Source organism: Nelumbo nucifera, chromosome 2 (assembly GCF_055504915.1).
Source record: "Nelumbo nucifera cultivar China Antique chromosome 2, China Antique-T2T, whole genome shotgun sequence".
Classification (NCBI taxonomy): domain Eukaryota; kingdom Viridiplantae; phylum Streptophyta; class Magnoliopsida; order Proteales; family Nelumbonaceae; genus Nelumbo; species Nelumbo nucifera.
In genome coordinates, this window is record NC_142650.1 from 87,145,971 (window position 1) to 87,290,149 (window position 144,179).

At 39.5% G+C, this 144,179-nt stretch overlaps 1 protein-coding gene and 4 pseudogenes across 1 annotated transcript; 1 reads left to right on the forward strand and 4 right to left on the reverse strand.

Annotated features, from left to right (window-relative positions):
* Window positions 1-13,181: 13,181 nt before the first annotated feature.
* LOC148802418 (SNF1-related protein kinase regulatory subunit gamma-like PV42b) lies at window positions 13,182-17,389 on the reverse strand (annotated as a pseudogene).
* A 930-nt stretch (window positions 17,390-18,319) lies between these two features.
* RECQ4A (DNA helicase (RECQl4A)) lies at window positions 18,320-87,763 on the forward strand. Its single transcript, XM_010271117.3, has 26 exons — window positions 18,320-18,457; window positions 25,381-25,464; window positions 25,560-25,733; window positions 27,855-27,912; window positions 28,297-28,761; window positions 28,847-29,014; window positions 29,100-29,230; window positions 29,386-29,758; window positions 29,837-29,968; window positions 33,722-33,808; window positions 33,920-34,047; window positions 68,026-68,146; window positions 68,238-68,389; window positions 68,454-68,589; window positions 69,390-69,513; window positions 69,587-69,657; window positions 74,130-74,198; window positions 74,277-74,405; window positions 74,494-74,652; window positions 74,762-74,842; window positions 74,929-75,090; window positions 75,234-75,289; window positions 86,551-86,680; window positions 86,761-86,855; window positions 86,951-87,028; window positions 87,105-87,763. Exons 2-26 carry the CDS (start codon window positions 25,442-25,444, stop codon window positions 87,502-87,504), a joined length of 3,702 nt encoding a protein of 1,233 aa, XP_010269419.1. The 5' UTR covers window positions 18,320-18,457; window positions 25,381-25,441; the 3' UTR covers window positions 87,505-87,763.
* A 2,394-nt stretch (window positions 87,764-90,157) lies between these two features.
* Window positions 90,158-91,916, reverse strand: LOC148802419 (F-box protein At5g46170 pseudogene; annotated as a pseudogene).
* Window positions 91,917-110,692: 18,776 nt separating this feature from the next.
* Window positions 110,693-111,225, reverse strand: LOC104606090 (aspartic proteinase A2 pseudogene; annotated as a pseudogene).
* Window positions 111,226-118,439: 7,214 nt separating this feature from the next.
* On the reverse strand, window positions 118,440-122,082 carry LOC104606089 (uncharacterized; annotated as a pseudogene).
* Window positions 122,083-144,179: the final 22,097 nt, after the last annotated feature.

A 144,179-nucleotide genomic window follows, 5' to 3' on the forward strand; every position in this document is an offset into this window, starting at 1 on the left:
TCAGTGGAAGTTGGTTGTGGGATTTAATTTGGGTGTGAACTACCACTTTGGAAGCTACAATTGTGGAATCTGTACCAGGTATACATCTCCCTCCTTTCAGTTTCAAATCTGATCTGGTTTCGATGCAAGAACAATCCTAGAAAAATGCAATTCTCAAACTAGGGAATGCGATTCCTAGAAGGCTGAAATATTTTTTTTGAAATTTCGCCGAACCATCTAGCGGCTAACCATATGATGGTTTTCACATTCCTTCACTTAGGGCATTTTTGACTTTTCAAATGTCACTTAATGGATGATTAACGGATTGGTTAATGGCAGGTAGGTACTGGATTGTCACATTTTCAAAGTTTAGATATTGGATTGTCGCATTTTAAAGTTCAAGGACCAAATTGTCACTTGAGCCAAAGTATAGGGTACTGATTAAGAATTTCCCTTATACTTATTCTAGCCCCCACAAGGTCTTCTAGAATTGGATCAGGAAAAAAAAAGTTGGAGAACAAATCTAGAGTCCTGAGAGTTTTGCCACTACCCTGCTGTTCTAGAATCCTTCCACCAAGGCTTATACCCAATAATAAGGTGACTTCACCCAAGTTCATAGATAGTCCTTCAAAACTGCAACTTCCCACACTCAGGCTTATTAAACTTCACAGAATGGTCATCTCTTTAGAAATTTTCATCAGTGGGTCTTCATTTATCTGCACATGGCCTTGCCCAATAGCGGATCTGCGCATGTTATATAGCGGCACTCAAGGCGGGCCCAATCAGTGCACGCGCGGAATAGATCTCGATGTGTATTCTGGAACCAATGGCACGGATGCACATGGCATCCTCGAATGACCGCGCCGTACGGATCGCATTTGGACTGTCTGAGCCCACCTACCTCCAGGCGGTCTCAAGTATAAATAGGAGACATCCTTCTCAATCTAAAGGACTGGAACTGAGAATTAAGAATGAGAACTTGAGAACTCTTACTCTCCTTTGTGGCCTTGTCTAGTTTCAACAACTTCACCGTCCTCGGCCTGACTTCCTGCTTTTTGTCGCCAACTATTGCTTTCTTTCTTGTATCTTTGTTTATCTTTTTTTGTAAGGGGCCCAGTCTCCCCATCCGATGCCTCATCTTTTGTTAGTGTTGAACGTAAATACTTAATGAAATATTCTTTTTGCGTATCTTGTGCCTTCATTACTTGTGCTTGCTTTTCTCTCCTTTTTTTTTTTTGCTCGAGGGTTTGTCCCCCTTTTCTAGAGTTCACAAGTAGCAAAAAGTCAATGTCCAAAGTGGCCTATTATTTAGTCACTCGCCTAGAAAGTTAAAGGGGTTTGGCCGAGGTCAAGCTGTGCCACTGAGGTACTCGGGGCCCCTTCCCTCGGCGGGGAGGAAAGGAAGTTGCTGTCAGCTCTCCTAGCCTACTCTTTGTCCCCTTAGAACTAGGATGGGCGAGGTCGAGGTGAACCACCGAGGTGCTCGGGGTTGTGCTCCACCTGACCTTTGACACGCTAGGTGTGTGAAGCCGAGGAGGCCTGTTGCCGCCAAGGGTTGGGACGAGTGGTATACCTTGGCTGAGCTGGCTTACCTTTTTTAGAAGTTCCTTCATGGTGATCCTTCGGGAGGCCTAAGCTACCAAGGCGTGCTTGACCGAGGTCACCGTCTTTTTCCTGCTTTGCAAGGTACTTAGATTATTTTTAGTGTGTTTGTTCATTATAGGCCGAGGTTATTGGTCGATGCTTGTAGCCGAGGCCCATGTCATTCACTGCCTTAGCATGAAGGCATGGCGGATGTATGATTCATGAAGAACCGAGTGTCCTGACAACTGTCCAGTCCGAGCCTTTGGCCTCAGGGGAGGTTGTACGCGTCGGCCGGTTGTGTGGCCAACAGGTCTTGGCCACTTGTCAAAAATAAGAACTTGTACACTAAAACACTGGGACGAGGGGGAGGAACTTTGCACTTGCATTCACTATTCAGCTACTAGGGACTAGTCTTCCATCTAAGTGTTTGAGTCAAAATGTATTGGGGCCAACAACTTGCTTGACTCTGTAGGGACCTTCCCACTTGGGGCCGAGCTTGCCTACACCAGGCTCGGGCACCATGACTTTTCTGAGGATGAGGTCTCCTTCTCTATAGTGCCTCTCTTTCACCCTTGAGTAATAGTAGCGAGCTACTCTCTACTAATATGTTGCTACTCTGACTTGTGCCTGTTCTCGAACTTCTTCCAGCAAGTCTAGGTTGGTCTGAGCTCTTCGTTGTACGTCTCAGTTCGAAGCATCGGCTAGTCGATCTCTACTGGGATGACAGCCTCGGTGTCATAGGCTAGGTTGAATGGGGTCTCTCCCGTGGTTGTCCGAGCTGTCGTTCGGTAGGCCCACAGGACGATGTTCAGTTCATCGGACTAGAGGCCTTTGTCTATGTTGTGTCCGGTCTTCAATCCTTCTAGGATAATCCGGTTGGTGACCTTAGCTAGGTCGTTAGTTTGAGGGTAGCCTACCAAGGTGTACTATTGCTTAATGTTGAGGGAGGCACACCACTCACGGAACCTCGCATCGTCAAACTGTTTCCCATTGTCAAAGACTAGCATGTGGGGGAGTTCAAAGCGACAGATGATGTTCTTCCAGAAGAAACTTTGTATCACTCTAGCTGTGATGGTAGCCAGGGGCTCGGCTTCGACCCATTTGGTAAAGTAGACAATGGCGATGACGAGGTACTTTTCGTTTCCTATGGTTTGAGGGAAGGGACCAAAGAGGTTCATGCCCCACTTGGCAAAGGGCCAGGGGTTTCTGAGGGATGACAGGGTTGTGGCTTGCTAGTGGGAGATGTTGGAGTGTCTCTGGCACCAGTCGCACTTCCGCACCAGCACAACTACATCCTTCTATACTATCGACCAAAAATACCCTTGCCTTACTGATTTTTGGGCCAAAGCTCTACCTCCAAGGTGGTTACCGCAGATGCCTTTGTGAATCTCTCAGACCACGTACTCGCCCTCCTCTTGGCGGAGGCATCGAAAGTGGAGCAAGGTAAAGGATCTTTGGTACAACCTCCCTTCAAACAAGGTGTAGTAGATAGTCTGTCGTCGGATTCGTCTAGCCTGATTTCTGTCGTCGAGCAGCTGCTTGGTCAGGAGGAAGATCATGATGGGATCCATATAGGATGGCTCGGCCTACACTAGGAGGACTTGAACTTCTTCGATGGGAGGCAAGCTAGCTTCTCCATGCAAACGGTGCATCCAAGGGCCGCACCGGAAGTGCTTGCCAACTTTGATAGGGCAAAGGCTCTCATGCTCTCGGATCGTGGAACCTGTCGTAGGGAGAAGTGCTGGAAGTGGCGGGCGAGCTCTTGAACCTTAACTAGGTATTTGGCCATGCTCCGTTCTCTGGCTTCTACTCACTGTTGACTTGGTTCACCACCAATTGGGAGTCACTGAAGAGCTCAATGTCTTGGGAGCCGAGATCTTTCGCGACCTGTAATCTGGCGAGAAGGGCTTCATACACGACTTCATTGTTGGAGGCCGAGAAGTCGAACCTCAACACATATTCTACTTCAGTGTTATCCGGGGTGAGGAGTACGAGGTCGGCTCAACTTCCCTTGGAGTTAGATGATTTATCAACAAATAGTTTCCAAGTGGGCCAAGCTCCTTCAGTCGGCTAATGTCTTTCATCTTGTTCTTCTTCAGGGGCTCAGCGGAGAGCTCGGTTGAAGGTGCATTCTGCCATGAAATCAGCCAAGGCTTGTGCTTTGATTGTAGGTCTTGGCTGGTACTGGAGATCGAACTCAGACAGCTTGATGGCCCACTTGGTTAGTCGTTCTAAGGCCTCAAGCTTGGCAAGGACGGCTTTAAGGGGTTGATTGGTTAGGACCATGACGGTGTGGGCTTGAAAATACGACCTGAGCTTCTTAGCCAAGACCACAAAGGTGAAGGCCAGCTTCTCCACCTCGGGATATCGGGTCTCGGCATCGCAGAGAACTTTGTTGAAATAGTAGATTGGTCTCTATACTCCATCTTCTCTTATCAATACCGAGCCGATGGCCTCGTCCCCAATCGGGAGATATAGGTACATACGTCTCCTGGGAGTGGCCAAGTGAGGAGGGGAGGCGAGGCAAGGTAGGACTCCAATTCTTCAAAAGCGTGCTGGAACTCTTTCGTCCATTAAAAGTTCTTCAGTTTCTTGATGACCCAAAAGAAGGGCATACAACGGTTGGCCGACTTCGACATGAAGCAGCCCAGTGCATCCATTCGGCCGGTAAGTCTTTGGGTTTCCTTGATCGACCGAGGTGGTGCCATATCCAAGATAGCTCAGATCTTCTTTGGGTTGGCCTCTATGCGTCGCTGTGTTACGACAAAGCCTAGGAATTTTCCCGATGTGATGCTGAAGGCACACTTGCTGGGGTTGAGCTTCATGTTGTATCTCTGCAAGGTGTTGAAAATCTTAGCTAGGTCCAAGGTTTCTAGGCTTTTCACCACCATATCATCCACATAGGCTTCTACGTTTCTCCCCATATGATGCTTGAAAACATTGTTTACGAGGAGTTGATAGGTGACCCCGACATTCTTGAAGCTGAAGGCCATGATCTTGATCAAGTTGTATTTAGAGAAGGCATCCATGAAGCTAAGTAGCTCATACCCTACAGAGGCATCGACGAGGTGGTCTACCCTTGGCAAAGGAAAACTATCTTTGGAGCAAGCTTGGTTGAGGTCTATGAAGTCAATATAGATCCACCATTTCCCATTAGCTTTCTTTACCATAACCACATTTGACAACCAGTCAAGGTAACGTACCTCTCAAATGAAGTCGGCGTCGAGTAGCTTGTCAACTTCCTCTCCTATAGCCTTTCATCGCTTTGGTGCAAAGTTCCTATTTCTTTGCCAAACAAGCCTAGAGCTCGGGTCCACGCTCAGCCTATGAGTAATGACCGAAGGGTCAATTCTGGGCATGTCAGCGGAAGACCAAGAAAAGACGTCAGCATTAGTTCTAAGGAAATTTACCAGTTCAGATAGGCTTTCTGGGGGAAGGTTGGACCCGACGCGGACTATTTTCTCGGGCTCAGCCTCATCTAGGGGAACCGAGATGAGGTCCTCAGCCGGTTGGCTTCGGCTCGCTGGTTCCTCCCTGAGGTCGAGGCCCTCAAGTGGCAGGGCTTCCTTGTTCTTACCAGTTAGTGCTGCCACGTAGCACTAGCAAGCGACTTGCTGATCCCCTCGAACGACTTTGACGTCGTGCTCAATGGGGAATTTGAGGGCGAGGTGGTAGGAGGAGATGGCTGCCTTGAGTGCGTGGAGGGTCGGCCTCCCGATGATGGCATTATAGGGGGAGCTCATCCTCACGACCAGGAACTCGTTCATCCTCGTCATCTGTTGAGGCTCCACCCCTACCATGACTGGTAGGGTTATTCTTCCCTCCGGCCTGACTACGTTACTGGAGAAGCCGATGAATGGCACGTCAGTAGGCTGCAGGCACCCGAGCGCTATCTTCATTCTCTCAAATGCATCATAGAAGAGGATATCGATCGAGGAGCCACTATCCACTAGTATCCTCCTCACCATAAAGTTTGCAACAACAGCGGATACCACGAGCGCGTTGTCATGGGGGAGCTGATCCTCACGACCAAGAACACATTCATCCTCGTCACCTGCTGAGGTTCCATCCCTACCATGACTGGTAGGGTTATTCTTCCCTTCGGCCTGACTACGTTACTGGAGAAGCCGATGAACGGCACCTCAGTAGGCTGCAGGCACTCGAGCGCTATCTTCATTCTCTGAAATGCATCATAGAAGAGGATATCGACCGAGGAGCCACTATCCACTAGTATCCTCTTCATCATAAAGTTTGCAACAACGGCAGATACCACGAGCGCGTTGTCATGGGGGACTGAGGTCCCCACAAGTCCTCATCTGTGAACACGAGGGCTTCGCTCTGCTTCTGCTTCTTGGGGGCTGACTCTTGGATGTTCAAATGCTTGGTGTAGGCCTTGCGAGCCGATGCTTAGGCTCCTCCTAAGGTCGTAACCTCGATAATGACGTCTATGACGCTGGCTATCTGTTGCTACGAGGTCAAGGCCCCAGCCTCGCCTCCTACGTACTGCTTCAGGTGGTTGTAGCGGATGAGGGACTCTATTTCATTTTTTAACTCATAGCAGTCCTCAGTGTCGTGGTTGGTGCTGCAGTGGTACTTACAGTATTTCTTTGGATTTCCCCTCTTGGGGTTCCTCTTCATCTTCTCAGGCCACTTGATGTACTCCTCCTTCCCTACTTGCATGAGGATCTGCGTCCGGGTGGAGTTGAGTGGCGTATACTTGTTGTAAGCCATGGGCGAGGCTGGTGGCTTCTTGCTGTCTCTGTAGTTGTTGTTGTGGTTGTCTCCATTTCTTTTCTTTTTCTTCAGGCCTCTGTGGTGGCGTGGTCGGCCTCTCCTTCGTGGCGGTCGCCGGCCAAGGCCTCCTCGGCGGCGGTGTACTTCTGGGCCTTCTTCAAGAATTATGCCTTAGACTTCGGTGGTGTCTTGGCCACCAAGCACCTGAGGGTCGAGCCTATTAGTAAGCCATTGATAGTTGTGTGCATAGAGACCATGGGGTCGAGATCCCAGACCTTCAGTTCTTCCTTCTTAAAGCAGTCGATGTAGGACCGTAGATTCTCACCTCGCTTCTGTCGGACAGCCATAAGAGAGACGACTCTCTTCTGGCATCACTTGCCACTGATGAAGTGGATAAGGAAGAGGTTGGAAAACTATTCCCATGAGCTGATGGACCAAGGGGGGAGCCTAGAGAACCATCAGTAGGCCGCCCCCTCAAAGGTCGTCTGGAAAGTCTGGTACATCAGTGCGTCAAAATATCCATAAAGGAGCATGAGCGCCTTGAAACTTTCCAGGTGGTCGTCTAGGTTTGTTGCCCCATCGTACATCTCGAGTGTGGGCACTTTAAAGTGTGGTGTGAGAGGTTTGGAGATGATGTCCACGATGAAGGCATCCATTTTCCTGGACGGAGGGTTCTGGCTGGTCGAGGCTTCAGCTCAGCTTTCTCTGACTTGGTGGAGCTCGTCCTTGACAGCTCCAAGTTGTGCTTTCAAATCAACAATTTTTTGGTCAAGGGGACCTGGGCCCCGCCCTGGTCCTCTCGGACATGGTAGGGGTCGGCCTAATTCCTCGAATACTCTGATGCGGGCCCGTGTCCATTCCTTTTGGCCTGCCTGTTGTTCAGGAGGTCTCAGAGGTCCGAAACGCATGAGGGAGAGGCACAGCGTCGACCCTCAACCCTTGAAGGGGGCTGTGGTGGCCTGATTGCCTGCCTTTGTCCCATGAGTTCTCTCGTCGACGGCGGTGGTGATGCTTTTGGTCTCGGCAATGGTCGCGAGACTATGTTGATTCTTCCCCTCTTTAACTGAGGGGTCGGGAGGCCCTCGGCGGTTGGCTGGTGCGTCGACCGCTGTCGGACTTTGAGGGGTTGGCTCGGCGGGAGTCGATTGGATCAATGGCTAATGGATCCACTAACGCGCGTTCACCATGGTACTCTGAGCTCCCGGCGGGGCAGTCGCCCTGGGGGCAGCCTCCTACCGGGGGGTGCACCTCGTTAATCCATTGGGCGAGGTTGTCCAGCTAGTCGAGGACCACTTAGAGTTGGTCCATGGTGTCCAAGTTCTGAGTGTTCCTAGTGCTTCTTGCCATGTCAGCTAAATCTTAGGAGTACTGCTTAAGTTTCTTCGAGTGTGTTAAGGGAGTCTTAGCGATGTTCTCACAAACGACACCAATTATTGCTGGTCAAAATGGGCTATGGGCAACACTGTCAATTCGCTCCCAAGCCAAGGTGTGTTAACACACTCTCTTCGGCCGAAGCGAAGGTCCTCAACTCATACCTCCACCACGGCCTTGAAAGTGGGGGGCAAATGATGTAGGCGCTCATGGCCTTGACCAATAGCGGGCCTGCACATGTTAGACGACGGTGCTTAGGGCTGACCTGATAACGGTGCGTGCGGAACAAAGCTCAGCGTGCATTCCAGAACCAATGGCGTGGACACACTTGACAACATCGAATGACCATGCCCCCCCACGTACAAATCTCATCCGGACCGTCTGAGCCCACCTACCTCCAGGCGGCCTTAAGTATAAATAGGAGGCATTCTTCTCAAGGTAAAAGACTGGAACTGAGAATTAAGAACAAGAACTTGAGAACTCTTAGTGTCCTTTGTAGCCTTGTCTGAGTATTCACACCTCAGGCCTTGTCCACCTTGCACCGCACTCATACTAACTTGACCGTCAGAGTCTCCGCCTCAAGTACCAACTCGGGGCCTCTAATGTTCTTCCCCTACTCCTCACAGGACGGTCCTACTAGCCCTCGACCACTCCAAGCCTCGAACTACTAAACCACATCTCGGCTTTGGAGCAAATTGATATTGTTGCCCTCAGCCCATTTTGACCGGCAGCAGTACCAAATACGATGAGTTTCCTCAAGCTTTCTAATGTAGTTGGGACTACTCCAATGAAATGGAATCTGGGCTGGTTGATCTCCCCATTTCAAGTAATGTTGGTCTAGCTAAAGAGTCAAGAGGTATATTAAACACCCATAGGTTTCCTCAAATATCTGATCTTCCTAAGAAGGCTTGTGAACATACTCCTATTGCCAGCCACGTAGAAGCAACGTTTGAACTCCTTAACCGAATGTTAAACTTCCTGAACTAGGCATATAAAAGCCAACATGACATCCTCTCACCCTAATCTCTAATTTAAGAGGGCATAATTGTGTTGTATGGTCTGTCATTATAGACAGACATGCCTCAAGATGTGATGTGGATGATGGCAATGATAATTCTTCCCTTCCTTTCCCAAATAGGAGCCACAAAACAAACCAAAATGTTGCCTCATCAAGCAACAAACAAGCCTTTTGCCTCGTTGATTTATGCATTACAACCGGCTGCCTCCCATTAGATCCATACCTAATTGACTATGAAACACTTCGGCATACATTCTCAAACCATACATTGATCAGATCAAAAATAGACACCAACTTGGAGTGTAGAGTCAAATAGCGATGCAATTAAGGCAAAAGTTGTTTCTCCACAATCTGCTAGCATTCATCTTCATGCTCCCAAGATTTCAATAGTGAAGGTACTTAGGAAGTGAGTCCAATGCATCGTTTGCTTATGCTAATCAATGACCCTCAACAAACAATCTCTACTTAGAGGTATTAGTAAAAGTGTATGCATAACAAATGATGATGATGATAATAATCAGCAACCAAATGACCTTACTGGTTGAACCATTAACCTATTTAACCAGAAAAATGGACTATGATTAAGACATTAATTAACTTTTTTCTTTGTATTTTAGCCATTTTTATCTTTACTAACAATAATTCTTATTTTTGAAATATATTTTTGTTTAATATGAAGAATATATAATATTAATGCATGTTCAAATTTTTCTACAAAATTTATAAAAAAATCTATATTTTTATTTAATTTATGAGATGATAAAAATTACTTATTTACCAAGAGGAAATTCAATTCCAATATATTGTTTGAATATTGGTTTTTAATATTATGGTTAAATCAATTATATATATATCATTTATATATAATATATATGCTATTTATTATTTATTTATAAATATGTTATTTATATTGCATTTTTGTAAACTTCTTATATGATGAAAATAGTTGAAAAAATACTTATATATATTTTTTAATTTCAACTATTATATTTTCTTTTCCTTTTAATAATTTATTTTTTTTAAATTAAATCGGATCGTATCAGATTCGAATATCCAACATCTTGATCAGATTCAGATTCGAATCAATATTTATAAAATCTGATTAGATCTTTGGATTGAATCGAATTCGAATATACCCTTATTCAAATCCGATCCAATCTGTTTGCATCCCTAACAAACCACTTGCGTATAATGACCTAGCTAATTAAATCATTGAACCATTTGACATGGTTAGTGGGGTCATGTTTTAGACATTAATGTTATTTATTTTTTATCCTAATTCTTATCCCATTTCTATCATTAATGAAAATAAATCTCACTAATTGCACTTTTTTTATATGATGAATATATAATATTGTAGAATGTATCCAATATTATCTACAAATTTCTACATTTTCTAGAATTTTATGTATTTTATTATTTAATAATAACATCATGTGTTGATCCATTTGACATGGATAGCTGAACCACTAACCCACTACTTGGATGGAAAAAACCATTTTTTTCTTTTTCAATTTATTTTAAGTCATGTATTTCATTTTCATCGTCAATAAAAGTAAATCTTATTTTCGCATTATTTTTGCATGTGGCGGTATCAAATGATGATGATGATAATAATCAGTAACCAAAGGACCTTATTGGTTAAACCATTAACCTATTTAACCAGGAAAATGGACTATGATTAAGACATTAATTCATTTTACTCGTTTCTATCTTCACTAATAATAATTCTCATTTTTTCAAACATATTTTTTTAAAATGAAGAATATATAATATTAATGTATATATGTTCAAATTTATTTTAAAAAATTTATAAAAAAATTCTATATTTTTATTTCTTATTATTTAATTTATGAGATAATAAAAATTACTTATTTACCAAGAGAAAATGCTATTCCAATATATTGTTTGAATATTGGTTTTCAATATTATGGTCAAATAAATTATTTATATATATAATATATATGTTATTTATTATTTATTTATAAATATGTCATTTATATTGCATTTTTGTAAACTTTTTATCTGATAGAAATCGTTGAAAAAATACTTATATTTTTTGTTTTTTATTTCAACTATAAAATTTTTTTCTTTTAATAATTTATTACTTTTTTTAAAAAAATTAGATCGGATCATATCAGATTCAAATATTTGGCATCATGATCAGATTTGGATTCAAAACAATATTTATGAGACGTGATCGAATCTTTGAATTAAATTAGATTTGAATATACTCTAATTCAAATCCAATATGATCTATTTGCGTCCCTACCAAGCCACTTACCAACAATGACCTAGCTAATTAAATTATTGAACCATTTGACATGGTTAGTCGGGTCATATATTCGATATTAATGCTCTTTATTTTTTTATCCTAATTTTTACCCCATTTCTATCATTAATGAAAATAATTTTCATTAATCACACTTTTTTATATGATGAATATATAATATTATAGAATGTACCCAAAATTATCAACAATTTTCTACATTTTCTACAATTTTATGTATTTTATTATTTAATAATAAGTTCCATTTGACATGGACAGTTTAACCACTAACCCACCACTTGGATTGAAAAAACAATTTTATATATATATACACACCTCAGTTTAATTTTCCATTGGTTTTAAGTTGTATATTTGATGACCATCATTAATAAAATTATGTCTATTTTATCGTAGTTATTTTTTAACATGTCAAATATATAATAATAGAAATGTGTCCAATTTGTTTTTCAAAATTTATTTTTTCTATATTTTTTATATTTTAAAATTTGTATTATTTATTTATGACATTATGAAATTGATGATTTCACATCTAGGTTTATTTTAAAAATATAAAATTTCATTCTATTAATAACTATTGTGTATAGATTTATTAATGGAATTTAATGAAGATAAACAAAAGCATTTTTTATATTTCTAGATATATATATATATATATATATATATATATATATATATATATATATATACCTCAGTTTAATTTTCCTTTGGTTTTAAGTTGTATATTTGATGTCCATCATTAATAAAATTATGTCTATTTTATCATAGTTATTTTTTAACATGTCAAATATATAATAATAGAAATGTGTCCAATTTTTTTTTCAAATTTTAATTTTTTTCTATATTCTTTATATTTTAAAATTTGTATTATTTATTTATGACATCATGAAATTGATGATTTCGCATCTAGGTTTATTTTAAAAATATAAAATTTCATTCTATTAATAATTATTGTGTATAGATTTATTAATGGAATTTAATGAAGATAAACAAAAGCATTTTTTATATTTCTAATTTGTATTACTAGTAATTAAGCACATGCATTGCACGTGATAATTTTTTCTTCATATTAATTACTTGAATTTTAGATATATAGTTAAGATAAAAATTGAAAATTAACAAAAATAACAATATCATTAAAAATAAACTTAAATACTTGTACCAAATAATAATAATAATAACAATAATAATTATCATTATTATTATTATTATTGTTATTATTATTATTATTATTAAATTTTGTGTTCCATTTATATCATAAATAAAAATAGCTTTTATTTTAACAGTTATTTTTAGGGTAAATTTCTTAAACTACCCTTATGGTTTAGCTAATTGACTAACTCTACTCTTACTGTTTCTGACAATTGACTAAGTGTACCCTTAACCGTTAAACATGGACAAAAAAGGTAAAATGCCCATTATACCCCTATACGAAATTACATTTTTATCCCTGCTTTTAACTTAACTCAATCCCTCTGACACTTGGCCCATCTGTCGAAAGAGAAGAGAGGAGTGACATCCATCGACGGCTCGACGCTGCCATCGCCACCGACGGCGATCGCTGAAAATACTGAACAACGGAAGTCTGACGGAGGTCGATGAGTTTTTTCTCCTCTGCTCGCCAGTCTTCGTCCTGATTGGAATCACTTAGCCAACTTTTTTTCTTTTATTTTCCTCCTTTCCTAAAATAAATGGAATTAGATTCTTCGATTATAATCGTGAAAATGTCAAAGTCCAAATTCCCTTTCTATAGTTCTTTCTTTATTTCTGTGTTCTTGTTGCTGCAGTTGTAGTTTGTTTTGAGACTACAAGCAAGCAAAGGGTGGTCCAGAAGTTGAAATCAAGAGAACCCAGATAATAAATCAAGCATGAGAACCCAGACAAGAAATCAAGACCAAATCCCGTGCATGTGGGAATCAAGACTGTCCAATTAGAATTTGGGTTTAGCTTATGCTAGGCAATTAGACCAACTGTCTATTTGGAGCAGTTGAAGGTTTAAGCTGGAATCCATACATGTCAGAATGTGCAGTAGGTGGAAGATGAAGAGTTTGATTTTAACTTCAAAATACTACAACTGAACATCGTCCCATTATATAACTCTAAAAATTTTCACTGTGCTGCATTCCTTACTTCCAGACTTGCCTGAGAAACATGAAATTCCAGACAACTCACAACCTACTCAGGAGTCAGTATGTACATTACAGACACTCATGTCGCTCCAAATTCGGACAACAATGACTCCCTTATCACTCGAATCATGTCTGCTAGTGATACAACTCATGTAAGCAAACCCTGTTGGTCTACAACCCACACTCGGTGCACATGTGCACCAACAGCCTTGTTAATAACTTCAGAAAGGCTTGAATTGGCGTAGCAAGTTACCAGTTCTCTTGCCGAATGGCCTAAATCACCCGCAAGATTACTGGGGACTATTGATATATGCTCTATGAACTCTACAACACTAATAGACAGCCATGACTGTAGTAAATAGGAATGGCAATTTCCCTCGTAAAATTGGGGCCCTGCCCCACCCTACCCCGAACAGGGCGAGTTTTCCCCGACTCTAAACAAGGACGGGGTGGGGACGGGAAAAATAACTTTTCCCAAAACCGTGTACGGGGCGGGGATGGGTTTTGTATATAATTCCCCAAACCTGCCCCGAATCCGAAGGTAAATTAGTAAAATATCTCTAGGTTTAATATTGATATTTAAAATATATCTATTTTTTCCCTAAATTTTTAAAATCCTAGGGTCCCATAATTTTATTTTTGAATTACCCCAAAAGTATTATAATTCAATTCTAAAATACCCCCAAATTCCTATATCCTATGTATAAATTGTCCATAAAATAGATAATTTTTAAGTAATTGCCTTGGAGCGGAGAAAATTCAGGGATTCCCTATCCCCGATGGGGAATGGATGCCCCACCCCGAACCTGCCCCGCCACCGGGGATGGGGTGGGTACGGGGCAAGGTATCATGACTTCGGGGCTGGGACGGGGAGGGGGTGCCCCCTCCCAAACCCGCCCCATTGCTATTCCTAGCAGTAAAGCAATTAGGCATCCCCTCAGATCACTTGGAGAGAACGTTCCTATAAGTTTCCTACCTTTTCCCTGCAATACAGTTATACAGGCAAATGGCAAGTCGGTGCTGGAGAAGTAGAACAGCGTGAAGCAGAACTTAATATAAGAAGCAGCTTGAGAAGACATACATCGATAAGCTGGGTGTGATCTTCTTCAGTAGCATCTGAAGCTTCAACAATTGGAACATCATTAAGGGAGGCAATCTTCATGCATTTAATATCTTCTATGACTTTTGCCCGGTTAGTTAAAGCAAAAACATTTTCAGCAATGACCTTCAATTCCCCAACATTGCGTGATAAGATATTCCCCATCTTAGAGCTGTGCATCCTCAAAAAACTCAAAACATCCATTTGGGTGTGAAGGGATGGGATATCCATCACATGGACGCCCAAGTCTTGCGGAATGGATAGGGTGAATTTCAAAAATTTCTCCTATCTTTGCAAGGAATCGAATTCCCTGTATTTAGAAAAACATGTTTTTCAATGATCAATCTTGAATCAAGAACCAAACCAGATCTGAACCAAAAGGAGTAGGAGGGAGGATGTACCTGATACAGATAAACAATATCTCCCAATGGAGGTGTTCACGCCCAAGGAAGGATCCAAAATCTGCTCCCACTGAAGATGGCGCAGTGTAGGATGGAACAGAATCAGCAATGTTCTTCCAAAAGAACATGACCCTTCGCAAGAATCAACTGGATGGCTTGTAAGTACAGCTCCAACCAATCTTTTCCCAAAAGATTGGAATCAATATCAGATCTTGACTTCTCCCAAGAACTGGAGATCGAACTGAGGGTGATGGCGGCAGCAGGAAGGAGGCAACAAGAGAGAATTCGCAGGGTGCAGAAATCTCTCTTCTTGTGATTTTCAGCTCTGAAGAGGATTGAACATCAATCACTAACTGTATCACCCCTTTCTTTTTTTCATAATCTTAAAGGGATCAGCTCCTAATCCCATTAGGAGTTGCTAATCCAAATCATATTTGGATTAGAAGTCCCTTTAAGTGATAAGGGATAACCCTTATCTTATCTGCAGATCAGATCAGCCATCTCCTAATCTAATTAGGAGGCTTCCAGATCTAAATCTCATTTAAATCTTGGACTCTCTAAGTGGATAGGGTCTAGGCCCAATCCTATCAGTTGATCCATATCAAAATTTGCCCCTTTTAATTGACTGATAAAATCAGCCCAGTTCGAAATGGGCTTAAGGCCCATTTAAGGTTATGTACTCACTTAGCCTTCCAAACTGCTACCTAGTTGGGCTTCCTTGTATGGCGTGAGACCCAAACATTGATCTACACATCAGCCACATGGGTTCAGCCCAACCTTTATTACAAGGCTTGGTCGAATACACTGTTATGGACAGTGCACCCCCTGAAACCCATCTTATGGGCTCTATGGGCCCAACACTTACCCTAAGTGGTCCCTGGGCCAAGCCACCTTGTAACACCCAGGGACTGTGGGCAGATGCAAGATTAGCCCATCAGGTATTATCCTCAATGGTTTTACACTTAACCTCTCAGCCCATAATGATAAAACACTGCCCGACAAGGGAGGACCTCTCCCTCAACTGCAAGGAACAGTGTTGCACTCTTCGCTTACATGGATCCCGGGAATTAAAACCTTTTGCAAATCATTTCGAAACCATAACATATATATATATCTTTATATATAAATATATTTTGAAAAACAAAATCTCAACAATTGAAATCGGCTACTAGCAGTCTTGGTTTCCATCAGGGAGAGTGCATCCCCGATCATTACCTTTGTCCGACAAAGGGGCTGATCCTGTCACTATGATCACCCATTCAGATGAATTCTCGGACTGTCCCAACATACCCAGGTTTTGGCCCTCGCTAAGGATCTCACTGATTGGTACATCAAAGGCAATCCAATCCAACACCTAGTGCAGTATCATAATCGAGTCTAGGGGTCAGGTGTAACTTTCTAGTTTTGCTCATCTATCTCCAAGGTCCAGGGCACTACTGGAAATCTGGTCCAGTTCAGAGGTTCTATTAATCCTACACTGCATGTGCTTCGGGTCTCACCCTGGTAGCTGAGACAAGCCACCCCAACAGTTGGCCGCACACCAGTGTCAGCCTTGGCAGGATAAATCTCCCCAGACTTACCCAATGGCTGTGAACATTCTAAACTAACACAAGTCTCATTAAGTGTCCAGTTTAAGGGTATTACACAGAAACACACCACAGGAACATAAATAAAATGTGTACTTTATTCATTTACAATAAATTCATATGTACATAATTCTGATTGAAGCTAAGGGCATACAACTGTCTAACTGGGTGAGCATCCAATAGCTACATGCTGATTCTTTCAGCTCTGCTTCGGAAATGTTCTTTGAATGACCCTCCACTGGAACGAAAGCACAGTGGATTCCGAGCTTATCTAATCCGGAGAGCTTCTCTGGGATCTTGCCAAAAAGCTCATTCCAGCTACAGTTTAAAGTTATCTCTAGCGCCGGAATTTTGCCCAGGCTCGGTGAAATCTCTCCTATGAATTGGTTTCTACCCAAGTCAAGGAGCTATAGTTTCGTACACGAGCTGAGTTGTGACGGGATTGAACCTGAAAATTGGTTCTTTCCAAGGATGAATTTGCTAAGCGACGTTAGCATCCAAGATTACTCTCCTTCTATCAACTCCTTGACTTAGGTTCTGGCAACCAGATATCTCCAACAGTATGACCCCGCAAACTAGTCAAACTGAGATCCAATAAACTCAAATTGCACAGCTTCCTGATTCTGGCGGAATAGGACCTCTGTATTGTTCGACAGTAGCAACAAATTGTTTAGATTCTACAACTCGAAGATTCTTCTTGGAATCAAACCTCTGTATCTAATCTCTCTCTCCGAGTCTTCGTTCAGTCGTTCAAAGTTCGTTCACATTCAAAGTCCGAACTTCTCTGCAACTCTCTCTCTCCCCATCCTATTCATTCTCTCTCTCTCCCTCTCGTCCCTGTTGTAGCAGCGGCGGACCTCTCCAGCAATGCCTCTCTCTCTCTCTCCTCTTCGTTCTCCCTATTTTCCTCTTCCTTCGCCCCTCCCAGATCTACAACTCCCACTGTTGCAGAACGAAGTTGGGCGAGCAGAGGAGAAAAAAACTCACCGACCTTCGTCGGACTTCTATCGTTCGGTATTTGCAACGACCGCCGTCGGTGGCGATGGTAACGGCGATAGTAGCGTCGAGCCATCGATGGATGGCGCTCCTCTCTTCTCTTTCGACAAATGGGGTGAGTGTCCTAGAGGGATTGTATTAAAAAGAGGGACAAAAATGTAATTTTGCATAGGGGTATAACGGGCATTTTACCTTTTTCATCCATGTTTAACGATTAAGGATACACTTAGTCAATTATCAAAAACAGTAAGGGTACACTTAGCCAATTTTCAAACAATAAAGGTAGAGTTAGTCAGTTAACTAAACCATAAGGGTAGTTTAAGAAATTTACCCTTATTTTTATTTAATATGATGAATACATAACCTTAGAAATGTTCTCAAATGTTTTTGACAAAAATTTTGTACATTTTCATTTTGTGTTTTATCTTTTTTAAATATTTATTATTCATTATAATATCATGGGTTTCTTAGAAAAGTTGGATCATTGACCCACCATCTAGATAAGAAAATAGCTTTGCTTTTGAATTAGTTTTAAATTAGGAAAAATTATAGTCAGAATCGGTCATACATTTAAAATTAGGCAACAAGTTTGACAACCAGCTCTATATTTCAAATTATAAAAACCCTTGCAATGTCATCAGAAGCTTATGTGGTTATTGCCAACATGAGACTCTTAATCCAATAACAAAAATCTTATATTAAAATTGCCCTTTAATGCTGGATGATTGGAAAATAAGAATTTAATTTGCTATAACAAATACTTATTTACTATAAACATTTAATTTTATTTTTAATCATATTGTTACTTTTACTAATAGTTTAAGAGAATTACTTTTTTTCTTGATCCCATTTTTTATTATTTGGATTACTAGTATGGTGAGGTCCAATCTCTGTTAAGTGTTTCAAGCCTCGTATAGATTATGATTATGGTTACAAATCATCAACTTCCTAATATTTGTAGTAACTACAGAAATGTGACCATCGATCTAAATTTTGTAACCATAATCAAAACAATCGGCTTGGTCCATCGGTTCAGACCCGACCCATTGCATCTCTAGCCCTAACCGATGCACAAGGCGTTTCTTCTGTTTCGTTAATTCTGACCTCACTTATGTCGCATGATTCTCACAAAATCGAGAAAAGTAGGAAAAACCTCGCGCCACCATGTCCCGCGCTAATTTAAAGACCTCCACCCCACCCGCCATCCCTCCAAGAGATGTTCCCTCCTTTGTTCGACTGGTTTATTCATTCAACGAGAAAACTTACTATCAAGGTTAGTTTTAGTCCATCTTTTGTCTATTTAACCCCTTTATTTATATTCTTTGTTCCTTACATGAAATTTATAATTATTTCTACGTTCATTTCTGCATATGCACCTATTGTTTTCTTCCTATCTAATTGTGGGATTTCTCATTGCTTGTACCTTCACGTGTTAATCTATGGTTCTGCTCATAACCCCATAAAAACAAATTCCTGGGCTCCTCGTAGAATGTAATGTAGCGGGTTGAATGTTATTTTTCTTCTCTCTGAACCAGTTTTAGGGTTCACAATGCTCCCAGTTAACAACGTAGCTATTCGTATTTGCTTTGGAGGCTATGCTATGCGGTAGACTCAGAATGGTTGTTTCTGCATTGAGTTATGAGGTATTGTATTTATAGTCTTGCCATCATTTAGGTATTAAAGTCTACTCTTCTGCAATTAAAAAAGGAAGAAAAAATGCACAAATAAGTAAGATGGGAAGCCATGGCAGATAAGAAATTGCATTTAAATAAGTAAACACTTTTCTAGTGGACAAAAAGGATATTTCAACAGTTTAAAAACAATAATTGGAAAGTAGCAAGGAATAGGAAACTAAGAAATAGTTATCAGATTCAGGATCCATGTTCATAAGGCTAGGTGCTTAGCCCTTGTTTGCATTAATTATGCATAAGTTGGTAAGCACTTTTAGGAGATCTTATGGAGTATGCTGTTTTCTGATGACATAGTATTGATTGATGAAACCAGAGTGGAATCAAATGCATAATTGTAGTTACAAAGAGATGCATTTAAGGGGTTTTAGGATGGGTAGGACTAAAAAGGAATATATGCAATATTTATAAAAAAGGAATATATGCAATATTTATAAAAAAGGAATATATGCAATATTTATAAAAAAGGAATATATGCAATGTAAACTTAATTATAACACGACTTAGAACAGGCTACGGTAAGGATTGAAGCTATGAGATGGGACCTCCTTTCTTACCTTGGTTCAATAGTTTATAAGAGGGAGAGATTTAGATGGATATTACCAATAGAACTATAGTGGGATGGGTGAAATAGAGGGATGCATTTGGAGTGTTGCATGATCATAGAATACCACTCAAAAAGGGTACAACCAGAAGTTGTAATATTTTCACTGTTATCCATCAAAAAGAATTTATAAAATGGCTACAAGGATAGCATTGCTGTATTGAGTAGGGTATTGGGCAATTAAGGAACAATATTTCTGAAAAATGTGTAGTAGAGATGCTGATGTAAGATGGGAAGGAGAGAAGTCTTACAATCTTCATGTAGTGGTACAAAATGGAAATTAAGGATCTAGATTATAGGAGGAAAATATTACTGATCAAAAAGAAAAAAATTATAGGAGGAAAAGATTCACATCTAAACAGAGGAGAGAAAGAGAAGAAGTATAGTGCATTTGGAGATAAAAAAGAGAGAAAAGGGGGAAGAGTGAGAGAAAGATCAGTCTCTTAAGAAAACTTTTATTTCATTAATTCATGTATAAAATTCTAATTACAATGACTCTATTTGTAGATTTGACATAATGGCTTCTATTTCTCTTTTTATACCCCAATTTCAACTAGGAAGTAGACCCAAAATTCCACCACTAAAATGGTCATAACTCCCTCAAAAAAATGTTGGACTTACAATCAACTATAGTGTATAGAGACCAAATTGGTGCCTATCTCCGAATTGGTGTGTCCTTTGTAAAGCTCAAAGTGAGGACTGTTACCACTTATTGATCTCTTGTTCCTTTGTTGCAGCTCTATGGGATTGGATTTTTGGGCTGTTTGAGAGTAGGTTGAACCTACCATCTGATATTAGTTTGTTGTTTAGTCCGTCTACTTTTGAGTGGCATACAAAGAGAGGGAGAATTATGTGGAAGGGTATTAGAGCAGTAATCTTGTGGACTGTCTGGGAAGAAAGAAACACCAGATTTTTTCTGAAAAGGAGCGTGTCAAAAGTTAAGGACTGTGTTTTGACAAGGGCAATTCAGTGGTTGAAAACATTAAACCTGTTTGATAGTTATTCCCTCGATGACCTGTGGAGGAATTGGTTAGCAGTAGCCAATACTTCTACTAGGAATAACAGACTTTTAGTACAATGGGAGCCAGTTGGGGAGGAGTTTGTTAAGCTGAATTTTGATGGGAGTAGTAGAAGTAACCCTGGACCCTTGGGTACTGGAGGAGTTATGAGAAATAAAGACAAACTCTATAAGGGCTGAATTACTTGCTGCGGTACAAGGTATCTAGCTTGCAAACCAGTTAGGGATAGAACACTTGCTTATCTCAAGTGGTGGTAGGATGGCTGCTGAATCCGGACTCTGTGATTTGGGGCTATAGAGACCTCTTTAAAAAAGTCAAATGGCTAACAAGAAATATAACAGTCAGAGTCCATTGGGTAGGCAGATCAACAAACTCTATGGCTGATTCACTTGCTAAACAGGGGGTTTCTCGGGACTTTATTTTGGGCTACCTTTTTATCATGTTCGTCTGATCTTGTAATGCTGTAATCAATCTTAAAGGAAAGGTCACATCTCGTGCCTTTCCTTGGGTCGCCTGTAACTCTTATTTTCTGGATTAATAAAAGGACTTTTAGCAAAAAAATTGACCAAGTTTGGTCATTTGACAACTAAAGTTATGCTTTAAAAATAATAGAAAATTGAGTGAGTGGGGGGAAATATGAAGTTTTTAGGACAAAATCACCCTTTTGTTAAAAACAGAATCCACTGAATCTATAGAACATTCATGTTTCATTTGTCTGATTCCATCCATTCAAATTGCGGCCGGTTGGAAGCATCTCCAAGTTTAAGTTTGACTCCGTCCATTCAAATTGTGGCTGGCTGGAAGCATTGACTCCATCCATTCAAACAACTTCAAGAAGCATTGATTCCATCTAGTTGGGAAGCATCAACTTGATCGATTCAAACTGCAGCTGGCTGGGAAGACTCTATCTTCATAGCAATATCCTTCCTGTTTTGAGTTCGAGTGATTTGGGGTCCCATTCTTCATCCAAGTTCGAGTTCAAAATTACTGTTTGATTGTTTGTCTTTGTTGAAATAGTTTATTTTATATTTATATTCTTATTCTGCTTAGTTAGGGTCTGTTTAAAGTAGTTCTTTTATTATTATTCTTGTACTTTAATCTTAGCAGGGGCACAAGGGTCTTTTCCCTTTTAATTATGGTCGCCCTATAAATATTAATGTAATATGGCACTGCTAGATTGAAGTTTGAGTTCACCAATCTTCTTTCTTCTCTTCTACCTTCTCCCTTTTCTCTCCCTTCCCCTCTTCTTTTGTTTATTGCTGTTAAGATGGTATCAAAGCAATTCTACTGGATTTGAGAGCAGATCGAACAAGGTCTTCCCCTTCATCTTGCTGTCTTCTTTAGACTGAGAACAAAAAAACTGACCTACGACTGATACAAGTCTTCTCCTAAAAACTTGATGAAGCTGGTCTGCTGAATGCTGTCAGAAAAAATTGTGAGGTTTAGACCTCTTTTCTTGGATCGTGTGAATCTGTACCTGTGAAAGGGATGCCTGTAGGTCACGGATGACCTGTTATTTCCAGTTTTTGGTGTGACTACAATATTCTAAGGATCTTTCCGGTGGTTAATGCACTTAGACACTCTTGGAAGCTTGGTAGGCTGGACTGTTAATTCCGTACAGGTCTGAAATCAATCTAAACCTAATTTTTTTGGAGAATCGGTGCTGGTCTGTGTTTAGTTTGTGTCCAAACTGAACTGTGCATGTGGACTGCTTATTTGGGGTGCTTCTAGGATTTGTTTTTTGGTGTTAGGAGGGATCCTAAGTTGTGTGTTGAAACTAAATAGTGTCCTTAACCATGTCCTTTGAGAATTCTACAACTTCTGGGGTTTCAGGAGGTCAAAACGGAATGAGTGAGGGGGGGGGGTTGGATATGAGTTTTTCTATGGCTGTAATTCCCCTTTGATGGACTGAACTACCTTGAATGGTCTAGGGGAATTAAATTCTGCATTACTGCTAGGGGGAAAATAGGATATATTAATGGTAAAGTGAAGGAACCTAAGACTGGAAGTGCTGAATATGATAGGTGGAACCAAGAAAATAGTATGGTGATGTCATGTCTCTTGGTTTCCATGCTGCCACAAGTAAGGAAAATATTCATGCAGGCTGAAACAACTTGTGAAATATGGGAACAAGTGAAATCTACCTACTCCGAGTAGAGGCACTTTGCCAAGATATATCAATTGCAAGCTGATACCTCCACTTGCAAGTAGGGGGAGAGAAGTCTCTTAGTGTACCATTCAGATCTGACATCCATATGGAAGGAATTGGATTATTACTAAAATGTGAATTGGAAGTGTGATGAAGATGCAAGGGCCTACATGTCACTTGTTTCCCAGTAACGAGTGTTTGCTTTTCTTTCGGGGTTGAATCCTACATATGAGTCTATTAGGGTACAGATCTTGGGAAGTAAAGACTTACCCTCAGCTTAGGAAGTTTATGCCTTAATTCAATCTAAAGAGAGTAGAAGAAGTGTGATGAATTGTGTAGAGGGGGAGCCGATTGCTCTAGTTGTCCGAGGAGGTACAACTCAAATGTCGGAGGCTCTTTTAAGAAGGGTGATTCACAAAAGATAGTGGATGACAAAGACAAACTTTGGTGCACTCACTGTCAGAAGACCAGACACACTAGAGACACATGTTGGGACCTCCATGGGAAGCCTAAATGGGCTTAGGAATTGAGTGAGAAATCAGCATCTGATCAGAGTAAGAAGCCAATCCAACAGAATTAGAAGAAATATAACTCAACAAATATCTCAAGAGACTAGTCCCATGGTACCTTAGGAGCGGGCCCCTAGTTCTAACCCCAAGGAAGAGATTATCATCTCTTTTCGTGATCATTTGGAATTATATGTTAGGACACTTCGCTAGATGGATTCTGGCCCTACTCCTACCTCCTTTGCGTCTACATCAGGTAACACTACCATTGCTTTCCATGTGTCATCTCATACTTCTGATTCCCACTGGATAATTGACTTTGGAGCCTCAAACCATATGACTGGTAAGTCAACTTCATTTTAGGCGTACAACCTCCTCTCTGGGAGAGATAAGGTGAGACTGGCTGATGGATACATTCTCCACCATAGCCGGCCAAGGATCCATATCTCTTCCACTCGGTCTTACACTCTCTAATGTTTTGCATGTTCCTTAATTACCTATCAATTTACTTTCCATTAGTAGTATTACTCACTCCTTGAATTGTCTAGTTACCTTCTTTCCTTCTTCGTGTGTTTTTCAAGATTTGGCCTTAGGGAAGACGATTGGTAGAGGAAGCATGGTGGATGGTTTCTATGTGTTGGAGAATAAAGCTGGTCTTGTGGCTACAGAGCATAGTTTCCAAGGCGCCAAGGCGAGGCTAGGCGATAGGGGGGCGCTTGTCGCCTAGTCGCCTAGGCGTTGGATTTTTGAAGTAAAAAAATACATATCCTAGGGTAGTCCCCTAGGTTCCATAACCATCTTTCTTTAATAACTATCCATAATTTTCATAAGAAAATTATAAACTTCATGTTTAAGTTTAGAAAATCAACATATTTATGAGAAGAAAAAGAAGAAAAAAAAATGGGGACTGAACCCTATTTTTGTTATAGGAAAAGAAGAAAAGAAAAGGTGGAGGAAGAAATGTGTTGATTAAACAAAATTTTACGTTTTTCCCTTGCTTATTGGTTTAGATTTTGAAGTCTTTGAGGGTTCAATGCAGCTGTTAGTGACGTTTGTGTTGATTAAACCCTGACAAATAAGAAAATAATAAAAAGAAATTAGTTTATAAACACAAAAAATGAATATTTTTGTTTAATAATGTCTATTTTATAGTTATAATCTCAAAAAAGCAACAATATAAAAGTATTTTATAAGACAATATACAAATTTGCTTGGCGATTGGGCGAGGTGAGCCTCCAAGGACGCCTTGTCGCCTAGGCGTCGCCTTGACAACTATGCTACAGAGTCTTTAAGTTTATTTAGTGAGAGTCACGCCTACTTATGACATAGTTGTCTTGGCCATCTTTCTTTTGAGTCATTAAAACTTATTTTTTCAAAGTTATTTAAGTCTTTGTCAGTTAGTGAGTTACAGTGTTAGACATGTCAATTAAGCAAACATTGTAGAAGTTCTTTTCCTTTAAGAAATAAAAGATCTGAGTTTTCGTTTCATATTGTCTATTATGATGTTTGGGGCCCTGTTACTCTTTCTTCTGAGACTGGATGTAAGTATTTCATTACTTTGATTGATGACTATTCTATATATACTTGGGCTTATCCTATGCTATCTAGAAAAGATTCTAAATTTAAGAATTCTCCATACAGCATTTTGGTTATTTGCTACTTGTATGCTGAATGATGAAGCATGGATATTGAGGTGATTAAATTAATTGCAAATTTTGTCATGTACAATAATTTTCATGGATTTAAGTTGTTTGTAAGTTTGGAATTTTTTTCCACATTTTGTTTTCAGCACCTATTTCAGCAATTATCACCACTCTTAGTTTTTAAATTGTAATGGAATAATGTATTCAAAGAATACCATCTACATTTTTTTGGTAATAAAATAAATGTTTATTAAAAGAAAAAAATAAATTACGAGAGTGACAAGAAATCACCCGAGAAAGGGAAAAAAAAGAAACAGGTTCAAACCCCACTGAAACCACCAAACCAAAACAAGATCCAACAAAACAAGAGGACACAGAAACCCAAGAACCCAACTCTTCAACTAAAACGGTCCACCAACCACAACCCAATTCAAGGTGCATCATGCATGTATGCTACATATAACTCAAAGAGTCTTTGAATCCCTATCTGTACTTGTCATGGTTAGTTAATGTGCTTTTTATCTGTTAATTTGTATTTACTCTAGTTTCATATATGACCAATTAAAGTATAGGATATTGCTTTGCAGGTTTGTGGTTAGATTTGGGTTTTGGTCCAGGAGTTTAATTATTTTTCAATTATGTTAAGTGATGACTAATGGAAAGTTTTCAAGGTAAGCATTAAAATTGCATACCTTTCATTTACCTTTGAGCATAATATTTCATTTCTCTCTGGCTTCTTGTTCTCATTGTTTCATTGGTCATGCAGTGGGAACAATTCAAGTAAAGATTTTAAATTAGATGCTAAGCTTCCTCGAGTCAATTGGTCACATCATGCTAATGCACACCATAATTTCTCATGCCAAAATCAGTTTTTGAGCTCAAATTTCCTTTTCTCCTTGCCAACACAAAAATCTCATGTTGAAGAGGCCCTGTGTGCTGGGTATGTATGCCATGTGACATGTGTTAGTTATAATGTCCTGTCCTCTTTTTCATCTAATTAGAATAGTTTTTACACTTCTATCTTCTGAACCATCCCTTTATTTGGATAATAAAATTTTATTTGTAAACTTGTGCAGATTAAAGTGAGAATGGAGAAGAGGAGAGAAATTGAGAGTGTTAGAGTGTTGTGTGCCTGGTGATGTCCACTTTATTTATATTAGGGTGGCATGAGAGTGACATAATTAAAGATAAAAAGACAAAATGCCCTTGCAGCATAAATAACCGTGTTACAACACTCTGTGGATTCAGTCTAGTTTGTTTTTGCCATCCACTTAATTTATTATAAGAATAATCATGAGGGAAAAAGACTCTTATACCCTTTACAAAGATAAATGTCTGAATAGAATTAGATTATACAAATGCCAACTTTACCCTTGCATAATGTAACTAAACACTCCCCCTCATGTAATTGGGCCTTGTTGACTCTTTTAGTAAGGACATCAGTTAATTGTAGCTATATGGTCTGCAAATCTACCCAGCAAGAAGTTTTTCTCTAATGAAGTGGCGATCTACCTCAATATGTGTGGTATGATTGTCTTGGGCAGGGTTGTGGGCTATACTAATGTCATCTGTATTATTAGAGATTAAGCTCATTGGTCCATCAATAGTGGATCCCAACTCTCCAAGTAAAGCTCTAAGCCACAGTAGTTGACAAACACCATGTGCCATAGTTCTGAATTCAGCATCTATCACTCTTGATATAGCAACTGCAAACTATTTCTTACCGCACCATGTGACTAAATTTTCACAGACCAGTGAACAGTAACCCGAGGTGGATCTCCTGTCTATTAGGGGTGCAAGTAGGAATGGCAACGGGTAGGGTACCCGTGCAAATTGCCCTACCCATTCCAAAACCTGCCTATGTATCCCTGATTCCAAACCCGTCTAACTTTTCCTTTCAATTTCCCAAACCTGTCCCACTCGTTAAACCCCTTGGCCAAACGTTTTCTACTAAAAAAAGTTTCTTAATGCTTATAGTGTGACTTGAACCCGGATCAATTAATGATAGCACCAAATCTCTTAGCACTACTTTAAGTCACTAAGCCATCTCACCTTTTGTGTTATTTAATGAAATAAAATAGATTTTATTAACTTTTGTGTTCATCAAAACAATCAGTACATATATATGATTAGCAATTCTAACTAAAAATTAAAAGGAATAATATTTAAATTAACATTTTATAACTAAATGAAATAAACAATCTATCAAATCCAAATTTACATCAAATGATTACTTTAATCCCAAGAAATTTATACAAATAAAATATTAATAATAGAATAATTATCTTAGTACTTAAAACTTATAAATTTGTGCATGATATATAATATAATAGGTTTATATTTATGCATCCCAGGTATCAGGTATTGGATACCCTAAAGTCAAAACTCAAATCTGTCTCAAACCCTATAGGGTTTTAATCTAAAATCCCAAACCCATCCCAAACCCTATAGGGTTTTGATAAACGGGTCCTATTAGGGTCAGGACAGGTTGGATACCCGAAAATTTCCGCAAAATTGCCATCCCTAGGTGTAAGTTAGGTGGGCTGGGCTGGGTTTAATGTTAGCCTTGGCCTAACCCTATCTCTTACAACTGAGGACTGAGCCCGGGGTAAAGCTCGAAGTACCAAAACATAGGTCCAGCCTGAGCCTAAATTTAGTACGCTTGGGCTTGGCTCGGGCTAGGAATTACATTGACATTTTAAACCATGCTTCAATACCTGCATAGTTTTACAGTTCTTTGTTCAGGTCCTTTGAAATTCATGAGCTTCTTAAAGGGTGTGGTTTAAACTTATATAGCTTAGATTCTCCTGAATTTTTTGAATGCATCTCTCTTGAAGACTGATTCTTCTATGGAAATCTGTTCTACAAATCTCATACTTATTTGCTTTCATTTGTATTAAATTATATGCCCATTATTTATAAAAATGTATGACCTTTTTTCATGCAATAAACATAGTTTTCTTGATTGCAGTAAATTGTATGTTTAATTGACTAGCACGATGACTTTATTTGGGCGTGGAATATGCTTATCTCATATACCTTCTCCATGGTTGTCTCTTAGGTCAATGGCATTTCAAATTCAAAATATTCAAAGGCTGCAGAGTTCACATATACAAAAGGTAGGCTTCAATCATTGTCTACCATTTTAAATGTGAATGAGACATCTCCTAAATGTGAGTTGTTATCTAGTATTGATGGAAAACAGACAATCAAAGAAGAAAAAAGGGTTTATACATTAAAGTTAATTTCTTTGTAGACTGTTTTCTTTTCTGCTCTTTAAGTTTATCAATATGCTTCATAAGGCATGGATTATTATTCTAATTAGATTCATGTATGATAAGATTTTGAAAATATGAACCAATGCAAGTTGTAAAAAAATTCAGTCTTCATTGTTGAGGCACATAGATGATACTTGTTTTCCTTGTACTATGTGCATGCAAAATATGCATGATACACTTGGTTCTAACTTCTTGATATCCATTGAATTCGCAAACCATTGACAGGCTTGGGAAGCTCTTTCTAGTGTTAACATGGCTTGTAGGAACTATTTAAAACCTGGGATAACTGTACCTATAGTTCAGAATATTGGCACAGATCACTTACCATTAAAAAGGTCAGATTCTAAGAATATCAGTAAAGCAACTACTCTGTGGAGGTCATCTGACATCACTTGCAAATTTTCTGAGAGCTCAACATTTCAAAATTTGCAACCACACCAAAACTTGAATTACTGTGGTGTGAGGGTTGGTGAATCTGGGGATTCTCTGCTAGAAAGTCGAAATAGTGCTTCGGACACTGGTGTAGGTGTAAGATTGTCAGAAGATAAGGAAGCATCACCAATTAATGGTTCTCATGCAAACATCAGGGGTGGATCTTCTGGCATTCATACTCTGCATAAGCAAGATAACCCTGAAAAAGAGTTTGGGGATCATTTTGCTGATGATATTGGTGATGATGACATACTCGAGGTACTTTTTGTCATATATTCTCATGTGTAAATTTAGAAATTATGATTTGAATGCAGATATCACATTTCTAATCCTTATGCTTCAGAATATTGATGTGGACCAAATAGTTCTTCAATATCAAGCAACTTGCACACCTCAATCATCAACTTCTAAGCTTCCATCCACTACATTTCTAAGCAATAATAATAATACAGTGCCTGATGAGACATACTTTCCACCAGAATTATGCACAATATGTAATCATGGTTTTAAGGTATGTGTCTGTAATTTTGGTTTTGAATTTGCTACTTCTCATTTCTTCTTCAACTTGACACAACTGATTCCTGAAATTGATCCAGGTAGGAATTTGCCCAGAAGCTGCAAATCATTTGCAGGAGATGAAGGATACACTAATTGAAATATCAAATGAACTTCTTGACAACTTTAATTTTCTCAGTCCTGTGCAAATAGAGAGCCTTCGTCAAGATAGGTAGGTCCACCTTTTGGTTTTTATTTTGTTATATTTTTTTTGTACTGCATTTTTTCAAAGGATCTTTTTAATTAAAACAATACTCTCTCTCTCTCTCTCTCTCTCTCTCTCTTTCTCTCTTTCTGTTCTTATTCATGTTGTGCATCCATAGACAGGTTGCAGCTGAATAAAAAAATTCAGCAGCTGGACAAATATCTTTATTTCAAAGAAAGGGATGAAGAACGACAGAAATCTAATTTCTCTGCTTCCACAACCAGAGGTCTCCAATATGAAACTCCTCCACATGGTGCATATACAATGAATCATTCAGGATTTGATGCTAGGATCAATACAAGCAGTGAACCAGGGGGCTTCGGTAAAGGGATATCATCATTGATATCATTCTCTTCTATAGATGGGTTTGGTGCTTCCTTAGGTCCTGTTGAAAGGGAAGCATATGTTCCTAAGATTATTGAAGTTAATTACATTGAAGGATCGAATGATAAGAGGTGGAGTAGCAGAGATTTCTCATGGACCAGGAAACTGGAGGTACTTATCTTCATTAACATGTATCTTCAAGTACATGTGACAGCTTCTTCTGATGGTGTACTTTGTTTCATGCTTCAGGAAAATAACAAGAAAGTGTTTGGAAACCATTCCTTTCGTCCAAATCAAAGAGAGGTGATCAATGCAACAATGAGTGGATGTGATGTTTTTGTTTTGATGCCAACTGGTGGTGGAAAGAGTCTGACGTACCAGGTATAGAGGATATTTTTTTTCCTCTGTATGCTAAACAGGGCTAAATACTTTTTTTTTTTGTTTTTTTTTATTAAGGCTAAATACTTTTTTTTTGGTTTTTTTATTATCAAGGCTAAATACTTTGTTGTCATTCTAAAGAAATACTCTTGCTTCAGAGTCCATTTATTAAAGGGTAAGGCTCACTTATTCTAGACTCTAAGTCCCAAAGACTATTTAACATCCTTGTACAAGGTGGTGTTGCTGGTCCAACTAATAGAGTGGTGGTTGAGAAAGGCTTGAATTGTTGTTGCTGGCATTTATTGCTTTTGTACAAAGTAGTGAATTTTTTTTCTTTAGTGTACCAAATATTGTACATCCAAAGCAATCTCGTTAATTGTTTTGTTTTATGTTCTTTACGAGAAGGGTACTGTTGTAATTTTACCTTTCCTTTTGTTAGAAGTAGTGAAAAGTATGGTTAAGGTGCTTTTCAGTTGCATTGACATATGGCGTATGTATTGCAAAGCACCTTTGACAAAAGTACTGTGGAAATTTGTGATTTTCTGTTTTTTTTTTTTTTGACATTTGAATGCTAGGAGAGATCATTGGTTGGGCTGGGCTTAGCACTTATGCTAAGAGTAGTAGCCCGAGAGTGGACCCTGGGCCTAAAATATAAGCTCAGGCCCAAGCTGGGAATTGGTCCTATTACACCAAATAATAAAATTTATTTATATATAATGTTTTTTTTTTATGATCAGTGTTTAGTTATATGTAATATATCATATATGTTATATGATATGAAAACAGATATTGTATGGGCCCAAGCTAGGCCAAGTTTGGCTTGTCTTTGGGCCTATGACAAAAACTATGGGCCTCAACACATGAGTGTTTTCTTTTATATAGATGAAGGTAAGGCCTTCATTCTAATACTAGAGCAATGTGAGACAAGGGCTTCAACTCATGCACTCACTAGTGTGTTGTTGTTCCTTGTCCTACATTGCTCAAGTATTAGAATGAAGGCCCTGCCTTCATCTATTACTAGCGAGGGCCCCTTGTGATGCATGGGAAAACCCAATATCCAATATGATGACAAGGGATTAAGAGAAATATAAACCTTACATTATTTGCCTCGAGTAAAAAATAATAGAAGAAATCATAAATCCATGCAATTCAACAATAATGTATTTCAAATTTTGAATTAATGTAAGTCATAAGTTTGATTTGCACATTTTTAATATTTTTAAACTTTTTTTAAATAATTAAAATATTTCATTCTAAAATTTTTAAATATTTTTAACTATTTATTGGGCCTAAGGCCCATTAGTTTATGCTTAGTTAAGTGTTTACTTGTGTTTTTAGTAATAGCCGACTTACTAAGGTGGCATACTTGTCATTGTATTCATTTTTAATTATGAGTATATAAGATGGTGAAAGGGGCGGCTAGACTACTTTTTTTTGGCTTCTCCCCATCTCTTCAACCTCTCTTTTTCTCTTCTTTGCACAAACTTTTCTTTTTCTTCTTTTTATCACAGATTTCAAATCAGATCAGATTTATTGCACTTTCAACTTGGTATCAAAGCAACTTTAGGGATTTTTAAGCTATTCCATCATGCAGCCCTAGACCAGTCGATTGCATGAGTTAAAGAGCTGATCAAGGACTTCAAGAGTGCCAGGTTTTGGTGGATCTTCAATCCCTTGTAGCAGGTTTAGGGTTTATCACCAAAATCAGGAAGAACTGGAGAAAGGGGAAGAATCCTGATTGCAGTGGACTCTTCATTTTTGACCTTGGAAGTGGTGCACCGGTTTTTTTAGGTTTCTAGGTGTTTTTTGAAGAAGGTGGTTCAAGTCCCATGGAGAAGGGAATCTTAGTGGAAGGAGCTTTTGGAGGTACTTGGAAGGTGTTTGAGGTTTCTAAAGGGGATAATTTTTTTTTTCATCTCCAATTGATTTCCTAATCTGTCTTGGAGTTATGGAAGGTTGTGGAGTTGAATATAAATCTACAAGTGAGATGGGACTAGGTGGAGGGGGTGCTAGTGACCCCTTCGGGGTAGGGACCATCATGACAGTCAAGTTGGTAGTACAAACTACTTAGAATGGTTACGATAGGCAAAGACAGCCATTAGAGCTCGTGGAAAATCGGAATATGTCACCAATGAAGAGAAGAAACCTGGACTAACTACTCCCGGTGGGTGCAGGAGAACTACACGGTGATGACCTGGCTGTGCAATTCTATGTTACCCCATATAAGTAAGAATATTCTATGAGCTAACACAACTAAGGAGATTTGGGATGGAGTAGCAGAAACTTATTCACAGAGTGGGAATGTTGCTAGAGCTTATTGGTTGAGAAATTAGGTTATTGCTATTAGGCAGGGAGATAAGTTTGTTGCAATTTATTTTTTTGGCCCTTAGAACCTTATGATAAGAGATAGATCATTTGGAGACTGTGGTTTGGGAGAGTAGCTAAGATGCAACAACTTATCAAAAGCTAGTAGAGAAAAATAGGGTATTTGAGTTTCTAGTAGGACTCAACCCTGAATATGACATTGGACAATGGCATATTCTTTCCCGAAACAATGTAACTCTCTCTCAGGCATATGCCTTTGTGTCTGGAGAGGAAAGTAGGAGGAATGTGATGATGAGAAACCCAGGTATTGAGCAATCAGCTATGGTTAGCATAGTGAAGTCTAAGCCCAGTCGGGATAAGGTTGGCAATGAATCTAGGAAGGAGGACAAGAAGGACTTGATCTATGACTACTGTAAAAAACCTAAGCATACTAGAGATACTTGTTGGAAACTTTACCCACACCTTATATCGAGTTGACTTAGAAACAAGAAGGGAAATGTTAATATGGCAGTGACTAGTGATTTATTGGGACCACCTACTACAACTTCTCTAGAGTCTGCTGTAGTAGTTGTAGTTAGGGTCGAGTTGGAGAGATACATGTAGTTTTTGAGTCAGAGGGATACAACCAATTTCAGTTTATCATCAGGTGGACATCAAGGTGCAGGTGGATTCAAGAGGTAGTCATTCTACCTCGTTTGCACATACAAGTAGTTCACATGCCACTGCAAATTATGCATCCACTATAGGTAAGGGGGGACCTCCCTCGATTATAGACTCAAGAGACTCATAACATATGACCAATGTTTCCACTATCTTCTCCTCATACCACCTCTACTCTGGTAGAGACAGAGTTTCCACAACTGATGGATCACATGTTCCCATTGTTGGGAAAGGGTCTGTCAAGATAACTAATACCATTACACTACCTTCTGTACTTTATGTCCCTAGACTAGGCACTAATCTTCTATCTGTTAGTAGTTTGACAAGGAATTTGAGTTGTTTAGTGATTTTTTCTCTTGGTCATTGTGTTTTGTAGGATTTGGTCATTGTGTGACATCTATTCCCAAACTTGAAGGGGGAGTGTTGAGATTGGGTTGATAATATTTGTTTTTTATTTCTATGTTCAGCTAGAGTTATTGGGCCTAAGGCCTATTAGTTTATGTTTAGTTAAGATTGTTTACTTGTGTTTTTAGTAATAGCCGACTTACTAAGGGTATACTTTGTCATTGTATTCATTTTTAATTGAGTATATAAGATAGTGAAAGGGTGGCCGGGTTACTTTTTTTTTTGCTTCTCCACATTTTCTTCAATCTTACTCTTCTTCTCTTCTTTGTACAAACTTTTCTTTTTCTATTTTTTATCACAGATTTCAAATCAGATCAGATTTATTGCACTTTCTACTGTTTACATAGATTGAGTCCTATTTTGCAGCTTCCTGCTCTTATATGTCCAGGAATAACATTAGTGGTTTCGCCTCTTGTCTCACTTATTCAAGATCAGATTATGCATTTAGTACAGGTAATCCTCTCTATATTAGCAAGTTAATTTGGTAGTTTTGCACTCTTTTGGTTGTCTTATTAATTTCTCCACTAGCAACTTATGCCTTTATCTTTTAAACTTAATGTGTAGGCAAACATCCCTGCAGCTTATTTAAGTGCTAATATGGAGTGGGCCGAACAGCAAGAGATCCTTAGAGAACTGAATTCAGATTACTCTAGATATAAGTTGTTATATGTCACACCCGAGAAAATTGCAAAGTGAGTGTTGTTTTTACTTAATTTGGGGATTTTGTTGTTCAGAATAATTATGAGAAAAACTTTACTAGTTGGATGCTAGATGATTTTCAAGGATTAGCTATGATACCCAGATATAGATACAGACATGGCCACATATATGGGAAATGAGTAAGACTCTCCATTTCCTAAAATCCAAGAAACAAATATGGATATGAGCATATCATGTATTTATATCTAGTTTTTGAAGCTAAATGTTATTTTCCAAGACTTATGTCTTGCCAAATTTAACTAAATTTAAAATGGATTGTGAAAACTTTTGAACAAATGTCTAATATGAAGATCAACCTTGATAAAGCTGTAGTGTGGGTCTAAATATGGAGAGAGAGATCTTAGAGGGAGCAGAAATTCTGGGATGTATGGTTTTCTAATGGCCAATGACTTACCTGGGAGGCTGGGATTACCTTTGGGGGAGAATTTGAGAGGGAGCAACTTTTGGAGCCTTGTAATTGAAATATTATGAAAAGATTACTTTAATAATGTCCACATAAGCTTATTTGCCTATGTATTTTTTGTTTGTGTTTCGGATTCCAATGGGGGTAAGTAGAAGGGTTGAGAAGCTGATGAGGGATTTTTTGTGGGAACCAGGGGAGGAGAAGGACCATAGAGTTTATTGGGAAGTAGTGTGTAGAAGTAAGAAGTTTGGAGGATTAGGTCTTGGGAGCATTCAGGAAAGGAGCATTGCTTTGTTAGGGAAATGGCTGTGGAGGTTGCCTTTAGACAAAGATAAGTTGTGGGCAAAGGTAGTAATTTGAATTCAGGGCTTGCGGCAAATGAGCGAGACTTTGGAATTCTGGCTAGAGACTTGAGTGCTTCACTTTGGAAATCCATTCATGCCATCTTTCCTTTCTTCATACCATTCATCAGGTATAATCCTAGCTTTGGAGGTTGGGTCAAGTTTTGGGAGCATATTTGGTTGGGCAACTCACCTTTAAAGGAATGGTTTCCCTCTGTTTATGCCCTTTCTGGTTGTAGGGAGGATTTCATTTCTTCTTTCCTGTCTCCCTCTAATTCTAGTTTTTGGTTTTGACTGGGATTTGGGCTTTAGAAGAGGTCTCCGGGAGAAGAGAATTTGTAGTGTCTCAAATTTGCTTCAAGATCTTGAAAGAGTTGTGTTGGATCTTTTAAAAAGGGATAGTTGAATATGAACCCTTTCACCCTTTGGTTCTTCTACTTGTGCTTCTTTCTTTTCGCAATTGGTACAACTGAGTGTTGGTGTGGGAGTGCCTTTTCCTATTAAAGAGGTTTGGACCACACTTATTTTGTCTAGGATTGGTGATTTTTGACAGGAAGTGTATTTGGAAAGAATTAACACCTGTGATTTCTTGCAAAGAAAAAGACCTAGCTGGTGTCTTTCCCCTTATCTGGTGCCCTCTTTGTAAGGCCAATGGTGAGTGTTGCTATCACATATTAATCTCCTGCCCTCTTGTTTCTTTAATTTGGGAATGGTTTCTCTCTGTTTGGGTGTAGATGGAGCTCCTTGCCTACTGTTCAAAGCCTATTCTCCTCTACTTTTGTTAGATGGCTGAAGAAGAGAGGTAGAATCTTATGGAGGGTGGCTGCTTGATGGACACTTTGGGAAGAAAGAAATCAAAAAATATTCTTAGAAAAAAGGAGTCGAGAGGCAATAATTGAAGCTATATCTATCCGAGTGGTTCATTGGGTGAAGACCTTGGAGCTGTCTGAGGACATTCCAGCTGGTGAGTTGACGAGGAAGTGGAAGGAAGTTGCTGATTCTGCTCCTTACAAGGTGATCTGTAGACAAGACTGATCCCCACCTACAAGAGGCTTTATAAAGCTGAATTTTGATGGTAGCAATGAAGGTAATCCAGGTCCCTTAAGAGCTGAAATATTGGTTGTCATGGAAGGAATTCAAAAAGCAAAGGAATTGAATATTCACAAGCTTTCAATTGAGGGAGATTTCTAAGTTGGTGATTAGTTGGTTGCAGAAGGGGATGTGGCATTGTAGGGATATATACATGAGAAGAGAAGAATCAGGTGGCTGCTACAAGGAATGGATGCTACTCTACAATGGGCAGAAAGAAATGCTGATTCTTTGGCAAACCAAGGGGTGGAAAGAGATGGTCTATTTTGTGCTTGTTTGTAATTTGTACTTTTTTCAGGAGAGTTAAGAGAGTTTTTCTAGATGTGTATTTTATTCTCTTTAAATTAATGAGTACGATTCTGTTATTGATAAAAAAAGTAATTAAATTTCATATTATTTGTTAAGTGTTAATGCCATAGAGTATCTTTTTTTTATACAGGTTAACATTGTTTTCAAAATTATATGATTTGCAAATGCTAAATATTAATTTTAAGCTGAAAATATTTTTAATCATTCCACTTTCAAAATTTCTTTTATTAGTAAGGGACACGGGATTGCCAACCCTATTCACTAATCAATTAATTGAAGCTTGAAGCTTTTGTTTTTCCTTGGTGAAACAGGGGATCTGCCACATCTTTCTGTTCCATTCATCAGGTTTCTATGCTTGAATGACTCTGACCCATTTTTCCCCTTTTTGATATGAAAACAAGGTCCCTGCTTGTTAAGTCCTTAAATTTGCTGTAGGAGCAGGTTATTAAGATACTCCCAGTCACAGCTTAAAAAAAATAATAATAAAGAAGAGAAAAGGGCTGTCTTATAAGCCCAACCAGTCTTATTGGTGGGCTGAAACATTTTAATAAAGAAAGGGGCCTGCAGTCTAGTTTAGTGAACAACAGGCCCCAAGTTATTTGGGCTTATTTATGATGCAATAAGCATTTATGGGCCCGCAATAGAACCCATTTAGTGGAACAGCAGGCCCTAGAAGAATAAATCCATTTTAATTAATTTCTTGTGAGGTGTCCCACTTATTTATAAGGGGATGCCACTTGTCCTATTCTAACAAGAGGACTATTTTCCCTCCTTTAACCACTTGAAGTGGGGGGACACATGTCACCCTAGGGGAGAGAGTTATCTTCCCTCCTCTAACCACTTTAAGTGGGGGGACACATTCACCCTAAGAAGGATTTGTTTTCCCTCCTCTAACCACTTGAAGTGGGGGGGACACATGTCACCCTAGGAAGAAGGATTTGTTTTCCCTCCTCTAACCACTTGAAGTGGGGGGGACACATGTCACCCTAGGAAGGAGTTATTTTCCCTCCTTTAACCACTTGCAGTAGGGGGAAACTTGTCACCTTAGGAAGGAAAAGTTTTCTTTTCCCTCCTTAACCCATTTTAAGTGGGGTGACACTTGGCACTCTAAGAAGAGGGGAGTGGGGAGCTACTTAACCACCTCCCTCCTCTATATAAACCCCTCTCCTACAAGGAGAAGAGGCTAATGCCTTTTTTGTTGGCTATTACTAATTGATTTGCAGGATTTCTAGCATTAAAAAACAAGTGGGAAGAGAAAAGAGAAGAAGATTGGTGTGGAGAGCATAAAAGAAAAAGGAAGAAGGTAGGGAATCTTGTGTTCTTCCTACACCTCTTCAATATGATACTCCTTGTGCTTCTCACATGAGATGGAAGCCCATATTCTATCAATTCCTTTCACTCCTTTCTTTCTTCCTTTTATTTTTTTTTTCTTCCTTGTTTCATATTGAAATACATGTAAGGAGACAACCATCTACAGCCTTGTTCATGAAACTTGGCTGATTTTGGTTCCTTACAACCTACTAGCCTATGTGTGGGGAAAAACCATCTACAACCTTGCTCTTGAAATTTGGCTGATTATGGTTCCTCACAGCATGATAATGCACACAACCATAATTTAAAGGCCATTTGTAGCCTTGTTGATGAAACATGCTTTTTATGATACCTATTTACTTGTTATGCATACAATGTTTGTTTCTTTATATGTTGGTTTTCTCTCAAATAAAGAGGGAATATATAACAGAATTTTCATACTTAGTTTAGTCTCTATTCATTGGTACTTCTGAATCAGAATCAAAAGGTTTTCTTTGCTCCTAGCAGAGATGTAATTAAGGGAATATCTACATGATTTCCCGAATGGGGATTACTCAAATAACAAAAAACCCAGTTATTAGTCTAATTGGGTGAATTATGTTATGTGAGAAATTATACTAAAAAAAATTTTCCACTAACATTGCCCCATCTTTTGTTTCTTTCATTTAGATATCCATGTTAACATAAAAATAGTGGCTTTGGCTCTTTCTTTTCTTTTTTTTTTTTCTAGGGGTGACAAATGGTGGGTTGGGTGCAGGTTGAGTACCAACCCACCCATTTTGATTCTCTACCCATTTGCTACCCTTATTTGTTAATGTTAGTGGGTCACAATCCACCCTGACCCTGACCTACCCTAACCCACCCATATTGACTTGCTAACCCACACAAGTTCCTAACTCACACGGGTCATTTTTTATATATTTTTTCTCAATTTCAAATGCAATAATTGGAAAAATTAAAAAAGAAAATGCAAAACTGATATTGCTAGAAAAATAAAAAAATATATATTTCAGTAAACAAAAGCAGAAATTGCAGAAAAATATATAAATTGATAGAAAATTGAAAATAATATATATTTGAGCTAAATAAAAGCATAAATTGGAGAAAATACAGAAAATGATAAGAATTTTTTTTTTCAGAAAAAAGAATTGCAGAAAATTACATAAGTTGATAAGAACGATCTATTTCAAGAAAAAACAAAAACTGTGGAAATGCGGAAAAAATTGATAAAGATCTTGACGAAATTAAGAGAGCCTCTGTTTTCTGAGAAATAGGGAGCTCAGAATGGCAAATGAACCTGGATTAATCCCGTCAGTGTTGGGAGATGTAATGGGTGCTATGACAGTAAGGCCTTTGACTATAACATTGCTTCATTTTTTTTTTGATAAAAAAAGTGAAGGTTAATTAGGATTGGAATTTGGAGGAAACCTTGAACTTGCTATATATGGGATGAACGTTCCTTGGGGAGAAGAACATGACAGAGGGTTACTCCACACCGGTGACTAAGTGGAAGAAAGAGATTGTAGTGGAGAAGAAGAGGTTTCTGTTTGAAGAAACGGGAGGAAGTTCATCTCTTAAAATCAGGGAGGATAAAAGGTCTATGGTGATTCTGAATGGAGAGGCTAGGAATGGCTTAAAGGCTTCATCAATGGCACAATTTTTGCTGTTTCTGTACCAGGCTGGAGAGTTGAACTGTGTGTGGAAGGAAAGAAGTTTACGGTGGAAAAAAAGAGAAAATTCAGGGGAGTTTTCATTGAGCTGTACGAAATGTATGGGAAGTTGAGAGGCAGCTGGTGTTCTTCCAAGAAGGCAGAAGTAAACAGGGTAGGAAGAAAATTGTTGAAACCATCGAAGAGTCTGCAGAAAGGAATTGGCTAGTGGAGAGGAGGCACAAGGGATTGAATATTCCAAATGTTATGTCAGGGGACAGGGGATCGAATGCTCTAAATGTTGATTCAGGGGACAAGCAAGAAACCAGTATACAATGAAAACTTGAGAAAGAACAGCCAGATTTGGCTATGAATGGAGGCCCTTCAGTATTGAAGCTAAGGAAAACATGAGAAAGAACAGACAGCTTTGGGTATGTATGGAGGCTCTTCGGTATTGAAGCTAATGTTTGATGGTAATCTGAAGGAATGGCAGACAATGAAAGTGATGAGAGTGGCCAAAAAATTGAAGACTGATAAGGAGTCTTGGATGATATTTTGGGGGTTCTCCATATCAAAGAAAAGGAACTACTCTTGTCGTTTGATGGTAAGGCAGCGCTCCTTGATGGCAGTGATCTTCAGAATGAGATTACTGGGGTGAATACTAGAGCTGGATCAACACTAGGGGTGCAGTCGTGCCTAGTCGAGTTGAGTTTTGGGTGGCTCGATCTCAAGCTTGACTCAAAAACTCGGAGCTTGAACCTCGACTTGAGCTCGATTGAGTTTTGAGTTTCATACTCGAATTCAACTCGACTTGATACTCACGCTATTCAAGCTTGACTTGGCTCGAGCCAATTATAAATAAATTTCTATTAAAAATTATAAATAAAAAATATATTAGAAAAATTGATTACATATTAAAAATTATAAATAAATCAATATTATAAATAAAAATATATTATGAAACTTGATTATACATTTATTTATTTATATTATCAATATATCTATATAAAAATCAATAAAAATAAAAATAATAAAAAATAATATTTTATTAAAAGCTTGATTAGGCTCACGAGCTACTTGAGCCAGGTATTATGATTTATGAAGCTCAAACTCAGCTCGACTAACTACTCAACTCGAGTCAAGCTTGACTCGACTTGATAATCTTCGAGCCAAGTTTGATTTATTAGCGAGTTGAGCCCGAGTAGCTAGCGAGTTGGCTCGCCTCGCTTATGCCCATAATCAGTGCGGATTGAAAACCGTAGTCTGACTTGTAATGAAAAGGAGCTTGATATAGATAGCACTCAAATTAAAATACATGCAAGATCTCAGAATTATTATAGTTTGATTTCTCTTCCCTTTTCTCATTATTTCTAAGTAATCTGTTATAAGGCTGATCACAAAATGCATGCAAGATCTCAGAATTTAATTTTTTTAGTTGTATATAACTGTGGTTTGTACTCTGCTAATATGTATTTTGAATTATTGAATTCTTGTATATATATTTTCTTGTTTATCTATAACTCTATAATCTGTATATCTTTCAATAATTTAGTTATTATAGTTCTTAAAATAATTAAAGTTGAATTGGACTATACTATCTATTGAATATAATTACAATACAATTAAACCTTGTATGATTTTAGTTTAGAGCATGGTCTCAAATATTCCTCTAGTTGTAATATTTAAGTTTAGAAAAACAATACAATTAAACATTGTTTTTGGTTTGTGTTTGCTTCTGTATTAGGGCATTAGAGGTTTGTAATGCTAATAAGGGTGGACATGAGTTGAGTTTTTCAAAGTTATTCGAGCTTGGCTTGTGAAAAGGTTGATTTAGCTCGTTCTAAACCGAGCTTCGAGCTAAGGTCGAGCCCAATATATAGGCTCATTTGCTAATCGAGCCTAGCTCGAGCCAAATGAAGCTCGGTTTGTGAGCCTAATCAAGCTTATATTGTATATAATATTTTTAATTATTTGTATGTATATTAATAAAAAATTTTTATGTTTATGATTTTTAATTTTTTATATGGTTTTTTACATGTATATATATTTTTTAATTTTTATATAAAGCTTGTCTCATTGTCGAGCTCAAGCCAAGCCAAGCTCAAACGTATGAGCTTTTGAGTTGAGCTGAATTCAAATTTGGATCTCTAGCTCAAACTCGGGCTTCATGTTTTTTGCCGAGCTGAGCTTGAATAGCCAGATATTTGGCTCAGCTTGGCTTGGCTCGAATCCACCCCTAAATGCTATTTGCTTTTTTTTATCTATCTATCTATCTATCTATCTATCTATCTATCTATCTATCCATCTTTCTATCTATATATAAATATAATAATAAAATGGGATGGTCCATGTCAAAATGTCTCCTTTGAGAGAAGCTATTTATCTACTTTCTCCATTTTTGCATTTTTCCTATTTTCTTTTGTCTTAAAAATATAAAAAAGTAATCATTGTCTATTTTGATTAGATCAATAAAGCTTTACACTATTAGACAGAAGGAGACCTTTGCGTTTTCCCAGGCCTCTTATTTTAATGCATGTTATATTTAAAAGAGACAATTAAGAGAGAGAGAGGCCTTTGGGTTTTTCAAGGCCTCTTATTTTAATGCATGTTATTATTAAAATAAGACATTTTAAAATGCTATTATTATATTTAAAAGAGACATTTGTGTGTGAGAGAGAGAGTAATACAACATAATAAAGTAAAATATTAACAAGTCAAATAATAAAATAACAAAAATGGTGAGTCAACATAATAAAGTAACATATTAATAGGTTGAGGTTAAATAATCAAACATAAAACATTTCAATTCCACTAAATTTTAAAAATTATTAATTTAAAAATCCACTAAATTTTTGCTTAAAACTAATAAATATTAACAAAACTTAGTAAAATCAAAAACATTTCAATTCCACTTAAAAAATCAAACTTAGTAAACACTAAGAAAACAAGAAATTTAAATATAAAAAATATTAATTGATAAATTTAATAACATTATGATTTAAATATGAATTTGATTTATTGCAAATAGAATCCATGTTCTAATGTTGTATTTTGTTTTGCTTATTCTTTTTATTTTATTAGATAACACTGTATTAATGCATTTTTAATTAATTAATAATATTGTTAAAATTAATAGTTTTTATGAGTTGAGACCTTTATTGTGCATAGTGCCCAAAATGTGGAACTCGTTTTATCACTCAGATGAAGAAGACAAGTTAAACGGGTTTGAGTGACCCATTTTCGAAAATGATTCTGGTTCGTCCAGAAACCTAATAATATAATTTGAAACCAAATAGTTATAATTAATAAAAATTACTAAAGTTAATAACAATATTAAAAAACTAAAATACAATTTAATATTAAAATTATAAAAATTAATTAAAATAATGTCATAAGACTCCTACTTAGGGATAACCTTTTATAACTTAGCCCAATCTAGGTCTAGCTCTAAACTACACAAAGCCCACACATAATGCAGGTAGTAGGGCTGTAAAATTAATAAAAAAATACTAAAGTTAATAAAAAATATTAAATTTTAGTAGCTTTTATCTAGCAACTATTAAAAATTAAGAAATTAATAAAAATTTGTATCGATAGGATAATTAAAATTAATAATAAAAAGTAACAAATTGTTTATAGCTTGGCTTAACCTGATTAAATCTATAAATTTCCATGGTCAAGCAACTATTTTCTTTTGAGTTAGGTCTAGCTCAAATATGCACCAACCCCATGGAGGGATAGGGAATCCATCATATGGATGGCCGAACCTTGCAGGAAGGTTCGGCGAAATTTCAAAAATTTCTTTACTCCCATTCGGGAATCGTATTCTCAATTTAGAAAACTGCATTTTCAAGGTTCGTTCTTGTAACCAAACCGGACCAACCTGATACAAAATCCATGCAAAAGCTCCTCCCAATGCAGGTGTTCATGCCCAAAGCGTGTACCAAATCCTCCCTCCACTGAAGATGACACAGCTTAGGATGAGGTAGGATCGGCAGGTAGTTCTTCACCAAGAACCTCTGACTCTTCAGCAAGAATCGAATGGGGTAGTGAACATAGCTTCAGAATTGTTTCTTCTAGCAAGAAACAATATCAAGATCCAATCTTGATCAGTTCCAAGAAAATGGAGATCGAACAGGGTAGGGCGGAAAGAGCAGGGAGAGAAAGAACTGAAGGTAGAAATAGTCAAACTGAGTTGTCTTCTGTGTTGTATGTTTTTCAGATCCACCTTGCTTTCTATTTATAGCCTTAAATAGATGATCTCCTAATCTGATTAGGAGTCTCTTGATCCAAATATTTTTGGATATGAACTCTTTAAGTGATAAGGATAATCCCTTATATTATCTGCAGGTCAAGATCGCTACTCCTAATCAAATTAGAAGTTTCCTGATCCAAATCTCTATTTGGATCTGGACTCTTTAAGTGGATAAGAGTTATCCTCTTATCCTTATCTGCTGATCCATACCCAGATTTGCCCCTATTTAATTAATCCAATTAACCCAGTTCGAAATGGGCCTTGGTCTCATTAAGCTTTCAGGCTCACTTCCTCATAATACTGGCTAGCTTGGCTCTTTGTATGGCGTGGGACCAAATCATTGATCTACACATAAGCTACATGGGTTCAGCCTAGCCTTTGTTACAAGGCCTTGCCGAATTCATTGCTGAATACAGTGAACTCCTGAGTCCATCACCATGGGCTCTTATGGGCCCAACATTTATACTAAATGGTCTTTGGGTCTAGCCATTTTATGAAGGCCCAAGGACTGTGGGTAGATGCAAGATTAGCCCATCAGGTATAACCCTTAGTGGTTTTACACTTAACCTCTTAGCCCTTAATGATCAAGCACTGCCCGACAAGAGAGGACCTCTCCCTCGGCTGCAAGGTACAATGCTGCACTCTCTATTCACATGGATCCTGGGAATTAAAACCTTTTGCAAACAATTTCTAAAAACATAATATATAAGTATATCTCTATATAAATATATTTTGCAAAACCAAATTTCAAACACATTTGAAATCCACTGCCGGTAGTTTAGGTTTTCATAAGAGAGAGTGCATTTCCCCGATCATTCACTTTGTTTGACAAAGGGACTAATCCTGTCATTATGATCACCTACTCAAGTGAATTCTCGGACTGTCCCAACATACCAAGGTTTTGACCCCCTATAAGGATCTCACTGATTGGCACATCAAAGGCAGTCTAATCCGACACCTAGTGCAGTACTATAATCGAGTCTAGGGGTCAGGTGTAACATTCTAGTTTTGCCCATCTGTCTCCAAGGTCCAGGGCAACACTGGAATTTGGTCCAGTTCAGGGTTTCAAGAAAACCTACGGCTATGAAGATTCTAAACTAACACAAGGTACATTGCATGTACCTCAGGTCTCACCTTGGCAGTTGAGACAAGCCACTCCAACCAACTTGGCGGCACATCAGTGTCAGCCTTGGCAGGATAAATCTCCCTAGATCTATCCAACGACTATGAAGATTCTAAACTAACAAGAGTTTCATATGTGTCCAGTTTAAGGGTATTACACAGAAACACACCACAATAACATGAATCAAATATGTACTTTATTCATTTATAATAGATGTCATAATATACATCATGCTGATTGGAGCCAAGGGCATACACTGTCTAACAACTCCCACTTGCACTTAGGTCCAATCGGGTGTAAGTCGTAGTCCCATACTTGCCACGTGTTTCTCAAACACTTTCTGTGTTAGTGGTTTAGTTAATGGGTCTGCCACATTCTCCGCTGATGCTACCTTTTGAATCTGCACGTCCCCTCTTCCAACTATTTCTCGCAGTACGTGGTACTTCCTTTGGATGTGCTTTGACTTCGAGTGGGCTCGTGGCTCCTTAGCCTGAGCAATGGCTCTAGCGTTGTCACACAACAATGGAATGGGTGATGTGTTGGACGGGACGACTCCTAATTCCTGAATAAACTTTTTCATCCAAACGGCTTCCTTGGCAGCTTCACTTGCGGCAATGTACTCGGCCTCGGTTGTGGAATCTGCAGTTGACCATTGTTTTCTGTTTTTCCAACTAACTACACAGGACCCCATCGTAAAAATGTATCCAGATGTAGACTTTCTATCATCTGGGTCTGATTGGAAATCGGCATCGGTATACCCAAGGATCTGTAGTGAACTACCATCGAATACCAGACAAAACTCTTTTGTCCTTCGAAGGTATTTCAGTATGTTTTTCACAGCGGTCCAATGCTCTTGTCCTGGGTTAGATTGGTATACTCACCACACTCGTGGCTTGAACAATGTCTGACCAAGTGCACAGCATGGCATACATGATACTCCCTACGGTAGAGGCATAGGGAACTTCCTTCATGCTCTCAATCTCCTCAGGTGTCTTGGGAGACATCCCTTTGGAAAGACTGACTCCATGCCTGAAAGGAACATTTCCTTTCTTGAAGTTCTCCATGCTATATCTTTTGACTATTTTGTCAATGTAAGTAGATTGGGATAATCTTATTATCCTCTTCGATCTATCTCTATAGAGTCGAAGTCCCAAGATAAAAGAGGCTTCTCCAAGATCTTTCATGGAGAATTGCTGTGAAAGCCATACTTTCGCCGTAGTTAACATTCCTACATCATTCCCAATGAATAGAATGCCATTTGCATATAGAACCAAGAACATAACCTTATCCCCCCTGGTCTTCTTGTAAACACAGGGTTCATCCGGATTCTGCTCAAAATCAAACTATTTGATGGTAGAGTCAAACTAGATGTTCCAGCTCTTAGAATCTTGCTTAAGTCCATATATGGATCGATTAAGTTTACATACCATGTGTTCCTGACCTGCAACTATGAAACCTTGCGGTTGCTGCATATAGATATCTTCAGTAAGATCTCCATTCAGGAACGCGATTTTGACATCCATTTGCCAAATCTCGTAGTTATGGTATGCTACTACAACTAGCAAGATCCTAATGGATTTAAGAATGGCCACGGGCGAAAATGTTTTTTCATAGTCGATTCCCTCTTTCTAAGTGTACCCTTTCGCCACAAGACGAGTCTTGTAGGTCTCAACCTTACCATCGGGGCTCTTCTTCCTCTTATAGATCAATTTGCAACCAATTGCTTTTACCCTGGGGGCGGATCTACTAGAGTCTAGAATCCATTGGTCTCATTGAGTCCATCTCAGCTTTCATGGCATCTACTCACTTCAAAGAATCTATGTCCAACATAGCTTCCGTATAAGTCATGGGATCCTCCTCATTGGTCGTGGTTTCCACCAAGTAACTTTCTTGGTCATAGCCGTAACGCATTGGAGGCCCGGATGTCCGGGTAGATCTCCTAGGTTGGTTATTAACTGGAGCTTGTGGGATATCTCCCACTACCGCTGAGCTCTCCTCATCATGAACAACTTTTTGATGATGATTTTTCAGGATGTAGTCTTCCTCCATGAAATGGGCATTTTGATTACAGAACACTTTCTGCTTTCTTGGGTCATAGAATAAATACCCTATAGAGCCTTTGGGGTAACCTACAAATAGGCAACGACTGGTCTTAAATTCCAATTTGTCAGCACTTGTTCTTTTAACATGTGTCGAACAACCCCAAATCTTCAAGTGTCTCACACTTGGGTTCTTGTCGGTCCAAAGCTCATAGGGAGTCTTCGGAACGGATTTGGTTGGAACCCGCTTCAACATGTATATCACACTCTAATTCATATCCAATAAAGTCCGGTTCCTCTTTGACACATTGTTTAACCGTGGTGTAGAAGGAAGAGACATTTGTGATACTATCCTGTTTTCCTTTAAGTAGTCTTTGAATTCGTTAGAGAGATATTCACCTCTTCGATCTGATCGAAGGGTCTTAATGTGTCTGCTTAACTGTTTATCGACATCTTGTCTGAACTCTTTGAACTTTTCAAAGGATTTAGACTTGTGTCTCATTAGGTAGACGTAACCATACCGTGAGTGATCATTGGTAAATATTATGAAATAAACATCCTGGTTACATGTCCTAATATTCATGGGACCACATCCATCAGTATGTATAAGGTCAAGCGTGCCTATTGATCTTTCAAGCTTACTGATGAATGGCCGTTTCGTCTTCTTACCTTGAAGGCAAGGTTCATAGGTTGGAAGATCTTCTACAGTTAGAAAATCCAAAGGACCATCCTTTACCAACCTTGTGATACGATGTATGTTAATATGGCCAAGTTGGTAATGCCACAGACATGTGGGATTAATTGTATCACGAGTTCTTTTCGTGGGGATATTATCATACGTAGTTTCGGTTATGTTTGTTTCTAGAGAAGGATGGAGGACATAGAGATCATTATCAAGTTCTCCATATGCGAGGAATTTGTTATTCTTTTTGATAGTAATCACATTACTAAAAAGAATAGAATAACCATCCACACATAGTTTTGAAACAGAAATCAAATTTCTTCTCAAATTGGATACATAAAGACAATCTTTTAATGTAATAATTCCTTCTCCGAAATATAATTCTACAGTTCCTATGGCTGTAGCTGCAACACTTGCAGAAGTCCCCAAGTAAAGAATCACTTCTCTGTCACTCAGTCTTCTGCTTGTCCTGAACCCCTGTAATGTATTACATGCATTAGTAGGGGCCCTGGAGTCAATACACCAGGAAGCAGAAGTGACCAACATATTGGTCTTTATGACAAAAGATTCGAAATTACCTTGTTTCTTGGTCTCCAGGTATTGAGGACAATTCCTCTTCCAATGGCCGGTTTGCTTGTAGAAGTGACAAGCATCTGATGCCTTGTCATTCTTCTGCTTTTTAGGCTTGGTAGTTTTCTTCTGATGTTTCTTCTTTGCCTTTCTCTTCTTGCCCGTTTTGCCACCTTCAACAAGCATGGCCATGGGCTCATCCTTCTTTATTAGTTCTTCGGCCCTCTGCAACATATTGCCAAGTTCTTAAAGGCTAACATTTAGTTTGTTCATATTATAATTCATTATGAACTGATTGAAAGAAGGAGGCAAAGAGTTCAGGATGACATCAACTTTGGTGACATGATCTAGTCAAGATCCAAGAGCCTCCAGTTCATTAATGTATCCCATCATCTGAAGACAATGGTCATGAACTAGCTAGTTCTTGGACATTTGAGTGGTCATAAACTGCTTTAAGACCTTTATGGTCCTTAGGCTATCTAAGATATTCGTGGACACTTCGATCTGATTGAACTGTTACTGTATCTGATTATCTAAGGAGGCTATGATGTAGCACCAGGAAAGAGAGTTTTTCTCCTCCCATTCTTGATATTCCCTCCCGCGGGCCTCAGAAGCCCCCATCACCCGGACGATCTGGAGCAGGGTTCTTAGCAATTTTGTCCAATTTCTTGGACGTCAGAACCAACATAAGGTTACGAAACCAGTCAGCGTAATTTGGGCCCTTAAGCTTATTATCGTCCAACAGTTTGGCGAATTGTCCGTTTGCCATTTCTGATAAAGGGCAAAGCAAATATTAGTCCACAACCTTATTTGATTCATGTTATCTACATAGAAATGGGTTTTAATCTATGTTCCATTTCCATTTGTTCATCTTTGAGATTTCCCTCCTATCTCAGTGACGAGACTACGAAATATGTTTTTGGAAATGTAGGAAACCACATACAGTGCATGGAGCCAATTGTTTCAGTTGCATAACCCCACCACCTTCTATGAAGGATCATATCCACTCATCTTATGAGCTTTCCCTTTGGCCTCTGTCAGACAAGGTTCATTGCCATTTTAGGTTAAACTTTCTATCTAGTAAGTGCTTACCCATCATATTTGTGAACGCCAAGGTACCGTGAGAGAGTCTTCCATTTTAGGACAGGTGGTGGGGTTATGCAACTGAAACAATCCAACAAGTGGTGGCCTATGACGCCCCTATCATCTTATGAAACAATCCAACATATCCAGTAGCAAATGGATAGAGCCCAATTTTATGGTGCATCTTCTCATTACTGAAGGACCCATCTTCATGCAAACGATGGAAGGCCTTTAGAGAGTTCATCATATGAATTTCCCTATCACATGCACTTATATTTCACTGGAGGGAACGAATAATTACGCCCTAGTTTTATTTAGGTCAAACCAAAGTGGCTTCCACTGACTTTCTCAAAGCCAGATTTAAATGGGCCCTAAACAGCTAGGGTTCCGCACGGTTCCTCTTGGGGAGGAAGCTGATGTGGGGCCCATCAAGCAAGGAGATCATCCAATGATCTTATGGACACCATGGCAATGATGTGCATTCAGCCATGGTGTGCAAAAGAGCCACTATCGAATTAACATGGGCTAAGTGCTTATGGTCCATGTACGTAGCACATCACACATCCATACATCACATGCATGAAACAAATTGATCCAATCAATTAAAATATCTGTAAAACCCTAAATTAATTAGGTTAAATAGTATCAGCCCATTAGAGCCCATAACATTATCACACAACATATCTAGGTACATGGGCTGTACTACAGAAAGCATTTCGACCCATATAGTTGAATCAGGGCTGATGCAGTTTTAACATATTAAAACTAGGTTTTACAGAGGTGGGCCGAATTAAAACTTGAAGTGGGCCATCAACCCTTTGGCCGAAATCGAATTTGGGTCAGAAAAACCAACCCCATTGAACCAACAATTCGGTGCAACCAGTTTGGACCAAATCTGGTGCAAATCGGACCAAGTTTTGGTGTCCAATTCAAGATTTAATTCAAGAATAATGATCTGAAAAATAAATCAAATCTAGATAATCAATTTATCAAGAAAACGAAATCAGAGGGCTACACTGATTTTCTTGGACATCCTGCAAATCTGCTAAGAAAAATTAATCGTAGATTGCAGAATTGATATCTGCAAAGTCGCAGATCACAAAACTTCTTTCTGTGAAATCTTCTTCTCCTTTGTTGCACACTCTGGCAATCTCCAGATGAAAATAAAATAGAAAAACCTAATTTTTCTATTATTACATCACATTGAATTCCTATACAATTTGTCTAAAAATAAAAAAAATTATTTACAAACCAAATTGAATAGAAAAAAAAAGCAGGGTGTGCCAATCTTGGCACCAAAAAGATTCGATCTCCATCACACGTGTAGCCCAAGAATTCAAGAAACATTCACAGAACAATTCTATAAATATAACAGAATAATAAAGATTTATTTTCCAGATCATTCGCCCATAATTTGGGAATCAATTCCCAGAAAAAAACGCTAATTGCGCAAATTGGGTAGAACGCCTTCTGCCTATTTGCGTAGATCCAGATCTGATTTAATTTGGTTCAAGATTTGAACCTGGCTCTAACACCACTGGAGGGATGGGGAATACATCATATGGATGGCCGAACCCTGCAGGAAGGTTGGGTGAAATTTCAAAAATTTCTTTGCTCCCATCCAGGAATCGTATTCCCAATTTAGAAAACTGCATTTTCAAGATTCGTTCTTGTAACCAAACTGGACCAAATTTGAAACCAAGATTAGGGAGGGATATACTTGATACGGAATCCATGCACCAAGCTCCTCCCAACGCAGATGTTCACGCCCAAAGAGTACCAAATCCTCCCTTTACTGAAGATGATACAACTTAGGATGATGCAAGATCAGTAGGTAGTTCTTCACCAAGAACCTCTGATTCTTCAGCAAGAATCGAATGGGGTAGTGAGCATAGCTTCAGAATTGTTTTTTTTTTTTTTTTTTTATCAATAACAATAATTTTATTAAAAATAGATGGAAATTACAACCAGATTGGAGGGGTAAGACATCTTAACCCTCACTTACAAAACTGAAAACACCTATTACAATATAGCCCAAAAGAAATTAGATCTTCCCACCCCCTGTTTAGCCAAGGCATCAGCCATGGAATTAGTGCTCCTCTTGGCTCATTGAACCCTTACAATCATATTCTGAGTTAGCTGTTTGATTTTGTTTCTTTCATTTGAGAACTTCCATAGGCTAGACTCTTCCTTCTGCAACCAATTAATAGTCAATTGAGAGTTTCCTTCCACCAGCAGCTTACTAATATTCAACTACTTAGCTCTTTTTACTCCTTCTAGAATTGCTAGGATTTCAGCTCTCAGAGAATCCCCCCAGCCTATAGATCCTGAGAACATAGCAATAATTCGACCCTCTTCATCTGAAAATACCACCTATGCCTGAAGGGCCTGGATTACCTTCACTACTACCATCGAAGTTCAATTTGATGAAACCCAAATCTGGTGGAGTCCAAACAGGTCTAATAGCACTAGGCTTCAAAAAGTTTCAAAGACTTGACCCAGTGTCCCACCCTAACATAAACAATTTCTATGAGGGCTTCCTTGCTTTTTCTTTGTCACAAAATAATCTTTGATTTCTTTCTTCCCAAACCGTCCAACAAATAGTAGCTCTAACACATCTCAACAAAATTTTACCTGTCTTCTTTAAATCCAAGATTTTAAGCAAATTTGAAATGGATTCCAACTCAGAATCTCTGAGAGCCCTTCTAAGACCCAAGTTCCAACCAATAGCAGAATTAGATAGGGTAGCAAAGGTTGCTACTGGTTCATTTTTAAACCTAGACAGAGCATACAAGGAGGGGAACTGCTCTTTCAAGGGAAAATCCCCCACCCAAGTACCCAAAAATTTACTGACAAACCAGAACCAAGATCATACCTGATGAAGGGAAGAAAAGACTGAAGGATGGCATGAATGGACTTCCAAGGAGTGGCTCTTGAAGCCCTAGATGATAGTCCCGGATCCCAGCCAGCTGCCTCTTGCCCATGAATACTTAAGATTATTTTAGCCCACAAGTTCTCCTTTTCTTTGGACCATCTTCATAACCATTTCCCTAACGGAGCTTCATTCTTCTTCTTCAAGTTCCCCAGCCCCAGTCCCCAGTCCCCCTTCACTTTTAGCTCTTGTAACTAGCTCCCACCTAACTCTATGGTCCCTTTTCTCCTCCCCAAGTTCCCATAAAAAGTCTCTCATTAGTTTTTCCAACTCCCTACAAACTCTTTTAGGGATTCTGAACACCGACAAGTAATAGACTGGAAGGTTTGCCAATGTTGACTTAATCAGGGTTATCCTACCCCCCAAAGACAAGTAATTCTTCTTCCAAGAAGCTAGCCTTTTAGTGAACCTGTCAATCACCAGATTCCATAAACTCCTTTTTCTAGGATTATCCCCTAAAGGAAGCCCTAAATACTTCAGTGGCCAATGAGCTATCTCACAACCTATCCCTTGGGCCCTTTCCTCCACCTCTCCTTCACTCATATTAATACCAATCACACAACTCTTATCAAGGTTTACTTTGAGGTTAGTCTCATTAGTTCAAACACTTTAATCACCATCTTTAGATTGCTCACCCCACTAATCTCCTTGCCATCACAAAACAGAATTGTGTCATCTGCAAATTGTAGGTGAGTGACCAGAACCCTATCCCTCCCTACTCTCCAACCACTAATCAGATTTCTGGAGTCTGCCCTCTCAATAAGCCTCCCTAACACTTCAGCAATTAGGGTAAAGAGGAACGGGGAGAGAGGGTCCCCTTGCCTAATACCCAGACAGCTGGAAAGTGATCCACCACTTTGCCGTTTACTAACACAGAATAATGGTAAGTTCTAATGCACCCTTTTATCCACTTGCACCACCTTTGCCCAAACCCAAAAGACTCTAAAACTTCCATCAACAGAGACCAATCAACCAGATCATATGCCTTCTCCAAATCCAGCTTACACACCAACCCTTTCTCCCCTCTACTTCTGTAATCCTCCACTCTCATTTGCAATTAAGATTTGGTCCACAATTTGCCTATTCATCACAAAGGCACCTTGATTATGGGAGATAATTGAGGGGAGCACCACTCTAATTCTTCTGGATAACACCTTAGCAATGATCTTGTAAAGGCTGTTAACCAGACTGATGGGTCTGAACTCTTTAGGGTGACAAGCCCCAACCTTCTTCGGAATTAAAGCAATAAAAGTAGAATTCAGGCCTGGGTTTATCACACATCTTCCAAAGAATTCCAAGAACACTGCTTGAATATCAGCCTTAATTATCTCCCAGCAATAGAAGGTCATCGTGAAACCATCAGGGCCCGGGGCTTTAGATCTATCCATGGAGAAAATGGCATCCCTGATTTCTTCCAAGTCAAACTCTCTTTCCAGCCACAACCTCAACTCATCAGGGAGCTTAGGCCAATCTAACCCTTCGATCCTTAATCTCTCTTGCAGAGGCTTTTCGAAAATGGATTTAAAGTGTTCTGCAAAAGCCCTAGCAATCTCTTGGTGTTGAGTTAAGACTGTCTCATCAACTTCCAACTTAGATATGGTGTTTTTCTTTGTTCTACCATTGGCTATTGCATGGAAAAATTTTGTATTCCTATCTTCTTCCTTCACCCAATTGTGTCTAGATTTCTGCCTCCAACTTACTTCTTCTTTGAAAATTGTGTCCTCCAAACTCTTCTTTAACTCCTACCTCAGTTCTTTATCCCGATCCTCAAAACATCCACTTTCTTCCTTCGCATCTAACTCTTCTATTTGGCTTATCAATTGCTGCTTCCTCTCTTCTATCCTCCCAAAATGTATAGTATTCCATTCTTTAATTTTGACTTTCATCTCTTTTAGCTTTCAGTGGAATTTCATCCCAACCCAATTGGCTTCTGGGTTACTTTCATTCCACAAAATTTTCACTTTGTCTTTGAAGTCTGGGTGAAGTAACCACATATTTTCAAACTTGAAGGGAGAAGGCCCACAGCCACCAAGATCAGACTTACATATTGTTATAGGCCAATGATCAGAAGTAACTCTAGGTAAGGCCTTTGACACCAAATCTCCCCAATGCTCCTCCCAGTCTGTGGTGAACAAGAACCTATCTAATTTGGAATAGATAGGTTCAGCTTGGAGATTAGACCAAGTAAAGCTATTATGAAGAAGGTTCAATTCCTTTAACTCAAAAGCATTAATGAAATCATTGAACTTCCTCATGCTGGTAGTGCTCCTTTGCCTCACCTTGTTTCTTTCTTCGGTGAACCTAGTCACATTGAAATCCCCTCCTACACACCATGGCCCCTCCCATAGACCTCTAATATCTTCCAATTCCTCCCACAACTCCTTCCTTTGTTTGTAACCATTGGGGCCATAAACATTGGTGAAGACCCATTCAAACCCATCTGACACCTGTTTAAATTTGACAGAAATTGAGAACCTTCCCATTAACTCTTCCACTCCCTCCACTACTTTATCCTTCCACAAAGTAATTAACCCTCCAGATGAGCCCCAAGAAGGGCTCATAACCCAACTTACTCCGTTCACTCTCAACACGCTCCTAGCCCATCTCTTATCAAATGACATGAATTTAGATTCCTGAATTAGAACAATGTCTGGGTTTTCTTTCTTGACGACCTCCTTTATTAAAGCTCTTTTCCTTGCATCCCCAACCCTCTCACATTCCAGCTTACAATCTTCATTTCTTCAACACCTCTTCTTACCCCCACTCCCTTCCTTCTAATAGCCTCCTTTTCTTCCCCTCCCTTTCCTTACTCTAGCCTCTTTGCCCTCATCCACTTCCAACTTCAGTTTCTCAGCTTCACCTAACCTTCTCTTCCTCCTATTCCCGCCATCTTTTTCAGCCCGTAAATACCCTTTTAGCTCATTTAGATCTTTCACCTTGCAACCTAACTTTCCTACAAATTCAGCTAATGACTCCTCTTCTTCTTCTCCCTTATCTTTCTTTCCCCCCTACCTCACTCCTCCTGTTCCCCTCCTCCTTCTCCAACTTACCATTGCCCTCCTTAGATTCCCCCCTAGCTAATTCACTTGAATCTCCTTTACCCACCCTCACCACCTTCTTACCCCCCTCCTGTGACTCCCCACCCTCCTCATTGTCAGCCTCTAATCCTTGGGTATTTAGTACAGGGGCACAACTAGAATCTGAAAGACTGACATCACAGGCAGAGCAGACATTAGTATCTAAAACTGAAACCACAACCATACTTGGGTCTGAAAGAATAGGAGAAGAGACAATCGACAGGGTTAGTCCTCCCACTCTCTGAATAGGGCTTAGCTGATCGCCACCTAGGCTGACTTCACCCTTGTTCGTACTTCTGAGGCTCTGTCGTTTATCCCCGCCTGCGCCATCTCTGCTCGAATTTTGGTGAGCAACCGAATTTCTCTTGCAGGTCCCTTGTCTTAAGTTACTGTCCTAGATTGATTCTTCCTTAGTACTCGATTTTCCTCCTTGTCTTTCAAAGCACACTCGGCAACATTCATTTCTTTGCACCCAGTGAAGGTTTTATGTAGTAAGGGATCCTCTGCTGCAAGCTTTGAGTATAGTATATCAGTGTTTAAGGTGTCTTCCAACTCTCCTTGACGTTTGTCACACTGAAATTCCGCTTCATCGTCTGAGTCTGACATCTCTGAGCTACCACAACTGACCCAATCGCCATCCTCATCTTCATCGTCTTCCCTACACCCCCTGGAATATCTTGGATTTGGCCTATCTCCCTCCATTCCATCCTGGTCGTCTTCTCTATGTTTTGTCACCGGAATCCAGCTCAGAGTCTTCTTCGATGAACTCTGGTTGGCTGAAAGAGATTTTCGGTCCCCAACAGTAGAATCTCGTGAGGAAGAAGATTTTCGGTCCCCAACCGCTCAAGTGGTCACATGAATCCGAAGAAGTGTTGTGGGCCCTTATCTCATTATAAACAAACCGACCCGGAACTGAGCTAGTTGGGTCAGAATATGTAGTGAGCAACTCGAACTTGGACCTGACTCGAACCGCCCTTTGGTCTAATCGGGTTACTCCTTTGACCAATTCCGCATAGGACAAACCAGTTGTAAAGCTGTTTTTGTTTTCAAAAAAAATTGAATGCTTTTCCAAAAATGCCTCTTTACTTTTGGCATTCGACTTCTTAGCTTCCACATTTGATGAAAGCTTCACTCCAGCAGTTGTCACGTGTCCAAACTTCCTTTTATCAGTCCCACCAACTGTAATCCATCTTGCCATGTCATCATCTCCTTCAAGCTTCGACCTCCCCATCCACTGCAACGTTTCAACTTCCGAACTCACCCAGACTTTATACCAGTATCCTTCTGCGCATAGTTGTAGTACCCTCGGAACTTTCTCAGGCTTCATTCCAGCAACTCTCAAAAGAACTGCTCTCAAATCTGTAATCTTGTACGACATGAGAACACCACCCATCGCTCGCACCAATCTCTCTAGGGTTAATTTTTGACAGAGATGAAAAGGTAGCCTTACCAGCTTTAGCTTGAAACTGCCTTCTACAGCAACAACCTCATTCGAAAGGGGGCACCAATTTTCAATTCTAACAGGTCCTTCACTCGTATCCAGCATGGTGAAGTCCATCGACATCTCCCCCACATCAAGGATTGCTTTTCTATCGTTGAATGGAATAAGAGTGACCGTCTGGTTTAACCCAAGCTTCAACGACACCTCCTCTAACAGCCCCTTCTAGTCCTTTACCTCCTTCCTCGCCGATAAAATGAGTTTCTTCTCCCAAGCTCCCTTCTCCCCGGCCAAAGCGATTTTTGGTTCTGGTATTGTAAACGCCACTGTTGGCTTCCCTTGGTTTTCCACTGTCTTCTAAGCCCAACCTCTCTAGTCTCTTTCTTCTTTCTGTCATCTCTTCTTTCTTACTCTGTCCACCAACTACTTTCTCTGCCTGTACCTTCATGGTCCCTGATTCCTTGCTGACTAATCTCCTATGTATAGCATTAGCCACCGCTAACCATCCCTGTTGCCGAGCACCTTCAGGGATAATTTTTGTTTGTCTTTTCCTTTTGTCGAACTTTTCTTCTAGAGTAACAAACTATCATTTGTCTTTTCCTCCTGACCTGCCTTAGCGTACCTTTCCACACTTCACTCCAGTTCACTTGGGCAGCTCCATCTAAAAAACCTAGAAACCAAGGAACAACATCTCTCACCAACAAAACCGTTCCTCTCTTTCCTTTTCTAATCTTGATCGTAAAGTCCTTCTGGTAGAATATCTCCTCCAACAGCATTTCTTTATTTTCTATTCTCAGAGCTTCTCTCCGCTTACCGGCAGGTGAGAACCCTTCTTGTCCTTCAAACCAAGCTTCAGAATTGTTTCTTCTAGCAATAAACAATATCAAGATCCAATCTTGATCAGTTCCAAGAAAATGGAGATCGAATAGGGTAGGGTGGCAAGAGTAGGGAGAGAAAGAACTGAAGGCAGAAATAGTCAAACTGGGCAGGGAGATCGAATAGGATTTCAAACACATTTGAAATCAATTACCGGTAGTTTAGGTTTTCATAAGAGAGAGTGCATTTCCCCGATCATTCACTTTGTCTGACAAAGGGACTAATCCTGTCATTATGATCACCTACTCAAGTGAATTCTTGGATTGCCCCAACATACCAAGGTTTTGACCCCCTATAAGGATCTCACCGATTGACACATCAAAGGCAGTCTAATCCGACACCTAGTGCAGTACCATAATCGAGTCTAGGGGTCAGGTGTAACATTCCAGTTTTGCCCATCTGTTTCCAAGGTCCAGGGCAACACTGGAATTTGGTCTAGTTCAGGGTTTCAAGATAACCTACACTACATGTACCTTAGGTCTCACCCTGGCAGCTGAGACAAACCACCCCAACCAACTTGGCAGGATAAATCTCCCTAGATCTATCCAACGGCTATGAAGATTCTAAACTAATACGAGTTTTATATGTGTCCAGTTTAAGGGTATTACACAGAAACACACCGCAATAACATGAATTAAATATGTACTTTATTCATTTACAATAAATGTCATAATATACATCATGTTGATTGGAGCTAAGGGCATAAACTGTCTAACACCCCATACATCCACATCAGCATCTGATTATTATTATGTTGGATTTTGAATTTTAAAGTACAAATGCATATATGTATAATTACACATAATATCTGTGTATACAATAATTATACAACATATACAAAATAATAAATTTTTATTAGACGTGGATTTTAATCAAATTGGATCGGGTTGAATCCAATCCAATGGATTATTAGCCATATGCAATTTCTAACATCCAAATCTAAGATAATCGGATTTGAAGTCTAATTGGGTATTGAACTTTCAAAGTCTAATGATGACTCTAACAGATAGGGCCCAAGCTAAGCAACCCCTATTGAGTTCAACTTAGAAGTTATATGCATATATGGTAAATATTATTATATAATATTTAGATAACAAATTTTATATATGTATATAGAAATGTTATATATTTTTTATACTAACTAGAATTAAATAAAAGTTTTAATTTGTAAAAAAAGTTAGTTTTATAGTTAACATGGGCAAGCTTGTAGGCCCAGACAAAAATTATTACACTTAAGGTGTGGGCTGTGCTAGGCCAGACAACCTTAAGAGCTGCTAATACACTCAAAAATTTCATTGGGTTACACTTTGGATTCAATTTTATCTAAAAATAGTTAAAAAACCTAGAAATAATGCATTCATGGATTGCATTCGGTTTGGTTTAGTTCAATTACGAATGTTACAATGCGTGCAACTTGGGTGGGTTGGGCTAGGGTGAGGATAAATCTAAACCTAATTCAAAGTCTTAAACCTTAAGTTTGGGCTTAGATTAATTTAATTATGACTAAAAAAAGTTAACTATAGATTACTTTAATTATGACTATAGCCTAATTTTATATATTTACTGATCTTTAAGTATTTTAAATATTTAAGTGATATTTACAAAAATTGAAACATTTAATTATTAATAAAGTAAAATAAATAAGATAGAACACTAACATGGAAAAAATAATTATTTTATTAAGTAATTGGCAATAATTTATTATTTTTATTAAAAGTATTAATATAAATAATCCAAATTACTAAATTAATAAAATATTTTTGTAAAAAATTATTAAAGTAAAGATTTAATTATTTTAAACAGCATTGCATTCTTTCCTTAGTTATAAGTTTTGGTTATTTCACTTTTGTTGATAAATCCCGTGCATCACACGGGTCCCTGCTAGTATATATGATACAATTAAACTTCACAACCCATCTCTTAAATACGGGCCTTGAACCTAGTGGCATGCATGCCTAATGATTTGTTGCCCTTGTACTCTCTTCTGCATTTGACCTTTCAACCATAGATTGCTTCTTGTTTCTCTACATAACAAGATTTCCACCTGCAGAGGTAGAATACCAATTACTCACCGAGCCTACCTAGTCAATAATAGGCTTCATCCTTCATATAATCATTCTTCTTGAATAACAACCTTTCCTGGAGTTTTGATGCAAGAGTTATAGAGTTAAAATGTTTTTTTAATGGATTTTAGTTACTATATTTTTTGACTATAGGGGCATTTTCATCATTTTACACATTGCTTTTGGGTCTGGCTCAGCTATTTGATTTGACTAGTTGTAGTTGGTTTGTGTTTAAAGTTTTAGAGTCAACTGTTCAGTTGTTTAGGAGTTATCATGCTTTCTTATGATTGTGGCAATGCTGTACTTTCAACTTTTCCCAGTTTTAGTAGGATTGGCTACCTGCTTTTTCTCTATTTTCTCTTTAATTCTACAAGCCGAGTTTACAATCATCAAAATCTGTCAAAAATTTCATTGAAGTTAATTCAACATCCCTAAAGGATTGAAATTGTCCATATGCATTTTCTTCTTAAAAGTTAATTAAAATTATAAAGTCATTAGTTTTTTGTGTGAAAATTAAGAATTTAAAACCCTAACATGGACTTGTATTTTATTGGATAGGAGATTAGTCTACGAGCTTCTTTCTTCTTTAATACACCTAGAGTTTCTTTTGTTGTTTTTCAAAAGAACACAGGGAAGGTTGAAAATTTGAAACAGGTGATATAGAAATAGGTATAACTGGGGGAACAATAGACAACTGTGATTCCTCCTGATTGGTCATATTCTCTCCGTGAAGAGGAATAATAAAGGGAAGATAAAAAAAAAAGCAAAATTGGTTCCTAAAATAGTGACATTGGTTCAAACTACTACTTCTGAGATACATGGTCATAAACTTTGTGTCCCTTTTGAGTAGCAAAATGGTCAAGTAAAACGTGTTTAACTGTTTTAGGATCCAATTGGAACAAAGCAAGCCATGAATATAAGCGAAACAAATACAAACAAAGACTAAGAGGTAAAGTATGACAGGATGGCCTGAGTGCAAGACTTGAAATGGAATTTTGAAGCCTATGACTTGTGAATGGATTTTCTTATTGTTAAAACAACACACTTCAAATAAAAAAATAAAAAAATGGAATATGAATGTTGAATAATACACCCAGAGCCACCTCAAGTAAGTCTTTGTCCCAAACATCTGTATTTGCTGAGGTCTATGTAATTAATTTTTATACAGAACTGATTTGTGGTACCACTGGTCCCAAACATCTGTATTTTTTGAGGAATTTTAATAAATTCCTCAAGTAAAAATTGGAATTTTATACAGTTTTCTTTGGAAGATCAGAAAGACAAGGAATTTATCAAAAAAAATCTGAAAAACAAGGATTTTTTTTTTTTAAACTTTGCATTAGTTAATAAACCTTCAAGAAATTGTTAGAATTAGAAAGTGTATAATTGCATATCCAAGGCTCAAAAAACCGTAACAAACAATTCTGTAAACATGGTTCGATGTATTGGTGCACCCGATACACTTGAACATGTGTATTGTGTGAGTCAAAAACTATTATTATAATTTTTTTAGTTTCGTATTTTACAGGGTGCTTATAATATTATTAATTTATTATTTAACATTTAACAGCACCACTTTTTTGAACAGCTTTAAAATAGGCATTTTGGTAACCTTTTGGAATGATACGATATACTTGATATGGGGCATATCGTATCAATACTTTGAACCTTGTGTACTAATAAAGCAAAGAATGATTAAGAGACTTAAAAATGTATCTTTCTATCTCCCTTTTTGTCCTTCATCTATTTTCTCTATATTAATCCTCTTTTTTTTTATTTTTGATTGAGAATGCTTGTTTTTAGTTGCGTGCCTTATTTTTCTTTTAAATTATACTTAGTGAACACTATCAAAATAATAAACCAATCATTCAATCATTGAATCCCTATTTGTTCTTTTAGGACAAGATTTAAAAAAAGTATGATGATCTTAATGAATTATCATAAAGTTTCTAATAATATTGTAAAATCTTAATCCTTAAATGCATGCCCATGAATGTAATTTGAAATATCACCAACATATCCACAACGTACAGAGATTTTAGGAAAAAATCCTGGATAGTTTCGTATTGCCCCCTAGCAAAATGGAGATTTTGGAGAAATTTCACCAAATCTTGCGAATATTGCGAATCATGCTTGATTAAGACCGTAGAGAGACTTCTTGAATTTGCAAACTGAAGACTTGTCACTTAAACATCTAAGAGGAGGATTCAGTAGACTGACTTTTTCAAATGGCCATGAAGAAAAGCATTTTTAACATCCATTTGAAAGATTGTCTGTTGTTAAATTGAGGTGAGGCTAGAATAACTCAAACTATGATTATTTTTGCAATAAGAGCAAGGCCTTATCAAAGAAGTGTAGCAACTATTATCTCTTATATTGCCAAAACTACGAATTATTGATGTGGACAGAAAGACAAGTTACGTGCAGTACCTCAAGTATACAGCAATAAGCACAAGAAATACCAAGCTGAAAACAACAAAATAAGTTGGATTTTTAGGGATTTCAGACCTGAACCTGAAGTGAAACTCCTCCTGGAACAATTCCACTACAGTAACAATGGCAGCAAGCTAGCCTCCCGTGTGGACACGCAGCGATAGAGGGATTGGAAGGTGCCAAAATGGGTCGACTCCTCAAAACCCAAGCTCTCAATGCTTGAAAACCCTAGTTGGGGCTGAGCTACAGCTCAAACAAGAGAGGAAGAACTAAAAAAAACCTGTATAGAAACAACCCCCTTCTCTTTTATAAGACTCATTGGCTTGTTGGACAAGCTAGTTAAAATATTTACACATAAGCCCCTAGAATGTTTCTCTCTCACCAACAACTCCTTAGGAACAAAACTAACTTCAAATGAACACCTAAAAGATAACGTTTGTTACAAAAAGACCCAAGAGACCAAAATCCAACAGAAATGCACCCAACTGCCCCTGACCAAAAACCTAACTTATAAAATGACGAAAATACCCCTGGTCCCAAACTATCAACAAAGCTACCCAAAGACAATAATTGGGATCCCACTACAAAAAAAACATGAAAGACAGAATACATTCACACATTTCTTTTTTTTTCTTTTTTTCTTCTTTTTTCTTCTTTTTTTTTGCCTCATCATTCCCGCCGGGTTAAAAAGAGCTCGACCCCATGCGAGCAGCAATTTTAGCAGCCTTGCACATGTTTCCATCTAGCTTCATAAACACCTCTTCACAAATCGAAGAGTTCTCAATTGATGGTTTCCCTTTCCACTTGACCAAGAACCTAATATAGGCCCCATTTCGCGTGTTGGTGATTCGGACATATTCTACACCCTCTACTTATTCAAACTCATTAGAACTACTGGGCCTTTGTGCTTGTCCTCGCCCATCCTTTGTTGCTGGTTTTAAGTCCCCATGGTAATCAAAGAGGTCTACTACATTAAAAATGTGTGAAATGGACAAATCAGTTGGTAGCTCAATTTCATATTACATTGTCACCAAACCGACTCAGCACTTGACATGGACCAATCTTTTTCTGCTTCAACTTATGGTAGGTCCCAATGGGAAACCTCTCAGGCCGCAAATAAACCATGACTAGATCGCCTTCATGAAACTCTTTCATCCGGCGATGTTTATCCTTAGCTTCTTTATACCATTGGTTGCTTTCTTTCAGCTTCTGTCGTACATTCTCTTGAATCTCTCGAATGGATTCAGCTAAAGCTTTGGCATCATCACTCACTCACTGCAATCCTGTTATAGGAGCTAGATCAACAACACTTTTAGGTGACCGGCCGTACACAACCTCAGAAGGAGTCTTCCCTGTAGACCTATTAACTGAATCGTTGAAGGCAAGTTCAACTTGTGGTAGGATAAGATCCCATTGCTTTAAGTAGTCTCTAACTAGGCTCCTCAACAAGTTGCCTAGGCTTTGGTTAACCACTTCAGTTTGTCCATCTGTTTGTGGGTGAAATGTACTGCTATATTTTAGGGTAGTACCCATACGCTTCCATAAAGTTCTCCAGAAGTGGCTAAGGAATCTTATGTCATGATCTGATGTGATAGATCTTGGCAATCCATGCAACCGAACAACCACTTTGAAAAACAAGTTAGCTACATGAGAAGCATCAGAAGTCTTTTGGCAACCAATAAAGTGGGCCATTTTAGAGAAATGATCAACCACAACAAAAATAGAGTCATTACCCCTAGCTGTTCTTGGCAACCCCAACACAAAATCCATAGTAATATCAGTCCACGGTGCTTCTGGTATGGGTAAGAGAAGATACAAACCTGTATTTTGATGCTGCCCCTTAGATGTTTGGCACTTGTGACATCTAGCAACATAATAGAACACATCCTTTTGTAGCCTTGGCCAAAAGTACCTTTAGGAGACTATTTCAAGAGTCTTCTTGCGACCAAAATGTCCCTTGTAATGCAAATCAACAATGAGTAATTCCCTCAAGGATCCTGATGGAATACACAACCTATTGCCCATGAATAAGTAACCATCATTCCACACAAACTTGGCTCGAATATCCTTGTTGCCTGCTGTATAGCTTCTACAAATAGGGCCAAAATAAGGGTCATATTGGTATTGGTCTTTGATGGAGCTGAATCCCACAACATTAGTAGACATTGTTGACACCAAGTGAACTCTCCTACTAAGAGCATCAGCTACCCGGTTTTGCTGTCCAGCCTTGTGCTTCAAAACAAAATTATATTCTTGTAGAAAGTCAACCCATTTAGCATGTCTTCCCTTTATCTTCTGTTGGGAGTTAAAGTGTTTCAATGCTTCATGGTCTGAATACAACACAAACTCCCGTTGGATAAGATAATGCCTCCAAAACTTCAACACTTGCACAATGGCATAAAACTCAACATCATAAGTGGAATACCTCCTTCTAGCATCATTGAGTTTCTCACTAAAGTAAGCAACTGGACGGCCTTCTTGGCTAAGGAGAGCTCCAATCCCAACATGGGAAGCATCACATTCAACTTCAAAGAGCTTGTTAAAATCAGGTAAAGCCAATACCGGAGCCTTTGTCATCCTCATCTTTAGCTCTTGGAAGCTTTTCTCAGCTGCGAGAGTCCAAGTAAACTCACTTCCTTTCAAGCATTCAGTAATGGGTGCCACAATAGTGCTGAAATTCTTTATAAACCGATGATAAAAAGTTGCTAGCCCATGAAAACTACAAATTTCAGTCAAGGTCTTTGGTGTTGGCCACTCTTGAATAGCTTGAACTTTTTCTTGGTCCACCTCAATCCCCTTGGATGAAACAACATACCCCAAAAACACCAACCGATCTGTCATAAAATTACACTTCTTCAAATTTACGTATAGCTGATTTTGTCTCAAGACTTCTAGGATTGCTCTCAAGTGTCCTAAGTGGCTGTCATGATCTTTGTTGTAGATGAGTATGTCATCAAAATAAACTACCACAAACTTCTCCATGAATGGCCTTAAAACTTGGCTCATGAACCTCATAAAGGTGCTAGGAGCATTAGACAACCCAAATGGCATAACCAGCCATTCATAAAGACCTTCCTTAGTCTTGAATGCAGTCTTCCACTCATCCCCCTCCCGGATACGAATTTGATGGTATCCATTCTTCATATCTATCTTTGAAAAGACTTGTGAACCAGCCAATGTGTCTAACATGTCATCAAGGTGGGGTATGGGAAACCTGTATTTAACTATAATCTTGTTAATGGCACGACTGTCAACACACATACGCCAACTACCATCTTTCTTTGGTGTGAGCAAAGCTGGTACAGCACATGGGCTTAAGCTCTCACGGATTAGCCCCTTCTTCAACAACTTCGTTACTTGTCTTTGGAGATCCTCATTCTTCTTAGGGCTCATTCTATAGTGGGGTAGGTTAGGCAATGCTTCTCCCGGTATTAAATCTATATGATGTTGTACATCTCTTAGGGGTGGAAGGCCATCGGGTAGTTCTTTAGGCATCACATCAGCATACTCATGAAGTAGCTTCTTCACCAACTCTGGAACAATTGTTTCTTTGCTAACTTCTTTTGTAACCAACACGTAAACAACATCCAAATTCCCATCTTGAGCCAATTTATTTGAGGTGAAGAGAGTAGTGGTTGGCTTTGTTTCCTTCTTTGGAAATGAATCAAGTTGCATTGGTTTAAGAGTTATCTTCTTATTGTCTTTCACAAAGATGAATGTGTTCTTGTCCCCATAATGAATGGTCTTACGGTCATATTGCCATGGGCGACCCAAGAGAATATGGCATGCATCCATTGGGACAACGCCACACCATATCGATTCTTCAAATGTATTACCAATAAAAAAATTAACTAGGCATTTAGAAGAAACTCTTACCTCATTTCCTTTGTTGAACCACAAAATACGATATGGTCGGGGGTGTTGAACAATCTTGAGCTGTAATTTATCCACCATCTCTTAAGAAACAAGATTCTCACTACTCCCACTGTCAATAATCAGGTTACACAACTTCCCATCAGCTGTACAACGTGTTCTAAAGATATTCTTTCTCAACCAGTCCCCTGGTAGTGGTTCTTGAGGTGCAACCATAGAGTGTCGTATCACTAGAGCTTCATCCTCAATATCCCCATCCAAGTTTTCTTCCTCTAAAGCATTAGCTTCAGTAGTTTCAGCCACTTGCTCATCCTCAACATGGCTTATATCACCTTGTTGTTCATCAGTGACTTCATCAACCAAATGTGTTTGCCCTTCAATCATTCTCTTAGGACATTCATTTGAACGATGTCCCAACTCCATACACCTGAAACATCTAATAGTAGGCTGCCGTTGATTGCTTTTTGTTGCATTTGAAGTCGCTTGGACTGTAGGTCATGTTTGGTTGATCACACGACCCCTACCAGCCTCAACACTTCGACCTACTGATGAAGATGTACCTTGGACAGCACTTAGCCTCCGCCCTGAGCTCCATCTCAGTTGAGCTTCAACCTTTAGAGCTAGCTGATATGCATCCTTTACCTTATATAGGCAATGTAGGCTGACTTGATCTTGTATTGGCAACCTCAAACCATTGATATATCTACTAACTTTTTGCTGTTCAATTTCTGACATATTACTCTGAAGAGTTAATCTATTAAACTCTTTTGTGTACTCCTTCACACTCTTTTCCCGTTGCCTTAAATTCTGCACCCTTTGGTAAAGAGTTTGCTTGTAGTCTGGTGGTAAAAATTGGGATTTCAGATTCTCTTTCATTCTTCCCTAGGAACTAACCTTTCTTTTCCCCTTCCGTTCTCTGTGGTAATTTTTCCACCAATCTAAGGCTGTCCCATGCATCTTTGTTGTTACAAGCTTCACTTTTCTTTCTTCATTCATTTCTTTCCAATCAAAATAATTTTCAATGTTGTCCAACCAGTCTAGAAGCTCTTTAGGTTCCAACTCACCATCAAAATAAAAAATATGATGTTGAACACCATGACCTTGATTGGATTGTAAAGCTTGCACTATTCGGTCTTCCCACCGCTGGTTGTTATTCCTTCCATGCTGATCACCTTCAGGTTGCTCAATGTCTTCACTTGATTCTTCACTAATAATGTCAGTGAGTTGTTCATCAACTCTAGGAGCTTGTCTTCTTCTTCCTAGCCCCAAATCATTTTCTATGTCACCATCCCTAGCAGCATTTTGAGTTACAAGTTGAGCAAGATGTTCAATCTGTTCTTGCAGTCCTCTTATAGTCTCTTGGAAATCCTCTACAGTGACATATTGTGGTCTTCTACCACCCCTACCACGTCCACCCCTTGCAGCCATGATAATATAGAAAACACAAGAAGAAGATGAACTTTGAAGCAGACCCAAGTAAAGAACTTTCTCTGATACCACTTGATGTGGATAGAAAGACAAGTTACATGCAGTACCTCAAGTATACAGCAGTAAGCACAAGAAATACCAAGTTGAAAACAACAAAATAAGTTGGATTTTTAGGGATTTCAGACCTGAACTTGAAGTAAAACTCCTCCTGGAACAGTTTCGCCATAGTAACAATGGCAGCAAGCTGGCCTCCCGCGCGGACACGCAGCGATGGAGGGATTGGAAGGTGCCAAAATGGGTCGTCTCCTCAAAACCCATTCTCCCAATGCTTGAAAACCCTAGCTGGGGCTGAGCTACAGTTCAAACAAGAGAGAAAGAACTAAAAAAAAACCTACAGAAACAGCCCCCTTCTCTTTTATAAGACTCATTGGTTTGCTGGACAAGCTAGTTAAAATATTTACACATAAGCCCCTAGAATGCTTCCCTCTCACCAACAACTCCTTAAGGAACAAAACTAACTTCAAATGAACACCTAAAAGATAACTTTTGTTACAAAAAGACTCAAGAGACCAAAACCCAACAGAAATGTACCCAACTGCCCCTGACCAAAAGCCTAACTTATAAAATGACGAAAATACCCCTGGTCCCAAACTGTCAACAAAGCTACCCAAAGACAACAATTTGGGATCCCACTAAAAAAAACCTGAAAAAAAGAATTCATTCACACATTTCTTTTTTTTTTCTTCTTTTTTTTTGCCTCATCAGTTATTAATTTCAATGGTGTTTTATTGTGTAAGTATATAATAAGCTCTGCAACATGGGAAAAACAAAAGGACTGTGCTAACATGGGTTTTGAAGATTAAAATATTCCATGGCCATGTTTGGTACTTTTTTTCCCTCTAAAACATTTTTCAGTTATAGGCACCATATATTTTATTATAAAACCCTTCAAATTAACACATCCCTTTGATTGCAGGAGTGATGTTCTGTTAAGACATTTGGAGAGTTTGCATGCTCGTAGTTTACTTGCTAGGATTGTTGTTGATGAAGCTCATTGTGTTAGCCAGTGGGGGCATGATTTTAGACCGGATTATCAGGTTTTAGCATTCCAAACTTTATTGCTTTTGGATTTTAGAGTTCCTTTTGTCTATGGTCTGGTGAACCTTTTACTCTTTTTATACCTTTCAGGGTCTTGGTATCTTGAAGCAGAAGTTCCCAAATACTCCTGTCTTGGCTTTAACTGCCACCGCAACCGCAAGTGTGAAGGAAGATGTTGTGCAAGCTCTTGGCCTTGTTAATTGTGTTGTTTTTCGACAAAGTTTCAATCGCCAAAATTTGCGGTTAGTGTTGAATTAGATGCTTTACTTTCTTTATTTTAATGGCTAATTACTGTTAAGATTGCAGGTATTCAGTAATCCCAAAGACAAAAAGGTGTTTGGAAGACATTGACAAATTCATTAAAGAAAACCATTTTGATGAATGTGGTATTATTTATTGTCTTTCACGAATGGACTGTGAGAAAGTTGCTGACAAGTTACAGGTTCATCTCTTTCTTTTGAAACAAATGGTTGCTTTTATCCTTGATATTGCAAAGTTTCTTAATATATATATATAGTTAAAATGTTGTAGAATGGGGTCTAAATAGTATGGTGTATTGAAATGGACTCAAATTTTGGCTAGAGATCATCTATATGTTGATTTTGGATTTCTAATTTTCTTTAATTATGGGCAGTTGACTTTGTTATTCACTCTTTATTCTGTTTGTATTCCATGAGTGGGGTTTGTGTTATATTTCCTTTGTCAATTATTAGGTTTATAGCTGTTTAAGGTTTTTACATAAAGTCGTTGTCCAGAGCAGTTTGGCGTTTCTTATTTTAGTGTGGCTGCCAACTTTTCTATGCTATTTTTATAAACACTTTTTTTATCACTTCGATTTAGTTGATGATCAAAGCTTATGACTGTTTTTGGCAAACCCTTACTAGACTAATTTATCAAACCCCAATAGTGATTTCTAGAATCTTGTATGGTAACTCTGGCTGTAACATTCTAGAGGTCACTGCTTGGCATGATGGTATCATTGTAAAATATTCTGTAATATGCCTGTGGACTATATTTTAGGATGATGCTAGGCTAGTGGTTCAGAACTATTAAGCATGGGACATAACATTATCAGTATATAGTCCTAAAATTGTTAACAATCAAGGGTCAGTTTGGACAAGTGCACAAGTGATGACACCCTTTTGTCTTTTTTAGTTGTTGTTTGTATCCAATTTTAAATGAGTAATAAGCTTGTCACTCTTTACTTGTTAGTTTGACAATGAAAGTTGTTTAATTGTTCAGGAATTTGGCCATAAAGCAGCATTTTACCATGGGAGCATGGATTCTCAGCAACGAACTTTTGTTCAAAAGCAGTGGAGCAAGGATGAGATCAATATAATATGTGCTACAGTGGCCTTTGGAATGGGTATTATTAATTGCCATCTTGGTTGTTTTCCTACCATTGCTATTCATATCCTGTATTAACCTGGGTATTTCAGGCATCAATAAACCTGATGTCCGATTTGTTATACATCATTCTCTTCCAAAATCTATTGAAGGCTATCATCAGGTACTAAATTTAATTTTCATAGTTATACTTTAAAAAAAATGACATATTTCTTAGTTTTCCATGAAACATTTCAATTTCCATGGATATTGACATGTCATTGGAATATGCTTCAACATATTCCCTAATATTTTAATATCATTTATTTATTTATTTTTGATCAGTGTTTTAATATCATTTATCTTGAACTGGATTGATTAATGTTTGAAGAAAGGAGAAATAGGAAGAAGAGAAGGGACAAAAGAAGAGAGAGAGAGAAGGGAAAAAGGGAACACTGGGCAGAGATTATTCCCTTTTACATCCTATTCTCACTAGAGTGAAAAAAGTACCTCTTACATGTATAGAACTACAATGCATCGATAATCCCCCTCAAGCCCAGCTTGACTAAGTGTCCACTAAATTTTGATTTGACCACAGCCTCAGTGAAATACATTAGCTAGTTGGTGTTCAAACTTCATAAAGGGTGTAACCTTTTCTTTGATGAAATGTAAATCCACTTCGATGAGCTTAATCCTATCATTTTGAGTAGGATTGTGAACAACACTTATTGTAGTCTAATTATCGACCCAAGTGACGCTGGCCTAAATGTTAAGAAACATAATGGACCAAGTCGGGCTGATCCAGTGGTTGGTTCGACCCAGCAGTGACCCAGCTCTTCTTTTCTAAGCATAGGTACTCCTGTCTTGAGCAAAAGAATAAAAAGCTTAGAGGGTGCCGATGTAGTGGTGATACAACTTCTAGGGAATCCCGGTTTTTTTGGTCGAGTTTAAGTGTTTTGTGACGAAATGTTCTTATGCAAGAGGGGAAGCAGAGGTACTCCTGTCTCGAGCAAAAGAATAGAAAGCTTAGAGGGTGCCGATGGAGAGGTGATATGACTTCTTGTGGGGGTGAGCTTAAGTGTTTCATGACGAAATATTCTTATGCAAGAGGGGATTCTTCAGAGAACAGACAAGGTAAAGCCCAAGAAAGTTGTTGTGCTCAATCAACATTGGAGCAAACTTGTGAAGGGCCTAGGGCTTGTGGAGATTTGGGTAGTGCAACAATGTCTTCTTGTCTTGATAAGTCTGAGGAAGACTTGGTTCTGCTCTTAGGTGCGGAGAATGAGCTACTTGATGACATGTATTTCAGCTGCAGTGCTTTGGAACACAGTTGCTCAACAATGAAAGTAGACTATGTTGACCCTTTCTGCTTGCTAAGTTTAATGAAGGAAAAGGATTAAAGCACACAACTAAAGAAGGTAGGGGGATGCGCTTGTATTGACTGTGGACGAGGGAAAGTTCATAGCCCTGAATCCTGATGGTGAGGTGGGAAGATTAGCCTGAAGAACCATACATGAGTGCAGATTTGCTATTTAATCAGGAGGGGCAGAACTCAGAGGGAGGGAGGATAACTAAAGATAATGGCCAGGTCTTAGAAATCATGGTGGGCAACTTAGGTAGAGATCTTGGTAGGAAGAAGCAGGGACCAAGGAAACTTGGGTTAATGAAACAGCATACCTCCTTTTCAAAATCATCAGTAAGCCCAAAGAAGGCAAGGAGCACTAACACTGGGCATCTAATTCACACTACCACGCTATTTTCCAGGCAGAAAGGTGAACTCATAAGTGTAGGTCCAAGTAGCAAATTTTATAGAGTGTATAGAAGGTAAAAACTGAAAGAAAAAACTTGTTTGATCAGTGGCATTTTTTCTAAGAATATATCGAACTGTTGTCCAGTTGGTGGTGAAAAGGGAGATAAATCAGTAGAGTTCACCGAAGAGGTTTTGGTAAAAGAAACGGTGTTGTCGAGAGAAGAGGATGATTTGGATAAAGAAGTTAATGAAGATGAAGAGGAAGAGGAAGGAGTGGAATTGGATAGCGATCGAAAAATTACGCAAAATGTGGATGTGGAAAAGGTGATGGAAACTGATCTTAAAGTGGGTAAAAAGATGTGCTTATTGGTTTTAGGAGGGGAAACCATGAGTGCTAAAGGGCCTTTATATGATTAGGGATAGTTTAGTTTCCTGTTTGGGGTGATTTTTTGTTGGGTGGGCATTCTTGGTATTTGTCAAATGAGAGTCTGTGTTGCTTCGGCAGCAAGTTTATTTATTTATTTTTTAAGGTTCTCAAGTGATATCTAACTACCAAGAAGGTGTTTCTTGTGTGAAGCTGTGCAGGAGAATGTGCTACATTTGTGCTTTGGTTGCTCTTTCTCAAAGCTCATTTGGGGGTGTCTTCGGGCTGTTTCAGATATCTAATATGGTGAATCCAAGGGCTCTTGGAGACACTCTTGCTTGTTGGCCTACAATGAAAGGAATTCTTAAGGCAAAGATGGTCTGGAGCTGTGTTCCTTTTGTCATATGTTGGGAAGCGTGGAATGAAAGAAACAAAAGGGATTTCTGAAATCATTCATCGAAGAAATGATAAACTCTCTTTTATGTGAGAAAAGGATAATCATTTGGGTGTTTATAATTCCAAAGTTTGAAGGGATTTCAAGGGAGGATCTTAGTGGTGGTTTTTGGTCTTATTCTTGAGGTGGATTTCAAACAGTTAATTTTGTATTTCTGTTTTTTCTTTGCTGTATACACATTGTGAATTGTTTATAGAGTCTAAGTTGTAGTGATTCCTCATCACCCTGGTTGATCTACCCTTCCTTTTATTAATATATTTTTTTTCTTTTTTGTTTATTACAAAATACTTTCATTGCTTTGGTCCCAAAAAAAGAATGGAGCAAGTCACCCAAGAGATTTTAGACCTATCAGCTTGGTAAATAGTTTATATAAAATCATTGCCAAGGTGCTATCTCTAAGGATTAGAGAAGTACTCCCCACCATTTATTTTCCTCAATCAAGGTGCTTTTGTTAAGCATCTTGGAAGTGTGGAGGACTTGAAAAGAGTTAGAAAAAAGGATTTGATTTGCAAGTTGGATTTGGAAAATGCTTATGATATTGGTTGTTTGTTCCTTCTTATTGGAAGCTCTACTTAGTTTTGGGTTTGGGGAGAGGTGGTGTAAATGGGTGTAGGGTTGCATTAGGACTTGCCACTATTGTATTTTGGTGAATGGAATTTTGGTGGATCACTTTCTTGCAACTAGAGGAATTAGACAAGGGATCTGCTATCTTCTTTCCTCTTTACTTTAGTTTTTGCAGTTTTGGGTAGACTATTGGAGATGGCAGATTCTAGAAACTTGGTGAGGGGGTGGAGAGTTGGAAGGGATAGGGTTCCAAATTTCCAATCACCCATTTACAGTTGGAAGATGATAGTATCTTTTTTTGTGAAGGAGATGAGGTTAGATGGGTTAGGAATTTGAAGATGGTGGTTAACTTATTTCAGCAAATGTCAAACATTAAAGTCAATTTTGATAAGAGTTGTGTATTTGGAATTAATACGACTGACAATGAGGTGGCAGAAAGGGCAAACATATTGGGGTGTGCAATCTCTTAGTGGCATTGGATTATCTAGGACTGTCCTTAGGGATAATCCAAGTAAGAACATCTTTCGGAGTCTGGTGGTTGACATATCCACAAAGAGGTTAGCTCCATGGAAGAACTGAAGAACTACCCATCTTTGGGGGGTGGGATTACATTGATCAAGTCTACCTTGGCCAGTTTGCTAGTTTATCTCTTGTTAGTGTTTAAAATACTAGGGGGTGAGTGGATGCTTGGTAAAGCTGATGAAGGACTTTTTGTAGGAACCGGGGGAAGAGAGAAGAGATCATAGAGTCAATTGGGAGGTGGTTACTAGAAGAGTGCTGGTGGGTTAGTATTTGGAAATATCCAAAAAAAAATGATGCTTTATTGCGAAAATGGTTGTGGAGACTGACAATGGAGAAGGATAAGTTGTGGGTTAAGGTAATTTTAAGCAATTCATGGGTAAGCGGTTGATGGTTTGGACGTGGGAGTATTTGCCAGGGCTACAAGAGCTTCTCCTTGGAAATTTGTTCATGCCATTCTTTTGCCTTTTTTTTTGCCTTTCATTAGGTATGACTTATGCTGTTGTAACCTTGTGAACTATTGGGAGCATGTATGAGTGGGGGACTCACCTTTGAAAGAACAGTTCCCATCCTTGTTTTCCTTCTCAAGAGATAAAAATGAGCTAGTTTCTACTTTCCTAGTTCCTTTTAACTCAATTTATGGGTTTGAGCGGGATCTGGGTTTTAGAAGGGGTCTCAAAGATTCTGAATTGAACAATGTTTCAGTCTCAATTCAAGTTTTGGATTGGGTTGTTTTAGATCCTTTAAGGGGGGATAACCGGATTCATACTTTGTCTCCCTTGGTGCCTTTTCTTGTGCCTCGTTCTTTAGGGCATTAGTTCAGACCTTTGATGTCTTGGGGCAATCTTTTCCAATGAAGGAAGTTTGGGGTAAACAAATCCCTCCCAGGATAGGAGCATTTTGTTAGGAAGGTTACTAGATAAAAATATGTTAGGGTGGCTGTTATTGGAATACCTAAAATTATAAATAACAATTTGGTAAGCTTATTACTCCATGATTTTGCAGGAGTGTGGTCGTGCTGGTAGAGATGGTCAACCTTCATCTTGTTTATTGTATTACAGCTACAGTGACTATGTAAGTTGCAGGTTATTGCTATCAAGTAATCTTCTTTTTCATTGTCCTTATTTTCTGCATTTTTTGTTGCCTTCCCAGATCCGAGTTAAACACATGATCAGTCAAGGAGTCATAGAGCAAAGTCCACTGGCATTAGGATCAGGACGTATTTCTGGAACAAATGCTGGGAGGATATTAGAAACAAATGTTGAGAATCTTTTGCGTATGGTATTTTGCATTTGCTGCTTTCTTGTGGTCATCTCCATGATTTGAATAGAATATTTGTTGGCGTGCTTAATCTGTTGTTTCTTAACAGGTCAGCTATTGTGAAAATGACGTTGATTGTCGACGTCTATTGCAACTTGTACATTTTGGAGAAAAGTTTGATCCTGCAAACTGTGGGAAAACTTGTGATAATTGTTCCAAGGCTGTAAATTATGTTGATAAGGATGTTACTGACATAGCAAAGCACTTGGTAATGATTAGGTCCTCTTTTGTTAATTCATGCATTTCCTTGCTACCCAGTTTATATTGGAGGTTTACTTTGTTTTGACCTTTTTTAGTTGTTCCTATACAACACATAGGTTGAATTGGTGAAGTCAACAGGGCAGCAGCATTCATCATCACATATACTAGAAGTCTACAGGGGTTCCATGTGTCAAAACGTATGTTCTTACAATTATGAATTTCAACTGTATTTTATTTTCCGTAGATTATTAAGGCTAGATGTTCTTGTTTGTTTTAATTTTAGGTTAAGAAGTACAGACATGATAGGTTGAGTGTTCATGGAGTTGGAAAAAGTTTACCTAAGGGATTTGCTTCTCGAATATTGCGCCACCTTGTTATTGAAGATATACTTACTGAAGATGTTAAGAAAAGTGATATCTATGGATCTGTTTCATCAATTTTAAAGGTATCTTATGTGTCAAGTATTGTAATGAAATTTAATTTTCATGCTTGGTTTATGAACTGTAATTTTTGCAGGGGAGAAAGAAAAGTTGCCCTGGTTTTACATTGTAAAGCTATTTATTATGTTTCTTCACTTTTGGTCCTCAGATAAATGAATCAAAGGCATATAATCTCTGCTTTGGAGGACGGAAAATTATTTTAAGGTGTGGTGTTCTTCTCTTCTCTGTTTTCTTGTAGTTATGTCTGCTGCTTGTTGCTTGGATTTATGGCCTTCTCTTATCTTTAAGGAATAAGTTTGGACCAATTTTTTTGGCAGTTGGCAGCTTTTTTTTTTCTTTTTTGGTAAAGTTAATTGGACTACACAACAGGGGGTAGCCAATTCTTAATGTTAGCATAGGGGTATTTCTGTCTTTATACTTGTTGAGGTTGCTGATCTGTATTATTATGTTAGAACTAGTGTCTCTTACTTAAATAAGGGCACTTGTGTCTTTTTCGTTATATTAATAATATAAAAACATGTCTGGCCGAATTTAGCCCTACTGCATATGAAGACTTCGATGAGACCCTTGCAAAAATCAGACAAATTGGCTCAGTAAGAGAATACCAAGTTGAGTTTCAGAAAATAGCAACCCGAGTTACCGGTTGGATTGAGAAGGCTCTAGTCGGGATCTTCATGGGGGGCTTGAAGGAGGAGAAAAAATTAGAAGTGAAGGCCTGGAGACCCACTATCGTCCTGGCGGCAGCTGGCCTTGCGAGGCTATAGGAGGAAAAGCTGAATGGAGTTAGGCGGCTAAGCCGATTGGTTGGACCCATTTTAAGAACCCCGACCCAAAACCAAAAATCCCTAGTTCTTCCTGCACCAAGATTCAAGGCCCAGCAACTCTTCCCTTCAAGCGACTAACTTGTGCCGAGATGCATGCCTATAAGGCCCAACAGGCCTTTCTCTTGCACACTGATGATTCAGACAATGAAGAGAATCCACAGTGTGCCCAAGACCCATTAGAAAAGGAAGACGCCAGTGACTTGATGGTTATAGGGACCCCTGAAAAATCACTACAGGCCCTGATCGGTCAAAAGACCCCTCAGACTATGCGGGTAAATGGACTGCTCCTTGGTCGGCCCATATTGGTGCTCATTGATAGTGGCAGCACCCTAAATTTTGTGACACAACTGTTAGCTCAGCAATTAGGACAGGTCATTCAGCATGCCTCCCCCTTTGCTGTTCGTGTGGTCAACGAACAACGAATCTACTGTGAGGGGGTGTGCTCAGACCTGAACTTAAAGATACAAGGTCACCCATTCAAGGTAGATCTCTACCTCCTTCAGTTCTCAAGTGCAGATGTAGTTTTGGGGGTCTAGTGGCTGTGCCAACTGGGACCCGTTATATGTGATTTGGAAGCCATGATGATGGACTTTACGATCCAAGGGGAACACCATCATTTGCAAGGCATTACACCAGAACCTCCTTGGGTTGAGAGCTTCCAGTCGTTATTCAAGGCCGAGCTGAGGTCTCAACAGCCCACATTGATGAATTTAGGCCCAACCCCTATCAATCCTATTTTGTCATCAACTCAATGTTGGCCCCATTGAGCAATTACAACAGATCCTATCCCAGTATTCTGATGTGTTCTAGGAGCCTAAATGCTTTCCCCTAATCCGACCCCAGGACCACCGAGTTCCAATTATCCCCGGATCCCATCTAGCTAATGTACACCCTTACAGATACCCCATCCAAAAAGAGGAGATAGAGAAGATTGTCTCTGAGCTCCTAGACAAGCAACACATCTAGCCCAGCAACAGCCCTTATTCCTCCCCTGTCCTCTTGGTCAAAAAGAAAGATGGAGCATGGAGATTTTGTGTAGACTATAGGGCATTAAACAACATCACCATCAAGGATTGCCTTCCCATCCCAATCGTTGATGAACTTCTAGATGAGTTAAGGGGGGTGAGGGTGTTCTCCAAGCCAGATCTGAGGTCGGGGTATCACTAAATAAGGGTCCACCCTGATGATATTCCCAAAACAGCCTTTCGGACCCACGATGGTCATTATGAGTTTCTTGTCGTGCCCTTTGGGCTGACAAATGCTCCATCGACATTTCAAGCCGTGATGAATGAAGTGTTTAGGCCCCACCTCTAGAAGTTTATTCTTGTCTTCTTTGATGATATACTGGTATATAGTTCAAATTGGCCCACTCAACTTTAGCATTTATCCATCGCCTTGGACCTTCTGAGGCAACACAACTTCTTTGTTAAGGCATTCAAGTGTAGCTTTGTACAGAACTGGATTGGTTATTTGGGCCACATCTAGGGGTGGATTCGAGCCGAATTGAGCCGAATAGCTAGTTATTTGAGCTCGGCTCACCAAGGTAGTATGAGGCTTGAGCTCGAGCTTGAGCTCGGTTCGAGCTAGAACCTTGAGCTCGAGCTCACATAAGCTAGAGCTTGGCTTGACTTGAGCTTGACTTAAGAAAAATGTTTTATAAAAATAAAAATATATTTTTTATTTAATATTTAAAAAATTAAGAATTATAATAATTAGTTATTATTATATATAAAATAAAAATATTATATATAATATTTTTATTATATATATTATTTTCTATAATTTTATATTTATTATTATTGTATGTATGTATGTATTTGAGCTCAGCCCGCGAGCCTCACGAGCCAAGCTTTATTAGGTTCGAGCTCGGCTCAATTAATAAATGGGCATGTAAATTGGGCTCGAGCTCGACTCGAAGTCCGGTTGAAACTGAGTCGAGCCGAGCTCAAGTAGCTGGTGAAGAGCTCGGCTCGTGGCCACCCCTAGCCACATCATTACGGATGGGAAGGTAATAGTACACCCCTCCAAGATAGCTTGCATGGTAAATTGGCCCTCACCCAAGACACAAAAAGGCTTGCAGGGATTTTTGGGCCTTACCGGTTACTATCGCAGATTCATAAAGGGGTATGGGATGTTAGCAGCCTCACTTACCAAATTACTTCACAAGAACTCCTCTGAGTGGACTTCACAAGCCTGACATTGGTCTTACCAGATTTCTCAAAGGTGTTTTTAATTGAGTGTGATGCTTCTGGGAATGGATTGGGTGCTGTCCTCATGCAAGAGGGTCAGCCCTTTGGCCTTCTTTAGCTAGGCCTTGTCTCCCCAAGCTCAGGCTAAATCAGTCTATGAAAAGGAGCTGGTAGCAATTGTCTATGCAGTTCATAGATGGAGAGCTTATTTACTGGGCCAACGGTTCATCATACGAACTGACTTGTGAAGCCTCAAGCACTTGCTGGAACAGCATATCCACATTACTCAACAATAGAAGTGGTTAGCCAAATTAATGGGCTACAATTATGTCATAGAGTACAAACCTAGGTGTGGGATGGAGTATCCATGGATTTCATTTCTGAGCTTCCCTCATCACTAGGTAAGTCCGCTATTATGGTAGTAGTGGACAGGTTAACTAAATATGGGCATTTCAATACCCTATCGCACCCCTACAGTGCATCTCAAGTAGCCGAGGCTTATGTTAAAGAAGTTGCGAAACTGCATGGTACTCCTAAGGCCATTATCTTTGACTGGGATCCTATTTTTCTTAGCCAATTTTGGACTGAATATTTCAGGTTGCAAGGTACCAGGCTTCACCACTCTACCAGCTATCATCCTCAGTTTGATGGTCAAACTGAGGTTCTCAACCGAGGTTTGGAAACATATCTTCAATGTTTCATAGGTGAGAAGCTTCTTCAGTGGGCCCGATGGTTGCCATGGGCTGAGTTCTGGTATAATACTTCCTTTCATGCAACCATGTGTATCACACTCCCTTCAAGGCCCTCTACGGGAGAGATCCACCACCCATCTTGCCGTTTGAAGTAGGGTCCACTTAAGTTGCCTCAGTTGAGGAAACTCTCATAGCTAGAGATCAGTTGCTTAAGACATTGAAATTCCATTTGAGAAAGGCCTAACAGCGTATGAAGTCCTCGTATGACAAGAAGCATAGGAAGGTAGAGTATCAAGTGGGAGAATTTGTCTACCTTAAACTTCAACCCTACAAACAAGCATCCCTTGCAAAAAGAACATGGCATAAACTTTCACCTAGATTCTTTGGGCCATTCAAGATCATGGAAAGAATAGGAGTAGTGGCGTACAAGCTTGAACTACCTACCAGTTCTAAACTACACCTAGTCTTCCACGTCTCTTTTCTCAAAAAGAGCCTAGGCCCTAAGCGCAATGTTACTAGCAAGTTGCCAGAATTTTCAGAAGAAGGCCATGCCGTCACTCAGCCGCAATGCATCCTTGATTATTGCTGGGTAAAGTCAGGAAAGGAGGTGGTTCAGGAAGCTCTCGCCTCTTGGACTGGTTTGCAAGCTGAGGAAGCCACTTGGGAGCCATACAAACCATTGCTGGAATTATACCCACACCTCGGCCTTGAGGACAAGGCCTTGCTTGAGGAAGGGGGAGATGTTAGGACCCCAAACCCAAAAAGAAAGCCAGGCCCAATTGGATGGTGTTAGGACCTAAAGCCACTATAGTCGAGTATTAGAAGACAAAACCATGTGCATGGTCCCTATCTCGTTGCACTAATATTAATCATGAGGGAACAAGTATATCAGTCCTTAGGTCAGCTTTATGTCTTGCCATAGTGGCTCTCATTGACTTTCATAAAGTCAGATTCAAATGGGCCCTAAATGGACTAGGGTTTCCACGGGGTTCCTCTTTGGAGAAAAAACAGGAGAAGGGCCCATTAAAGGGAGATCATACAATGAACCATGGACGTCATGGCAATGATGTGCATTCAGCCATGATGGGCGTGGCCACATAAGTCTTTTATGGGCCAAGCACTTATGGCCCATGTACGAATTACATTCACATAACAAATCACCCATAATTTGATCAAAATGAAATTAAATCTTGTAAAACCTACATCCATTTAGATTAATGCATGACCATCCCATGAATGGACCCAATTATCTAATAATATTTATCTTGGTATATGAGTCCAACTGCAAAAGACAGCTTGGCCCATATAGCTGTCCATGCTGGAATGGGCTATTCTTGTTTTAATTTAAGTCAACTTAGGTTTTACAAGCGTGGGCCGAATTGGTCCATGTAATGGGCCATCAAACCCCTAGCCTAGATCCAAAATTGATCACTTAAATTGTGATCCAAGGGGCTGTTAACAGTCCCCAAGTAACCATAGGTTTGGCCCATGTTAGACCAAAACTAGGTCAAGTCGGCCTAGGGTTTGGCGCCCAAAACATACATCAATCCACAATCCACATAGATTATGATATGAAAATTCTTAATTATGATTCACAATCATATCAGCAAATAAACAACAATTTATCAAATTAAATAACTAGGGCTGATAGTGTGATGGTCTGAATCCAATCCAGACAAAAAACAGCATGCCAACAAACTGCTATCTCTAGATTGATCTGATTCTCCATCTTCCTCTATGATCTCCGGCAAGTCTTCCGATGTAACTAAAATAGAAAAACCCTAATTTCTAATGCTTGCATTAGAAAAAAACCAAATACATTCTTTCTAGAAAAGAAAATGAATTAATTACAGACCAAATAATCAAATAATCAAATAGTGCGCATGAATCTAGCCACCATCAAACATTTTGATCTCCACCACACTTTCAGCCCAAGATTTCAAGAATTCAGAATAGAACTATTCTATAATATATCAGAACATATAAAGATTAATTTTCAGATCATTGGCCCCAACTCCGTGAACCAAATTCTCAGTTTTTCATGCTAACTAGGTCAAATCAGGTTGACTAGTGGTAGATTTGATCTTTCTCTCAAATCTGATTCGGTTCGGTTCAAGAACTGAACCTTTGTTTCTGATACCACTGTTGGAAGGGTTAGAATCTATCTTATGGATGGCCAAACCATGCTTGATGGCTGGGCAAAATTTCAAAAATTTCTAACCCTTCTAGGAACTAATTTCCCAGTGTTTTGAAAAATTGCATTTTTACCAGATCGATTTTTAACAGAATTGGACCAGATTTCAAACGAAATCAAAAGGGGAGATTGTACTTGATACGGATACCACAAGCGCAGACCCCAAGGTGGAAAGTTCACGCCCAAATCAGTCCTAAAACCAACCTCCACTGAAGATCTGTATATGGGTGAAGCTGGTTCAACAACATTGTTTTCTCTAGAATTGCTATCCAACTTGCTTGGATTGAATGGGGTAAGTGAGCATGATGTTCTTCAACGTTTTTCTTTCAAAAACTAGAAGAAAAGTTGATTAAAAATCAGTTCTTGAAAGCCTAGGTCGAATTAGGGTTTCTTGGAAGAGGAGAGAAGAAGAGACAACAAGACATTGAGGAGTCATAGCCTAGTTCGCCCTCTTCACTTTTATCTACTTATGGAGCACTCTCCTAATCTAATTAGGAGATTATCCAAATCTGATTTGGATCTGGACTCTATTAAGAGATAAGTGTTATCCTGTTAAGAGGATAGGTGCTTCATACCCAATACCAAACCCAGATTCGACCCAAAGCACATGACAATTTAAGTTGTCATGTAATAGCTTAGTTAATCTTATTATTAATTTTGGGCCTTTGGCCCATTTCTTCAAAGGCTCACGACCCTAGGTGTTGCATGGTCACTTTAGGCCTGATATTGTATGGCATGGGACCTCACAATGATCTCACACAAGTCCATATGGGTTCGGCCCTACCCGTGAAATGGGCTAGGCTGAATTCACTGCTTAGGGCAATGAGCCCTTGATCCAATCAGCATTGGTTCAATTTGGGCCCAACATGTACACCTAAATGATCTTTGGATTCAGCCACCCTATGAAGACCCAAGGATAATGGACTTATGTAAGACAAAGTCTATCAGGTAATCAACCCTATAATGGTCTTTTACACTTAACCTCTCGGCCCATAACGATCAAAACACTACCAGGAAAGGACCTCTCCCCTGGATGCAAGGTGCTGTGTCACTTTTTGGTTGGATAGATCCCGGGATTAAAACCTTTTGCAACATTTTTCATAAAATAGTAGTGTATAATATAAATACATTTTGCAAAACTAGATTTCAGACATAGGTGAAATCAACTTTCGGTAGTTTAGGTTTCCATCAAAGAGTGTGTAAACCCTGATATTCACTTTGTTCGACAAAGGGGCCGATCCTATAATTATGATCATTCACTCAGGTGAATTTTTAGACAACCCTAACATACTTATGCATTTGACCCTTGATGGATCTCACTGGTTGGCATATCAAAGACAGCCTAGTGCAACACCTAGTGTAGTACCATAATCAAGTTTGGGGTTATGTGCAACTTTCTAGTTTTTCCCATCTATCTCCAAGATCCTAGGCATAAATGGAAATTGGTTCGGGTTCAGTGCTTCTAATAAACACCCACTGGTTGTGCTTGGGGTTTATCCAATGGCTGAGAACATTTTAAACTAACACGAGTCTCTTAAGTGTCCAGTTTAAGGGGTAATACATAGAAACATATCAATTATTAACATGAAACAACAATGTACTTTATTCATTTACAAATAAATGCTTATGTACATCAATCTGATTGGAGCTAAGGGCATACACTGTCTAACAACAGGAAATCCATGATGGCTCATTTTAGAACTAACCATATATATCAGGGTATGGTTGCTTCTCTCTGAAACTCCATTGTGCTTAAGGGTGTTGGGTTCTGCCCATTGAGATATAATGCTATTCTCTTTTAAATATCCTATGAACTCATTGTCTGGGGATTCTCAACGCTTATTACAATGAAGAGTTGATGCTTTTATCAAGATGCTTCAAGTCTTGATGTGCCCATATCTTGAGTAGTAATTTTGGAAGTGATGTAATACTCAATACCACCCCTAGCCCTTGTATTCATAGGCTCACACACACTAGTGTGTATTAATTCTAATGTATAAGGTAGACAAATAATTGACAAAATTCTTATAGCCAATGAGTGCGTGGAGGAATGAAGGAGATCAAGGAGAAAAGTAGACATACGAAAGCTAGATTTGGAAAATGCCTATGATTGAGTGGATTGGTCTTTTTTGGTGGGGATCATGAGGAATAGTGGCTTTGGGGATAAATGGTACAAATGACTTTGGGGATACCTAAGTACTTGTCATTATTCAATCATGGTGAATGGGGTAGTAAAGGGTGTCTACCCTACTTCTAGGGGCATTAGACAAGGTGAACCTATTGTGCCCTTCTTCGTTATACCTAGCACAGGTTAGGAGTGTATCCAGTCCACCCCTCCCAAATAACTGTAGTTAACTGGGACCAACATTGGGTAATGTCCTTATTTTTTCAATGAAGAATGGAATTCAATGAAGGTATGATTCTCTTCCACATTAGTTGATTTGATATTTATCAGTAGTAAAAGTTGTAATGCCTTGATATTACTTTGCTCATGTTGATAACTTAATATATGACCCATAAACTCATCCATGTATCGGAAACATAGACTAGAGTTTGGCGCAGTACGGAAACAAATCGCGTTGAGAGAAGCTTCAAAGAAAAGAGCAAAAGCTGAAATAAACGGGAAAAAGAATTCTTCATTGAATAATTTAGAGAAAATTAACATAAAACTTTTCTAGCTTTGCCCTATCTACTCTTTATATAGACTTACAACCTTATGCCTCTTACAAGGAAGTTTCCTAATATAATAAAACACTCATTATAATCCTACTAAATCTCTTCAAAAAAGAAAGTCTTAATTGAATACAAATTTAGAAATCTCGCTGTAACGCTAACTTGGTAAATACGAACTAAGTTAGAAATCCTGCAATGGTACTAACTTGGTAAAAATGAACTAAAATAGAAATTCCGCAGTGATGCTATCTCAGTAAATATTTACTAAGTTGTGTTGGTGCCATCACCTCTGATTTTTACATGTCTTGTAGTGGTCCCAACTTGCATAGAATTTATTAGCTTCTTTCTATACTACGTTATCCTCCCCCAATATGTACTAAGATGGGTCTTTGAAAACCAACTTTGTAAATGTTTACTCAGTTGGTGTGAATCCCATACTGCATCATCCTCCTCGGGTTGGAGAGAATCTGCCCTCGAATTCATACTACCATGTGAACGTCCTCTAACATTTCGTATTGTGCTTCTGTTGTACTCCTTTGTTTCCAACTTTTTGATAGATAGCTGGTGGTGTAACTGTCCAATACGAATTGGAATATCTTCATTACATCTCTTAACTTTTGAAACACATTTCTTCAAATAATTTAATTCTTCCTTCACTGACCATTCTGAATTTTGCAAAAATGCTTGCCGATATGGATCCTCATAGACTTGTAAGACAATGCTATCCAAGTTTCTAGTATGATAAATATTCTCTCCATTCTCTTGAATATCATGATGAAGGATTAATATATTTTTCTTGAGCAATGGACTTTTCATCATAGATTGGAGGTTTGTTCTAATCAATAAGTTTCTCTTCAACAGATATTGTTGAGGAGAATGGCCACACAAGATTTTCGTTACAATTTTCCACAATTTTAAAACAACCAACAAAGTCATTAGATTTGATTTTACCTTCAGATTCTGAAATTGCTAACTCCTCCATGGAATTCTAGTCCATGAATTCATTTGAGGCTATACCGCCATTAAACTTTGTGAATTCAAACTCGAGATTTGTTTCCCATCGCTTTTGTTCACCACTTGCAACTACAACCAGTTTGGTTGCTTGCCAAGTAGAGAAACCTCCTTGAAGCTTTGGGACCTCAATATTGAAACCCGTTTCCCTCTGTTTTTGGTCACCACCTGCAACTACAGCCGACTTGGATGCTTGCCTTGTTGATGAATAGAAACAAGTGGAAACACTTGCATCGGAGTCGTTGTGAGGGGACATAAAAAGCCGACCTGTTCATGGGCCGGGCCAGGCCGGGCTCGGGCCGGGCTTTTACTGTGTATTAACAAATTTTTTTAAGGCCCGAGCCCGAGCCCGGCCCGACCATCGGGCCTACAATTTGGGCCGAGCCCGGCCCTCATAAAAAGCCCGAAGCCCGAGCTTGGGCCCGGGCCCGAAATTTAGCCTATATTATTATTATTATTAATGTTGAAGCAACTGAATAAAGAGAGAGATAGATTGAAATTATAAAGAAAAGAATAAAGTATATATATATATATATTAAATTATAAATATATATTTTAATAAATATTATATTATTTATATATTTTATATAATATATAAAATACATATTATATATTTTATAAAATATATAATACTGAGTCGGGCTGGGCCGGGCTCGGGCCGGGCTTTTTTGACAAATCCTGAGCCCGGCCCGAAACACAGTCGGGCTTACTGTGTTAAGCCCGAGGTCAGGCCCGCGGGCCTAATTATATGACCAAGCCCGGCCGGGGTGCGGGCTGGGCCGTCGGGCTACCCGGCCCATGAACAAGTCTATCCCCTCGCATTGATTTCAACTCTTGAGCAAGTGCATTGACTTGTTTTCTCAACTCTGCCACCTCTTCTTGTGTTTTATTGTTGAGTTCTTGCTCCATGATGTGAGCCACTTGTTTCTTCTTATGGATCCATAATCCAAAGAAGGATCAAGCGTGTACTTTGATACCAAATGGCGTAGTACGAAAACAAACCATGTTCAGAGAAGCTTCAAAAGAAAGAGCAAAAGCTGAAATAAACAGGAAGTTTCCTAATCTTTATATAGAACACCCCTAGCTTTGCCCTAGCTACTCTTTATATAGACTTATACCCTTATACCTCCTACAAAGTAGTTTCCTAATCTAATAGAACACTCATTATTATAACCCTACTAAATCTCTTCAAAAACGAAAGTCCTAATTGAATTTAAATTCAGAAATCTCACTGTAACGCTAACTTGGTAAATATGAACTAAGAAATTCTGTGATGGCGTTAACTTGGTAAAAACGAACTAAGGTAGAAATTCTGAAATGATGGTATCTTGGTAAATATTCACTAAGTTGGGTGGGTGCTGTCACCTCTGCTTCTTACATGTCTTGTAGTCATCCCAACTTGCATAGAGCTTATGAGCTTTCTTCTGTAGTGCATCATCCTCTCCCTATACATACTAAGATGGGTCTTCTAAAACCAACTTCGTAAATGTTTACTCAGTTGGTACGAATCCTGTACTGTATCAGAGTTCTTGTTTATGGTTTATATATTTTTTATCATTTGCCAAAATAATTCCAATCTATGCATTTTATTGACCTCCCCTTCCCCACTCTGCCTGTTTCTCCACAACCATCACCACCGCTCATTGTGTGTGATTTGGTTTTCATTTAGATAAGGTTACCCTATATTCTTTTCTGTTGATCCTATATGGTGACCACTATTCTGAAAATTTGAAGTTACTAAATTTAGTCTTCTATGTTGCCTAGTGGTTGTTTGTAATATTCTTCTCTTCTAGATAGTTCATATGCAGAGTAGGATATCATCCCCAACTTTCTAGACCATTATACACAAATAAAATGGTGTTGCTGACTGATTGTGTTGCAGGTTCCCTGACTCCACTAAAAAAAGTATGATGAGCAAATCTGGAGCAGCACCAGCGAAAGATCCACTACTGTCAGGAATGGGTTCCCCACAAAATGACACTCCAGCCCAACCACAAAATGAAGTAGATTTGGTAATATGAATATAATTACTTCGTGTTGATTTTTGCCCTTTATATTTCACTCTAAAACTCTTTTTTTGCCATGATTTCAGAATCTTTCAGCCAAACTTTATTCTTCTCTGAGAATGCTTCGAACTACTCTTGTTAGAGAAGCAGGAGAAGGGGTCATGGCATACCACATATTTTTGTGAGTTTATTTCATTTAATTCCCTGTTACGTCAGATTCTTTTCTGACACCTTGGATTCAACTCTTGAAAAATTTCCCTGCTTCCATGACTTCAGAAATACTACATTGCAGCAGATCAGCAGGCGGATTCCTAGAACAAAAGAAGAACTCCTTGATATTAGTGGCATTGGCAAGTAAGATTTAGTTCATCTTAGCTATGAATTTTGATTTCTCAATCAATTTTATGTTGAATATAATGTCTGGATTCAGGGCAAAGGTAAACAAGTATGGAGACCGCCTATTGGAAACTATTGAATCTACCATTAGGGAGCATTACAAGTTAGAGAAGGATAGCAGTGGTGATAAAGATAGTACTGAGACAATCAAGAGAAGAAGAAACTCAACTGGTATTTCTGATGCAAGAATAGAAGAGGATGATGACTTTACTTTTACTGTGGCAAGTGACCTGTCAAAGGGAAGACCTGCTAAGCAAGGGCGGAAAAAAGGTACAGGACCCAAGGATTTCAGTTTGCCAAGATATGATGATGAGCAATTCCTTGACGCTGATCTAGATTTGGAGTACAATTACAATGATAAAGACAATGGTTCATACGAAAAGGCTGATCAAAATAGTGAAGGCAGAGTGTTACCCTCATGGGCGATACCATGAAACAAAGTTCACAATGGAGGTCCTAATTGTTCCAGGAATTGCGTATAAGATTGCACATTGTGGAAGATGAGCTCTGTTCAGTGTATAGTTTTTGTAAATCCCAATATTCCATTTGCCAGTCATTCTGGTGGTTGGAATCATGTTTTTGTTCCATTGACATTGATAATTGAGGAAGTACAGATATATTATGACATGTATAGTATAGTTTCCAAAGCATTGCTGGTTGAAGTTTACATGTATGCTTTTTGTTCTGATGGAAGCAGGTTGTCATTTTGTACTTAACCATTGGTTATCTTTTATCTGCAATATGCATTTTAGGGGTAAGCAAGAAAAACCTAAAAACCAAATCGACCAAAAAACTTGCCGAAATTGAACTGAAAATTCGATTAATCAAACCGATCGATTTGGTAGTTTAAAAAAATTGAAAGTACTGGTTTGGTTTTTTCTAAATCGGCGGTTAACTGAATCGATTGGTATATATATTTTTATGTATATTTATATATATTATATATGTTTTATATATATTTCTAGTGTTTTATTATATATTTATATATTGTTTATAATATATTGTAAATAATAAAAAACTGACAAATTGAACTGATGGTTAATCGAATTGGTCAACAGGTTAATCGATTGGCTTTGGTTTGGTTTTGGTTAATGGTTTTCCAAAAATCGGTAACCCTGGTTTGATATAAAAAATAAGCCCATGGTTCGGTTAACGAATTGTGAGCACCCCTAATACATTTTGGGCTTGACCTCAATTCTTTTCTTTCCTCCGAAGTGGTGGGAGGGGGGCTGTTATGATGGGGTATTTTTCAATTTCACCAAATTAGCATAATTGGAAGGTATTATTTGTAGTAAGGATAAAAGTATCGTGTATCGTATTGGACAACTCAGATATGGATATGAATACTGTTATGCTTTGGAAACGTTATAAATACAATATCGGGACTCTAAAGCTGAATTTTTTGTTAATAAGGTATAAACACATGAGAAATGTACACTTTAGTAGATTATATGAAGAAGACATTGCAATCAACAATATTAGGAGTCTAAAATATGTAAATATTATACAATAATCACTTATTATTTACAAATTTTGTTTAATTTTGAGAAAATTTATTTATTTAGTATTTTTATATAAATAATAATTCTATTTTTTCAAATAATAAATATGTTTTCATTTTCAACATATATTTTTATTTTACATATAATTGTAAAATAAAACATATAAATTATTTAAGGTAGAAAAATCTAGTTATTTTCATTTTTATTGAAAATTTTATTTATGTTGTATTTTTATATAAATAATGACTCTACTTTTTTAAATAATAAATATGTTTTCATTTTTAACATATAATTTGTATGTAAAGCAAAACATATAAACATTTAAGGTAAATAAAATAACTTATTTTTATAACTTTCAATTCTTATTAAATTTTTGGGGAAATTAAATCTTAAATTATTTATTTTAGACTTTATAATTATAATTATATTTCAGTTTAATTATAGTTTTCATTTTTTTATTGAAATTCAAAAACAATTGAAAGGTGGTCAATATATAGTTTTGTCAAACTAGCCACCAACACACTTTCATATCAGTACGCATTGGACCCAAGGTTCAAAGTATGGTAGGGCATATCGGCTAGTATTGGCCCTTTTTTTAGCTTAATTTATTTATTTTTTTATTTTGGTCCAGAGGGACCGGTTTAAGTCCAAGCTACCCTCTAAACTAGGCCCTGACCTGATACAATCCCTATAGGGGCATATCGGGAAAGTTCTAATACATGACGATTTTTTGAACCTTGATTGAACCCTATCCATTGATATGGTGCAATGTAACTAGTCTTTTTTTTTATTTTTTCATCAATAACACTTTCATTACTTCTGCAATGTAACTAGTCTAATCGCTTTCAACATGAATCTCCACTGAGTGGCCAATTTCCTACAGCCTATTCAATAATTATTTATTGTTATCATTTTAAATGGATTTTAAAAGAAAACTCTAGAATAATAAAAATCAATTTAAAGTTAAAATTTTTATTAATTTTCACTAATCTTTTAATAAATTTTATTATTTAAATGAATGAATTTACTTTGAGAGAAAGAAGAAGAGAAACTGAACCATAATACATGATATTAACATGTGGGCGTTGTGTTTGTCATTAATTAGCTTTCGAAAGTAGTGATATCAAATTCTATCAAAAGATACTTAGATAAGACTTGTTGGATATTCACATTCCGTCATTGTTAACTTGTTATTGTTTTGAGTAGGTGGTCTACGACTTGCAGCCAGTCTTAAACTCTCAATCAGGGGTGGAGCCACAAGTATAAGTGTGGGTTCCTTCTGCTGTGCCCCTCCAATCTATTAGACTTGCACCATAATGGTACTACGATGTCATAATTAAATAATAAAAATTTAAAAAATAGATAGAAATATAAAAAATAAAAATACATAAAATTTATAGACAAATTTGACATATCTAAGATATTATAAACTTATCATATCAAACAAAAATAAGTGTGATAAACAAGTATTATTTTTAAAATTAACTATATAAATAGAATAAAAATTTAATTTTTCCTAAAAATAAGATTGTTTTTGTTTTTTCAAGTCAAATAGGCCAGCACATGATGTCATAATTATCTAATAAAATCTTACAAATAAACATATATAAAAATATAGAAAACACAATAATTTATCTATAAAATTTGTGTACATCTCTAATATTATATTTTTATCATATAAAAAATAAGAGTAAATTACAAAGACCCCCATACTTTTTCTATTTTTTTTTTTGCCTTTTTTTTCTCTTAAAACTTATTTGACCTATTGTTTCCCCTTTCTTCTATTCTTTTCCCCTGCAACACTTGGAGCCTGAGCCAGCATCACGTTCCGACCTAAAGACCCCATCGCCCCACTAATCCTTCCTTTGTCATCCACGAGTCCTGCAATAATGGTAGCCACCGACGTTCTAATTGGAAATCTAGAATTTCTAGACATCTAGCCAACTACCAGTTAGGTTTCTAGTTGGAAATCTAGGTGGATGACCATTTAAAGTTTCGAAGAGCTACAACCCAATAACTCATCTCATTGTTTTGGCTACAACCCAACGCCGCCCCCTTCAACACCATCCCGTTGGGCAGCTCCAAGTATGGAGCATACCAGAGTCTCATGTTCAGCGCAGGCACCAGCATCTTGAAGCTGTCGAAGCAGACAGGGGCTTTCATACAAAGAACACCCAGCCCGTTGGCGTCAGTCAGGACAAGGCTTTCCAAGGTGTGATGCTCAGCGATAATTGGCTAGAGCAGGTAGTGTCTCGCTGATGCAGCTATCAGAGAACTGATTGTCCAGACGACTCTCAATTTTAGGCCCCTGTTGGTGTAGAACGACTCAGGGATGTTCCCATTGTCATCTCCGTTTCCAACACACAAGCCATCGCTACCAACGTCATTTTCCTGCACGGATGAAGATTTGGTGGTTCCTGGAGAAAGGACAGATGAAGCACCGAGTATGACGCAGGTGTCAAAGGGTGGATCTGAAATCTGCCCTCCATTTAAGCAAAACGCCATCCTCGATTCCTAATTCTCCTCCAGGAAGCTCGATTCGGAGGCGATGGATCTCATTGATGTTCCTCAACACCTGGGTCAGGGAGTGGTGGGTATCGCCACCTGCTTCCATTTCCTTGTCATCACCAACACCTCCGCCTCCCCCACCACCACCACTGCTACCACCGTTTAGAGACGAGGTAGACGAGGATTTCTTAGGGCCGAGAAATTGACCAAGGGCCTGGAGAGGCTTAACGATGCCACCGAAAACAAAACGGACGAGGTTCGAGAAGACGCCTCGCGTCTTATAAAAAACGGCAGCCCCCGAAGAAGCATTTTCGTCAGAGATGACGCAGTCGACCCTCACAACAACGTTATCCACCTGAGGAACCAGACCATGGAACCGACGGGACACGACGCAGCAGCAGCCCAACGCCTTCACATCTCCGATCTTGTTGAACACAACCAGAAGCAAAGAGTCCGGTGCTACCCTTCTAGTACTAGCCTGAGATCGACTCTGACCGACGACGAATGGTGGCGGAACCACCGCGGCCGTAGTCGATGCTGCTACCTCGATCACTTATTTGTTGTCTCCTTCAGATTTCTTCTTGTTATCATTGGCGCAACTGTTGTTTAGTTCTTCGTTAACCAACAAAGTTTCTCGCATTTTCCATTTTCACCACTCAACACCTGCAATGTTTCCTCGCAAGGGTACTAAGGGTTAAAAAATATTGTAATGGTTTTTTTGGACGGAAGGCTAATCGAAGGGGGTCTTTGTCTCACGGTCATAGCAAGGGGGTCTTTGTAATTTATCCAAAAAATAAATATAATAAATAAGAAATATTCTTTTAACAGTGAAAATGAAATATAAATTCTACATCCACCAGCTCACCATGCTTTGATTAATTATATTTTTTTAAATGATTTTAATAAAAATATTGAAATTATTAATTTTATCTGAAATTGCCACATGCGTATTTAGTAAATATTGAAGGATAAAGGACTTATACATACCTTGAGTTTTCATTAATTGACTTAAACATACTTGAGTTTTTCAAAAAAACTTAGATATACCTTGTGGGTTGATCCCACTGGACTTAAACATACTCTCATTTTTCTCTATTTTTCATGAAGCTCTTTTAATATTTTAAAATTATATTTTTTGCCCTTTGAAAATAAAAGACAATTTAAAACAATATACTTTGTTTCTACAAGTACAACAGTCTTTACAATATATAACACAAAGGAACAAAGGTAGACCTCTTAAATCTCTTACCTGCACGTGTAGGAAGTTGGTTCAAGTTGTAGAGACTAGAACTTTCTATTAAGCTTGCGCAGATCAAACTTTAAGTGGGGGCCGGTGGTTGATCCATGGTGTAGTAGGGGACGGGTGGTTGAGGATAACAATACAAATGCAGTTTGGTGATGGTGGAAAATTGGAGACCGGATATGCTCCTCACAGAGTGCATCTCACACGGACCTCATGAGTTCATCTCACCATGTATTGGGAATATCCCATCCTTTGTATTGTTATTCATGGGGAGATGTTTCCTACACGGTAGGATGGGGCTGTGAGGTGCAAATTGTAGGTTGAAGGAACAAACAAGAGAGAGAGAGAGAGAGAGAGGTGATGAATTGTTTTCATTGCCACCTCTGTGAAGGGGTAGGAAAAGGAGAGAATAGAAAGGGAAAGAAAGAAAGGAAAATGTGGAGGATGGGAGAAAGAGAATGGGGAAAGATGAGGTAGTTGAGCTTGGTATTCAAATGGTGATGTTTTGGACATGATGAACAATATTTGGGTTTCTCTGGTTAATTTTTGAAAACTTAAAGAATGATGAAGGGTAAATTAGGTCTTTTATGACCATAAGGTATATTTAAGTCTATTCGAAAAGTTCAAGGTATGTTGTTTAAGTCAATTTATGAAAACTCAGCTTAAGTCTTTTACCCAGTATTAAATGGATCAAATAGAGTTTATTTGCATCCGATCCGCTTTTTATATACTAGTAAAAGTGTACGCGTGTTGCACGTGGCAATATCAAATGATGATGATGATAATAGTCAGCAACCAAATGACCTTACTAGTTGAACCACTAACCTATTTAACCAGGAAAATGGACTATGATTAAGATATTAATTCATTTTTTTCTTTGTATTTTAGTCATTTCTATCTTTACTAACAATAATTTTTATTTTTCAAACATATTTTTGTTTAATATGAAGAATATATAATATTAATGCATGTTCAAATTTTTCTATAAAATTTATAAAAAATCTATTTTTTTATTTTTTATTATTTAGTTTATGAGATAATAAAAATTACTTATTTACCAAGAGGAAATGCAATTCCAATATATTTGAACATTGGTTTTTAATATTGTGGTCAAATCAATTATATATATATATATATTATTTATATATAATATATATGTTATTTATTATTTATTTATAAAAATGTTATTTATATTGCTTTCTTGTAAACTTCTTATATGATGAAAATAGTTGAAAAATACTTATATATTTTTTTTGTTTTTCTTTGTTTTAATTATTATATTTTCTTTTCCTTTTAATAATTTATTATTTTTTAATTAAATCGGGTCGTACCAGATTCGGATATCCAACATATTAATCAGATTTAGATTTGAATCAATATTTACGAGATCCAATCAGATCTTTGGATAGAATCGAATTCAAATATACCCTGATTCAAATCCGATTTGATCTATTTGCATCCCTACCAAACCACTTGCCTACAATGACCTAGCTAATTAAATCATTGAACCATTTGACATGGTTAGTGAGGTCATGTGTTTGACATTAACTCTCTTTATTTTTTATCCTAATTTTTATCCCATTTCTATCATCAATGAAAATAATTCTCATTAATCACACTTTTTTTATATTATGAATATATAATATTATAGAATGTGCCCAAAATTATTTACAAATTTTTACATTTTCTAGAACTTTATGTATTTTATTATTTAATAATAACATCATGTGTTGATCCATTTGACATGGATAGTTGAACCACTGACCCCACCACTATGATGGAAAAACTATTTTTTCTTTTTCGGTTGATTTTTAAATCATGTATAACATTTCCATCATCAATAAAAGTAATTCTTATTTCCACATTTATTTTTGCACGTGGCAGTACCAAATGATGATGATGATAATAATCAATAACCAAAGGACCTTATTGGTTGAACCATTAACCTATTTAACTAGGAAAATGGACTATGATTAAGACATTAATTCATTTTTTCTTTGTATTTTAGCCATTTCTATCTTTATTAACAATAATTCTCATTTTTTCAAACATATTTTTTGTTTAATGTGAAGAATATATAATATTAATGTATGTTCAAATTCTTTGTATTATAGCCATTCAATGCATGGGTTCAAAATAAGTTAGGTTTTGGTTGAAAATTTTGGGTTTTTGGCATTAATTTGTATTTAGCCTAAGGTCCACATTTAGAATTGGGCACAAATTCGGTTTTGGTTGGCAAATATAGGTTTTTGGCATTAATTTGGGTTTAGGCTAAGGTCTATATTTAGAGTTGGTCATGGATATATTATCCCTTAACCTCACCCAATCCATTTAATTTAGACTCCATTTCTTTTTCTTTTGGCCATTTACCGAACACATTTACTCGTGTTATTTCTTTTCCCAAGTGAGATAATAAGCATTTTACCCTTAAATAGATAGAATTATAAGGGACAATATTATTCCATCATGTGTTGGAAACTTTCTCCCCAAGTGGGAAAGTTATCCATTATCACTTACCCAAGTAAGTAATACCGAAGGAAAGTGATTTTTTTTATGGGTCCTGTATTAACTTGTAAAAAAGAATATGGGAAAATCAGTTAATAGGAACCACAATTCCATTAACCAACTTCCCCCCCTCTTCAAAATCCAAAAAATGAATATGGCCTTATTGAGAGCAAGAAGTGGTTGACAATTGAGAGATCTAGAGAATGGGTATGTGTGTGTTTTAAGAATGATCTTATTGAAGAGAGTAATTATCGAATTTATTAGAGATAATTAAGACTCAAGAGGGTTTTTATTTTTAACTTTTTATATTTTAATTATTTAATTTAAAAATAGATAGTCACATGCATAAGATGAGAGGAAGAGGTTCATATGAGCTACTCTTCAAAAAAATTGTATTTTTAAGGGAAAAATGAAACAATAGGGATTTAACAAAGTTTTTATATATTTCTAGTTCTTTACATATAAAATAGTAGAAAAAATATTTTCTATTCATTTTTTAGTTATTGAGCTTAAAATTTAGATTTTTGGCATAAATTTGGGTTTAGGCTAAAGTCCATATTTAGAGTTGGGCAAAAGTTAGGTTTTGGTTGGAAAATTTTAGTTTTTGGCATCAATTTGGATATAGGCTAAAGTCCATATTTAGGGTTAGGCATAAGCTAGGTTTTAGTTGGAAAATTTAGGTTTTGCATCAACTTGGGTTTAGGTTAAGGTCCATATTTAGAGTTGAGTAGAAATTAGCTTGATTAGAAAATTTAGGTTTTTGTCATCAATTTGGGTTTAGGCTAAGGTTCATGTTTAGAGGTGGTCATAGATTGGCCCTTAACCACATGTTTGAGAAATAACAAATAACTACATGTTTGAGAAATGAGTGAAGGAGGTTCATGTAAGTTGTTGTGGGTTTGAAAAGTGTATTTTTAAGGAAAAAATGAAGTAAGATTGTTTCACCAAATTTTATATATATTTATAGTTATTTACATATAAAATAGTAGAAATTATAAAATTTTTATTAAGTTTCAAATTTAGGTTTCGTACATCATTTTGGGTTTAGGATAAAGTCCATATTTAGAGTTAGACAGGAGTTAGGTTTTGGTTGACAAGTTTCAATTATTAGCATTAATTTGGGTTTAGGTTAAGGTCCATATTTAGAGTTGTGCATAAGTTAGGTTTTGGTTGGAAAATTTAGGTTTTTAGCATCAATTTTGGAGTAGGCTAAGGTCCATATTTAGAGTTGGGCACAAGTTAGGTTTTGGTGAGCAAGTTTATGCCTTTGGCATCAATTTGGGTTGAAGCTAAGGTCCATATTTAGAGTTGGTCATGAATTGGCCCTTAACCTGACCTAATCCATTTAATTCATTGGGAGCTGAAAGGGTAGAGAATTGAGAGAGAGAGAGAGAGAGAGAGAGAGAGAGTTTTAAGAATTATTTATTGAAGAGAGTAGTTCTGATTTTTTATGTTTTTTATCATTTAATTTAAAAATAAATAACTGCATGTGTAAGAAATGAGAAGAGAATGGGGTGGTTCATGTGAGCTATTGTTCAAAAATGCATTTTTTAAAGGAAAATGAAGTAATAGTGATTCACCATTGTTTTATTTATTTATAGTTCTTTACATATAAAATAGTAGAAAATAATTTTATTTTATTTTTTAGTTATTGAGCTTCAATTTTAGTTTTTTGGCTTCAATTTGGGTTTACACTATGGTCCATATTTAGAATTGGATAGAAGTAAGGTTTTGGTTAGCAAATTTTAGTTTTTGGCATCAATTTGTATTTAGGATTAATTTGGAAGGAGTACAAATGCAAATATGTACAGTACAAATCCATACAAAAATAATACTAAATATAAGGTTTTGCGCTCTACATAGTATTTGTATATCTGACATCTTGATTGTATTCGGATTCAAATCAATATTTATGAGATTTGATCGAATCTTTGGACTAGATCATATTTGAATATACCTTAATTAAAATCTGATCTGATCTACTTGCATCCCTACTAAACCACTTGCCTACGATGACCTAACTAATTAAATTATTGAACCATTTGACATAGTTAGTCGTGTCATGTGTTAGACATTAATGCTCTTTATTTTTTATCCTAATTTTTATCCCATTTTTATCCTTAATGAAAATAATTTTCATTAATCACACTTTTTTTATATGATGAAAGTATAATATTATATAATGTACCCAAAATTATCGACAAATTTCTACATTTTTTAGAATTTTATGTATTTTATTATTTAATAATAGCATCCATTTGACATGGATGGTTTAACCACTAACTCATCACTTGGATGGAAAAGCCATTTTACCTTTTCGGTTGATTTTAAATCATTTATTCTATTTTCATCATTGATAAAAGTAATTCTTATTTTCACATTTTTTTTTTGTTTAATATGGTGAATATATAACAATAGCATTGTATCAAAGTTCTTTATATAATGCTTATATTTTTCTTTGAGTTTATGTATGTATGTATGTACGTATGTATGTAATATTCGTTACTTAGTTATGACATCATATATTGGCCCATTTGACCCGGAATGTTAGATCATTGACCTACCTGCTATCTATATATGGAAATGGTTTCATTTTCAAACTGATTTTAAATTTTGCATTTCATTTATATCATTGATAAAAAATTATTATTTATCATACTTATTTTTGTTTATATTATTAATATATAATATTATACATGTGCTCAAAATTTTTAATTATACATCATGGGTTAACCTATTTAACCTGAAAGGTGAACCACTAACGCACCCCCTAGATAGGAAGATGGTTTAATTTCCCATCGGTTTTAAGTTGTATATTTGATGTCCATCATTAATAAAACTATGACAAATATATAATAATAGAAATGTGTCCAATTTTTTTTCTATATTTTTTGTATTTCTTATATTTCTTGTTAGTGGTCAAGTATGTAGGGGTATTTTTGTCTTTATACTAATGTTGAGGTTGCTGATGTGTAATATTATGTTAGAACTAGTGTCCCTCACTTAAGTAGGGACACATGTGCCTTTTCCATTATGTTAGTAATATAAAACATATCTGGCCGAATGGGAGAAGTAATTTTTCTCTCATTCGAACTAGACTTTTCTTCTCCTTTCTCTCTCTCTTTCTTTATTCTTTCTTCTCCTCTCTTCTTGGTTGTTTTCAGACTAACATAACTCAAGAGAAGGCTGAATTATAATATGGTATTAGAGCTCAACTAAGCAACTCGGATTTGCCCAGATTTCTGTTTTTTGTTCACCCAGTCTAGGGTTTTCTCTTGGTTTCTTTGTCATCGGTTGGAGATAAGGGAAAGGTCTGAAAAGGAGTGGTCACCCTCTTCCCTTGGAGGTTTATACACCTCTAGTTGTGATGTTCATGGTTGGTCGTTGTGGTTTCTAAGAAGCCCTCCCGTAATCGATGAAGAGAAGAGGGTTGATTCATGTGGTGCAGTGGGTGTCTTGTGTGGTCTGATTTTTGTGTAGTCAGATTTTCGGGTGATGAGTGTGATTCGGAGGGGGAGTGGTCCGCATATAGTGTGGTGAGATTTCAGGTAGTCGTAGGGTAGGGTTTGTGGTGTAAAGAGTGCAATCTTTAGCAATAACAAGTGTTGAAACCAATGTGATCCGTATGCAGTGTGGTCTAGTGTGCAATGTGCCGAACAACTTGCTGCTCCTACCCAGTTCGAGCTCCACTTGTGGATCTGATCAAGAAAGATTCTTGATATTGTTTCTTTGTAGAAGAAACAATCTGAAGTTGTGTACCCCAGCCCTTGTTCGATTCTTGCTGAAGAACCATCCTGTTGATCCTGCCTCACTACACATTGTCATCTTCAATGGAGGCGGGTTTTGGTCTTCTCTTTGGGCCTGAACACCTGCATTAGGAGTTATTATTACTTTGTCTCAGGTATATCCCTCACTCTCTTTTGGTTTCAGATCTAGTCCGGTTTTGGATTCAAGAACGAACCTTGAAAATGCAGTTTTCTAAATTAGGGAATACAATTCCCGAATGGGAGAGAGAAAATTTTGAAATTTCGCCCAACCTTCCTACAGGGTTCGGCCATCCATTTGATGGATCTCCCATCCCTTAATAATGGAGTTAAGTAAGATAAAGCCCATCAGGTAATCAGCCCTATAATGGTCTCTTACACTTAACCTCTTGGCCCATAATGATCACAACATTGTTGGACAGGAAAGAACCTCTCCCGTTGCTGTAAGGTACAGTGTCACACTCTCTGCTCAGATGGATCTCGGGAATTAAAAACTTTTGCAATCATTTTTCATAAAACATAATGTATATATACATATATCATAAATATACTTTGCAAAATTAGAGTTTCAAATTCACTATCGACAGTTTCGGTTTCCATCGGAGAGAGTGTAAACCCTATCATTCACTTTGTCCGACAAAGGGGCAAATCTTATTAGTATGATCACCCACTCAGGTGAATTCTCAGACTGCCCCAACATACCCAAGTTTTGACCCTTGATGGATCTCACTAATTGGCATATCAAAGATAACCCAATCCAACACCTAGTGTAGAACCATAATCAAGTCTGGGGTTATGTGTAACTTTTTAGTTTTGCCCATTAATCTCCAAGGTCTAAGGCATAACTGGAAAATGGTCAAATTTCAGTGTTTCATCCAAATACACATTGCATGTGCTTTGGATCTAACTTTAGCAACTGAGGCCAGCTACCCTGACTTATTTGGTAGCACATCAATGTCAGCTTTGTTAGGATAAACTCTCTAAGTCTATCCAATGGTTGGGAACTTTCTAAACTAACACAAGTCTTATAAGTGTCCAGTTTAAGGGGTAAATACACAGAAACATAGAAATATTAACATGAAACAATAATGTACTTTTATTCATTTACAATAAATGTATTTGTACATTAATTTGATTGGAGCTAAGGACATACACTGTCTACATTTATAGATTATTTAATAATTCTATTAATTTTCAGTAATTTTCAAATATTTAATTACTTAACTAAATGAATTTTATATACCAAAAATATTCAATAAATTTCAGATTGTTTTAAATAAATCTTAATATTTTCAGTAATTACTAAAAATTAAAGATAATTGATATCTGAAAACTAATGAAAAAAATTAAATATTCATGAAAATTATTTTTGACTATTTTTTGAAATTTTAAAAGTTTAATGGGATTTTAAAAATTTATTGGAATTTTAAAAGTTTAAAAGTTCCTATCATGGTTTAAAGTATTGATACACCACGTTGTATTCTGTTTTAGTTTTCTTGTTTTCAAATTTTAGTTTTGAATGCAATTATATAATTATATATTATTTTATATTAAAAGGCTTTTGTAAAAATACCTATAAACAGGTGTATTGGGGTTCAAAGATACGATCCAATTTGCCTCATATCGGGCGTATCCTATCTATATTTTGAACCTTATTGGTTCGGATCATGACACCCTAAGATTAAATTAGAATCATTGAAGAACCAATTCCACTTTCTTGAGTTATAACTTCTCCCATTCAAACCCTTTCTTATAGTGGACCTTAGGATTAGAGATTGAAAACTGGTTCCTTCATGATAAGTTAGACTTGCCCCTTAGTTTAGGAGAAGGTCTGTCTACAAGTTAATTTTAGAGAGCTCACGCTCAGGGGCTCTTCTCTTTTGTTCTTTTCTTTTGTTTGAACTTTCATCAAGACACAAGTAGACAACCAACTGATGAGGATTATTTTATTGACAGAACACGTAGAAAGAAACACCCATTAATTTAAAAAAAAAAAAAAACATAAAAGAAAGGAGAAAGATTGACTAAAGAATCAAAAGAACTCTTTGACTTAATTGGGTTTCGGCTGAGGAACAAAAAAACCTTTGGCAACATTTGAAAAGTGCTGCCTATTGCCAAACACTGTTGCCAAAAGTTTTACTTACAATACCGACTATCACTAGTTGAAACGTGGTTAAAATTTTTTGGTGTATTTCGCATCAATTGATTATGATTGTTGCCAAAATTTAGTTTTAACAATAATTAATGATAATTGTTAGTCATATGAATTTTTAGCAACAATTGGTTAATTATCTCCTCTTGATAGTACTGTAGATAACACCCATGTTTACTATTGTCAATTGTAAAGTCCCAAGCAGTTGAATAATTGTTCCTGATAACTATTGTAGGCAACGATGCTTGTAAATTGTTGTTAAATTAGCAACAACCAATCAATTTCCGCTCAATGGTCTATACACAACAATCATGTTACAATTGATAACAATTAAATAATTGTCTCTTACAAATATTTTAGGCAACAATATTTATGAAGTGTTGAATTAGCAACAATCAAGCAATTATTACCTTAAAGTTCCATTAAACAATAATCATGATATCATTGTTAATAATACATTGGCAACAATTAAATATTGTTTCTCATAAATATTTTATACAATGTTGACAAGCTATTATTAAATGAGCAACAATCAAGTAATTGTTTCCAAAAGCGTATGAAAAATAACTTATTACATTTGGCAACAATTGTTGACTATTGTCAATAATTAATTTGAGTGTTGCTATTAATGTACCCAAGAGTTGTAAAATAATGTAAATTCTATTGTTAAAAGACTAATTGATTATAACTAAAAATGAATTAATCGTTGCTATTGATTTCTTAATTATAACTAAAAGTGATTTAATTGTTATATCCAATCTATTGAATGTACATTTGGTTCGTATTGGGTCCAACCAAAATCCAATCCATTGATACCCCTAATTATCAATAGTCAATTGATTATTTCTAGTGATGAAGCTATATGTAACATATAGGTGGCTTCTTGAAAGAGCAAGTAACAAAATAATGAAGAGGGCTATAGGAGAGGTTATTAGTTGACGTGTCCATCTTTGTTTTCATTCTTCTTTTCACGTATGACTTTGAAAATCTCTGTTTGAATATGTTCCCTCTTCTCAAGGTTTGAATTTTTCTTCATGTTGTAACATAAACAAAAATAGTTTAGTTTAGAACAGGTAGAAATAATTGCAATATATTTCTGAAATCAATTATGAGGAAATTTCCAGTTCTTCTCAAACTTGAGCAAATGACATTGATCCGCAAAAATGAACCATAACATTTTTCTTGCATGGTTGTATTTTCCTCTTCCACTCCGTGCCTACATCATACATTAATTTAAATAAGTTATTGAATATTAAAACCAACATTATAGGGTAAAAAAATTAAAAGTATGTCTCACTTTATATACCTGAAATAAGTCACTTGAAAAATGTTTAAGTAGCTATTTTTCCATCGTTCTAAATAAAAATAAAGAGAGAAATTTTTTAATTAGTTCCTCATCATTCTCAAATTTATCATAATACCGTCGATTTTCCATTGTATCTTGTATTGGACTTTTAAAGATACAATATGATACACTTCATATTGGGTGTATCATATTCAAATTTGAAACCTTGGTCTGGCCAATTTCAGCAATAAAATATTAATTTTCCCAATTTCTCTTTCTCTTGTCCAATATGCTTACTTATAAGAGAGTGATTAATCCATTTAGTGCTACTTACTCGTAGAAGAAGATGGAATTTGTTCCCTTTCGAAATTGCTACACTTGACCAAGAACTTGCATGTATAAGTAAGGAGTGGTTGGGCTGGTGGGTGGTCTCTTTGAAAGACAGAGGAAGACCAGGGATAGAGAATTAACCGAAGGTTTTAGGGCAAAGGAGGGATAAGGAGGCAACTGAGCAGGGAGTCTCGATGATAGGGTTTACTAAGGGTTGAATGAATTTCCCTTATCATGAGGGGGGATCTCTATTTAAAGGAGAGGATCCCAAGGTCCCGAAAGGAAGGACCCAAAAGCATTCATTCTTTACTGGAAAAGAGAATATTTGATTTGTTGTCAGCTATAAAAGAGCACTGCTAGGGTTTCACCATGTGTCCTTATGGGATCTCTCGGAGATTAACTTTCCTTTCTCCCAGAAATCCTCATAACCCATGCATGCTACTGCTTTTCGCGTCTCACTTAACTGAGGTAGCACTAGTGATGTCATTACCTAACGAATGGTCCTTTAGGGTACTTACGTGGCTCCTGGTCACGCGAATAATTACAAGCCTCACGTGCAACAAATATTCGGTCCCGGTTTTGGTGAGCCGCGGCCCCATAATGGTCCTGAGTTTGTCATGGGATCGGGTATGCGTGGACCCCTTTGCCAATTTAATTTATATTTGCTTTGCACCTGTGCTAGGAATGGGTTCATCGCAGACCCTGATGTGTCGTAGGTTCATCGCAAGGAAGGAGTGGCCATGGGTTAATTGCAAGTGTTTGTGTGGTACAAATTCAGTATGTATTGTGGTCTAAGGGATTGAGTAAGCACTATGTACCTACATTAGCCCCCTGCTTATTGGTAAGTGGGAGCTTATCGATAAACACTTTGCTTTCTCATTTGTCTTTAAGTTTTGTGGCCGATTCGTTTGTATGCGTTGGGTCTAGAGATTTACCCTATTTTGGGATTTTGTGTGGATGGTATAAACTTAATTTTAGGTTTTGTCAATCATCTCTGCGAATCGATGAGCTAGGAGTCAGTTACTTGGATGGTCGTGCATTTGGTGCATTCGTAATCTTGGATTTACATTGGGTATCTGATCTTCAATGGGGTTTCCTGCATTCCATGGCTTAGCTCCCCTGTCTTTTGGTGGTTTCCTTTCTGTCGATGGTTAATGCCATGCTTTGTTTGTGTGTTTTAGCCCCCTTGACCATTGATAGGAAGGTAATTAGCAAAAGGCATTGGGAATTTTATAGTAGTCTATCCCTTTTCTACCAATGGGCAAGTTTGTGTTGAATTTGTGAATTTCAGCCTCCCTGACCATTGGCAAAAAGGTGTCAGTCGGAGATACTTGGGCATTTTTGTTATATATCCGCATGGGTGCCAAGCCCCCCTGACCACTAGCGATGGAAGGGGAATTGGCAAAAGATGATGTCATTGATGATTTAGTAGGGGTGAAGCCCCCCTGTTTGGTGGTGCGAGAGCCCATGCTCGATGCGTGGTGTTGGTTGATGGTAAGTGATTCGACAGCGTATCAAATTCTACTATTGATGGGGATCAGGGAAGCCAGGGGGTGATGGCCGCATGGCGATTATGATTAGCAATTTCTCGATTGTCCTTCTGTTATAAATGTGGATTGTTTACTCGTATGGCGTAGTATCGATACCCGATATTTAAAGTGGTGATTGCTGATGTGGCGTTGTATTTAAATTAATGCGTTGTTTTATCCCGCCCTTTTGGAGGGTCTTTCTGTAAATTGATAGGGGTTAGTTTCTCATCAAGCATCGATTCAGATTGCGTACTTGCGCCTGTTCGTCTTCCCTGGTGTCGTTTGTCGTTCTCAGCACGTGGGAACTGCGTTTAAAAGAGTGGTGTACCACCGTTGATCCCTACTTTTCCTGATTATTCTCGATTGCTTACTGTGCTCTCTAGGTTTCCTTATTTGCTTGGCGATTATTCCTCTGTTTCCACTCCATCTTTTGTCCATTTCTCCTCGTAAACAAAAGGTTGAGAAGGTGGGTCAGGTAGAGAGGAGGATTGAATGTCCCTTCCCTGACTTTGTTAGAGAGGTGGATACGGCATAAATGGTATCTGAGAGGGAGGTGGCTACGATGGAAGATGGTGGGAGGGGGTTTTGGCCCCCAATGCCTGTATCCCGCGGTAAGGGAGGGACGTTCGGTGATGTGTTTGTGTGACTACCGCAATCAATTTGTATCATACAAGTGCCAAGTGTCTGGGACCGATGGTTTGAAATCTCCTAGCAACTATACAGCTTGGGCGTAGCATATCTTTGAGAACCCTACGTACTTTCGTATGTTGCAAGATTCAGGGATCCTTAGGTTCGTGGACTGCTACACGAATCTTTTTGGTAGGGAGTGTTAAGTACGTTAAACACCTTCTAGAACATTGGTGCTGCCGCACCCACACCTTTGTGGGTGCGTTTGGAGAGTTCACGACTACCGTCGAGGACATAGCCGCATTGCTAGCATTACCTATCGAGGGCTCCCTGTCTATGCGCCCCATTTTTATGGATGTTCCTATGTTAACGCTTCGACCTCAGCGTCACACCCCGTCATTTGTCTCTAATTCACATGGAGGTTGCCACAATGGAGGGGAACGGCGTTGAAGAGAAGGTTTTCGAGGTCTGTAGGGGGAAGCATTGGCTCCAAGCTAACAGGGAGAAGCACTTCAAAATGAGCGGGATTGACATCAGGCTGGCCTCGCTTGACAGCTTTGTCTGGAGGTCGTACATACAACATGTTCGACACACGATGCCTCTCTACCTGGGTATGGCAATCCTAGAGGGTGGTGACCAGCAATGCGCCGTCGAGGTGAAAAACCCTATTGTGGGCATAGCGTGGCTAATAACTTGGCCCGACGTCATCGCATACTTGGATTGTGCAAAGGAGGCCCAGTTAAGCGCTTACTAGTCGGATCGAGTCCTCCGTTAGTTCAGCTACGATGACATAGGTTCCCAGTTCTTGAGGTCAACTGGGGAGGACATCTTCTAGTCCCAACGTCATCAGTTAGCATTCCCGGGGTGTGCCCGTTTCCCTATCGTAGGTTATGCGTGGGTGCAGGGTTGTACTTCCCTACAGTTTTTCTTATAGTTCGGCTCGACCTGATTTGCCGGCTAATGCACCCCTCCTTCGGTCTACTTGCCACTCAAGGGGAAACTAGGTGAATTTGGCCACGCGAGGCATGGGGTAGGGTTATGGATGGTTTGTGGGATCGGCACGATGTGGTAGGGTATTGTCCCATATTGGTAGGGGCCTAACGGCGACACGACTGAAGTTACGGTTCAACTCGGCGAAGTGAGACAAAGCTTTTGGATAAAGCTCTGTTTCGCTTCGAGGCCAAGGTCGTCAGTAATTATGCATCCTGGGTAGGTCGGATGTGAACATTGGGATATTCTAGAGTGCCCTATCCTAGTTTGACAGCAAATGCACCCCTCCTTCAGTACATCGGCCACTTAGGGGGCAACATGGTGAATTTGGCCACGTGAGGCACCCAAGGGGTAGGGTTATGGATGGGCCACAGGACCGGCACGACGTGGTTGGTTATTGTCCCATAATGGTGGGGGTCAAACGACAACCCGATCAGAGTTATGGTTCGGCTCGACGAAGCAAAACAGAGCTTTTGGGTAAAGGTCTATTTCACTCCGTTAGTTAAGGTTGTCGGCAATTATGGATTCCATTCAGGCCGGATGTGAGCATTGGAACATTCCTGAGTGCCCCGTCCCGATTTGGTGGCCAATGCACCCCTTGTTCGGTCTACTTGCCACTTAGGGGTCAACCTAGTGAACCTGGCCACTTGAGGCGCTCAAGGGGTAAGGTTATGGATGGGCCACGGGACTGGCATGACGTGGTAGGGTATTGTCCCATAATGGCAAGGGTTGAACGGTGTTTCGATCGGGGTTACGGTGTTTGGCTTGATGAAGTGAAACAGAGCTTTACGATAAAGCTCTGTTTCGCTTTGTTGGCCAAGGTCATCAATAATTATGCATCCCAGGAAGGCCGGATGTGAACATTGGGATATTCCAGAGTGCCTTGTAATGGTTTGGCGGCCAACGCACCCCTCCTTCGGTCCATCGGCCACTCATGGGGCACAATGGTGAATTTAGCCACGTGAGGCACCCAAGGGGTAGTGCTGTGGATGGGCTGCGGGACCAGCATGACATGGTAGGGTATTGTCCCATAATTGCAAGCGTCAAATGGCAGCCCAATCAGATTTACGGTTTGGCTCAACGGAGTGAAATGTAGATTTTGGTAAAAGGTCTGTTTTGCTCCATCAGCCAAAGCTGTTGGCAATTATGCATTCCGTTCGGGCCGGATGTGAACATTTGAGCATTCCGGAGTGCCCCATCCCAATTTGCCGGCCAACACACCCCTTTTTCGGTCTACTTGCCACTAAGGGTGCAACTTGGTAAATTTGGCCATGTGAGACGCCCATGGGGTAGGGTTATGGATGGGTCGCAGCTCTGACACAATGTGGTAGGGTATTGTCACATATTGTTAGGGGTCGAACGGTGGCCTGGTCGGATTTATGGTTCGACGCTACGGAATGAAATGGAGCTTTGGGATAAAGCTTTGTTTTGCTCTGTCGGCCAAGTCCGTCAATAATTATGCAACCTTGGAAGGCCGGATTTGAAAATTGGGATATTCCGGAGTGTCCTTTCTCGATTTGGCGGTCAATGCACTCCTCCTCTGACCCATCGGCCACTTAGGGGGCAACGCGGTGAATTTGGCCACGTGAGGCACCTAAGGGTTAGGGTTATGGATGGGCCACGAGATTGACACGATGTGGTAGGGTATTGTCCCATAATGGCAGGGGTCGAATGATGGCTCAATTAGAGTTAAGGTTCTGCTCGACGGAGCAAAATGGAGCCTTTGGATAAAGTTTCATTTCGCTCAGTTGACCATGGCTATCGACAATTATGTTAGACAGTGTATGCCCTTAGCTCCAATCAGAATGATGTACATTATGACATTTAATGTAAATGAATAAAGTACATATTTGATTCATGTTATTATGGTGTGTTTCTACGTAATACCCTTAAACTGGACACATATGAGACTCGTGTTAGTTTAGAATCTTCACAGGCGTTGGATAGATCTGAGGAGATTTATCTTGCCAAGGCTAACACTGATGTGTCGCCAAGTTGGTTGGGGTGGTTTGTCTCAGCTGCCAGGGTGAGACCTGAGGTACATGCAGTGTGGGTTTTCTTGAAACCCTGAACTTGACCAAAATTCCAATATTGCCCTGGACCTTGGAGATAGATGGGCAAAACTGGAATGTTACACCTGACCCTTAGACTCGATTATGATACTGCACTAGGTGTCGGATTGGGCTGTCTTTGATATGCTAATCAGTGAGATCCTTAGAGGGGGTCAAAACCTGGGTATGTTGGGACAATCCGAGAATTCATCTGAGTGGGTGATCATAGTGATAGGATCAACCCCTTTGTCGGACAAAGTGAATGATCGGGGATGCACTCTCTCTGATAGAAACCTAAACTGCTAGCAGTTGATTTTAGTCGTTGAAATTTGCTTTTGCAAAATATATTTATATGAAGATATACATACATATATATATATATATATATATATATATATATATATATATATATATATTATGGTTTCAAAATGTTTGCAAAAGGTTTTAATTCCCGGGATCCATCTGAATAGAGAGTGCAACACTGTTCCTTGCAGCTGGGGGAGAGGTCCTCTCTTGTCGGGCAGTGTTTAATCATTATGGGCTGAGAGGTTAAGTGTAAGACGATTGAGGGTAATACCTGATGGGCTAATCTTGCATCTGCCCACAGTCCTTGGGTTTTTATAAGGTGGTTTGACCCAAGGACCATTTAGTGTAAATGTTGGGCCCATTAAGAGCCCATGGTGATGAACTCAGAGGTTCACTGTCTCCTACAGTTAATTCAGCCAGGCCTTGTAACAGAGGTTGGGTTGAACCCATGTGGCTGATGTGTAGATCAATGTTTGGGTCCCATGCCATACAAGGATAGCCAACTGGGTAGTAGATTAAGAGGTTAAGTGAGCACATAGACTTAATGGGCCTAAAGCCCAATTCGAACTGGCTTAATAAGATTAATTAAATGATGGGCGGTTCTGGGATTTGGATTAGCTGATAGGATAAGGGATTATCCCTATGCACTCAAAGAGTCCAGATCCAAATAAAGATTTGGACCAGGAAACTCCTAATTTGATTGGGAAGGCTGATCTCTATCTGCAAATAAGATAAGGATTATCCTTATCTCTTAAAGAGGAGTCCAGATCAAAATATAAGATTTAGATTAGGAAACTCCTAATAGGATTAGGCGAACCTCTCTTTAAGGCTATAAATAGGAGAGCAGGGTGGACCTCCAATAACAGACTCACAGTCTGCTGAAATAGAGAGAAGACAACACACAGTTTGACTTCTCCTGTCTTCTGGTCTTTTCTTCTTGTTCTTTCCGCCCCTACCCAGTTCGATCTCCACCAGTGGGAGTGATCAAGAACGATTCTTGATATTTCCTTTTGCTAGAAGAGGCAATATGAAGTCGTGCTCACCAGCCCTCCATCATATTCTTGTTGAAGAATTCGGTTCTTGCTGAAGAATCGTCCTGCTGATTCTGCTTCACCTCACACCGTGTCATCTTCGGTGGAAGTAGTCTTTGGTCTTCTCCTTAGGCGTGAATACCTTCATTGGGGGTTTACTATTACTCCGTATCAGGTATATCCCTCTACTTCCTTTTGGTTTCAGATCTGGTCCGGTTTGGTTTCAAGATTGATCCTTGAAAATGCAGTTTTCTAAAATAGGGAATGCGATTCCTACATGGGAGAGATAAATTTTTGAAATTTCGCCCAACCTTCCTGCATGGTTCGGCCATCCATATGATGGATCTCTCATCCCTTCATATTATGCGTTCCGTTTTGGTCGGATGTGAACATTGGAACATTTCGGAGTGCCCTGTCTTGATTTGCCGGCTAACGCTCCCCTCCTTCGGTCTACTTGCCACTCTGGGGGCACCTTCGTGAATTTGGCCACGTTAGGTGCCCATGGGGTAGGGTTATGGATGGGCTGCAGGACCAACACGACGTGGTAGGGTATTGTCCCATAATGGCAGGGGTCAAACAGCAGCCCGATTGGAGTTACGGTTCGGCTCGATGGAGTGAAATGAAGCTTTTTGATAAAGCTCCAATTCTCTTTGTCGGCCAATGTCGTCGATAATTATGCATTCCAGGTAGGCCAGATGTGAATATTGGGATATTCCATAGTGCCTTGTTCCGGTTTGGCAGCTAATGTACCCCTCCTTCGGTCCATCGGCCACTCAGCGGGCAACATGGTGAATTTGGCTACATAAGGCACCCAAGGGGTAGGGTTATGGATGGGCTGCGGGACCGATACAACGTGGTAGGGTATTGTCCCATAATGGCAGGGATTGAACGGTGGCCTGATCAGAGCCATGGTTTTGCTTGCCGGAGCGAAACAAAGTTTTTGGACAAAGCTCCATTTCGCTCCGTTGGCCATGGCCGTCGATAATTATGCATCTCGGGAAGGATGGATGTGAACATTGGGGAGTGCCCTATCCCGGTTTGGCGACCAACAGACCCCTCCTTCGGTCCATTAGCTACTCAGGGGGAAACATGGTGAATTTGGCTACGCGAGGCACCCAAGGGGTAGGGTTATGGATGGACCATGGGACCGGAACGACGTGGTAGGGTATTGTCCCATAATGGCAAGGGTTGAACGGTGGCTTGATCGGATTTACGGTTCGACTCAACGGAGTGAAACAAAGCTTTTGGATAAAGCTCCATTTTGCTCCATCGGCCAAGGCTGTCGGCAATTATGCATTCTGTTCAGGCCCGATGTAAATATTGGAAAATTCCAGAGTGTCCCATCCCGATTTTTCGGCCAACTCACCCCTCCTTCGGTCTATTTGCCACTTAGGGGGCAACTTGGTGAATTTGGCCACGTGAGATGCCCATGGGGTAGGGTTATGGATGTGCCGCGTGACCGGCATGTAGGGTATTGTCCCATATTGGCAGGGGTTGAATGGTGGCCTGGTCGGAGTTACGGTTTGACTCGATGCAGTGAAACAGAACTGTAGGATAAAAAACCGTTTCGCTCCGTCGGCCAAGGCCGTCGATAATTATGCATCCCCGGAAGGCTGAATGTCAACATTAAGATATTTCGGATTGCCCTGTCCCAATTTGGCGGCCAACGCATCCCTACTTTGGTCCATCGGCCACTCACGGGGCAACTTAATAAATTTGGCCATTTAAGGCATATATAGATGGGTCGTGGAACCGGAATGACGTGGTAGTTATTATCTCATCATAGTGCGAACGATGGACTAAGGAAACGTAAGCAAACCATTTTTCTTGTAGGTGCTAGACAGGCTAGACTTGTATTTGGAATCGAAATAGTAACCAACCTGTGTTAATATAGAAACAACACAATGTTTATGTTTACACAATCAAATATAGTAAAACTTCCAAAGGAGAAAATCCATCAAACATCCTGTTACTTGCGACCCACCGAGAAGTAGCACTTTGAAGATGGTACCCACAAATTAGAACTACCAATGTCAAATATCACTGTGAACTTCTTAGGGGGAGTTCCAATAACAATCTCTCCAAAATACTGGGCATCCTTGTAGTTCTTAAGTGATATTATGTCAGTAGCTCCAGAGTCCCCATGATTCCCACCAAGATGATATTTCCTTGTAGAAGCTCTTAGAGGCTTCTCTCCCTCAGGCTTAAGTAGAGCAGCAAGCCGGTTATTCTGGTCGAGTTTCTTCTTCTTCAGCCCAATTCTAAACAACCCATCAGTGGGCGAAGAAAGGACCAGAGGAAACAAAAGGAACGAAAGGAAAAGAGAAGCCATAGTAGCTTTGTATTTGATTCCCATATTGACCTGCCAAAAAATTGTTGTTTTTGTTTAGAGCTCACAAAATGCAAGAAAACATACCCGCACCATTGTAGCAACAGAACAAAAACTGAATTTATCTATAAAAATTTCTAAACGAATTATGAAACCCTAAGAAGATCGACCGGTGCATAATCATAACTGGAGAAGCATAAACAAATTCAAGGAGAAGAACATTAGACACCCAACATAGCATAAAATGGTTTCCATGGACACCAATATTGCAGAGAGAATAAAAAACAATAAAAAGAAATCAACATGCAATGCAATGAAAATGACTAAGGACCAGGAAAACGCTGGAAGCCTAGCTAACTACAGACCACGGCCATATCAAATAACTGCAAAATTTTGACGGAAAGACAGACCAAAAGTGAAGAAACCCAGGAAATCTACAAGGAAATCCGTTGGTAGGTTTTACTCTGTGACCATAGATGTCACATTACAAAACCCTATGGATTCAATCAAATTAATACGATCAAAAGAATCCAAATTAATACTAAACAAAAATTGAGAAACAGAACAAAATTCAAATGGAATCGAACGCGACATTTCGATCAACTTTGCAGAGCAGACGACGAGGCTATTGGGAAACCAGATCTCCACGTAACCTTCCTATCGAAATGCAACCTTCGGTGGGAACCTTCTTGCATGTTGTATTCCTAGATATATTTGGAAAATCAACTCCTACTGAAACTAAGTCTCCTACTTGTATATATAGGATGTACCTTTCAGAATAAAGACAGAAAAAGAAGAAATTCTACAAAGTTTTCTTGGTATCAGAGCGAGGGTGCTTCGAGAAGTAAAAGAGGAAGGTCTGTCGTCGTTCCTCTGTTGGCAAATGAAAACAGAGCAGTGGCACTGCACCCGTAACTGTGCGCTGCACTCTTCCTGGGTGAAGCAACCCCGCATCGGACGAAATCCTTGTGAAACGGTTCGGTCTCTGAAGCTAAGAAGTTCTGCGATCACAGGAGGTACAAGCAGCGCAAGAGTGCCATTTTCAGGCACCGTCGTCGTCGTCTTTTTGTCGAAAAACAGAAACAGAGCAATGGTGCACCCGTAACTGTGCGCTGCACTCTTCCTGGGCGAAGCAACCCCCCATCGGACAAAGTCCTTGTGAAGCGGTTCGGTCTCTGAAGCGAAGAAGTTCTACGATCACAGGAGATACAAGCTGCATGAGAGTGCCATTTTCAGGCACCGTCGTCGCCATCTCTCTGTCGACAAACAAAAACAGAGCAGTGGCGCACCCGTAACTGTGCGCTGCACTCTTCCTGGGCGAAGCAACCCCCATTGGACGCAGTGTTGGTTATCAAGGCATGCAGAAGAATCCTTGTGCCAAAAACCATTGAAGCCGAGCCCGACCGTGGCAATCCCAGAACTTGACGAGAGTATCATCGCCACACCTGAGAACATATATAGTTTATCCAGTCCGGGGTACCGAACGAGTCAAATCGAGTGAGAGTGGCCGTGCAGCTATTGCAGGAGAATCTGTTCCTTGAGATTGAAGACTTGGACGAGTCCAGACTCGCCCACCGCGGCCAGGAACTTTCTGTCAACAGATTTTCCACCATGACCGGTGGAGAAGAAGACAGTAGGAAAGGTGCAGGGAGGGACATGGTCATCTTCTCGCCATACTACTTGCACCCATCTGACAACCCTGGAATGATCATCTCACTTGTCCAATTGAAAGGTGAGAACTATGAGGAATGGACGAGATCTATGAGGAACGCCCTCAGAGCAAAGAGAAAGCTCAGGTTCATTGACGGAAAGTTGGATAAACCAATAGATGATTCGACCGATATCGAAGATTGGTGGATGGTGAATTCAATGCTGGTTGCATGGATTTTCAACACAATCGAACCAACCTTGCGAACCACTATATCATATACGAAGAGTGTGAAAGACTTGTGGGAGGATCTGCGACAGAGATTTTCTATCGGGAATGGACCGCGAGTTCATCAATTGAAGGCTGATTTGGCTGCTTGTAAACAACAAGGACAAGCAGCGATGGCTTACTACGGGAAGCTGAAGGTCATGTGGGACGAGCTGGCAGAATATGATCCAGTACTTGCGTGTCGCTGTAGCGGTTGCAACTGCAAAAATGCGACCATACTTGAAAAGAAGCGAGAAGAAGAAAGGGTACATCAATTCTTGATGGGTCTTGATGACGCAACTTATGGCATCGTACGTTCGAATATTTTGAGCATAGAGCCGTTGCTGAATTTGAACTGTGTCTATGCAATGGTCCTTCAAGAGGAGAGGCATCAAAGTATAGCCAAGAGCAAAGAAGAACGAAGTGATGCTGGGGGTTTTGCAGTACATGCTGGTGCAAAAGCAGCTGCTGCACATACAAAGGATAAAAGCATGAGCTGTACACACTGTGGAAAATCCGGACATGAAGCAAAGGACTGTTTCCAGGTGATTGGATACCCAGAATGGTGGGGAGATAGACCACGCTCAACCGGGAAAGGAGGAGGCCGCGGGCAAAGTGGTTCGGGCGGACGAGGACGAGGAAACAAGGCAAGAGCAAATGCTGCCCAAGCAGTGGGAAGTGAGACTGGAGGACAGAAAGTTGGAACCACAAATGATCATGACCACAGCGGGTTTCCGGGGCTAAGCGGAGATCAATGGACAACCCTTCTCAATATTCTGAATTCACATAAATCTGGTGAAAAACTTTCCGGTAAGAAAAGTTCTACTGATTGGATAATTGATTCCGGGGCGTCACACCATATGACTGGAGAAATTAATTTGTTGATTGAAGTCCGGAATATTACGCTGTGTCCGGTAGAACTTCCTAATGGGAAGCAAACTACCGCAGTGAAGGAAGGGACTTTGCATTTGGGTGGAAATATTTGTTTGCATCATGTGCTTTTCGTACCAAGAATGAACTGCACTCTTATTTCTGTAGCTAAATTATTGCAAGAGATAAATTGTACTGTCACTTTTATTGACAAGCTGTGTGTGATACATGACAAAACCTCGAGGACTCTGATTGGAGCGGGTGAGCAGTGTGATGGGGTCTATCAGTTCAGAGGAGCAGCACCGGTTCGAGCAAATCGGACAAGTGGAATAAGTGAATGGAAGTTGTGGCATCGTAGATTAGGGCATCCGTCTAAACAGATATTATCTCCTCTTCCTAAAGTAGATAAATTGAACAGTAAACCTGAAAGTGATAAGCCATGTGATGTTTGTTACAGAGCAAAACAAACTAGGGAAGTTTTTCATGAAAGTAAACATAAAGCTAATGATTGTTTTTCTCTAATTCATTGTGATACATGGAGTGCTTATAAAGTACCTGCTTCTTGTGGTGTCGTTTACTTTCTAACCATTGTTGATGATTATTCTCGTGCTGTGTGGGTTTACCTGTTACTTGAAAAAAGTGAAGTAGCACATATTGTTGAGAATTTCTATGCCATGGCAGAACGCCAATTTGGTAAGCAAGTCAGAACTATTCGAAGTGATAATGGAACAAAGTTTAAAAGCCTGAAGTCGTACTTTGAGACTCATGGCATTCTGCATCAAACTTCTTGTGTTGGAACGCCCCAACAAAATGGTCGAGTGGAGAGAAGGCATAGGCATATTTTGAATGTTGCGAGAGCATTGAGGTTTCAAGCAGGTTTGCCTATTCGTTTTTGGGGAGAGTGTGTCTTGACCGCCAGATACTTGATAAATAGGACACATTCTTTCGTACTTGACGGGAAGACTCTGTATGAGGTGCTGTTTGGGACGACACCTCGATACGAGCAAATGAGAGTATTTGGTTGTCTCTGCTATGCCCATTGGAGCCCTCGAGATAAGGATAAGTTTGGAGCGAGGAGTTGGAAATGTGTTTTTGTAGGCTATCCCTACAGGAAGAAAGGTTGGCATGTATATGATGTTGAGAGCGGTGAATATTTCGTCTCCCGCGATGTAGTATTCCATGAAAATATATTTCCATATGTCGGTGATTTAGATGTACCTCTTGAAGACAACCCTGGCCCGGCAATTGCGGCTATAATTGATGATGATGTTAATTACAGCCACAGAGGAAATAAAGACAGGGGGAGTGATGAAGAGGATATCTGTGCAAATGATAGGGAGAGCTTTCAAAATACTAATAGAAGAGAGGAGGAGCAAGGCAATGGAGGGGATGTGCAGGAAGTGGAAGCTAATGGCGGTGAGGACAGAATTAGTATGGATCCAGCACCACAAACAACACCAGAAGAGCAACTTGGCAGGGGACATCGACATCGCACGCCGTCTGTTTTATTAAAGCCCTATGTAACCTACACTGCTCGATGTCTGAAAGACCCCATTCGCACTCAAGCCAACTCTGAATCAAAGTCCTCAAGTACGACTCCCTATCCCATAGCAAATTATGTGACATGTACTAGCTTCTCTGCTAAACATCAAGCTTTCTTAGCTGCAGTCACTGTAGGAGCCGAGCCTACCAGTTTTTCTGAGGCAGTAAAAAGTGAGAAATGGAGAGAAGCTATGAGGAAGAAAATCTAGGCTCTGGAGAGAATGGTACATGGACATTGGAATCTCTACCTCCCGGGAAAAAGACCATAGGGAGTAAATGGGTCTATAAGATCAAATATAATTCAGATGGAACGATTGAACGGTATAAGGCACGCCTAGTTATCCTCAGGAATAGACAGGTTGAAGGATTAGATTACAATGAGACTTTTGCTCCTGTGGCCAAACTGACAACAGTCCGAACCTTCTTAGCCGTGGAAGCTGCTAGGAATTGGGAGTTGCATCAGATGAATGTACATAATGCTTTCTTACATGGGGATTTGAATGAGGAAGTATACATGCAGTTGCTGCCAGGATTTATATCTAAGGATCGAACAAAAGTGTGCAAACTGAAGAAATCTCTCCATGGACTGCGTCAAGCCCCCAAATGTTGGTTCTCAAAGTTAACAACGGCCTTGATACAGCTTAGGTTTGTTCAAACATATCCTGACTACTCTTTGTTCACCTATTGCAAACACAATGTTCGTTTGCACGTGCTGATATATGTTGATGACCTGATTATTGGGGGAAATGATACTACTGCCATTGTGAAATTCAAAAAGTATTTCCATCGATGCTTCCATATGAAAGACCTGGGCCCACTCAAATATTTCCTAGGGATTGAAGTAGCTCGTGGCCCTGAGGGAATATTTTTGTTGCAACGGAAGTATGCCCTAGACATCATCTCCGAATGTGGACTCTTGGAAGCCAAACCAACATCCGTACCCATTGAACAAAATCATCATCTTGCGCTGGCGAAGGGCGCTCTTATGGAGAATCCAAATCGGTATCGACGGTTAGTGGGATGGTTGATCTACTTGACCATTACATGACCTGAGCTGTGTTATTGTATTCATATCCTAGCTCAGTTCATGCAAAGTCCACGACAAGAACATTGGGATGCAACTCTGCGCGTAGTGCGTTATATGAAAGGATATCTAGGACAAGGTCTATTGTACCATTCTGATAGCGATCTACATCTATATGCCTATTGCGACTCTGATTGGGCCAGCTTCCCATTGACGTGATGATCGTTGACTGGCTATTTTGTTCTGCTGGGGCAGTCACTGGTTTCTTAGAAAACAAAAAAACAACATACCATGTTGCGCTCCTCTGCAGAAGCCGAATATCGTTTAATGGCTATGACAAGTTGTGAGCTGAAGTGGATGAAGAAACTTCTTTTGTCCTTTGGGGTGCCGCATGATGAACCCGCGTGATTGTATTGTGACAATCAGACAGATTTGCACATAGTTGCAAATCCAGTGTTCCACGAGCGGACAAAGCATATTGAGCTCGACTGTCATTTTGTTCGCGATGAGCTATAGCATGGAAGTATTGTTACTTGCCATGTTCGAACCACAGAGCAGTTGGCTGATATCCTGACGAATGCTCTGGGAAAAGAGAAATTCGCATATTTCCTTGGCAAATAGGGCATCCGGAATCTACATGTGCCAATTTGAGGGGGAGTATTGGGAAACCAGATCTCCACGTAACCTTCCTATCGAAACGCAACCTTCGGTGGGAACCTTCTTGCATGTTGTATTCCTAGATGTATTTGGAAAATCAACTCCTAGTGAAACTAAGTCTCCTACTTTGTATATATAGGATGTACCTTTCAAAATAAAGACAGAAGAAGAAGAATTTCTACAAAGTTTTGAGGGGACAATGAAGAGAGACTCGAAGAAACAAAGAAAGGGAAGAAATATAAAAGAACGAAAAAGGGAGAGCAATAGAAAAACTATAAACTACCTCTCAGAAAGCTTTCCCTCCAGCTCAACAACGAGCCGTCGAACTTCGAAGCTACGTCCAAGAGAGATTTAAGTGCCTCAGAATCTAAGTTGTTTGATTCTATAGATCCAGTTGCTTCAACGTTAATGATGGGAAAAACTCCGACAACAGTCGGAGGCGAGGTTATTGACGCACTATCGGCACCTTGCTAAAATCCGGAGGAGAGAATAACGACCGATGAGGAGTTAGACAGAAGAAGAAGGCACGGTAACACAGAGATTAGGGGAGAGGAAGAAAAAGGCGAGAAGACATTTGATGAGGTGTAACAGAGGTTAGGCGTGAAGAAGAAAAATGTGAGGCTCGGTGGGGGAGTGTCGAGGAAGAGGAAGACGAATAGTCATCGTCCATTTCGTTTTCGTTTTCTGAAGATGAATACGCGAGTTAATGGAGCAAACAGAGGTTAGGAAGTCAAGGAATATATTTGAAATTTTAACAAACGCAGAGATGACGTGTGAGTGTAAGTGGAGCAACCCGTAAATGGAGCGCTCTATCAATTTTCAGACCTTACAAGGCCATCGGCATTTCGTTTTATGAAGTGGAGCAATGAGAAACAAACCCTAGATATAAACAGGTACGGCATAATAATAAAGAAAACGAAAAAAAATGAAGGATAAAGTAATTATGTGATCTAAAATACCATTTGTAGAGAAATAGAATTGCGAACTCCTACCCTTTGTATGGGAAGAGTGCAAGATATATAATCAATGCAAGTACGAAATTACAAATACAGAATTTTTCTGTCAGCAGTGGACGTATTTGTCTACATCCCTTGTCTTCTAATATTTATGATTAATTATTAATAATTCTAAAAAATAACAAATATTAAACATGGATCCATTTAATAAATAACTCATGCTGAATGAAAGAAGAAAACTGAATCTGGTCACTCGTGATTATTGATGGAATAGAGGCATGCATTACATTAACTTACAAACAGAGAGAGAGATCACATTAACATACAAACACAGAGAGAGAGAGAGAGAGAGAGAGAGGAGGAGGAGGAGGATACCATCTATAGCAGCCAATATCAATACAATACACAATCATAACTCGCCATTCAATAGTTGTCCCAATGTAATTTTATAGAACAGATATGGAGAAGGTGCTTTGCAGGATAATAGCTCTTGAGACACCTGTTGCATGGTAGGCCGTGATTGTGGTGTTTGATGCAGGCATTTGGGTGCTAGTTTAACTATAACTACTACTTCATCTGCAACTTGAGGCGTGAGCGGAGGCAGGCGATTGTCCAAGACATCCTTCACCAATATATTCTGCCCAACTGAGGATGGAGATGACGACGACGACGAGAACAAAGAAAATGTTAAATCACCCGGATGCCTTCCCATCAACACTTCTAGTGTTAGCACTCCAAAACTATATACATCACATTTTTCTGTAACCTTCGTTGTATAAGCGAGCTCTGCATAGAGAGAAAGCTGTTCATTAAGTGAAGAGCACTATCACCCAATGTATAGCCCCTGGGCCACAAATATGTATCTGTACCCTTTTTCTTTTTTTTTTTTTTTGAAATCATTTGAACTAATGATTTTGGCCCATTTTTGGTCACAAAGGCAACTCTTATACTAAACTTTCAAAATACTTTTTGGCCCATTTTTTTCAACAGCCCAAATTAATCTCAAAAGCAAAAGCTCATAAGCAAAAGCAAAGGCAACCCTTAAAAGATGCCTTTCTCCTTCACTTGGGATGTAACCCCAGTTTATTGAAACACAGGATATATCAGACCTCCATAAATGAAAAATATTATGTGCAAGTAGTAAAAGAAGATGCATGCTTGTTAAAAAGAATTGGCTTGAGAAAATTACCTGGAGCAATATAACCATGCGTTCCAGCAAGAGATGTACAATTGGCTGAATTGAGCTTTAGAAGTTTAGCAATGCCAAAATCAGAGACACGAGCTTCATATTCTAAATCTAGCAAAATATTCTTGCTAGAAATGTCTTGATGAACTATTGGAGGTAAGCAGTCATGATGCATGTATGATAAAGCATTGGCTACAGCTCTAATCACATTTATTCTCTTGCTCCAATCCAACTCCTTTGCATGCTCCATACTACCAAGTACCTTTGCCAAGCTTCCTCTCTCCAAATATTCATAAATAAAAAATGAGCAATTCGCATGTGAACAGAAACCATAAAGCTTGACAATATTCCTATGTCGTATTTCAGTTAATGCACGAATCTCATTTCTAAAAGATTTTGGGACAATCATGTCGCCATATCCATTTGAGGCATGCTCCAATTTCTTTATAGCTACAATTTGGCCTGTAGATAACATTGCTCTATAAACATTTCCAGATCCTCCCATCCCAATGCAATATCTGGCACTGAAATCCTCTGTGGCCTCTATGATCTCATGATAGAGTATTTTTCCATCATAATTCCATATCTGAAACAGATCCGTCTTATTCATTGCTTGTACTACTTCATCTCTCAAAACTTGTTCTTCACCAACAATCTCTGTGTCTCTGGTTTTTCTATGATTAATATGGTAAGCAATTCCAATAATGTGTATATAAGAAACGTTGCACCCAAAAGAGAAAGTAGTGTTGAGATCAAAATCACCATTTTATTTCCATTCCTCGTCGGAGAAGAAACGCAAGAAGTTAAGCCTTCTTTGTTTCCACACAAATCCTTGTTGTTCTTGAGAGCTTCCATTGAAGCACTTTGAAAGGCTTTGTTATTGGGAAGAGGACCCTCTAGCTCATTGAATGATATATCAATGTATCTCAAGCTAACCATTTCATCAAATGAGGAAGGAATCAAACCAGACAACTTATTGTGAGAGAGATTTAGTTTTTCCAAAGATGTCAGGTGGCCAAGTTGTGAAGGTATTTCTCCTGTGATATTGTTTTCACTAAGATCCAATAAAATTTGGAGATGAACAAGATTACCAATTTGGAAAGGAATATTTTCACTGAAACTATTTCTCTTGAGATTCAGATATATTAGTTCGACGCAGTTCCCTATTTGTTCAGGTACTGGACCACTCAAAAGGTTGTTTGATAGGTCAAGACGTTGTAGCTTGGACAACATTCCAATTTGCACAGGTAACCTACCAGAGAGTTGATTATTTTCCAAACTCAAGTTGTTCAGAGATACCTTCTTTCCTATTTCTTTTGGGATCTCTCCCTCTAGATGGTTTGATGAAAGGTCAAGGATGCCTAAATGAGTTAACCTCCCAAACCCAGATGGTATCCTGCCAGTGATCTTATTTGCAGACATTCGTAGATCTGTTAAACTTGAGCAATCTCCCCAGTTTTGTGAGAGCTCACCATACAATTTGTTATGGCTTACGTCAATGTAGTCCAAATTTGGTTACACGCCAAAAGCCTCTGAAACATTTGAACTGAATTCGTTGTTTTCAAGTCGAACTCTGACCAAGCTTGTGCAATTTCTCAAGCTTTCTGGAATGGGTCCTCTAAAATGATTGGTATGTACTATAAATCTGCGAAGTAATCCACCCTTGCATATATGTGGCGGAAAATGACCAGACAAATTGTTTAAATACAGATGTACTGAAACCAACTTTGTGAGATTGCCTAATTCATGAGGAACGGAACCTGATAGATGGTTATTTGACAGTTTTAGCCTAACAAGATTTTTCAAATTTCCTATTTGTTGAGGAATGGGACCAGATAGCTCATTTCTATTAAGGAATAGTCTTGTCAGGTTGCTTAAGCTACACAGAAATGCTGGAATGGAACCTGATAAGGAATTTTTAGACAGATCCAAGCTGGTGAGCATGGTCATGTTTTCCAAAGCTGAAGGAATGGACCCTGTTAGATGGTTAGTACACAAATTGAGATCTTGAAGATTTGTCAAGTTTCCTATTTCTGGAGGAATAGGACCAGAAAAGTGATTTTGATACAGGTAAAGAACAGTCATGTTACTCAAATTGCCCACTGATGCTGGGATGGAACCATTCAAGTGATTTTGGTGGAGATACAAAATTTGGAGAGTTTCAAGGAAGCTGATTTCTTGTGGGATACCTCCGGAAAACTGGTTCATAGACAAATCAAGGTAGGCGAGCTTGGGAAGTTCACTGATGTGGGAAGGAATAGTACCAAAGAGGCTATTATTGGAGAGATTAAGATGGGAAAGACCCAGGAAGGAAGAGAAGCTGAAGTTGAGTAGTGTACCTTTCAAACCCATGTTTGGAAGGCTTATTTTAGTGATGCTTCCATCCATGTTGCAAGCAATTCCTGTCCAATTGCATGGATTGAATAGAGAAGAAGAAATTGTGACATTGTAGTTACTAGGAACAGATTGTCCCCAAGAAGGGAGAATAGACTTGGCTTGGTTGGAGAGACTGGATTTCCATTCAAGGAGAGCTTTTGCTTGTTCTACCATCATACTAGTAGCAGAAGTGGTAGGAGAGGCATAAGAATGGAAAGAAGAAACATTTATCAATAGAAACACTAAGATAACTGCAAATGATTTCACAAAATGATTATGGGATTCAAGTTTTAGGAAGGACACACAAGGAGGGCTAGCCATGATCTTGCTTGTAAATGAGAAAAACAAAGAAAGTGTTTGTGTTGCATGCGAAAGGGAGGTGAGAGTTTTATAATGGTACATTTGGTTGTCGTGGCTGAGAAACAGGGAATTTTTCCCGAAAATGCTTTCGTACGTCTCACGTTTGTGGATAAAAAAGCACTCGGGTTTTCCTGCTCACTTTTCCTATCCACTCTCTATTCAAGGTGAATTAGAACCATACATCTGAGAGATGTGTGATTAGAGTGGGTAGGAAAAGTGAATAGGAAATCTGCGCTCATAAAAAAGCGTATGACTTGAGTTCTTAAGGGTCACGGGGTTACACTGAAATGATGCCACACTGAGAAATGAGAAAGGAAAGATGCGAGAAAAAATTGTTGAGGTTGTGTCATTGTCTTCAAAACACTGGTCCCTAAACGATTGTCTTCGGTGATGTGTGACCATCTCAATATTTTATTCTTCTTATTTTCATCGATTCCAACCCGCTGGCGAGACTTTACTGCTCGCCGACGAGTAGCAATGGATTCCGACGTATTTCTCTTTTTTTCAGAGATGGGGTTTGGGTTATCCATTTGTGTTTTCAAATGAATCCACTATGTGCTTTTTGTTATATTCTTTCCATCATCTCACATCCGCTATGTGCTTCCTATCATATTTTTTATGGTTTTTTAACTGTCGTTGGCCCAGACAGTCGGCCCCTTCAGATCGGAAATTATTCAAGCAATCGATTCCATTTTACTTCAAATTCAATTTCTGGTCAAAAACCGTTGAATTGGTCAATAACCTGTTGATTTTGGTGATTGAACTGTTGACCTGTTTGACCCGTTTAATGAATTTTGGTCTTTTTTTATTGTAATTTTTCTTTAAATTTGTGAATACTTTTATCGGAATAGGCCATCCATTTTTATCAAACGGTTGAACCGTTAACCCAAAAACTGGTGGCCAGAATGTTCCAGTTCCAATTCGTTTTTTAAAACATTGGTTTCAAGCAAACATATATAAGAAGCCAAAAAGATAAAACAAACTTTTCTTTTTCATCTAGTCCTTTCTCTTTCCGTCGTTTTTCATCCATTCTTTCCCATTCTTATCATAAACAAATTAACTTACTGTTTAACAAAATTAGATCTAACACGTACAGACATTAATAAATATCATGTAAAAATCTTTACTTACCAAATTCACGGGCTGGTTGGTTTATCTGACTTTGGCTTTATCATAAAACTAGTTTTCATCAAGGTTTTAAAAACTGAAGCAAAACCGCACTAGTTATTGGTTTCCAGGTCAAATGGTTGAGGCGGTTTGCATTATTTGGGTAAATATTTTTTCATATAAAAGTTTGAGAATGGAGAAAAGACTGTGGAGAAAGTAAAAAAGAAATTAAGAAAGAAAGGAAGAAAGAAAGGAAAGAAAGGATGGAGAGAACGGAAGGAAAGAAAGGAGGGAAGAAAGGAAGAAGAAGGAAGAGGAGGAGGAGGATTCAGCACTCACCGGTGGCAATAATGGTAATGGCGACGGTGAGGTAGCGGCAACAAATGCAGATCTCATATCTCCGGTCATAAGCAATTAAAATTCATAATGGTAAACAGTAGTTTGGAAGGAAACACAACTGCCATGTCAGGAACTGTTGGTGTGTTTCAACACTTTGACTGTAAGAGGATGTGGCTGACAATTTGTGTTGATGCAGCATGGAGCAATCTATGTCAGATGAAGTTTGGGAGCAAGATTATAAAGAGAGATGCCATAGGTCTGAGTTCTTTCAGCAGTTGGTCCTATCAATCATTTTCTAAAACCCTCTGCAACTTGAGAGGGTTATCAGAAATAGTACCAAATAAATCTAGTGATATCTTCGAAACACCTTGTTTATTGCTCATGTATGCATTTAGGTAGATGCTATGTTTGGAAGAGGGATTTTGGTAATAACCAAAGACCAGCAACATTTCTACTATTGTAGCAAGGCAATGTATATTTATCTGTAGTAGCAGGAGTCATAGTGTTGTGTAGCAAGTACTCAGTAGATATATACTCTCATCAGCACTAGTGCTATTTTAAATCTTTGCTTTCCATTGCTGTTGCATGATCTCTGCAGATATGGCTTCCAGGTCTAAGGCTACATTTGGCATTCTTTGTTTTAAGGACTCCTTTTTGTGGTTAAAAATTAAAAATGCCCCCAACGCCAAAAAGAGGTAAGTCCTTGAAATAAGGAAAGGCAAATGAAGCCTAAGACTTAAAAATTTTTACCATTGCTGAAACCAACTACCTCTTCCGAGAGAGAGAGAGAGAGAGATCGTATTACAATGTATTTTTTTTTTTTTTGCTTCATGGGGCTACACAACAGGGGGTAGCCCATCCCCTTTCCCTTAACCCCCCAACCCCTATTGGCAGTGGGATTTGATCCCAGGTCTCTACTCCAATGAGTCAGAGAACGAATATTGACAAAGAACCTTTAATATCCCAGGTCTTGTTTTACAATGTAGATACTAATAAAGAGAGACAGAATATTGACAAAGAACCTTTAATATTTCATGAGAGAAGACATGACAATCATTACAAAGGGAATTATGATCAAATTCATTTATCGCAACTGATCTCTCAGATCTCTCAGCTTCAATAGCGTCCTCTTCTTTTGCTCCCTCCGCTGCCTTTGCTCCACCACTGGATCAGAAGATGGTACTGATGGTGCAGCAGCAGCAGTATAATCTTGTCTTATTTTCTTTCTCTTGTAAACGAAGCCGTCGTTGTTGCACAACTCCCACTCCTCCTCCTAGGCTCTTCTAGCAGCCATGGCCAAGCGCCTCAAGTCAAAACTCAAATTCTGGAGAGTTTTGAATTTTGGAGGGCTTTCGAATTCCGGGGGTGTCGAGGGTTTGAAACGGTGTTAGGAGGCTCCCACTCCGACGGGTTCAAATCTGTGAATGTTAGAAAACGAATGAGAAAAAAACAAAAAAAAAATATAAGAAATGAGAAAAACTTACAGAGTACTTACCTCCTGTCGGTATGGCTGTCGGCGTCGACCGGTGGAACTCGACCGGGTTAATCTCCGATGAGTGAGTTAGGAAAAGAGGCCGATGCCAAGAATTTCAATTCGAAGTAGAATAGAAAATTATGGGAGAAAAAATGTTTTTGGGCAAGAGAGAAATTAACAGAGATGCATTTCACGACATAAAATGGGTTCCACACATGTCTCGCTTAATATACGTGTGTCATGACACGCGTCGCGTTCCAATTTTGTGGGACGTTTTTGAGGGAGCAAGTATGTGGGGTGTGGGGGGGCAGATGCGATTGCACGAAATCCCGCCTTTATCATGGTGAGGGGGATGAATCCGGTGTCCGGATCTATGCCGAGAAAGTTGCTCCAAAAAAGTGGTTTTCCTTTAACAATAATTTGTGCTTTGGAAAAAAAAAAAAGTGCTCCGTTGTGAGGATTGTAGGCAATCATTAAATAATTTATTTGCTTTACAAATAATTGCACAATGGGGTGGCTTCAAAAATTTTTGCATTTCGAGCGTGCCAAATGCTTCTCATAACAAGAGCGCCATAGAGTAAACATCCACCATAGTTAGAATAACAGATTGATAGAATATTGAGGATGGATGATGAATGCATCGACCTGATTCTATTTATAATGTAAAGAATTGTACAAGAGTAAGAAGCCCATTGAAGATGGATAACAGTTATCCTAAGGATGAATATCATCAATGATTGATAATTGTTATCCTAAGGATAGATATCAACAGTATTCTATAGCCATAAGGAATACACGTGGAGGTGTATTTCCAATACCCGCCCCCAAGCTCCATGTTCGTCAAGCACATGGAGCTTGTGACGTAAGGAGTGAAGTCGATCACTAGTGAGAGGTTTAGTTAGTATGTTGGCAATTCGGACACCCGATGAAATGACCGAACACATAACTGGCGAGCAAGAAATAGATCCCGTAGAAAATGGAAGTCAACCTTGACATGCCGAGTTCGAGCATGAAATACGGGATTAGCAGTAAGAGAAGTGGCGCCAAGATCTTGGAGAAGAGAAGAGATCCAAAGAACCTCGGTGGCAGTGGTTGCACATGGACGAAATTCTGACTCTGTGCTAGAACATGCAACTGTAGCTTGTTTGCAGGAACTCCAAGCAACCATGTTTTCACCTAGATAAATGGCAAACCCCCTTGTAGACCATCGATCATCCGGACAACTGGCCCAATCTGTATCAGAGTATGCATGAAGAGAGAGAGAGAAGAAGAAGAATCTTGAGACAAGTTTAGTCCATGCATGATAATGTGTTTAAGATAATGTAAGATCAGCTTAACTGATGTCCAATGTTCGTCTATTGGAGACTAAAGAAACTGGAATGCTTTGCTTACTACAAAGGAGATGTCCGGACGAGTGATGGCCACATATTGTAAGGCACCTATGATGCTCCTATACTCAGTAGGATCACCGAGATGGTGGCCACTATATTGAGAGAGTTTTGTATTGACTGCCATAGGAGAAGAGATGGGTTTAGCAAAATCCATATGAGCACGCTGAAGTAAGTCAGAGATATATCAACACTGACTAAGAATAATCCCATGAGGGTGCTAAATGAACTCAATGCTAAGGAAGAAATTTGCAGGCCCTAGATCCTTGATAGAGAAATGACAAAAGATTTCCATAATGCAGCTGTTGATGGCATTCTTAGAGTTTCTACTGATCAAGGAAGTATCAGCCATAGAAGCCTGAAAACCCAACTTGATCAGTTGACAAGTGAGACGAGAGTACTAGGCCCAAGGTGCTTATCGAAGACCATATAAAGCTTTGTGTAATTTGCATACATGATTTAGTTTGGAGGATCTTCAAAACCCTTGGGTTATTAAAATCAATTTGATGAATGCACCAGTGTTGAGAGACTGAAAGAGAGAGAATGGTACAAATGGTTACCGGTTTCATAATTGGGCTAAATGTAGCAGTGAAATCAACACTGGGAACTTGAGTAAATCCTTATGCAACTAAACGGGCCTTGTAATGGTCAATGGTGCCATCGGCCCTCCATTTTACTTTATAAATCCATTTGGTGCCCACCACATGCATATGGGAGGAGTATGGAACAAGACTCCAAGTACGGTTATTGACGAGAGCGTTGAACTTTTTTGTCATAGCCTCACGCCAATGAGCAGATTTTACAGCTTTGGAATAGAGGGATAGTTCAACATTCTCATCATGTAATTGAGCCAGCAACGACTGAGGTAAATGATACTTGGTAGTTAGATGAGAGCGAAGAGGCAGAGAGCCGTCCATAAATCGAGTAATCATAGTGTGTTGGTGAGTAGAGGTTGCAGAGTTCTGAAGAGCTATAACAATGGTATTATCAAGGATATCTTGAAGAGGATGTGTTCCACGAGGTCCAACATCGAGGGAGATGGACTGATTTGAAGATGCCGATGTACTGCTAGGGCTGTCAGGAGTCACGAAATTTGAAGTAGATCCAATCAATGGTGGTGACGATGGAACCAAAGATGGAGGTGTGATGGGAGCAGCACTGGATGAGATGGGAGACTATAAATAAATTCCGGTTGGATGAACCGGATCTGAAGTAGAAACCACAGGTATGCTGGGGAATTTATGTTCATCAAAAACAACATGGTGTGAAATATATTCTCGTCTAGTAGAAGGATGCCAACGCATTGATATCCTTCGTGTTTGTCACTGTAGCCGAGGAAGGTGCATTGCTTCGAACGATAGTCAAACTTGTGCTGGTTGTATGGTCGAAGCAACGGGTAGCATGCACACGCAAAAATTTTAAGGAACCGATAGTTCGGAGGAGACCCAAAAAGAACCTCAATGGGAGAATTGTTATAGAGAGTGCTGGTCAGAAGTTGGTTGATTAAATATACTGTTGTAAGGGCGACATCCACCTAGAAGGAAAAGGGGAGCGGCGAGGAGGCCAGTAGAGACAAAGTAGCTTTGATTATGTGGCGATGTTTCCATTCAGAATTTCCGTTTTGTTCGTGTGTGTGAGGGAAAGCGAGCTAGTGAGTGATGCCAATATAGTCCAAATATTAAGTGAGTTACCAACATTCTCCACCCCAATTAGAATGCAAGTCTTTGATTTTAGTATTGAATAAAACTTCAACATAATGCTTAAATGACAAAAATACATCAAAAACATCCGACTTCCTTTGTAAAGGAAACAATCAAGAAAATTTTCTATAAGCATCAATGAAAATTACATAATAACGAAACACTGCATTAGATAAAATTGTGGTTGGCCCCCATATGTTGGAAAAGACCAAATCTAATGGACCGGAAATAACTATAGATAAAGGGGGGTGATAACCTATGACTTTTGCTTACTTGACAAGACTCACAAACTATATTGGAGCTGAAATTAAGTTGACCTTCATATGGTAACCCAAACTGTAACATAACTTGCCTCACAATACGCATAGCCGGATGTCCAAGTCACTTGTGCCAATCACTGATGGAAACTCGTTCACCGACTAAGGCTAAAGGCTTATTCATACTAGTCATGCTTCGTGGAAATTGATAGAGACCGTCTCTAATGGGTCCTCATAGCAATGTTTTCCCCATATAACCCCTCACAAGAAAACAGTCACCATGAAACTCAAAATATAAGTTGTTATCATGAGCAAATTTGTGAACAAATAACAAATTTTTAGACAAATCCGACACATGAAAAATATTGTTTAAAGCAAATTGATGAGTAACAGTGTTAATAACTGATGAACCAATATGATTAATTGCCAAACTTGAACCATTTCCCACTTTAACCTAATTGGTTCCTCCATACTTAGACTGAATCTGCAGATTATCAATATCAGGTGTCATGTGATGCATGGCACTACTATTTGGATACCAGGTTGGGTCGAACGAAAAAGGGGTGGAAGTGGTGTTGTTGTTGTAGGCGACTGGTTCCTTCTCTTCATTATTAAAATTTGGGTCATATCGCCGGCGACATTTCACAGCCCTATGTCCCGGTTTATTGCATAGTTGACAAACAATGGAATTGCCGCACCCCTCATTCCATTATTTGTACGGTTGTCTAAAGAACCACGCCCCTGCCTCTGCCATAGTTGTTCCTGGAAGTAATATATTGAATGTTATTACTCAAATTCTTATTTTTTGAAATTAGCAATATTAGCCGCGAGGGGGGCTGGAATCGACAGGAGTGGCATTTTGTTCTAACCAGCCCTCATGGCCAAGAAGAATGCCTAAGACATCATCAACATCAAGGTCCTTTATATCGGACCTATTAGTAATTGTAGTCAAAACGGATTCATATTCAGCTCCCAATCTGTCAAGTATGTAAAGAATTAAGTGGTGTGTCCGGAAGCGCATCGTTAATCACTCTGGAACACCAGTTTAAACATTTATAATTTTTAACGTTTCTCAAACAACTATTAACGTAGTAAATGGGTGAGAATGGGTCGTATCCACAGGGAAGCAAGTGAAAATTTAATATATACTTAGATCCGGACAAGAGAATGCAATTGGGAATGGTAGAAAATACGAAAATAAAATCTATTATTACTGAAATTAAATATTTCGAATTTAAACAAGACAATAAATAAAAATCAGAATTTAATAAAGTATGGGAATCAACAAAGGAAATAAAAGAAGTAAATAAAAATAATGATCTAGAATCTGGATTCGGTGGCGGTAGCTGCAGATCGGCCAGATAGCTTGCAAAAACCCCTCCTGACAAGAACCGGGCGTCTGTCCTTTTTACTACCCTCAAACCCCTCGAGACACCTTAGCCTTGAACCGAACAAATTCAGATCTGCAAAACAAAGAAGCGAACAAGAATTAAATCTAAAAGATTGCAGAAATAAAATTAACTGAAAAAAAAAAGAAAAAAAAAGGGTGGATATAACTAGAATTAGATAGAAAGAGAGGGGCGATAGCTAGGTTTAACAAAAATATGGGTGCCCTAGGGTTTAGCATGAAGGGTTAGGATGGTTCTAGGGTTATCTTAAGGTTGAGAAGAAAAGGAGAAGGCACTCAATATTATGTAAGGGTGAGATTTAATGGCTAAAGGCTGAATGGTGAAGATTAGAAGTTAGGTGGCTCCTAGGGTTAGAATGCTAAAAAGAGAGTGCTCTAGAATGGATGGTGGAGATTAGAAGGGATGGAAGGTGAGGATTTAGCAGTTAGGGGTGGCTAGGGTTTGTTAAGAGTGAAAAGAATGGGTTAAAAGGTGCCCTAGGGTTTGCTAAGGCGTGGTGAGCATGCTTATATAGTAGGAAGAGCACCAAACTGGGTTTAGTAGCTAGGAGGCGCCCTCCTTTTAGTTTTTCACAAAAACACCCCCTCTCTCAGCTGGATTTTATACCAGCTTTCCAAAATCTGCATTTCAGCCATGAAAACTTCCCAGTTTTCCCTAGAATTTGCACAGAGACCCTTAGAGGCCATAACATTACATTTAACTGAGAAAAGGGCACATCTTGACTATTCTAAGGCCGAAAATACCTTGAATTGATGCCCTTAAGGCATCAAAATGCAGGGTTATCATTAAGTCATTAGTGTTAATGGGTTCGACAACTACAGACAAACTATTAGCTATAGATCTAGCTTTTTGACCATATTTAGAAATAGTCATACCTCCTTTTTTGAGAATCTAGAGTTGTCTCTTGTATCAAAGCAATCTAGAGCAGGAATAGTTGGCAAAGGACTTGGCGAGAGCATTCCAAACATTGCGAGATGAGCAATGTCTGACCACTTATGCGAACACATTCTCCGTGAGTGATGCAATAATCCATGAAAACATCAATTGGTCTTTCTCAAACCAATCTGAGTATGCTGGATTGAGAATCATCCGACCACCTTCGTTCAGATCTGGTATATATTGTGGTGGTGCAGCAATCAATCCGTCTACTTCCCCCATTAATTAGTTCGTGTAGAGAATCAACAGAAGTTGGGCCTTCCAAAGTAAATAATTGTCATTGTTGTGCTTGATAAGGAGATAATGTACTCCATTAGATTGGGTTGAGTTTGAACCTAAGGTGTTATTGGTGGCCAAGACACCCGTTGAGTTATGAGAACCAGAACTGAAGCTGCTGGAAGCCATGAAAGTCGAAAAAGGCTCTGATACCAAGTTAGAATAACAGATTGAACAGAATATTAAGGATCAATGATGAATGCATCGACCTGATTCTAATTTATAATGTAAAGAGTTGTACAGGAGTAAGAAGTCCATTGAAGATGGAGTTTTACAGAGATCAGAGGATTACAACTTATTAGGATAATCATCCTTAGGATAATTGTTATCGTAAGAATAGGTATCGACAATATTCTATAGCCACAAGGAATACACATGGAGGTGTATCTCCAATAACCATCAATGTGACTGTGCTCTACATCCTTACACCACCAGAAATGGATAAAGTGTCGCATATCCAAAAAATTATATACTATAGGTTTAATGAAGGTGAGAGCCAAACCATACTGCTTGTGATGCCGAGCAAAGAAACAAAATGTGTAACAATGATTTCTCTGAATTATTACATAAGGAGCAAAGAGTGTCCAGATTTGTATTATGTTTACCCAATACATCAATTGTAGGAAAATTTTGAGACACACATCAAGATATAAGACTTGCGATAGACTTCATGATAAAGTCCATTGCATAAACTTTTCCAAGTGTACGATGCCCCAGCCTTGGGTTTCACTCTCCATGATAGAGTTCTCTTACCGATTATTAGAGACTTGCGATAGACTTCAAGATAAAGTCCATCGCATAAGACTTGGTAGACTTCATGATAAAGTCCATTGTGATATAACAAAAATTCAAGTAATTAATATGCAGAAAATTTTCTCATGTGCAACCCATATACTGTATGCCTTGAAGGCTGAGACTTGTATGAGTCCAGATCCACTAATAACTCTCAAGGAATCATTCAACCTAAAAGCTTAAACTGTTAGATGAAGTGCTGAATAGGTAGACTCACCCATACCTTGTACTGAAATTTAATTTTAAAGCAAGGGCGATTGAACATTAAACCATTTGGTTAACCAAGCTGTTAGGTGAGGTGCCTAAATAGGTTTTAATTCTCCAACTGATGTAACAAATAAGACTAAACACGTACATCATAAGTTTGTCCTACCTGTCCAAAATACTTGAAAGGTTTAAAAATTAATGTAAATAAATGCATCTTGATCAAGTGATGTGTACAGATCACACAAGCCTATCTAGCGTTGTTTGTTACCAAAAGCTACATTCTCACTTTAAACTTCATTAATTTTAAACTAATGAAATCTATTAGAAACAAGATGAGTGAAATAGGGGGCGTAGACAGACTATTGATCAATCTATAAATATAAATGAATAAATAAATAAAAACAAATCTAGCTATTATGATAACCCAGCAACAGGATCACGGATGGTATGTAACCCGTCTTATACAGTCTCGTTTCTAACAAACCCAGAGCTGTCCGAGAGTTTTGGATAAAACATCTATGCCATTTTGTACTCTTTAAATTATTAAATTGTAATAATTTCCTTAGTGTGAATTTGTCTTACACCACCGGTCCAAAACGGGGGACGATTCTATCAGGTTGGTAGCCGGCATATAACTTAATATTGCCACGATTAAGGGGCCTAATATACAATAGATTCAGAATTATAATGCAGTTAGCTAATATATTTAGGAGTGTTGCTGACTTTGGATGGGCTGAGGGCAATAAGGTAAATTTGCTTCTGGACCAAAGGCTGATTGAGGAGTCTGAGCTCCGTTGTAGTTAAGGAGCCTATAGGTCAGCCATGTCGAGAAAGAGAGAAGACATCAGAGGCCTCGGGTGCTAGCCCGAGGCGAAGTCTCTAATGGTCAAGTTAGTGAAGATGTGATGAGATGTGGACGAGGCCTGAGCTGGGAGAGCTCAGATGAGGTCACGGTGGAAGTAAGTAAGTTCTCAATAGTGGAGAGTCTGGATCCCTCACCTAAGGGGGTCACCCCCTATTTATACTTGAGACCGCTTGGGAGTAGGTGGGCGCGGACGACCAAGATGCGATCTGGCCTTGTGTGTTCGGCCATCCGAGGTTACCGTGGTTGGCCATGCCATTGGGCCCGCATTGCACGCCAACTTCTGCTCCTCGCAGCGTCCCTACTGGGCCTGCATTGTACGCCACCCTCTGCCATGCACGGGTGTGCCATTGGTCTGCCATAAGTGCCTACATCATCTGCCCCCCACTCTTGAGGTCGTGGTGGAGGTCTTAGCTGAGGACCTCGGCTTTGGCCGAAGAGAGGGTGTTATCCTTGTTGGGAGGCGTTGAGTGGCTTTCTTTGGCAAGGACCTCGACCTCAGCTTCGGCTTGTCAAAGAGGTGCTTTGTCTTTGATCATGGCGGCGTCGGCCTCGGGTTTAAGGAGTTTGGTTCCGTGCTGTGTACGGGTACAAGACATACGTGCCCCTCGTTTATGCACTTCCTTGGTGTCGTGGTGAACCCATGCGAGGCATCGGCCTCGTCGTCGTGTGACATACGAGTGACGAGTGGTCATGCCGTGACCGTGCACAGGACGGGTGTTGTTGGTGATAGGCTGAGTACTGTACAGGGGATGGGTCTCGACACCGGGTGTAGACCGTTTGTTGTACGGGTCCCCATGTTAACGATTCGGGACCATGCCCGAGATGGGCTTCGGGTCGTAACAATACACAAGACGAATCGCCACACTGTGTCCGTACGCGAGATGAGTGCCAGGTTGGCCGGGTCGTGCTTTTTCCAGTTCAGGATCGCTGGGTGAACCACTCGACTCAGTGAGTGGACCAATTGAGTCGCTCGGTGTCATTTCGTCTTCTCGAGATGAGTGATGCATGTCAGTTGCTGGATTGGGCCATAGAGGTGGTCGCTCTGTGGCCACTGGCTTGGAGGTGATCCAGGCCATCCATTTTTCTTTAAATAGGGGACTTAGTCAAGACCACCTTCACTATTTTCTTCCAAGAGCTTTAGACTTCAAAGACCTTGGATTTCTTCTTCGCTCTCCCTTAGCTCTTCAAATTTCCTTCATTAGATAAAGAACTTCAACCCGTGGCGATGTCTTACTCAGAGTCTAGCCCTAAGTGCTATGACTTCCCTGACCCCTCGGGAGCGAGCTCCTTCCACACCCGAACATTGGCCAGTAGTAGTGAAGGCCATTCTGGTGAGCCCAAGGTCCCTACTTTGAGTCCCGAGGTTGAAGTGCTGAGGGAGAGGACTGCTTCTGTAGGCACCGAGTGCAATGGAAGGGGTGATGATTCTCCCTGTGAAAGTGTTGGGTTCATGGGGCCAAATGAAGCCAAGGGGTCCTTGGGGTTCCCCAAAGTGGTCAAGGGTGAGGTAGTTCTCGAGCCTAGTATGAGGATGGTGGTTGAGTACGTGGCCCAAGGGGTGATAGTGGGGTGTCTTCCCCTCTCTGAGCTGGATAGCATCCTCAGCCTCAAGCAAGTGAAGGCCCTTGCTAAAAAGTATTACATCCCTTGGAACTATAGGCTTAGGGTCCCAAATATCAGTGATCGGCCATAAACGCTGAAGGAGGGCAAAATCTACGTCTACCAACACTACTTAGAGTTTAGCCTTAGGTTTCCTCTTCCTCCCCTCATCTCCAAGCTATTGAGGTGGTATGACAACACAATCAGCCAGCTAGCCCCCAACGCCCTCAAGACCATAATAGCAGTGCTGGTGATGGCTCAACTCCGAGATGTTGAGCTGACTGAAAAGGTCTTCTGAGGCATGTTCGTGCCAAGGCCACACCTTGACGAGGCGAGTATATATTAGTTCTAGGCTCTCCGCGGTCGAGCTATTAACAACCCTACGTCTATGCACAATTGGAAAAGGAAATCCTTCTTTGTTTCCTATCTTGAGGGTCCATCATTTAGGTCTGGTTGGGGGGATCTGAACTTGACTATCGAGAATGCAACCCTCTATTTTCGGGACAATGAAGCCGAGGTGATTACCTGCATCTAAGTGTCGGGGACAATCTTGGCCAAGCCCTTGGTGGAGGAGGAGTTACCCTTGGTGTTGGCTGGACTCAACCCTACTTACCTCAGTAGGAGAGCTCCTGTTGTCGGCTTTAACATGTTGGCTTTTCTTCTCTTTCGTATGAGTACTGATACGTTTGCTTTGTTTCTTTGCAGAGATGCCCCTCGATGCCAAGAAGATGCTACTGGAGAAGGCTAAGTCCTTAAAGAAGATGTCGGGCGATGGTCGATCACAGAGACAGGCACCAAGCCGAGGTGATTACCCGCATCCAAGTGTTGGGGATGATCCAATCCAAGCCCTTGGTGGAGGATGAGTTACCCTTGGTGTTGGCTAGTCCCAGCCCTGCCTGCCTCAGTAGGAGAGCTCTTGCTGTTGGCTTTCCCTCTCTTTCATATTAGTACTGATATGTTTGCTTTGTTTCTTTGCAAAGATGTCTCTTGATGCCAAGCAGATGCTGCTGAAGAAGGATAAGTCCTTAAAGAAGACGTCAAGCAATGGCCCGTCATAGAGACAGGCACCAAGGGAGGTGGTGTCATCCGAGAGAACCCCACGGTCGCCAGTGCCTGCTAATGCTGGGGCTGACCGAGGGAAGAGGATGGTCGAGGGAGACAGGCGCCAAGAATCTAGCCAGAAGAGGCCGACTGATCCGCCTCAACCCCTAGCGGGGAAGAGGTTGGCACATAAGGACCGCCCAGCCGAGGGTGGCAGCAGAGGAGGAAAAGGCGGTAACACACCAAGGAGGCCTCCAACCGAGAGGGCCACAAGGGGGTTGTGAGCTCCGGAAAGCTCATGGGCGGCTCAAAGAGATGGAGTCGCCACCCATTTTTTAGAGGAAATGGACCCTCATTTTCAGGTTTGAAAAGTTTGATTTAAGTCTTTTATAGTGACTCCGTCCTCCAAGGAAAAGGCACATAACCGAGAGATTTTGGGTCCCAAGGATTGGGAGAGGGAAGGTATTAGGCACCTCTCTTTCCAAGCTGTTGTAGCAGCCCAATACGGGAGTTGTTTAGGCTTAGTTTTTTTTGGAGAAAAACATAAATGGTTGCAGGGATTTCTTAAATTTGGAGGAATATGCTTTCGACTTCTTCTAAAACCGATTTTGAGGTGATGTTATCGGGTCTTAGGTACTGATTTTCCTAAGACCCTCACCTCTCTACCTCTATTCTTAGTCAAGAAGAAATTGAAAATGATGGTTCTCCAACATTTTAGAACTTCAAACAACCCATAAAAACTAAAAAAGGACTTACCTTTTGTATGTACCTTGTCAAAAGTTTTCTAGCAAATAGGATGAAGTTCAAATGGGTTCTTGAACTAGGGAGGTCTTATGGTTGCAACAACTTCTGAGGTACAAAGTACTTCTAAATTTCGAGTGAACAAGAGGCAGTATATGGGCTGGGATAAAGCTCTCTTCTCTCTCTTTCTTTCTCTCTAGGGGCCTCCTCAGGTTTCCTCTCTTCAGTCCCCCCTTTTGAGCTTGAATTTGATCAATATTTATAGAGAAAGGGAGGGGGGTCAGGTCTAAATTCGCTCAGATACAATGCCTGGGATTCAACAGAGGTTTCTTACACAAATGAGCAAAGATTCTTCAAAGAAATAGATGCATAGTCAAGCTTTCCCATTTGGTGAAACATTTCCTTTGATTTGGGGGTGGTTTTCATGGGTTTTGTTTGTCCAATGGGATCTTGGGGCATGCTTGTCATGGCAGTCTCATATTTGGGGCTGTCAGTGGCAGAAAATGTAAATTTGATGAACTATTAAATGTGGTTTTGTCTTTTCTTAGCTTTAAGTGGGGTCTATTTGGTATTTTGAGCTTTTTAAGCTTATTAGGCTCAAATTCATGTCCAGGTGTTTCAATAGGGTTAAGTAAGGATCTGGCGTTAGTCCCCACCCTCTTAAGATTTTAGCGTGGATAGCTAATGTGGTGGTTCAATCTGGTGTGTTGAAATGGTATCTTTCTAGTTTAATGGTCACTGTGTGAATTAAGATGTGTAATTTTATGTGTTCGGGTGTTTTGGGTCTTTGAACATAGTGGTGATGTCTAATTGATCAAATAGGCTCTGGATGATTGAGATTTATGGCTGACATGTTCGGACCAATGAGATTTGCTAAAATAGAATATTTGTTTAATGAAGGGTCAAACGGGGGAATTTTGGGATAAAATTTGATGGGTTAGCACTTTTGAGCATCTTGAATCTAATGGAAGTGATGAATCTTTGATCAGAGGTATAGATTGATTGATTTAGTTTAGATCATGGTCTTAGCTTATGGGTCTTTGATTAATTATACGAAGTTCAAATGATAGATGGTAAGCTCTAATTAATGAGATTTGCTAAAATAGGATCTAGGCATGATTGGGGGTCAAATGAGGGAATTTTGAGCTACAATTTGGTAGGAGTGCATGGATTAGGGTGTGGGGTCAAATGGATAGTTCTGATCTGAGAAAGATATGGTCGATCTTGGTAATCATTCAAGGCCATCAGAATGAGATATTGATGTTTTTGTGATTGGTTGTCATAAATTTGTGTTGGGATTCACTAGTTAAATGTTTCCTAATGATTTTGAGGTGTTGAATATGTTGGATTTGATTTTGGGTAGTTGGAGTTTGAATACTACATGGATCGGGGCCGTTAGAAAGGAAGTTGGCGTGATAAATGGTGGATCTTTGCAGTTTAGTCATGAAAAGTTATGTGCAACTAAGTTATAGTTTTCCAAGTCTGGGGATGATGTCTAATCAAGGTTCTTATTTGTCTTGTGGATTATGTCAATGGGGGGTATTTTGGATTTTAAAGAGTGTCAAGTCAACCTGGTTGTGTTTCTAAGTTTTTGGGGTCTAAGAGGAGTGTACAAAGAAGTAGGGTAAAGGGACCAAGCAAAAATTGGGTGCTAACAGGGGTCTCGTCCTTCGGGCCCTTAACATTCACCCAAGCTATGGGGTGAAGGTCAGTTGGTGATGCGGTGCACATATCGCCCCCAGTGGAGCACCAAAGAAGGGGATTGCCTCAACTAAAGGGGTGTCAAGAGGGCCGTGGTGACTGGGATGATCCCTCAAGAGGATCATCTCGAGGAGCACATGTCGCACCTTCGTGATAATGCTCTGGACCACTTGGTCGAGGTATGTTGCATCCTTGTCTTTGCAGTGAAACTTTGTCTTTTTTGACTTCAAGTTACTGATGAAGGTGTTCTTGTTGCAGACGTCCCACTACTTCATTGGCCTATGTGACAAGGTTGAAATTCTTCTACAATAGCTGAAGGACTTTGAAAACAAGGAGTAGCTCGAGGTGCAGGTTGCCAAGGCCAAGAGCAGCCGAGACTCAATTGTCTTGGCCATGAATGAGGAGAAGGAGATGAGGAAGGTCCTAGAGGAGGACCTTAAGGAGGAGAAGGCTCTCACTACAAAGTTGAAGGAGGCCTTGAAGAAGGCTGATGACATGCTGAAGCAGTCTGAGTACAAGGTGGCGTTCACCAACTACGGAGCCAAGTCTTACTCGGAAAGCATCGAGGACACCAAGCTCCAAGTGTTGAAGTTGATGCCCGAATTTCTGATCCACTAGTTGGAGTTCCCTAATGAGACCCCTTCTGCCAAAGTGCCTACAGCTAAGGTCCCTATCACCGAGGTCCCAACTACTGTCGAGGTTCCTACTACCACTGAGGATGTTGCTTGAGTTGCTCCTTTTTCCTTTTCTTTGTTTTTTGTTTAGAACATTTTTAAGGGGTTTGGCCTCCCCCAACAGAGGCTAGATTTTTGTAAAGATGAACAGACAATATTAAGGAACCACTCTTTTTGCATAACTTGTGCCTTTGTTGCCTTCTTTGTTTATGTTTTTTTTTTTTTTTTTTTTTACTTAGGGGCTAATGCCCCTTTCCGAGAGGTCACAAGTAGCAAAGAAGTTGTCCAAAGTGGCTTGTTACTGAGACGTTTGCTTAGGAGGCTAAGTTAAAGGAGTTCAGCCGAGGTCGAGCTATGCCGCCGAGGGGCTCGGGGGCCCCTTTCCTTAGTGAGAGGGAAAGGGAGGCGAAGGCCTTATCTCTCCTAGCTTGTTCTCCACCCCCGTCAAAAATTGGTTGAACAAGGCTAAACTAAGCCGCCGAGGAGTCGGGGCCCCTTTCCTTATTAAGAAGGGAAGGGAGGTGAAAGCCTTAACTCTTTTCCAGCATGTTCTTCATCCCTACAAAGGAACCTAAATCGAAGTTGCTTGATGTCGCCGAGGGGACGGGCCGAGGAGCATGCTTTAGCTGGCCTAACTTAGCTTTTCGTAGGGGTGTTTAGGGTGTGAGCCTTTGGGCAGCCAAGGCCGTGAGAGTGTGCCTAGCCAAGGTCACAGTACTCTTCCTTCTAGGCGAAGTACTTAGATTATTTTCTAGTGTGTTTGTTCATGATGGGCCAAGGTCTTTGGCCGATGCTTATAGGTGAGGTCCCCGTCGTTCCTTGCCTTAGAGAGAAGGCCAAGTAGGTGTATGGTTCACAAGGAATCATGTGCCTAGACCTTCGTCCAATCTGAGCTTGTGACCTTGGAGGAGGTTGTATACTTCGGCTAGTTGCACGGCTGAGGGGTCCTGGCAGTTAGCGCAATAAGAACTTGTACACTAAAGTTGGAGCTAAGGGGGAGGAACTTTGCACTTTATTCATTGTTTTTCCATCAAAGAGTACATTCATTGATAATACATCTGATGATTTTCTGAGTTCTAGGTCTGAGGGACTGGTCTTCCATTCAAACACATGAGCCAAAATGTACTAGGGTTGACAACCTGCTCAATTCTGTAGGGACCATCCTAGTTGGGGCTGAGCTTGCCCACATCGGGCTCGAGCACCATAACTTTTTTTGAGGACGAGGTCTCCTTCCTTGTAGTTTCTTTCCATCATCAAAGAGTTGTAATAGTGGGCTACCCTCTATTGATAGGCTACGACCCTGAGTTGAGCTTGCTCTCAGACTTCTTCCAACAGATCTAGGTTGGTTATGAGTTCTTCGTCATTTTTGGATTCATTCTAAACCTCGTGTCATCAAAAACTGCTTTCCATTGTCGGTGACTAGCATGTGGGGGATGCCGAAGTGATAGGCGATGTTCTTCCAAAAGAAGTTTTGAATCATTCTGGTTGTGATGGTGGCTAATTTGGATAGGGCATCGGCCCTCATGTTCTTGGACCACGGGACTTGCTGCAAAGTTAAGTGTTGGAAGTGGTTGGCGAGTTCTTGCACCTTGGCCAGGTATTTGGCCATGCTATGCTCTCTGGCTTTGTATTCGCCATTAACATGGTTCACCACCTGTTGGGAGTCACTGAAGACTTCAATATGTTGGGAGCCAACGTCCTTGGCGAGTTGCAAACCTACGAGAAAGGCTTCATACTTGGCTTCATTATTGGAGGCTGAGAAGTCGAACCTCAACGCATACTCTACTTCGGTATTGTCGGGTGAGAAGTATGAGACCTGCTCCACTTCCCCTGGAGTTGGAGGATCCATCAACGAAAAGCTTCTAGGTTGACTGAGGTCCCTCTTCTTCTTCTAGGGTTTGAACAAGGCCTCGACTTAAGGTGCATCCGTTATGAAGTCAGCTAGGGCCTGCGCTTTGATTGCAGGCCTCGACTGATACTGTAGGTTGAACTTAGACAACTCGATGGCCCACTTGTTCAGTCGTCCCGAAGTCTATGGCTTGGTGAGGATGGTCCTGAGGGGGCTGACACTCTTTTGTCCACTGGAAGTCCTTTGGTTTCTTGATGGCTCGAAAGAAAGGTGGGCAGCAGTCAGCCGACTTCGACATGAAACGGCTAAGGGCGGCCACTCGACCAGTAAGTCTCTAAGTCTCCTTGATTGATTGAGGTGGTGTCATGTCAAGGATGGCCTAAATCTTCTCCGGGTTGGCCTCTAAACCCTGTTGCGTGACGACAAAGCCTAGGAATTTGCCCGAGGTGATGCCAAAGGCACACTTGCTGGGATTGAGCTTCATGTTATACATCCACATGGTGTCAAAAGTCTCGGCTAGGTCCAAGGTGTGTTGGTCGACTTTCAGGCTCTTCACAACAATGTCGCCTACATAGGCTTCGACATTCCTCCCCATTTGGTGCTTGAAGACCTTGTTCACTATCCGTTGGTAGGTGGCTCCAGCATTTTTGAGGGCGAAGGGCATGACCCTATAATAGTATGTGCCATGCTCGATGATGAACGAGGTCTTCTCCTCATCCTCGAGGTGCATTTAAATCTGATTGTACCTAGAGAAGGCACCCAGAAAGCTGAGCAGCTCGTACCTTGCGGTGGCGTCGACGAGGTGGTCGATTCTCAACAAAGGAAAACTGTCTTTGGGCAGGCTTGGTGGCGTCAACGAGGTTGTCAACTTCCTCTCCTATGGCTTTCCATCGTTGTGGTGCAAAGTTCCTCTTGTTTTACTGAACTGGCCTAGAGCTCAAGTCCATGCTCAGCTAGTTCGAAAAGGCTGTTTAGAGGAAGGTTGGACGCGACGTGCACCGTTTTCTTGGGTTCGGCCTCATCTAGGGATACCGAGACGAAATACTTGGCCGACTGGCCTCAACTCACTGGTTCCTCCCTGAGGTCGATGCCCTCCAATGGTAAAACTTCTTTTTCCTTGCCCTTTAGTGCCGCCACATAGCAATGGCGGATAATTTGTTGATCCCCCTGAATGACTCTGATGTCGTGTTCGGTGGGGTCGCCCGATGATAGCATTGTAAGGGGAGTTGATCTTCACGACCACGAACTCATTCATCCTTATCACTTGTTGGGGTTCTGTCCCTACTATGACTGGTAGGGTGATTCTTCCCTCTGGTTTGACAACATTCCCGAAGAAGCGGATGAGTGGCATATCAGCGGGCTGGAGGCGCTCGGATGCCAGCTTCATCTTCTCGAAGGCGTCATAGAAGAGGATGTCAGCTGAGGAGCTACTACCGGTGCATCGTCATGGGGACTGAGATCCCCTTTAAGTCTTCGTCCATAAAGGAGAGGGCTTCGCTTTGCGTCGACTTCTTGGGGACCATCCCCTAGATGTTTAGCTACCTAGCGTAGGCCTTTTGGACCGAGGCCGAGGCACCACCCGAGGTCATGCCCCCGATGATGACATCGATGATGCCGGCTAACTGCTTCAGCTGTTGCTATTATTGCGAGGACGAGGCGCCAATCTCACCACCCACGTACTTCTTTAGGTGGCCACGACAGATGAAGGACTCGATCTCATTCTTCAAGTCATAGAAATCCTCAGTGTCGTGGCCGGTGTTGCGGTGGTACTTGCAGTACTTCTTCGGGTTACCCCTCTTGGGGTTCCTCTTCATCTTCTCAGGCCATTCATGTACTCCTCCTTCCTTACTTGCATGAGGATTTGCGTTCGGGTGGAGTTGAGTGGTGTGTATTTGTTATAAGCCAGGGCCAAGGCCGGTTGCTTCTTGTTGTCCTTGTTGTTGTTGTTGTTGCCATTGCGACCATCTCCATTTCTTCTCTTCTTCTCCGGGCCTCCATGGTGATGGTCAGCCTCTCCTTCCTGGTGGTCGCCGGCCGAGGCCTCCTCAGCGGTGATGTACTTTTGGGCTTTCTTAAAAAACTCTGCCTTGGATTTGAGTGGGGTCTTGGCAACAGAGCATTTGAGGTACGAACCCAGTAAGAGGCCATTGATGGCCACATGCATCGAGACCATGGGGTTGAGGTCCCGGACATCGAGTTCCTCCTTCTTGAAGTGGTCGATGTAGGACCGCAGGCTCTCGCTATGTTTTTTAGAACGGTCATGAGTGAGATGACACTCTTTTGCCACCGTCGGTTGCTAATGAACTGGGCAAGGAAGAGACTGGCGAACTGCTCCCATGAGACGATGGACCGAGGGGGAAGCCCAGAAAACCATCGGTGGGCGGCCCCCTTGAAGGTCGCCTAGAAGGTCGGCACGTCAAGGCATCAAAATACCTATAGAGGAGCGTGAGTGCCTTGAAGCTTTCTAGGTGGTCGTCTGGATCGGAGGTTCTGTCATACGTCTCGAGCGTTGGAGCTTTGAAGTGCGGATGAAGGGGCTCCGAGGTAATGTCTGCGGTGAAGGCATCCATCTTCCCGGACAAAGGGGGGTTACCCCATATAGGTCATATCTGTGGAGAGAGAGAGAGAAAAAACGTCAGAGGTCCCGGGTGCTAGATTGAGGCAAAGACTCTGACGGTCAAGTTAGTAATTAGGATGTGATGAGAAGTGGACGAGGCCAGAGCTAGGACAGCTCAGACGAGGTCACGATGGAAGTAAGTAAATTCTCAATAGTGGAGAATTTGGATCCCTCACCTGAGGGGGGTCACCCCCTGTTTATACTTGAGATTGCCTAGGAGTAGGTGGGTGTGAATGGCGAAGATGCGGTCCAGCCTTGTGTGTGCAGCCATCCGAGGTCGCCATGTGCAGCATAATCTAAGGTCCTCGTGTGCAGCCATGCCATTAAGCCTGCATCGCATGCCGGCTTCTTCTCCGTACGATGTCCCTATTAGGTTCGCACTGTATGCCGCACTCTGCCACGCGCGGGCGTGCCATTGATCTGCCATAAGCGCCTACATCAAGGAGGAAGTTTCCTTTCTAATCAAAACTCGAAAAGGGATTGACATGAGTGCATAGGATTGGTGTGTAGGAAAGGAAAATATCAGACAAAATGTCCTTTTACTACTTGAAGTGAAATATTCTTGATGGTGAGATCATGCAATAGTAATCATGCCAGGCTTATCAATCACAATAAAATTCCAAACCAATGAGTTGTGGATGACTCAGGATCTGTTAGAAACAATGTGTATTGTTTAAACAGGGTATATCTGCACTATAAATCAATCTATCATTTTAGTCATTTCTGATAATCAGTAACAGTTTGGACCACTGATGTATGTGTTAGTTTGTAATTGGAGCGTGTAACAAATCTTATAGCCCTGGTTTCTAGGCTAACAGATCCAAAGTTGTGGACAAAATAACAAGAATTATAAATTTTTATCTTTTTTGCATGTCTTTTTGTATTCTTTCAATTATTAGATTGTAATAATTAATTGGGTTAAGTACTTCTTATAAACCGCATCCTATCCGTAAATTTTATACATCGTATACGATGGTGTGAATTTATCTTACACCATTGGTCCCAATGGTTCTCTCAGGTTCGTAGTCTTATTGTGATGGACAATGAAAATATTGCAATGACTGAACAGACTATGTGCAAGAACTATATTGCACCTAGC

Excerpts from the sequence above, each read along its gene's own strand:
- RECQ4A (XM_010271117.3), top strand. The coding sequence starts at position 25,442 with ATGACTAATGGAAAGTTTTCAAG. Across the intron at positions 25,734-27,854 it reads GAAGAGGCCCTGTGTGCTGG|GTCAATGGCATTTCAAATTC; the intron begins GTATGTATGCCA and ends GTTGTCTCTTAG. Across the intron at positions 74,199-74,276 it reads ATTACAGCTACAGTGACTAT|ATCCGAGTTAAACACATGAT; the intron begins GTAAGTTGCAGG and ends TTGCCTTCCCAG.